This window comes from Phoca vitulina, unplaced genomic scaffold (genome assembly GCF_004348235.1).
Source record: "Phoca vitulina isolate PV1807 unplaced genomic scaffold, GSC_HSeal_1.0 scaffold13, whole genome shotgun sequence".
Classification (NCBI taxonomy): Eukaryota; Metazoa; Chordata; class Mammalia; order Carnivora; family Phocidae; genus Phoca; species Phoca vitulina.
The window spans coordinates 10005382-10128554 of NW_022589716.1; the positions used below are offsets into that span (position 1 = coordinate 10005382).

Genomic DNA, 123173 nt, shown 5'->3' on the forward strand with positions numbered 1-123173 from the left:
CCCACCAGAGATGGTGTAGAGAACCCCTCCCCCCCATGCACAAGCTCTTGAAGGAACCCAGTCTTCCCTATTTCAACAAGAGCAAGACTGGCTTCCCTTCCAGCCCATGCAGGGCAGAAGACTGCTCTCCCACAACAGGAGGGGCAGGGGCCCAGGCTGGGGTCATGTCTCAGCCCTTTGCTCCTCCCTCAGGGGACAGGTAGGTGTGGTGGCCTTCAGGGCAGGGCAGGAAGAGCAAAGCCTGAGCCCGTGTCAAACCACTGGGGAAGTTGGAGGCAGTAGAGGGTGGACATCTGAGACCCAAGAGAGCAGGACTGACCCCAGTGTCCTGCCAGGGAGGGAGGGAGGCAGTCATACCCACTGCCCACACTGTAGACGGGCAAAGTGGAGCTGGCAGGATTTCTGGGAGAAGAAGCAACCCCCGGCCCCCACGCCCCCAGGGACACAGCGGTGACCATCTCATGGTGGGGGGAGTGAGTGGATCTGTGGGCTCGGCCTTCTGAGAGCGGACCCTTCCTGCGGTGGCCTATCCATCTGTCTGGCAGTCGTGGCCCCTGTGATGTCATCAACCCACTGCGTTGCTTGGCAACTTTCCAGGATTAGCACTCTGCCCCTGTCATCCCTGACGTCCCACCATGGGCTGATGTTGCCCTGGCAACCCGGATGGGTACTGCAGCTTTTTGGACAGCTGTACCCAGTGTGGGGAGTGCCAGGAAAAGCCGAGAAGCAGGTGCCTCTCTATGGGCCGAATAGGGTACACAGCCTATCCCCAGACCCACAAAGGAGCCAGGCTGGCCCTAAACAGGGCTTTGAGGGTCCTTGTCTTCTCAAAGAGCTATGGCCACCTTTGCCTCCAGTCCCCCTCATACCCCTTCCTTCCTTCCGCAATGGTCACTGAGCACCTACTGTGTGAATGCCAACAAGAAAAGCAAATAACACCACAGTCTGGTCTTAGGAAAAGTTGCACCAGCATTGGGTCTTGAAGGATGAATAGGAGTTGGCCAGGAGTAGGAGTTGGTGGAGAGAAGTGTTCCGGACAGAGGAAGCGAAGCCTGTGCAAAGGCCAAATCACTGTCTCCAGCCACAGCTTACACTCTGCCTCTGGGGTCCTCATGGCCTGCCCTCTCTGGCTCTCCCATTCAACAAGAGACTTTAAGGTAGAATCCAGTTCAAATCTGAATGCTTAGTGCCCAGCTCCGACTTGGCACTAAGCCAGCATTGCTAAAAGGTCAAATAAAATTGGACATTTGTCTAATGAACCTCAAGTCCTACCACCTCCCCCAACACCAACCTGCCTTACCAAGCCTCAGTTTCCCCATCTGCAAAATGAGGCCAACTCTGAGAAAGCTCTCTGGGTAAGGGTTCTCAGGTGGAGGTGGGATGGTTTTTAAATTTTCTTTTGGGTTGTAACCCACCTCTTACCCTTACAGAAAAAAAATGTTAAGACTAGTACAGTGGACATCTGTAAACTTTCACATTGCTCAATTGTTAATATTGGACCACTTTTGTTTCATCTCCTCTCTATACTTCTCTATATATAAATTTAGCTGAACCATTTGAAAGGAAGTCACAGCAGCGGACATCCTGACATTTGTCCTGAAATTCTTCAGCCCACATCGGCTAAGACAAAGACAGTCTCCTGTATAACTACAATACCATTTTTCACATCTAAGAAAATTAACAGAAATTCAATAACCAGGACAGACAGGAGGATCAAAGCCTGAACCCATGCCAAGTCCTTGGAAGAGATGGGCACTTGAGGCCAGAGATGGGGGGCAGGAGCACCCACCGCCCACCCTGAGGAGGTTGAGGAGGGGTTGTAGCCCGGGGGTGGTGGTGATGGTGGTGGTGGTGGTGGTGGTGGTGGTGGTGGTGGTGTGTGTGTAAGCTGAGCCGCCAGAGAACAGAAGCGACCCTTTCCGTAGCGACCTGACCATCTGGCTCGCAGCTGTGGCTTAGATACGAACTTCCTCAATTATTACCCCCAAATTATTTACATAACTTTAATTTTTATTTTATTTATTTTTACAAGGATTCAATCAAAGTCCTCGCACTGCGTTTGGCTGTTTTGTCTCTTACTCTAGAAGAGTCCGGGAGGGGAGATGGGTAACGGAGCCTGGGTTGGACAGCCTGGAGGGCGGCCACTGTCCCCAAGCCGCCGTCCTGGGGAGGAAAGCCGCGAGCGCAGGGCGGGAGGAGTGTCGGAGACGCGGCGTGCAGACCCCGGGGGCTTCCGCGGACGGAAGTCCCGCCCGCCGCGCGGATGGTCCCGCCCCTTAGCAACAGGCCCAGCGTCCCTCCCTAGAGACGGGTCGCCTGACCCCACTCTCGCTCGTTGGAGCCGGTAAGTGGGTGGCGCCGAGGGTCGGCAGGGCGAGACGCGGCAGGGGCACCTCGACTAGGCGCAGAGGGCGAGTGGACGGGAAGGAGGACGCCCTCCCGGCGCAGGGTCCACGTTCCTGCCTACGAGTCTGCGCACCCGGTTTCCCCAACCTTGGCCCGTGGGAAAGGAGTGGGGCGCACTTACAAACAACCTGTCAGGTAAGTCCTGTACTTACTAGGCCGGTGTTTTGCCCCTCCCCCCACACGGCGAGGCTGGAGCCACACTCTCCCCCCGCTCCCCGCCCTGTGGAAGGCCCCTGCAGGGAAGGAGCCCACCTCCTCACCAGCCACTCCGTCCCTCTCCTGACGCCGCTGCGTCCGGTGCCCTTAGTGCTCCCTGTCTCCACATATAAATCCGCAGAGTACCGCTGCACCTGTCTCAGGGTGGTTACAGACATCAACTTCCTTTCTTGCTTGACTCACTCCACACTCGTTCATGAAATCATTTGGCAAGAACTTTTCTAGGCACCTATGGTGTGCCAGGCCCATGTCAGTCCCGTGCTAGGTGCTAAGGTTCCAGAGATCAATGTTACTCGAAAATTCCTCCATTTGCCGCTCTCATGATCACCTGGCAGGGCCGACAGATGTGCACATAGAATACAGGGAGATGTCCACTGGAGGGAGGAGCTTCAGACAGCTGGGGGAACACGGAGGGGCTCACCTTAGGAGAGTACTCCAAAAAGGTAGAAAGAACCCCAAGCCTGTGGGGGTTACTACTATCCACAGTATTGTTTGCCAGCTAACACCAACAAGGGAAGAGACGTCAAAAATCCTTTAAGCCACAGATCCCCTTATTAGATGACACCTAACCTAGAACCTGGTGTGTGGAACAGATGCAGGATCTTCATTGAATCAATAAACACTCGCTTTGCAGAACCTCAGGGCTCCTTGGTGCACAGTTTGAGAACCACGGTTGTGGTGCTTAGGGACATGGATCTTTGGGTCAGCCAGAAGCGAAGACCTCCGTTTCCATTTTGGTTCTCCCAGTTCTTGGCTGTGTGTCCTTTCCAAGTTTCTTGTCTTCTCTAGACCTTAGTTTCCTTGTTTGTGGATTAGTGATGAGAGTAGTATTTGTTGTGGGGATCCAAAGCCCTTGTTCATTTGTGTCCAGCCAGCCAGTGCCCGGTGGGTGGTTGGGTCACATGGGGTTGAATGACAGTGACTGCACCCTGAAGCTTCCTCTAGCCAAGCTATTAGGACTCCCAGGTGATCTGACTGGGGAGAAAGAATACCTTGGGTTTAAATTCCACCGGCGCCTCTTGCTGGCTGTCTGAACTTGCGCAGGTCTCTTAACCTCTCTGAGCCTCATTTTCCCCAGCTCTGAGAAAGGAGGATAGTCTCAGTTCTCACCTCAGAGGTTTGAATGAGATGTTGCACAAACTACATCTAAGCCTCTGATAGCACGCCCCATTGCAGACACTGTGCCTGCCGGGGCCTCCCCCGCCATCTTACTGGCCAGTTTCCTCATGCAAATAGGGGACAGTGCACAGAGTGACCTGCAGGGGCTTGCTGGCAATGGTGTCGTCACGCTCTTGCCAGCCCTGCTCGTTCCCACACAGACGCAGGCATCTTGGGGCTGACAGGAGATAGAGGTGTGTCTGTCTCTCTGTCACAGGTCCTGTGCACACCAGCAATGTACAGGTGCTCAGAGCTGGGGTGGGATGGGAAGGGAGCCTTGGATCTTTGTAAAGGGCTGAGGGATGGAGGGGAGACAGGATTCTGGGTTTGCAACTCACTCTCACGCCTTCCTTCCTGGGATGTGCCTGGATGGGTTTCCCACTGCCAATCTGCTCAGAGGGAGAGGGCTCATAGGAGCAAAAACTGCACCCCCCCCCCCAACCCCCCATCACAGGCTCCTTTTGCCTCCAGCAACATTGTGCTTTCCTGGACATTTCTGCCTCTGTTATCTTGGCCGAGCCTGACGACACACCAGCTCAGCAGCCAAAAATATTCAAGCACATTTGAGAGCTGGGCAAACCAGGGAGTAGGATGCCCTCCTGTGGAGTGGGGTCCCCGACCTCTCCAAGAGCTGCTCTGTTGGGTGATTTTGTTCAAAGATGAACAGACATCTGTGGGTTTGCAGCCGTGATGGGGCTGAGCCCCAGGGGGTCCCCTGTCCTTTAGGGTGCTCTGGGAAGGGCTGGTGACTGTCGGGAGGATAGGCCAGCCTCCACAATGTTTTTGGCAACTGCCCCGGGAGGTGGCTGGCCACCAGGGAGTGGATTCAGGGAGCTGAGTTCTGGTAGGCCACGCCTGACTGGCTAGAAGCTGGTCAGCCTTTGGGCTCAGAGTTTGGGGCTTCCTGCCAGAGCCCCATCTGCCTTTCATGGGCCCTAAAGTGGCCTTGCCAACTCCCCACCCCCTTTTTAGAAATGGACTCAGCAGCTGCTGGTGGCTTCAGCACTCTGGGGTAGCTTTGATCCAGACAGTCCTGGCTGCCCACCCTGGGGGCCTTTCAGATCAATCCAGGCAGGATTCCCCTGCAGTGATCCAACAGGAAGCCTACACCAGCCAGGCGCACCTGGTGGCTAAAATGGAGATGACAGAGCACGACACACCCAGCCAACAGAGCCCCCTGCACCACAAGCTCCTGGCTACAGGGGGTGGGGAATGGGATGGGGCCTGGGGAGAGGGCGTTGCTTGGGTCAGGGTATCCTTTTGTTAAGACATTTCTCATGTGCAACATCCAGGGAAGGCCCTGCTGTCTCCAAGTGGGACCTGCCTGCCATTGTGTGTCTGTCCAGATTAGGAGACCACTCTCTCCCTCCCCAACCCCTGCGTGGGGGGCTGTGGCTTGTTGCAGGATGCAGACAAGGTGTCCCTGTATCCTGGTGCCCCTGGGGGCTGAGCAGAAGCTGGCAAGATCCCAGTGATGCCAGTATCTTCTCCTAGGAGCGCCCCGAGAAGCAGCATGGAGCAGCCTAACAGAGAAGGCCAGAGCCCCGGAAGGACGCCTCAGAGCCCAGAGTGTGATGGTACTCCTGTGGGCCAAGAGTGTAGTCTGAAGAGGACCCATGCAGACCTAGAGCATAACCTGGGGAGGATTCTTCTGGGACCAGATTCTGGGTCGGAGAAGCCTCTTCCAAGAGCTGACCCCAATCCCCTGCCTTTGCCCCTATCCCCACCCACGCTCTCAGACTTGGGGCAGCCCCGGAAGTTGCCCCTGACAGGCACTGATAAGAAGTACCCCCTGATGAAGCAGCGTGGGTTCTACTCTGACATCCTCAGCCCTGGAAGCTTGGATCAAATTGGGGTGAGTGTGGCAGCTGTCCCCTCCAAGTCCAAGCCCTCCTGTGGGTTCCAGTCACCCCTCCTTCCTTTCTTCCTTCCTCCCTTCCTCCCTTCCTTCCTTCCTTCCTTCCTTCCTTCCTTCCTTCCTTCCTTCCTTCCTTCCTTCCTCCCTCCCTCCCTCCCTCCCTTCCTTCTTTCTCTCCATCTAGCCATCTGTCTGTCTAGTAATTTGTCCATCCATCCACCCCTCCATTCTTCTGACCGTCCATCCATCAGTCCCTCCATCTATTTGTCTTCTCATTCAACAGTTCATTACCGAGTATCTCCTGTGACAGGCCCTGGACTGAGCACTGGTGACAGTGAGGATGAGACATCCATGTCCCTACTGTCATGGGGCAGTAGCTTTGGTGGGGGAGTCCTCCCCCAGCTCTGGTTGGGGAGGGGTTCCTTAGACAAGGTGGCATACTATGTGTTTACTGGGTGGTTGGCAGGGGGCTTGAGGACCCTGACAGAGGCCATGGCCTGTGTAGAGGAGGAGGAAAGAAGGTGACGGGACAGATGAAGGCTTGGGGTAGGAGGACGCTGGAGAGGGGATAACTAGGGGAGGGTTTGATGAGCCCCAGAATCCTGGACAGCCTTAGGAAAGTTCTAGCCAGGATGGGTCAAGAGAGATAGGGCAAGGCCCCACCAATCCTCACTATGCTAGGGGTGCCAGAGTTGCCCTTGGTGGGGGAGACATGCACAGAGACACCTGCTGGCCTTGTGGTCCCTCCATCTTGTGGCTCAGCCCCCGGACACAGCAGGAGTGTCCTCAGAGGAAGGAGGGGAGCTGTGCAGGACCAGAAGGGGGTGGGGTTGGGGTGTCCCAGGTGGCTGCAGCTTGCTGTCCACTGTGGCCTCTGAATGAGGAATTGTGAAAACTCACTGGTTCTGCCCCATCCCCGTGCGCCCTGGGCTTGGGGGAGACACTTGGTCTTGTGGTCCCTCCCAGGTCCTGCCTGTCCTCAGGATGTTTACACCCCCTCAGAGCTCTGGGATTTGGTTTTAGGAAGTATGCCGTGGTCCCCGCATGAACCAAGACCTCCTGCGACAGGCCGACCTTGACCAGTTTACTCCAAACGGTCAGTGCCCAGAGGGGAGGGGTGGATGAGTGGGTGCATTTAGCTCTGGTCTTAGGGAGATTGTTTCTTCTTGGCTCGGGATCTCAGTTTCCTCAGCTGTAAAATGGGGGTAATAAGACATAAGGTGCTTTGTGAGGACCAAGCTAACGGTTAGTGCTCAGCGAAGCGTGGCTTTCTGTTCCTCTTAGAGCTGTCACGAGGGTGCCACAGTGGGCTGGGCTGCTCAGGGCCAGAGCATCCGTTCTCTGCCTGGCTGGAGACACTAGGGTGTTTACCTGTGTAAATTCGATTTTCTCCCTCCCCTGGACCATGAACTTGGAGGAGGCCAGGGCTGTGTCTGAGTGGTCCCTGCTGGGACCCCAGCACCTAGAGCAGGGCCTAGCACAGGAGATCTCTGCTGAAGGAGGGAAGGACGACTCTCCTTCCTCTCAGGCTCTGCGCTGAGTCTTGTAAGGTCTGGGACAGGACTGAGGGGTGTGGGGCCGTCTCCAGTGGCAGAGGGGAGAATAGGGTGGCTCTAGGAGAGGCAGCAAGCTCGCTGGGGCCCTGAGTGGCGGGGAGGAACTGGCTGGGGACCCTCCCACCTGGATGGCAGACAGGATCCCTCCTTCGATCAGGCCCAGAGGGCCCAGCTCCCAGGAGAGGCCTCTTTGCTGGCATCGCCCAGATTAGTCCTCTCAGTGCCCATGAGCTTCCTGGGATCTGGGAAGCCCCAGACGTAGCCCAGGAACTATCACGTGTATGCACATTCGTGCGGTGAGCTGAGGCCCCAGGCTATGGCGCTCTACAGTCTCACAGACGCCTGGGGCTCAGAAACGCTTCCAGAGCACGGATCTGTGGGCCCAGTGCTGCTCCCACCATCCACGGTAGGGCTGGGTGGGGATGCTCGGCAACGCTGCAGCCCCACCCGCCTGAGCAAAAGCAGTCCCCCAGAATGCCACAGGGTGGTGGAAGCCGGCCACAGTCCACTCTGCAACTGGAAGGCCAAGGGCAGGACTTGAGAAGCCTGCCTGGGACTCATGGGCATAGCAGGGCTGGAGGCCAGGCTTGGTTCTCCTCACTCTGGCTCCTTCTTGGCCCCTGGGTTGCAGGGCTGGGCCCAGAAGCCTGTGCTCCTGGGAGTGGAATGGTGTCATGGACCCACAGGCTCAAAAGCAGATGATTAGGGGGTTGAAACCTGCCTTCTCAGCCATGCCTTTTTGGTACTGTGGGGTTCCCTGAGCACCTGGCAGCTCTGGTAGGAGAGCAGACTTCAGCTGAGAACGGGTGGCCTCTGCTGAGCCTCTCTTCTGTGGAGCCCCAGGGGCTAATCCCAACGTGGGCTGTCTTGCAGTGTGACTACCTTTTGTCTCCGGAGAGGCAGTGAGGCCCAAGGAGCGGGTCACTAGGGCCTCCCAGGAGATTGGACGGGGCCATCACTGAGCTTTCCTGAGCGCACCCACCTCCTGGGAAAGGTGGCTCATCTCCCGTAGCATATTCCCACACCTCCTTTCCCCACCTCTCGGGACTTTCCTTTATACTTAACATCCCAAGTCCCGGGCATCCCTCAGTTCCAGGCAGACTGGAATGGTCTCTCCCCACCAGCTGTCCTGCCCCCAGACCTGGAATGGAAGCCTCTGTCTGCCCTGGGTGTCTAAGTAGGGATGGCCATTTTGTGCCTTGAATGTCCCACAGGGCCAGGGTGATGGCGCCACCCACTCATACCGTATCCAGGATGCCTTGAGTTTGGAAATGCTCCCAGGGGGTGAATAGCATTCACCATTGATATGCCTAGGAGGGCCTCTGGAGTAAGGGTGGCAAGGAGCTACCACTCCGCCTTCCTGACCAGTTATAATCCCCACTGGTCATTTGATTCAGCATCTGGCTTGAGCAAAGGCCACTGGTGCGGGGGTGGGTGGTGTGCAAGAGAACGGTTGAGCATGCTGGCTCTGAGCAGGGAGAGCAGGACCAAAACACACCTTCCAGAGGCCCTCATCCCTCCAGGCTTGAGCTCTCTTGGGCGCCTGGTGCCAAATCTGCCTTCTCCTCACCACTGCCAGCCATAGGCAAGCTCTGAGCGTGCATGCCTGGTACCTCGTACTTTGTCTTGGGGCGTACTGGGCCCTGGCCTGAGCCCCTGCCACCCCTGTCTGTGCGTCTGCCTGCAGTCAGAACCTTTGAGATTCCTGAGGACATCAAGGAATACCTGGAGCAGCAGTGTATTGGGTCCACCACCGAGAGGCTCACCCAGACTGACTTCCCGCTGCAGGCCTATGAGCCCAAGGTGCAGGTGCCTTTCCTGGTGCTGCCAGGCCAGTGCCCCCGCAAGATTGAGATTGAGAGGTACGGCTGAGTTGGCAGTGGGCGGGCCGGTCCTCTGGGAGGCAACTAGGTGACCATCCTCACGGCAGAGGTTACGAAAATGGGTCTCTGTGTAAATCTTCTAGCCCTTTGGTTTCTTAATAGGAACACATTGCTTTCCTTGCTGTGGAATTGGGGAGCGTGGCCTTTAAGTCACCGTAGTGGAACTGCCAGGCAGGACAGAGGGCAGCTGGGGCCCAGGACACCAGCCCCACTCACCACACCACTTCCTGATGAGTTCCAGAGGGGCGGGGGCGGGGGGCCTGGGGGCGTCCCTGGGCCACAGCCCTATCCCCCACCACCTTGTGGGCCCTTGCTGGCATCTATGAAGCCACCTCACTTGAGCTGAGCTGTCATGAGATCCCCTTGTCCCCCTCGGCCAGGAGGAAGCGGCTGTACCTGAGTCTGGACATTGAGCAGCTGCTGGCTCATGAGGGCATCGACTCCAACGCGCTCATGCCCAGGCACCCAGATCCCCACAACCCCCAGACCATTGAGCAGGGCCACGACCCGCTCTTCCCCGTCTATCTCCCGCTGAAGGTGAGCCTAGTTTCCATAGAGGGCTGACAGTCAGGGGTGGAGGACTACAGGAGCCCGGCTGAGGGGTCAGATCCCAATCCTAATCCCAACCCATGACAGTCCTAAGCACTCACTTATCAAGCATAATTGGAGCCCCCTGCCAGGGGTTTTGAGCATCCTCGGCTGGGGCAGGAGGGGCCCAGAACCCCTGAGATGCTGACTCTGCTTCTTCCTTGGGAGCTTGGGGAAGCTGTGCCCACGATCTCTGCCCACCCTGCTCCCCCACCACCTCCAGGCACCAGAGGCAGCCCAGCTGAACAGACCTCCCTGACCACTGCTTCTGGACTCACGGAGATGGGGGGAACGGAGGTGGAGGAGGGCATCATTGTAGCCCCTTTGAGATACCGATGGGGAAACCAAGTCCAGGGAGGAGAAAGAGGGAGCATAGTGAAAGTGAACTGCTGCTCTGGCTTTCACTTGCCTCCTCACCTTCTTCTCCATGACCCGGCGTGTCTTGCTTGGTGGTCTCTATGGGGAGGCAGAGCTGAATCCAGATCACCCTACTAAGGGTGGCTTCCTAACAACCCCGAATCTCCATGTCCGAGCGTATGTGGGGTGCTCAGGAAAGTCCAAGGGCCACCTCTTCCCTTGGGTCTGAACTGGATGATCCTTGGGCAGTGGGAGAGAGAGCCCACATCCTGCTTTGAGTCCCCAGATACCCCCTCTGCCTGCTTCAGGGTGGCCTGGTTGGACTGGGATCCAGGGTGTCATGGAGCCAGACCCTACAGGCCCCTGTGAACAGCAGAGGAGGCATTCATCCCCCTGGTCCCGTCTCTAGCTCCTGCATCTGCTCAGGCACCCTCATCCCCTGGTAGACCCTTCCCCTTCGGCCCCTCTAGGGGTGAGCTCTCTCCCCCTAGCCTCTGTCCGTTTCTTCCAGGTGTTTGACAATGAGGAGTTTGACTGCCGGACTCCCAGCGAGTGGATCAACATGGGCGTGGAGCCGGGGTCTCAGGACAGGAAACCTGTCCCTGGAAAAGCCCTCCTGCCCACTGATGACATCCTGGGGCACGGTGAGCAGGGCGGGTGGGGTGGGGGGCAGGGTCCCGGTCTGCATCATCCCTGTCTGGCAGCAGCCCAGCCACGGACTCCTGGGCTGCCCTGGGGGCTGGGGGCCATGGGAGGTGAGGCCCCACCTTTTGAGGCCTCCCAGCTGGGATACAGGCTAAGGGGAAGGCCATACAGAGGCAAAAAATACAAGGACCAAGAATGACATTGTGGGAGGGCTGGGGAAGGGACAGCTGGATGGTGTCTAGTATTTTTTTTTTTTAATCTTTGATTTATTGGTCATAAAAAACTATGTAAGCTTGTTGGAAATGTTCAAATGTGCATAAGGGGCACGATTCAAGCCCTTCCATCCTGCCACCCAGAAATCAGTGTAGCTCCAGCTGTCCCTGTGGCCTCTCTGATCTCACCAATGGGCGGACCGCACGCACCCTAATGCTTTGCCCCTCCTTTGGCCCCACATCTGCCCTGGGGCCTGTTTGCTGCTGGAGGGAACAGAGCCAGGGGGAGCTTCCTTGACTGCCACCCTGGCCTGCGTGGCTGGTCTCCGTGTGGGCATCCGAGGAAGATCCAGGTTAGGAGATTGGATGTTGGAGGTGGCTGTCCCCCTGTGCATGGCTGAGGGCCGCTCTGCTCCCTGCCCCCTGGGCGGACACACCGCTTTGGGATGGGGAGCGCGCCCTGGTGGGCTGCGTCCGGGACTGAGAACCATGCCGGTTGGTTTTAAGACTGCGCAGCCTCCAGGGGGCCCCTCAGCAAGTCCGTTGAGCAGGCTGTAAGTTTAGGTTTCGATTTAAAAATATGTTAATGCTGGAATCAATTTCTCTGAACTAGACAAGAAACCCAGAATGTTCCCTTTACTTTGCACTTAATTACAAAAATAATTTAACTCAATTGTTCCCAGATCTCCAATTCCTAGTGATAAAACCAGAAGGTGTGAGGCTGCATTAACCTTAAATGCACGGGGTACCAGCCTCCCCGAGGTGGTTCTGCCCGCGCCCTTTCACACAGGCCCCGCCCCGTCACTAGGCTCCGCCCCTTCACACAGGCCCTGGCCGTCGGGGGGAAGCGATTCTGCCCGAGACCTCTGGTGTTCTGTGGGGGGCTTCTTGTGACATCTTTTTCTCTGAGTTGAGCCAAGACAGGTCAGCCTTTTCAAAAAAGAAGCTTATAGGAAAGGAAGGGAAGGGAAAAGCAAACCAGAACCAAAGCCAGGGGGGTTTACCACAGCAAGCCCCTTTACTTGTCTTTCCAGCTTCAGCCAGAATTCCAGCCATTTTTCCTCAACCCAGTCTGTAGAACCCATCAGTTTAAGGCACTTGTGCTAGGCACTGTGCCACGTGCATCTTCCTTCTACAAAAGTATATGGAGCACTACTGTGTTCCAGTTTCCATTCTAGGTACTGGGAAACAGCTGTGACCAACACGGACAAGGTCGCGCCTGCCCCTGGGGAGCGGTCCCTAGTGTGAGGTGCCCAACGGAACCAAGATAGGATGCATAGATAGTGTGATTTTAGGCTCTGTGAGGGACACAAATAGGGTATCAAGTCAGAGAGTGCCTGGGGCAAAGGTGCTCTTTTAGGCAGCGATGCTTTCTCCAAGGAGAAGCCATTTGAGCAAGGAACAAACCACCTGAGCAAAGACTATTCCCGGCAGAGAGCATAGGCCTGAGGCAGGAATAAGCTCCAAAGTCACAGGAAGAGCCAGACGTGCAGTATGGCTGGAGAGAAATGTGTAGGGCGGGTAGTGGCTGGAGACGAGCTGGAGAATAGGGCAAAGCCTTTCAGCCCAGCAAGTGGGTGGGAGGCCCATCCTGACCAACAGGCCCTGAGGCCCACTTTGGGGCCACTGTAGGACGGTAATCTTCTACTTTGCCCTGACCTGTCCTGATATGAGGGGCCTGGGGGCTCAACTGCCACCTGCAGCCCACAGGAAGGGGTTCACTCTGGCCTTGGTCACCCTGAAGGGGTCCAGTTCAGACATGAGGAGCTTTACAACTACATCCTCAACAGGTCTCTGTGCCTGGGGCTCACCTGCCTCCTGTCCCAGCCCTGCTGGCCTGTGTGTCTGTCTGCCCCAAAGGGGTCAAACAGAGCACAAGGACAGAGAAGCCTGGTCCTTCTGGCTCTTCCTCACCAGGGGTCTCCCAGGCACCAGCTCAGCTGGGAGGAAGCAGGGTGCCTGCTTTGCTGGAGCTAGAGGGGGTCCATCCTGGAGGGAGGGAGGCCAGACTAGTGGCCGCTGAGACTCGTTCCCAGCACCTGCTGCCCACACTCAGAGGCCCCGCCCGACCCTACGGCAGAGAGCATCGGCGGGTTCCCCTCCTGTTTCAGAGGACCCCAAAAGTCCGAAGCTGAAGTATGAATGGTGCAGTGTTGGTGTACTGGACTATGACGAGGAGAAGAAGCTGTACCTGGTGCACAAGACAGACCAGAATGGCTTGGTGCGAGATGAGACGGGGAAGCGCATCCTGAACGGAGGGGTCACCGCTGAAGGTGGGAGCTCTCTGCCCCAGCCCACGCAGACCCCCATGCAGGCCCGTGACTGAGGCCAACCCCCACCCCCCAGCACAGCCCCATCAGGCCTGAATTCTGCCTTGCTCTGTGTGTCCTGCGGCTGTCTGTCCCCTGACCAGTGAAAACCAGAGGACTCATCACACAGAGAGAGACCCCAGGAAGGGCAAATGGCCATTATCTGATAGGCCCGCTCTGAGCCGCTGACAGTGCCACTTCCCACGTGCTGCAGAGAAGGCATCCGAGGTCCATCGATCAGTGATGTTTGCCACCGGGTGTGGCGGTGAGGGATGGGCACTTGGGCAGCCAGCCCCGGGGGACTCTTTGTCTGTGCCCAGCTCTTTACAGTTGACAAAGCACTTTCACATTCACCCATGGCAAACTGTGAGGCAGGCAGGCCCCAGGAGTGTGCCCATTCTACAGATGTGACAGTGTGTCAGAAAGGGGAGACCACTTGCTCAGGGCCACCACGCCTCAGCCACAGAGCCAGGCTGGAGCCCAGTGTTCCAGCCCAGAGAGTCAGACTGTGCTCTGTGTCCCCTTCTCCCTCCCACCCGGCCCCAGGAAGGCCCCCCCTCCTCACCTGCCAGTACTGGGTGCCCCGGATCCAGCTGCTCTTCTGTGCCGAAGACCCACGTGTGTTCACGCAGCGCGTGGTCCAGGCCAACGGCCTGCGCAAGAACACAGAGGCTCTGCTGCTATACCATCTCTACGTGGACTGCATGCCCTCCGAGGGCCGCCAGCTCATCAGTGAGCAGAGCCTGAGCAAGATCAGGCAGTGGGCCATGAGCACACCCCGGATGCGCAAAGGGCCCTCGTGAGTCCCCACCAGACCCTTCCCCATCCCCTCCCCGCCCCGGACATCACTTCCTCTGGGAGCTCATCTGTGGGCTATCTCGCCCGCTGCGCTGTGGACTTCTTGGGCTCTAGATGGTGTCTTGTTCACCTCCAGATCTCTCATTATCAATACAACTCACGGATTCTTATTTTATTTGAAGGGTTATAATCTGTTACTAATGTTTTCTGTTTTGATGCCCAAATTATCCAAGATTTGGCCAGAGGGAGCCTCTTCAAGCTGATTTCTGTGTCCTTCTGATATGTTCCTATTGTTCTTTGAGCACGTCTATACTTTTGGGCACAGCAAGAAGTTCTGGGCTCATCTTGTACATCCCCCGACCCAGCCTTGAAATCAGCTATTTCTCCAAGGAGCCCTGGTTCCTTTAAATGGGGAGTGGTGTTTAGAAGCCAAGATCTGGGCACTAGATATTCTCATTGCTACTGGAAAATCATTGCTTTGAGGTTTTTCGACCAGACAAATCGGGGAATACATATATTATGACATTATATTATATTGTTATTACATATAACCTCCATACACACCCATGTCTATTTCTATTTATTGATCCATCCACTAAAAACCATGGGTTCATAATGATACCTTAAAACTGACCCTAATACCACATGGCTCATTCTCACTTACACATATTTGTTACTTCTTTCTCCAGAAGAAAACCAGCTCCCATTCATTGTTCATAGTATATTTGCTCAGTCCTAGAATATACAGAAAGTAGTTTCAAACTGCTAATTCGTGCTCTTTAGAAGAAAAACCTTACTAAGTAGACCTTATACACATTTAGTATTCCTTTTCTCTTCACCCTGGGGGCATATAGTCCTAATACCATATTCAAAAGTTATTTGCTTTTCTTCCCACCCCTTCAGTGGGATATGTTCATTTGATGAAATACAGTGTGGTCCGTTTGTTTTATGCATGTAATGTATATTTTCTCTGTGTCTGTTTCTCTCACTGATATATAGTATTCATAAAGGTATCCTCGGATCTGTCCCTCCCCACCTCCATTCATTCTGTCCTCTCTGCATCTCCCCTTTTCCACCCTGTTCCCACCACACACGCATAGCTAGCCAGTGTCACTAGCTTCTGCTATGTCCTTTCTGTATTTCTTTTTGCACAAATGAGTGGACATACGTGTATTCTTAGACCACCTTCCTTCCTACTCGGAGAGCAGCACACCATGGATATCCTTTTGCATGTTACCTTTCTCACTTCCGGTACATCCTGGAAATCAATCCACATGAGTTCGTGAGATTTTCTTCCTTCTTTTTCATAGCCACAGAGCAGTCTAGTATGTGAATGTACCACACTTACCGTGGTTTATTCGACCATTCTCTATTATATAAGCATTTAGGTCATTTCCAGGATGTTGCAATCATAAACAGTGCTACAGTGAAAAACCTTGTGCATTCTATGTTCATAGTGATGGAGGGGTAGCTTTAAGGGTAGCTGAGAAGCGGGATTGCTAAGTCAAAAGGGAAGCCCATCAGTAGTTTGGTTAGGTGTCGCCAAATTTCCCTCCATGGGGGTTGTGCCCTTTTGCATACACCAGCAGCATGTGAATGCCTGTTTCCCCACAGCCTTGCGGAGAGTGTGTTGTCATGCTATGTGATTTTTTGCCAGTCTGGAAGATAAGTAAGCGAGCAAGGTAAGTAATAAGTAAGACTGAAGTGTTATAAGTGAGGCGGAACATTTTTTCCATCTTTTCTTATGATTAAGGGCAAATTTTATATTTTGGGGACTTGCCTATTCATATCTTTTGCCCATTTTCTTTTCCCCCTCAGGCTTTTGAGCTTTTTTTCTTCCTCTGATTTTAAGTGTTCTTTATATATTAGGGATATTGGTCCTTCATCTGTGATTTATGTTGTAAATATTTTCTCCTGGTTTGTCAGTTGTAGTTTGACTTTGCTTATGGTAATTTTTGCAATATGACTTTAAAAATATTTATCTAAACAATGTTATTAATCATTTCTTCCATTACATCTGGGTTTTGAGTCATAGTTCGAGGGCCCTTCCCCATACTGAAGGTTTCTTCCTGTACTTGTATGGTTTCATATCCTTGTTCCTACCTTATGTATGGTGTCTGGTATGGATCCAATTTTATCTTTTTCCAAATGACCAGCATTTATTAAATGGTTTATTAAATGCCTGTCAGCCTTTATTAAAACCTACATCTTTGGCCCAGTGGTTTAAGATGCCACCTTTATCGTAGACTAATTTTCATATGTACTCAGGTCTATTTTGGGACATTCTGTTCTCTTCCATTGTTCCATTTGTCTATTTATGCACTTGGACTACAGTTTAATTATAGACATTTTACAGTATGTTTCAATGTCTTGTAGGGCCAGCCCCCTTTGTAGCTCTTCCCTTTCAGTGTTTTCCTGACTATTCTTACATGTTTGTCTATTTTAGTTATTTTTTAAAACTGTGGAAAAATATACATAATGTAAAATTTACTATTTTAACTGTTTTTAAGTGTACAGCTCAGTAGAAGTAAGTGCATTCACACTGTTGTGCAACCATCCACAGAACTTTGTGAAACCCTGTATTCGTTAAACAATAACTCCCCGTCCCCATCCCCATCTCCCCCTGGCCCCTGGCAACCACCATTCTACTCTGTGTCTCTGTGAATTTGACTGCTCTCGGTACCTCATATGAGGAGACTCATACGGGCTTTGTCCTTTCGTGTCTGGCTTATTTCACTGAGCATAACGTCTTCCAGGTTCATGCACGTTGTAGTAGGTGTGGGAATTCCCTTCTTCTTTTTCCTTGTAATATTCCATTGTGTGCATATACCACATCTTGTTTATCCACTCATCTGGGGATAGACACTTGGGCTGCTGCCAGATTTTGGCTACTGTGAACGTGGGTGTACAAATCTCTCTTCGTGTCCCTGCTTTCTGTTCTTTTGGGTGTATACCCAGAAGTGGAGTTGCTAGGTCATATGGTAATTCTATTTGTTGTTGTCATTTAGTTTTTATTTCATAATCATAAACTTAACTCTGCAATCCATCTAGACTTGGAGAGGGGTATGGAAAACATGGAACCCAAAGAACTGCAGTAAAAGCACAGATAGTAGGCCATTATGAACAGACGGGAGAAGGAACCGTCTGGTAGTTAAGATAAAACACACATTAAATTTATTAGAGTTGTCCACAGTCGGCAACAGTGAGCTTCTTGCTGCTCTTGCCATTCCTGGACCCAAAGCACTCCATGGTTTCCATGGAACTCGTGCCCTCTTTCACCTTGCCAAAGACCACATGCTTGCCACCCAAACACTCAGTCTTAGTAGTGCGGATGGAAAACTGGGAACATTCGTGTTGGGTCCCACATTTGCCATGGACAAGATGCCAGGACCCGTTTGCTTCAGGCTGGAATACTCATCATCAGATTTCTCCCTCTGGCTGGACTTGCCGCCAGTGCCATTATGGCGTGTGAAGCCACCACCTTGGCACATGAGCCCCCTAATTCTGTGACAGCAGGAAACTTTATAACCAAATCCTTTCTTCTCCAGTCCTCAGAGCACAAAAGTTTTTGGCTCTCTTTAGAACTTTGCAAACGGCTCGAAAGATACATGGCCCAAGGGCAAATTTGATGGCAAATATCTTAGAACATCATGGGGTTGACCGTGGTAGGGTGGTACAGGGCAGCTACGGGGGGCGTCAGCGGCACGTGCGAAGCTGTTTGAAATCTCTGAGACGCCATCAGCCAGCTGCCTTAGCAGCTGCACCGGCGGGGCACCAGGGTTCTCATTTCTGCACATCCTCACCATCACTTCTTTTCCTCTAAATAGTCATCCTAATGGATGTGCTGTGGGATTTCATTGTTTTTATTTGCATTTCCCTAATGATTAGTGATGTTGACATCTTTTCATGTGCTTATTGGCCATTAGTAGGTCTTTCTTTGGAGAAATGTCTATTAAAATTCTTTGCCTGTATTTGAATCCAGCTGTTTGGTTTTTGTTGTTGAGTTTTATGAGTTGTCTATATATTCTGGATATTAATCCCTCATCAGATATATGGTACTTTCTCCCGTCTCATGGTTTGCCTTTTTTTTTTCTGTTGATAGCGTCCTTTATATTACTAGGACACAAGGTTTTTCGTGTTGATGGATTCTAATTTGTCTATTTTTTTTTTCTTTTGTTGCCCGTGCCTTTGGTGTCATAGCCAGATCATTTCCAAATCCACTGTCCTGAAGCTTTCCCCCATCTGTTCTAAGAGTTTTATAGTTTTAGCTCTTACATTAGATCTTTGATCCATTTTGAGTTAATTTTTATGTATGGGGCTAGGTAAGGGTCCAGTTTGATTCTTCTGCACGTGGAGATCCAGTTTTCCTAGCATAGTGTGTTGAAAAGACTGTTCTTTCCCCCACTGAACAGTTTTGGCACCCTTGTTGAAAATCATTTGACCCATATGTATTTGAGAGTTTATTTCTGGACTCTCTGTTCCCTTCCTTTGGTCTCTGTATCTTTATGCCAGTACCACACTGTTTTGATTACTGCAGCTTTGCATTAAGTTTTGAAATCAGGAAGTGTGAGTCCTCCCACTTTGTTCTTTTTCAAGATTGTTTTGGTTATTTGGGTCTCTTGAGATTCCATATGAATTTTAGGATAGATTTTTCTATTTTTGCAAAAATGTTGTTGGGATTTTGTGGTTGTTGCTGGGATTTTTTTTTTTTTTTAAAGATTTTATTTATTTATTTGAGAGAGAGAGAATGAGAGACAGAGAGCACGAGAGGGAAGAGGGTCAGAGGGAGAAGCAGACCTCCCGCTGAGCAGGGAGCCCGACGTGGGACTCGATCCCAGGACTCCAGGATCATGACCTGAGCCGAAGGCAGTCGCTTAACCAACTGAGCTACCCAGGCGCCCTGTTGCTGGGATTTTGATAAGAATTTGCATGCTTATTTTCCCATGAGCATTGTATGCTCTAGTTCTATCTTAAAAACACTTTATATTTTGGGGGTGCCTGGGTGGCTCAGTTGGTTAGGCATCTGACTCTTGATTCTGGCTCAGGTTACGATCTCGGGGTTGTGGGATCGAGCCCCTAGTCAAGCTCCGCACTAAGTGTGAGGCCTGCTTGGGATTCTTTCTCTCCCTCTCCATCTGCCCCTCCTGCAGCTCGTGCTATCTCTCTCTAAAAAACAAAAACAAAAACAAAAACCCTTTGTATTTTTAATGGGATTGCATTATATTTTTAAATTACCTTAGGTAGAGCTGACATCGTTAGGATCTTGAACTGTCCTATCCAAGAACAAAGAATGTTCATTCATTTGTTCAAGACTACTTTTGTGTCTTTAGGAATGCTTTATGTTTTTCTCATATAGGTTTTGCATATTAAGTATTTTATCTTTGTTACTATTATAAATGGGATTTTCTCTATTATCGTGTCTACTGATTTGTGTATGCTAATTTTATATCCCGTTACAAACAATCCTTACTGAATTGTTTAAATGTGTTTTATTATTGATTCTCCAAGCCTTTCTAAGTATACATTATCTGTAGATAGAGATAGTTTTACTTATTCTTCTCCAATTCTTATTCCTCTAATCACTTTCTCTTGCCTAATTGCATTTTCTAATACCTCCAGTACAGTACTGAATAGTAGTGGAGTTGGTAGGGATTCTTACCTTGTTCCTGATATTAGTGGAACTACCTCTAGTAAGTTTCCCCCTTAAGAAAATGCTAGCTTTAGGACTGTATTTAATAACATACCCATTGAAACTTCTGTTTTTTTAAGTGTTTATTTGTCAGAGGCTTTTTTTTTTCTTTTTTCTTTTTTTCTTTTTTTAAAGATTTTATTTATTTATTTGAGAGAGAGAGACACAGCGAGAGAGGGAACAGAAGCAGCGGGAGTGGGAGAGGGAGAAGCAGGCTTCCCGCTGAGCGGGGAGCCTGATGCGGGCCCAATCCCAGGACCCTGGGATCATGACCTGAGCCAGAAGGCAGACGCTTAACGACTGAGCCACCCAGGCGCCCAGGTTTTGTTTTGTTTTTTTAAAGATTTTATTTATTTATTTGACAGAGAGAGAGAGATAGTGAGAGCAGGAACACAAGCAAGGGGAGTGGGAGAGGGAGAAGCGGGCTCCCCGCTCATGCGGGGCTTGATCCCAGGACCTTGAGATCAGGACCTGAGCCGAAGGCAGACGCTTAACTACTGAGCCACCCAGGTGTCTCTGTCACAGGCTTTTAAAGTACTTCCAGAGATAATCATATGATTTGTCTTCTTAGATCTGTTAACATTGTGTATTATATTAATTGATTTTCTAATATTGAAACAACCTTGGACTCCTTTAATAAATCCCACCTGGCCATGGTGTATCATTTTTTAAAAATGTGATATTGGATTCTGTTGGTTAGTATGCTGTCTAGAACTTTTGCATCTATATAAGTATTGTTGGTCTGTAATTTTTTTTCTGTACTGTCATTATCAGGTTTGAAGCAAGTTATACTTGCTTTATAAGAATACTGATGTTTTCCTTCATCTTTAAGACTCTGGAACGGGGCGCCTGGGTGGCTCAGTCGTTAAGTGTCTGCCTTCGGCTCAGGTCATGATCCCGGGGTCCTGGGATCGAGCCCCGGGAAGCCTGCTTCTCCCTCTCCACTCCCCCTGCTTGTGTTCCCTCTTTCACTGTGTCTCTCTCTGTCAAATAAATAAATAAAATCTTAAAAAAAAAAAAAAAGACTCTGGAACAGTTTTTATGGTATTGAGACTATCTGGTTATTCTGTTCTGAAACCATTTGGACATGATGCTTTTTGGTGGGATAGTTCCTCTATAACTTCATTTTTCTACAGGAATTGGTCTAGTTAAGCTTTGTATTTCCAATTTGGGGGTCAATTTTTATATACTCTGTTTCTTTAAAAAATGATCCATGTTTTCTAGGTTTTAAAATATATTTGCCTAGACTTTTGATAAGTGATCTCATGATTTAAACAAAAAAAAATTTTTTTAAAGATTTTATTTATTTATTTGACAGAGAGAGAGGAAGAGCACAAGTTGGGGGAGTGGGGGGAGGGAGAAGCAGGCTTCCCGCTGAGCAGGGAGCCCGATGCGGGGCTCGATCCCAGGACCCTGGGATCATGACCTGAGCTGAAGGCAGGTGCTTAACAACTGAGCCACCCAGGCACCCCTAAAATTTTTTTTCTGTTTCAATGTTGACTTCCCCTGGTCTCTTCTTATTTTTTTTTTTTAAAGATTTTTTATTTATTTATTTGAGAGAGAGAGAATGAGAGAGAGCAAGCACATGAGAGGGGGGAGGGTCAGAGGGAGAAGCAGACTCCCCGCCGAGCAGGGAGCCCGATGCGGGACTCGATCCAGGGACTCCAGGATCATGACCCGAGCCGAAGGCAGTCGCTTAACCAACTGAGCCACCCAGGCGCCCGGTCTCTTCTTATTTTGTAGAGTTATGCTCTCTTCCTTTTTTTTGCTTAATTAAGTTACTTAGTGATTTGTTTGATGTGTTAATTTTTTAAAAATAGGACTTGGGTTTATTAATTTGACTGTTTGGTACATTTACCTCATTCATTTCTACTTTTTAAAAAGATTTTATTTATTTATTTGAGAGAGAGAGAGTAAGGGGGAGGAAGGCAGAGGGACAAGCAGACTCCCTGCTGAGTGTGGAGCGTGACACAGGGCTCCATCCCAGGACCCTGAAATCATGGCCTGAGCTGAAGTGACATGCTTAACTGACTGAACCACCCAGGCGCCTCCATTTCCACTTTTTATTATTTTCTTTCTTGTGCCTTCTTTTGGCTTATGTTTTGTTATGTTTATAGGAATTTATATTTTATTTATAGGAATTTATATTATAGGAATTTAATTCACTTATTTATGTTCTTATTGATAAATGTGTTTAAGGCTAATGAACTTTCTTCTGATAACTGCTTTAAAAAGAGTCCACAGAGGGGCGCCTGGGTGGCTCAGTCGGTTAAGCAGCTGCCTTCGGCTCAGGTCGTGGTCCCAGGGTACTGGGATTGAGCCCCGCATCGGGCTCCCTGCTCGGCGGAGAGCCTGCTTCTCCCTCTCCCTCTGTCTGCCGCTCTGCCTACTTGTACTCTCTCTCTCTCTTAAATAAATAAAAATCTAAAAAATAAAAAAATAAATAAATAAAAATAGTCCACAGATTCTGATATGCAGTATTTCGTTTTTTTCATTCCAAAAATCTGATTTGTATTTCCCATTTCTTTAGAGAATTGTTTAATATCAGGTTTTACAATTTTCCATATGAAAAGGACTTGTTAAAATTTGTTTTTAATAATTTCTACTTTTATTGCATTGAGATCAGAGAATGTTATTTATAATATTTCTACTCTATAGAACTTGCTGATGTTTTCTCTGTGACCTAATATATAATCAATTTTTTGCTGAATGTTCTATTTGCATGTGAGAAGAGGTATATCCCTATAGTTAGGGTATAAGAGTTTTATATATACATGTATTCCAGAAAAATCTATCTATTGATTATGTTATTTACTTCGTCGATATCTTTACTTATTTTTGTCCACGGAGAATAGTGTGTTATATTGTCATTATTAATTGTGGCTTTTAGCATTGAAAAGTGTCCTTGATCAGGTCAAATGCTTTCTTTTTTTTTTAAAGATTTTATTTATTTATTTGACAGAGAGAGACATAGCGAGAGAGAGAACACAAGCAGAGGGAGTGGGAGTGGGAGAAGCAGGCTTCCCGCTGAGCAGGGAGCCCGGATGTGGGGCTCGATCCCAGGACTCTGGGATCATGACCTGAGCCGAAGGCAGACGCTTAACGACAGCCACCCAGGCGCCCCGCTTTCTTTTTTTTTAGGTCAAATACTTTTTGACCAGAATTTTACTTTGTTTGCTATCAGAATTGTAACCTGACTTTTGTTGTTTCCATTTACCTGATATATTTTTGCCCATCCCTCCATTTTTAGCCTTTCTGAGTTAGTTTTATGTTATCAGCATATAGTCAGGTCTTACTTTGTGAGTCAAATTAAAAATCTTTTTCTTGTAATAAGTGAGTTAAACCCATTCATATTTATTGATAGAGCTGCTATGTTTGATCTCAATTCTGTTTCCTTCTTTATGTGATGTAGTTTCTTTGTTCTTTAACTTTTTAATTTCTTTTTTTTAAAGATTTTATTTTTAAATAATCTCTACACCCAACGTGGGGCTGGAACTCACAACCCCGAGATCAAGAGTCCCATGATCTTCCAACTGAGGCAGCCAGGCGCCCCTCACTTTTTAAATTTCTTTTGGTATTTGGGCAGATTTGTACCTTATTTTAGCGGTTTCTTTTGTAGTTAAGCCTTTTATAGTGCCCCTTGTCCCCTGCTTTCTTATTTAACCTGTTAATATCTGCTTTGTCCATTTTTAATGGTATTCTTCTACTCCCTTTGATTTCCTTTGTAACAATCTTGACTTTATTCTACTTTCCTCATCCCTTTCTCCTCCCATTTTTTTAAAAAGATTTATTTATTTATTTTAGAGAGCACGAGCAGGGGCAGGGGCAGAGGGACAGGAAGAGGGAGAGAAGCAGCCTCCCCACTGGGCACAGAGCCTTTTGCAGGGCTCAATCCCAGGACCTCCACCCCACCCCAGATGGTGACCTGGGTGGAAACCAAGAGTCAGAGGCTCAACCGACTGAGCCACCCAGGCGCCCCTCTCCTCCTATTTTTAGTTGCTTTTTTCTCCTTACCATTTTAATATAATATTCTTCTACTATCATCTCTATCTTTGTTTTATTTTTATTTTTTTAAATGTATTTTAGTGATTAATTGATTGTATGCTCTATGTCCAACGTGAGGCTCGAACTCACAATCCCGAGATCAAGAATCACGCACTCCACCGACTGAACCAGCCAGGTGCCCCATCTTTGTTTTAGTCTTAAATCTACAATTAAGTCGATTGAGTATATCAGACTTTTTTCCTGAAGTTTCTCCTATCATTTTGCAGGGGAGGAAAGAACAATCCTCTTTCTTTATACCCTTCCAGGTTTTGGCTGAGGCTCTGTAACAAAGACAGATTAGCAAGAGAAGAGCTTACCAATTTATATGTTTCCCTTGACATGAGAGCCTTCATAAGGAAATGAAGACCTGAACAGGTTAAACCTATGCTAGGTTTGATGAAGAGTGGAAGGCTGTGGGAATTGTGGCAAGACAAAAGGATATGAGCTAAGGGTAGTAAACTGAGGAAAACTTAGCAAGGCCTCTTCATTGGGATTCCTCTTGGTGTCATTCCGTCTTGGAGCTAAAGACACCCTTTCCTCTGGGTAAGGAGGGCACGTCTCACATGAGGATCTTATGACCTGCTTCAGGGGAAGCCCGTTTCTCAAATTCCTTCAGCTTAAAACATGCAATATGTCAAGATGCCATATTTGGGGAAGTGTGTCCTGAACCCCATCAATCTCTTGGTTGGATGAAGCTCCTCTTCTAGTATGTTTCTCATAAAGGGCTCAAGAGTATAGTGTTCCCAGAGTTCTTGCATGTTTAAAACTTGACAGACAACTTGATTTGATATAAAATTCTTGTTTCACACTGTCATTGCTTGAGGGTTTTTTTTTTTTTTTTTTTCTGTTCTTTTTTTTTGCTTTTTTTTTTTGTTTATTTTGAGAGACCCGATGCCAGTCTAACTTCCCTTCCCTTGTAAGTTGTTTCATTTTTTTGGCTTGGAAGCCTTGGGGGTTTTTTTGTTTGTTTTTAATTTTTAAAGTCTAATCATTTTACTAGGGTATGTCTCAGAGTTGATCATTCTGGGTCATTTTTCCTAAGTACAAAGTGGGCCTTTTAAATACATAGATTCAGATATTCTTTATTTCTGGAAATTTTTCTTGGATTATAGTTTTAAATATTAGTTCTGTTCCATCATCCTGTTTTTTCTTATCAGGTCCCCTTGTATTTCTCCATCTATCTACCTACCTATCTATCTATCTCATCTATCATCTTGCTTCTTCTTTACCTATTTCTAATTTAACCATTTCTGTCCCTTTTTAGTTCTTTTTTCCCCTCATTTTCATTTTCTTGGTTATATTGCGGTCTTTCTTCAATGTACTTTATTACATTTTTTTATTTGACTCTGTTCTTCCTTAGGCACCTCCTAATTTTGCCTTCCTTCCTGAGTTAATTTTGTTTCTTCCATTTTTTCCCTGAGTTCAATGAAATAGCTTTTCATCTCTTCCTATTATTTGCCCATTTCTCTGTCTTAGTTGTGAAATTCTGATTCAACGTGTTTTTCATATTCCCAAACACTTGTTTAAAGATATTTCGTTCGGTTTGAAGTGCTGTGCTAGTTTTCTTCTGCTTTTTCTTTGTTTTTTTCTTTGAGGGTTGGATGAGAATTTTTATCAGGTAAGGTGGGTGCTCTCTCTCTCTCAGTAGCTTTATGTGTCCTCTACTTTCACCCATTCCATCCTTGGATTTGGGATGATTTACAAGATTCCCAGTTCCAGGGCGCCCTCTTCTGTTAGGAGAGCAAACCAGTTTTTTTCTTTTTCTAAGTGGATGGCTCTGTGTGTGTGTGTGTGTGTGTGTGTGTGTGTGTGTGTGTTGGGGAAGGGGTTGTCCTCCCAAGTTGTTTTTTCTTACCTTGCAGGACTCTAATTTTTCACTTTGGCTTCCTTTCCCATCACCCTTCAATCTCTAAAGTCCTCCTTTTCTTTTACCTTCTCCCTCCTACGTCAAGATGCCTTTCAAAGAACATTACCTTGAATGGATGCACGGAAGTCCCTTCCTTGTCCTAAGTGCTCTGATTCTCCGGGACTCATGGTCAGTGTTTTTGCAGTTGGGGTGGACTTTCTCTTTCTGGCAGGACTTCAGACCAAGCTTGGGGCTACCCCTCTTCTGCACCGTTTTCCCCAGACTACCTCTGTCTTCCATGCAGGGTGGCAGCAGGAGGGTGAGCTGCATCTCCCTGGGAACTGACAATTATTTTTCTACTTAAAGATAATGTGAGATTTGGGCGTTTTCTTTATGCTGCGTATGCTAACAGTTTGGGTGTTGGTAGTGTTATTTGTCCCAGCTTTTCTTTTCTTTTCTTTTTTCTCTTTCCTTCTGTCTTTTGAGAGCATGTGGGGAGGTTGGCATTGATGTGGCCACCATTACCTTGGTTGTCCAGAATGCCATTTCTCGGGTTTTATATTCCTGAGAATGTTTTGGGCTGTTTATAACAAATACGCTGGGCTCAGATTGGCTTAGACAGCAGGAAAACGCCCTGCTTTACTGATAACTAGAAATCAGACGCAGGGCGCGCCAGGCTCAGTGCGTCAGGGCTCTGTCCCCAGCGGGTGCTAGCTTCATCCCCAGGCAAATGGCAGCAACAGTTTCAGAAGCACAAAGTCCAGAGTCCACTGGGTCCTGCCCTAGACTGGATTCCCTCGAAGCCGGGCCTGTTTGGGGGGATTCTTGTACAACTGATGTATTGATGGAGTCCTCCCAGGAGACATCTAAGGGAGTGAAGGCAGCAGGATATAATGGAAGAACAGCTGGGCAGAGATGCTGTTTTAGGAGAAGTAGGGCCTCGGATCTCACAGGGAGCTCTGGAGCATGAACAACACCCCAGAACTTGTCCTGAGGAAGATGGGACAAGGGGGCTTGATTTTATAGCTCTGCAGTTGTTGATTATAACTGGATCATGTTCCCACTCCTAAGCCAATTAACAGTCTGATCAGGCTCCACCACAACTGGCTTAGACAGGTGAGATGACCCCAGAGCTGGGACATGTCAACTTCCCCTAAGTCAAGTGAGAAAGGAGAGAGTCCTAGAACAACAGTGAGGTGCAATGAGGAGGAAGTGGATGTCAGGCAGGCAGGCAAGTCTCCCTCTTGTGCCAGGCACAGGGGCGGGGCAGCGAACATACCCCACGAAGGGCCTGCCCTCCTGGGCTTTCAGTCTGGCCAGGGAGAGACACCATGGGAAAACAAGGTGATTCAGGGTTTTGATAGGTACTGTGGAGACAAAGCAAGACAAGGGGATAGAGATGTCATGGAGGGGCTCTCCTGTCAAGAGAAGGCCTCACTGAGTGGTAACATTTGAGCTAAGTCCTGGAAAAAGTAAGGGGAGAAGAGGATTCCGGCTGGGGGAACAACAGTGCATGAATGAAAAATGTGCCCTCAGGGGGTCAGGATCATTGAGACAGGGGAAGAACTTTGGGGCACAAATGAGGCTGCCCTCATCTAGAGGGGGCAAAGCATGCCTGGGGTAGAAACCCCAAGGGAAGAGCCTGGGCTGGTCCAGCAGCAGTAGGGGCTGGATCAATCAGAGTGTGGCCACCAGAAGGAACAGTATATGCAAAGGCCCTGAGGTGAGAGCTCAGAGTGCCTCCAGGAACCCAGAGGGGCTGCCTGTGGCTGGAGCTGAGGTGGGGGTGGGGACAGGAAGGTGACCAGAGAGGAGAACAGGGAAGGGCCGGTCCCAGGAAGAGGTTTGGCTTTATCCTAGGATGCAGGGGCCCAGGGTGGATTTTTAGCAAGAGAAAGATGTGCTCAGACTTGAGTTTTGTGGGGAGTAGATTGGAATGGGCAGGGGTGGAAGTGAGGGGACCAGGTAGGGATGGTGCCCTGCTGGGATGACACTGAGAAATGAGAAGCAAAACAGGCAGACTTGGACTGGTGTGATGGGGGAGGGGGATGTGACACTTAAAAGGCAGGGGACAAGGGTGATGGAGGTTGGTGGCTGGGGGCCAGGTGGGAGGTGTGCCTGTGAATCTGGAGGGGAATCCCCAGACACAGGTCAATGCTAGAGCAGAGTGGGCCCCAGCCAGCCCACAGCATGGGGGTGACAGGGTGTGTGGAGCCCCCTGACTTCCCTGTCCCCCTTCCCTATTGGCAGGGTTCTGGAGCACCTCAGCAGTCTCTCCAGAGAGGTGAACCTAGACTATGAGCGCAGCATGAACAAAATCAACTTTGACCAGATTGTCTCATCCAAGCCTGACACGTTCTCCTACGTAACCCTGCCTGAGAAGGAAGAGGAGAAGGTGCCCAGGCAAGGTGAGGGCAGCTGGACAAAGGCGGTCCCCGTGGCCACCCCACTAGCCGGAGCCCTCCCACCCTCCCTGTAAGGTGGTCCATAAACCTAACACTCCCAGCACTCACCCTGCTGCTTCCCCAGCTGCCTAGGGAGCCAGGGCAGGGTGGGGGGGTGGTGGTCCATGAAGGCTCTTTTAAAAACCAGGAGTCTTGGGGCGTCTGGGTGGCTCAGTCGGTTAAGCGTCTGCCTTCAGCTCGGGTCTGGATCCTGGAGTCCTGGGATCGAGCCCCACATCGGGCTCCCTGCTCAGCGGAGAGCCTGCTTCTCCCTCTGCTCTTCATGTCGCTCGCTCCTTCGCTCACTCGCTCCCTTGCACTCTCTCAAATAAATAAATAAAATCTTAAAAAAAAACACACACACATAACAGGAGTCTTGGGGCACCTGGGTGGCACAGTCGGTTGAGTGTGTGATTCTTGATCTCAGCTCAAGTCATGATCTCAGAGTCGTGAATCCAGCCCCGCATCCAGCTCCACGGGCATGGAGTCTGCTTAAGATTCTCTCTCTCCCTCTCCCTCTGCCCCTCTTAAAATAAATAAATAAGAAAGTAAGTAAGTAAATAAAATCCAGTAGTCTGAGTAGCACAGAAGGAAGCAGGTAATGTGTTCGAGTACAGCAAGTGCTCAGAAGTGGATGGAAGGGCTCTGATGGTCTGAGGGACATAGGGCAGCAAGAGCAGGTGGCATTGCTGTGGCCCATTTGACCCGTGGCAGACTGTGTCTCCGAGTAGGACAGCAGTTCCCCCAAGCCCTCCTGTCTTTGACTTCCCCGATGCCTGGGAATTTCGTTTCCTGGACCGAGCTGCTACACGTGTGAAGGGTCCAGGGAGCTGGGGTAGGGCATGGACAGGGGGCACTGCGAAGGTCCTGGTGCCCACATCTCCCTTGCTTGGTGCTGGGTTCTGTGCAGAGTGGGCAGGAGTGAAGGGGGAGAGGGTCTGTGGTTCTCATCCACTTCAAAGGGGTCAGTGGCCCAGAGGGGCCTGGAGGGGATCCATTTACTCACCCCAGAGTGGGCAGCTCGCTGCGAAGCTGCGGGGCCATGCTCGCAAGCCGTGGAAAGAGAGGGGTCCTGGGGATGTGGCTGTCTCTTAGGGAGGAGACGCGAGTTGTATCTCTCCCTCACCACCCTGTAGATCCATCCTAACCCCTGGTGTGTCCCAGGCCAATCTGACACTGGCCCTCCACCCCCACCCCTGCAGGGCTGGTGAGTGTCCCTGAGTACCCTTTCCGGGAGCAGAAGGAAGACTTCACCTTTGTGTCCCTGCTTACACGGCCAGAGGTCATCACGGCCCTCAGCAAGGTGCGGGCTGAGTGCAACAAGGTGACCGCCATGTCCCTGTTCCACTCAAACCTCTCCAAGTACAGCCGCCTGGAAGAGTTCGAGCAGATTCAGTCCCAGACCTTCTCACAGGTACATGGGCATCCGGGGTTTGGAGGGCCACACGCAGGCCAGAGCCTTGGAACTGACTGGCCAGCAGTGAGGCCGTGAGCCCCCGTTCTCCTTAAAACCTAGACTTTGTGGGAGGCTGGGGGGGTACCCAGGGGGATGGCTCATCTCAGAGAGGAGAGGAAACCCAGGGTAGGCTCCCTTTCCAGTCACTTTCCATCCAACCCTGGAGAGCAGGAACTCCACATACCCGCTAAGGATGGGGGTATGTGGGAAGAAGGGTGCAGCCTTGTGGGAGACCATCACCAGATGGCCCAGGAGAAAAGCTCCCGGTCCTGCTTTGTTCTGTGTCTGTCTCTGCTCATGCCCTGTGTCTCAGTCTCTCTGTCTCTCCCTTAGCTGGAGGGAAAGTCCTGCTTCTGCTGCCCCTCCCCCCTCCTTCCCCCAGAGGAGCCCCAGTCCCCAGGGTCACAGGAGGGTGTTGGCTGGTAGGGCCTGGCAGTCAGTTGGGGTCGGGGGAGAACCTTCCCTGGTCATCTGGGTCCTGAGGCTGCCCCAGCACCCTGGTGCCTAGGGTCCCTGAGTGTGGTGACTGTGGGCAGCAGGTTCCTGGGGGGGAGGTGCTGCCTGATGCCACCCACCACCACTCCAGGTGCAGATGTTCCTAAAGGACAGCTGGATCAGCACGCTCAAGGTGGCCATGCGGAGCAGCCTGCGTGACATGAGCAAGGGCTGGTACAATCTCTACGAAACCAACTGGGAGGTATACCTCATGTCAAAGCTGCGCAAGCTGATGGAGCTGCTCAAGTACATGCTGCAGGACACGCTGCGCTTCCTGGTGCAGGACTCACTGGCCAGCTTCTCGCAGTTCATCAGCGATGCTTGCTGCGGCGTGCTGGACTGCCCTGATGACATGGTCTGGGGCGAGGACCTCATCAACAGCCCCTACAGGTGGGGCTGGCTGAGTGCAGGCGCTGGGGGACGCCACCACTCCTCCTCGCTAGGCCCCAGTGGCCAGGCTGGCAGGGGTGAGGGGAGCGGGGCAGCCGGGACCAGGGTGCCCAGCACTGCCAGGTCCTGGATGGCAGGGAGAGCCTGGCCCCAGTCCTGGTGGCCAGGGAATGTCCCACCAGCTCCGACTTGCACATCTCTGGGTGACCTTCATTTTCTCCATCAGTCCCTGAGTTATTCAGTCAAAAGAAATATTCTTTGAGCACTTGCCATGAACCTGGTGGGGTTCTAGGGGACACAGAGAGGCCTGAGTCCTGCTCTCATGGGGGACAGACAGCAAGGCAATGAATCAATAGACAGTCACTGCCAATCTTGGCAGGGGCTGTGACAGACCCTGGGTGGGGCAGGGGCCTCCGCCAGGGGGTCAGGGTCATCTGAGTCAAGACCTGAGAGGAAAGCGGCCAAGGAGATATAAAGGACAGGTACCAGGTGGAAGGCCCAGCACATGCAGAAGCTCAGGGGGGAGGAAGACCTTGGGGCAGTCAAGGAAGGAGGGGCTGGCTGCTATGGCTGGAGTGGGGAGGGCCGGTCAGGATGATGTGGGAGAGGTCACAGGGACAGGCCAGATCACAGAGCCTACTGGGGTCATGGTCAGAGGCTAGATTTATTCTAGGTGTGGTCAGAAGCCATCAGAGGGGAGTTATAATCCGATTAAACAATGCTCTGGGTTTGTGGGGACAAGTGAGGCAGAAGACAAGTCAGACCAGGTTTCCTGCCATTGTCTAGACAAGGGATGACGCGGCTGGGACTTGGGGGAGGTGCGGATTTGGGGCTGTGCCTAGGTGGCATGCTATGGGCCTGGCTGTAGGAGGATGTGCAGGGGGAGGAGGGGAGGGGAGGAGACAAGCTGACTCTTGGGGTCCACCGCTAGCACCGAGCCCTGAGGAGAGCTGGCGGGAGCCAGGGGACACAATGTTTGAGATGCCCATTAAAGGCCCAGGTGGGTGGTGGGTGGCAATCCAGAGTGCAGCAGGGAGGCCTGGCTGGTATGTAGGCTTGAGGGTTGTTGGCATGTAGTGGGCATCTCAAGTCAAGGATGGTGGCCTCTTGGGGAGAGCGTGGGTGCCGCAAGGACCCAGGGTCTGGCTGGCCTGCCCTGATGACCTCAGGACTGCCTGGTGGTCTTCCCTCTCCCCGGTACCTGTGGACCTCTGGGCAAGGGGCAGGGATGGAGTAATATTTGGCTGGTGCGTGTTTTTCTGTTAACTTAGAGGTTTCTAGAAGGAGGGAGGAGGCAATTCTTATGCATGGAGAAGCTCAAGAGCCATCGTGCTGGCAGGAAGGGCAGAGGGCTGGATCTGCTGCACACAGGCCTCCTCGGGCCCCTGCCCACAGTCAGCCCGACTATTGCCCCACAGGCCCCGGAAAAATCCCCTCTTCATTGTGGACCTGGTGCTGGATAGCTCGGGGGTGCACTACAGCACGCCGCTGGAGCATTTCGAGACATCTCTGCTCAACCTCTTCGACAAGGGCATCCTGGCCACGCACGCGGTGCCCCAACTGGAGAAGGTATGGCCGCAGTTCAAGGCCCAGGGCACCTGCCGGCCTGGCTGCTCGTGGCTGCCGAGGCACAGGCCGACTGTAGTGGAGCAGCTCAACTTTATTTCAGGCCTCCCACCTGGCCGGCAGTGTGCTCAGACCTTCACTTCTTGAACAGCTCACTTAATCCTCACCACGAGCTGTGCTGGGAACCGTTAGTGTCCCCATTTTGTTGTGCCCCATAAGGGCACACAGCGACTGTCAGACCTGCGATTCGAACTGGGCTCATTCACCCACCCCTGCCACAGCTGTTCTGGCCCAGATTCCACCCTCTTGATCCCACCCAGCTCCTGGCCTCTCTCTTCAGCTAAGATGTGGACGCAGACTGACCTCCACACTTGGGACCCCTTGTCAGAAGTCCCCACTCATCACACACCTGGTTACATCTCACTCCTCCCCGCCCAAGAGCTTCTGGAACTCCAGGCCCCTCTTGTCTTCCTTACCGGTTAGCCAGAGCTATCAGTGACCTGGTGGCCCTGTCTGCTCCTTTCCTGGGCACCGGACTGAGTCAGGCCCAGGCAGAGAAAGACGCTGCCCCTGGGTGGGGCTCCCGGGGCTTCCAGCCCTGTATTAGTCCACAGCCTGCTCTCAGAGACACCACAGCAAACCCGCTCCCCTACCCTTACCACGCTGTCTCTGATTGCCGCACTGGTGCCCCCACCCCACCGCGCTGTCTCTGATTGGCCACACTGGTGCCCCGACCCCCACCGCGCTGTCTGTGATTGGCCACACTGGTGCCCTCACCCCACCGCGCTGTCTGTGATTGGCCACACTGGTGCCCCCACCCCACCGCGCTGTCTGTGATTGGCCACACTGGTGCCCTCACCCCACCGCGCTGTCTCTGATTGGCCACACTGCTGCCCCGACCCCATCACGCTGTCTTTGATTGGCCACCCTGCTGCACCAACCCCACCACGCTGTCTGTGATTGGCCACACTGCTGCCGCGGCCCCACCACGCTGTCTGTGATTGGCCACACTGCTGCCCACTCAGGCTTCGGATCCCATCCCCAACCCCTCTGCCCGCCTGCCCCGAGGCTCATCCAGCTCTCCGCCCCTGCCTTTGGCTCCGCAGCTGGTGATGGAGGACATCTTTATCAGCGGCGACCCCCTGCTGGAGTCCGTGGGGCTCCACGAGCCATTGGTGGAGGAGCTGCGGACCGTCATTGCCAATGCTGTGCGCAAGGCCATGATCCCACTGCAGGCTTACGCCAGGGAATACCAAAAGTATTTGGAGCTGAATAACAATGACATTGCCACCTTCCTCAAGTGCGTGCATACATCTGAGGGCGTCTGGGTGTTGGTGTGACCCCCAGCCACCCACTTACCACCCTCTGCCCATCGTGTGTGCCCACTGTCCACAGAGCCTACCAGACGCACTGCCCGTCATCCTCAGAAGTACGGGAGGTGGTGCTCACCCACCTGCAGGAAAAAGAGATTCTGGACAGCTCGCTGCCCAGCAGTATCATTATTGGGCCCTTCTACATCAACGTCGACAATGTCAAGCAGAGCCTGTCCAAGAAGCGCAAGGCCCTGGCCACTTCCATGCTCGACATCCTGGCCAAACACCTGCACAAGGAGGTGGACAATGTAAGTGCCCAGCACCCGGCCCTGGTGACTGCAACAACACACGCACTCTCGCCTCCACAGTGAGCTCCCATGAATAAGGTGTCCCTAGGCAGGGTGAGGGCTGTCTGCAGATGCCCAGGCCAGTGGAAGGATCTGGAAGTCACCCTGCCTTGACCCCCCGCCTGTCTGCAGGGAGCCGTACCATATGGAAGGTCCCAGGAAATGGGGGCTGCTACCTCTTTTCCTAGACTTGGAAAGACCTGGGAATCTCTCCCGAAGATGGGCTATTTCATGGAGCCGAGGGTGTGCGGGTGGCCTCAGAAGTCCCATGCATGTGTTGGCTGGGCCCAGGAAGCTAGGGAGACCTCAGCTCCCCAGCAAGTCGGCTGCAGGATGTGGTGGGTTGGGGGCAGTTACCTGTTGGGAGACACTGAGATCCAAAGAGGAGGAGCAGGCCCCAGGAAGGGACAGGGACATGGCCTCCCTAGCGCCCTCCGCCCACCGCCAGATCTGTGAGGAGTTTCGCAGCATCAGCCGCAAGATCTATGAGAAGCCCAACAGCATCGAGGAGCTGGCTGAACTTCGCGAGTGGATGAAGGCCATCCCTGAGAAGCTGGTGGGGCTAGAGGTGAGGCGGGTGTAAGGGGGACTGGGGGCTGGGGTCAGGGACAGGCAGGGGCTGGGAGATTAGGAGCCAGGAGGCTAGAGGTGAGGTAGACACAGAGGATGGGGGGGTTGGGAGGTTATGAGGCTGGGTACATGGTAGAGGTTCAGAGCCATGCTATCTGGAAGGCCAGGAGGGTGGAAGGTATGGGACGAGGGCTGGGGGTTGAAGGTGTGGCGGCCATGGCCTTTGGAGCCCTGAGCCCAGTGCCCATACTGCGCCTCCTCCCCAACCCCAATTCTCCCCTCTCTGGAAGAGAGCCACCTTTCCTTAGCGCTCGACCACTTTGGGGTCCCACCCACACAGTTCTCATTACCTACCTGTCCGTGCAGGAGCGGATTGTGAAGGTCATGGATGACTACCAGGTCATGGATGAATTCCTTTACAACCTCAGCACAGAGGACTTCAACGACAAGTGAGTGGGAGCTTGGCTCTCAGACACATGGCTCTCAGCTATCCCCGCAGCCATGGGCTGTGTGGTTGCACTGGAAATGCCAGCCAAGATGTCCGAGACCGTGGCTCCACATGGGCCAGGGCCAAGTGGCCAGTGGCGCAGAAGGAAATCATTTGAGCCTCTTGGTCTAGGGACCCTGCTGCCCCCTCATCCTGTCTCCGTTCTCTATACCATTGTCAGCCTGACACACAAATGTTCACACGGGCCTGGAATCCCCTTGTTTGTGGTGGGGGCCCTTTGGAATCGTTGGGAGCACAGAGAGAAGGCAAAGCCCGCCTGGTCGGTCCCTGGGGAGCAGCACTTGTCCCCACCCAGCTCAAGAGCCTTGTGGGAAACAGCCTTAGATTCGGACTGCCTTACTGAGGCCCCCAGAAATCCCTTGCCCACACTGCCTCACAGGCCAGGGGTGCCTTGAGAATGTTGGGGCCTGGAAGAGGTTGGCCTTGTCCCCTGGGAGCCCTGCCAAGAGCCCCAAGGCACCAGCTTCCAAGGACATCCTGGTACTCAGGGTGCACCTCCCCGGGGTCAGCATTCCTAGGCCAGATGCAGGCAGAATCCCTGAATTTCACAGATCCCCCACATCAGCCAGCAAAGGGAGTCGGCTGGTATGAAGGAAGCTGGCCTGGTGGCCTGGCTGGTCACCAAGAAAATGCAGACTAGAGGCTGTTGCTTTGCCTCATGGGAGGTGAGGCCCCTCCAGACCCTGGAATGTGAGGGGGTACCCAGCATCACCTCTCTCATTTCCAACACCGTTCTCCCCCTTGCCCCATCACTGCACTGGGCACTGTGGACCCGCATCTCTCTGGATGCCCACCACAGCTCCCAGACCACAGCCGCAGGGTAGGGACGGCCACCATCACCCCGATGGTGGCAGTGGCTGTCTCCAGCTCACTTCCACTTCCTGGTTGCTCAGCCCTGGCCAGTTCCAGCTGCCGCCTGGATTCCCCCATTCTCCCCTTCACCCTGGGTGCCCCTGCCTGACCGAGCCACCCCACAATTTCCCCCGTAACCTTCCCCCGCAATGCCCACCCCTGCCGCCTCCAGGTGGGCTGCCAACAACTGGCCTTCTAAGATCCTTGGGCAGATAGAGATGGTACGACAGCAGCACATAGAAGATGAGGAGAAGTTCCACAAAATCCAGATCATGGATCAGAACAACTTCCAGGAGAAACTGGAGGGGCTGCAGGTGGGGCTGGTTCAGGGCTCTGTTACGCCTCACTCCCCACCATGTGCTCTGGGCCAGGCCTGGCTTCATGCACGCAGGAAGGGCTATGGGGATGTTTGGTGGGTGGACTGGTGGGTGGATGAACACATGGCTGGAGGGGTGCCTGGGCAGCAAGCTCCAGAAAATTCAGGATTACAAAGAATCCCAACTCTTCTATGGTATCCTCCAAGCTCCAGTGGGCAAAAAAAATGGGCACAGTGTTCAGGGCACTGGGTCTCCCTGTGACCTTGCTATGTCACCCTGGGACAGTCAGCCTGCTTGTGATGGGCCAGGGACCCGCTTACTCCAGGAGAAGAAAGTGCCCTGAGAACTGGGAGGACCTCGGGCATGTATGGGGTGTGTATGGGGATGCATGCACACGGTTGGGGTCCCAGAGGCCTCTGACCCCTTGCTCCTTGGCCAACAGCTGGTGGTAGCTGGCTTCTCCACCCATGTGGAGATTGTGCGAGCACACGAGATCGCCAATGAGGCGCGGCGGGTCAAGAAGCAGCTGAAGGACTGCCAGCAGCTGGCCATGCTGTATAATAACCGCGAGCGCATCTTCGGCTTGCCCATCACCAATGTAGGCCTCCTGAGGGCACACCGGCCCCAAAGCCCCGGGGCTTGAGGAAGAGCCTGTGGCCTTTGTGGTCATATCTGAACCCAGCTCCCAGGTGGCAGGGCCCCGGCATTTGGCGGGTAGGACTGAGCAGGCTGCAGAGAGGGACTCCCCAGTCCTGGCCCTCAGGGCAAGGAGACTGGCTGGGACCAGGCAGAAGGCCTCGCTGAGCCACTCAGAGCCCAGAGCCTCTGCACAGCAGGAGGAAGGGAGGCCAGGCCAGGGCTCGTGGGGACAGGAGCAGGGACGGCAGCCAGGAACGAGGGGGAGAGGACCTGGCCCAAGAAGGAGCAGTGTGCAGAGAGCCCGGGAAGCACCCCCAGACAGCCCTGGTTCGTCTGCCCCTACAGTACGACAAGCTCTCCAGGATGGTGAAGGAGTTTCAGCCCTACCTAGACCTCTGGACCACGGCCTCCGACTGGCTGCGTTGGTCTGAGAGTTGGATGAATGACCCCCTGTCGGCCATCGACGCCGAGCAGCTGGAGAAGAATGTCATTGAGTCCTTCAAGACCATGCACAAGTGTGTGAAGCAGTTCAAGGACATACCAGGTAGGCAGCCAAGCCAGCCTGTCCCCTCTTTTCCCTGCCCATGCTGGCTGCCTCTCACACCTGCCTGTCCTGCCCGGCAGCCTGCCAGGACGTGGCCTTAGACATCAGGGCCCGCATCGAGGAGTTCAAGCCCTACATCCCGCTGATCCAGGGGCTGCGCAACCCTGGCATGCGGAACCGGCACTGGGAGGTGCTGTCCAACGAGATCAACATTAATGTCAGGCCCAAGGCCAACCTGACCTTCGCTCGCTGCCTCGAGATGAACCTGCAGGACCACATTGAGAGCATCAGCAAGGTGGCCGAGGTGGCTGGAAAGGAGTATTCCATTGAGCAGGTGGGTGGCCACCAGGAGGCCCACCCAGCCCCAGGGCCTAGGAGGAGGACACTACTGGACCCCACCCCTGGGGTCGTTCCCCAGGCTCAGGGGTTGAGGTGGATTCTACTCAGTGGGTTAATTGTGGATGTGAAGTGCTTGGTGCAATGTTCACCATCCCTGTTATTACTCAGTTACTCTTCTCAAGTACTTCTTGGCCCAGGAAGGAGCTGATAGTATTACCCTCCTGTAACAGGTGAATACATTAAGGCTCAAAGAGGTTCAGCAACTGTCCGGGATGACATAGCCAGTAAGGGCTAGACCTGGGACCAGAGCTTCTAACCAGCACCTTAGTTGCCTCCCAACATAGGTGTGTATGCTGTACCTGGGCAGCACATGTAGGAGTACCAGCCGACCTTGAATTCAGACAAGGCCCCACGGGGGATTTGGTGACCAGACCAGCATTTGCCAGACGGCCACGGTCATGGCTGGGCAGAGCCCGCCCTTCGCTGTCCGGTGCTGGTCATACAGCAGTGTGCTGGCTCCCTCCCGGCACCCGGCCGTGACTTGCCCCCCCACACTAGGCACTGGACAAGATGGAGAAGGAGTGGTCAGCCATCCTGTTCAACGTGCTGCCGTACAAGGAGACAGACACCTATATCCTCAAGAGCCCGGACGAGGCCTCACAGCTGCTTGACGACCACATTGTCATGACCCAGAGCATGTCCTTCTCGCCCTACAAGAAGCCCTTCGAGCAGCGCATCAACTCCTGGGAGAACAAGTTGAAGCTGACCCAGGTGGGCCCTCACTCCTCCCCAGCCCTCACATAGGCAGCCCTTGATGGTGTCTGGGTGGGGCTCGAAGTGGGGAGGTGCCTTACCCGGGTCTGCCCTGCTCCTCGATCTCTGACAGGCCCCTCATTCAGGGCAGAGCATCTAGGATGAGGCTCTCCATCTCTGAGGTTTGGCTACCAGAGGAGGCAATTCAGGATGTGAGGGTGGGGCCATGTATGGTCTGATGCTGTGGCTGGGGAGGGGAATGAAATGCTTGGTCTTGGGACCACTAAGACCTCCAGTCTCAGAACTTTCTGGGCTGGACACCACAAGGCCCTGAGGCTCCTCAATGCCATCTGCTCTGCTCTGAGCCTCCCATTCCTCTCTCATTTGAAGCTGGCTCGGGGTGAGGGGGCCGGGCCGTTGGAGACTGCCCCTCTTTAAGGCTGTCTGCTGAGCCTTGGAGGACTGTCCTGGGGTTAGGCCTACTGGTGTGATTCTTACAGTCACTTCCCTGGGACCTTCCTGGGAGCTGCTCAGGAACCTCCAGTGAAGGTCAGGAGCCGAGTGAGGAGGGCTTATATGTACATTCCTTGGATCACCCAGAGACGTCTGAGTTGGTCAGCATTGTCCCTGGGTCTCCCTCCTTTGCTCACACTGCCCACCTGCAGTTCCATTCCTTCCTGCCATCTCCAAGGCTCAGCATCCAGCAGCCCTCACTGACTCCCCCACATCTACCAGCAAGGTGGCCCTTGGTGCCTCTTACAAAGCCCATCACACATGCTGGGCCCTTGGTGATTCAGAGGCGGAACTGGCAGCTTCGTGGGCTATGGGCATCTCAAGTGCAGGACCCCATCCTGTATCTCTGTTTCTCCTGATGCCCACACGGGCCTAGCACAGGCCTGGCATGGAACTGGCTGAAGCACACATCTCTCGAGGAAGGGAATGAATGAACGAATGAATGAATGAGTTTGCACTGATGGGAAAAGAGATAAATCCGTAGAGAGGAGTTTGAAGGTAGAAGGAGAAATCAGCTGGTTTTGGAGGTGTCTCGATCTTGGACTGAGGTTTCAGAGAGTATTTTAGGGATCTCAAGCTCAAATCCCAGTATACCTCAGAGACTCCTGGGGTCATAAACCCAAAAGTCCTTCCAGGAAAGGGGACTGGTTTGGGCCTCCATGCACTGGGCTCTTTCCTCTGTGACTGCAGGGCTCACTGGTGTGAGGGTGGATCTCTCGTAGGGAAGAGTGGCTCCCCTGGCTCTGCTGGAGGCTCTGGGGTCCTGTGGGGGACGCAAGGTTTCTCTGGAAGCCAGGGCCTCTGTGCAGCCTTGGCTCCCTGGAGCAGTGGCTGGCAGGGTCATCTGGAAATCCCCCCGTGGGTGCTGGCCCTGATGTCCCGTGCTCGGTCCCGCACTCTGGTCGGGTGAGAGCTCCAGGTCAGCAGGGACAGGACCTAACGTGGACCCCAGGCCCTGACGGTCCATGCCCTGCCCAGGAGGTGCTGGAGGAGTGGCTGAACTGTCAACGGGCCTGGCTCTACTTGGAGCCCATCTTCAGCTCTGAGGACATCAATCGGCAGTTGCCCGTGGAGAGCAAGCGCTACCAGACAATGGAGCGGATCTGGAGGAAGATCATGAAGAATGCCTATGAGAACCGTGAGGCGAGCTCACATGGGGAGAGGAGGGGGCAGCCGGGACCGCTGAGGAGCCTGGTCACGTTGTTGGGAGCCTCCTGGTCTCTTCCCTCTCTGAACAAGAAAGACTGAAGGACAAGTCCGAGACCTGTGTCCCTTTGAGTGGACTCCCCAGTCTTGAGAGATATTCCTCAGAAACACAATAGTTGGTTTTCCCCTTGAAGATTTACAGTCTACATTAGGATTTTTTTTTTTTTTTTTTTAGATTTTATGTATTTATTTGAGAGAGTGAGCATGAGCAAGGGGAGGAGCAGAGGGAAAGGGAGAGGGACAAGCAGACTCTGCGCTGAGCTTGGAGCCCGACATGGGACTCAGTCTCACAACCCTGAGATCATGACCTGAGCTGAAACTAAGAGTCCAACGCTTAACCGATTGAGCCAACTGAGCCACCCCTACATTATTAGGATTTTAGAGATTGTATTTATTCATTTTATTATATATATAGAGAGAGAGCGTGGGGGGGTCGACAGAGGGAAAAGGGAAAAGAGAAAAGAGAATCTGAAGCAGACTCCATGCTGGGCGCAGAGCCTGAAGGCAGGGCTTGATCCCAGGGCCCTGAAATCATGACCTAAGCCAAAACCAAGAGTTGGATGTTCAGTTGACTGAGCCACCCAGGCGCCCCTACATTAGGATTTTAAAGGCTCTGACAAAGCCCACAACAAATCAAATTCCTTGGCTTTGTTTAACCCTAATTTTTTAAAAAAGATTTTATTTTATTTATTAGAAAGAGAGAGCATGAGTGGGGGGAAGGGGCAGAGGGAGAGGGAGAAGCAGGCTCCCCACTGAGCAAGGGAGCCTGACACAGGGCTCCATCCCAGGACCCTGCGATCATGACCTGAGCCAAAGGCAGATGCTTAACGGACTGAGCCACCCAGGTGCCCATAACCCTAATATTTTTTACCATAGACTATTTTCTGTGGATTGATAGGGGTGATGGATGTGGGCCCTGGCTCAGGGCCATTTTTCTGCCCTCTCTCCTTCCCAGGTCCTACTGGGGTCTCTGGCCAGCATGGGTGCCCTCTGAGCCCACCTTGCTGCCTCCCAGTTTGACCATGCTCGCTTCCACTCTCTGGCCTGGGCCATGCAGGTAATCAATGTGTGCTCTGACCAGAGGCTGCTGGACAGCCTGCGGGACTGCAATAAGCTGCTGGACATGGTGCAGAAGGGCCTCAGCGAGTACTTGGAGACCAAGCGGGGTGCCTTCCCCAGGTGGGCACCACCTGGCCCATGCCCACTCTGTCAGTGTCTGCCCACGGGGCTGGGGTGTGAGGCTGCTTGACCCACTCCCTCACCCCCGTTCCCCTGGCAGATTCTACTTCCTGTCAGATGACGAACTACTCGAGATTCTGTCCCAGACAAAGGACCCCACAGCCGTGCAGCCCCACCTGCGCAAGTGCTTCGAGAACATCGCCCGGGTGGGTAACTGGGCCTGGGGTTCAGGCCCGGGAGCTCTGGGGCACCTTTCCAGGGAGGATAGCTCTTTTCTGGCCCCAAGTCCTTTTAGCAGGAGCTGAGGTGGCCTGTGAGATTCCTGGCCCTTGGCGACAGCTGGGGCCTGTGGGAGGAAGGGCAGCTGTAGAACCCCCAGCTCAGTGGAGTCCTGCCCCCCCAACCCCCGCCAGTGCACTGCGGTGCCAGCTGGGCCGAGACACGAGACACGAGAAACGAATCACCTCATCCTTCTCTTCGTCTACAAGGGAGGCCATACAGACCTGTGGGGGAGGGGGACAAGCAGGGCAGGCTTAGCTTCCTTCCCCAAGTGGGCTGGGCCGCAGCTGGGGACAAGGCAGACCCATGTGCAGTCGGGGCAAGCAGTCTCGGGGGCAGGGCCAGTCCTGGGGCTGGGGCGCACGGGGCCTCCGGGCACACATGGGGTAAGGCTGCTCTCACTCCTCCCCTGCCCACAGCTGCAATTCCAGGAGGACCTGGAGATCACACACATGTACTCGGCGGAGGGTGAAGAGGTGCAGCTGTCCTCCTCCATCTACCCGTCCAGCAACGTGGAGGACTGGCTGCGGGAGGTGGAGCGCAGCATGAAGGCCAGCGTGCGGGACATCATCGAGAGAGCCATCAAGGCCTACCCCACGGTGAGCCGTGCCTCCCATCCCAACACAGCCTCGGAGACCCCCTGCTCCTTCACACAGCCGCCTGCCTGCCTGCCTGCCTCGTCCTCGGGCTCTGCCTTGACCCTGCTGCTCTCAGTGAGCCAGCCACAGGATCTCTGGGGGCAGGTGGTCCTTGGGGCCACTGGAGGAGGAATCTGAAAACGTTCCAAAAAGTGAGACGTGCCCCTGATAATGACCAGCTATTGTGGTTGTGTTTTAAGCACTCACTGTGCACCTGGCCCGGTGCAGGGCCTCCCCCCACAGCACCTCTCTCAGTCCACGGTCAGCTCACCTGTGGGTTAGTTCAGAGACGCTTTCTGCCCAAAGGCATGTGATTTGAAAGTGGCAGTGAACCCAGGACTGTGTTCCCCGATCCTAGGCTCCCATCCCTCTGCTTCAAGGTCTCCTCCGCTGAGGAAGTGAGGACTTGGCCCAAACTCCAGAGGCCCAGAGCGTAATGGCTTCTCTCCTTCTGAGGCGGAATTAACTACTTGGGCCCAGAAACACAGAGGAAGTTTAAGCAAAAAAGAGGATGCATGGTCAGGGCTAGCCGCCGCCTGGGTCAGCCCTACCTGTGTTATCTTTCTAGATGCCCAGGACCCAGTGGGTTCTAAAGTGGCCTGGCCAGGTGACCATCGCCGGGTGCCAGACCTACTGGACCATGGAGGTGGCAGAGGCTCTGGGGGCCGGTAACCTCAGTAACCAGCTGTTCCCCCAGCTGGCCCGGCAGGTCTGCTCCCCCCATCCACCCCACACCCTGGGAGAAACTGCTCCCTCCGGGGGGCTTCCCTATATTGATCCTGGAAGGGGCTTGGAGTTAGATCCAAGAGCAATAGGTCAGACACTCCTGAAATGAGTGTCTCACAACCCGCCACCCGTGGGAGGGTCTGGTGGTCTGAGGAGAGCTCTGAGGCCAGGCAGGTGCCCCTCTCCCAGTGGTCAGTGAGGGAGCCACACGTCTGGGGCCCTCCTGCACTGTCTCATGGGCTCTCCTTGCTCTGTGCCCCGGCTCCTCACCACACGCCTTCCTCAAGCTCCTTGCCAGGCTCTACCACCTGGCCCCTGAAGGCTCACAAGTCTCCGCATGCTACAGGGAGGCAGACGCCATGCATGTGCCTCTGTTTTTATTTGCTTTCCTGCCAGACTTCTCATGTGACCCATGCCCCGCCCCCCCCCGCCTCATTCTGAGCCCCTTCCCATCCTAGACCACCAGGAGCCCCCAGGATAGAGAGGTTGTTCCTGGAAGCCCACCGTCTGTGCACGGGAGGGGAAGCCTACCTAGCTCGACCATGCCAATATGTGACAGTGTCCCCCCTGCTCCCACAGCTCAGTGACCTGGTGGCCCTGGTGCGGGGGAAGCTGTCCCGCATGCAACGGGCCGTGTTGTCAGCTCTAATTGTCATTGAGGTCCATGCCAAGGATGTGGTGAGCAAGCTGATCCAGGAGAACATAGTCAGCGTGAACGACTTTGAGTGGATCTCGCAGCTGAGGTGAGTATGCAGGGGCCCCTGGCCCGGTCACATCCATGGCCAGGGCAGGGTGGAGAGTCAGTCTCCAGTAGGCCCTGAGACAAGCTGGGCAGGGCACCTTGATGCCCTCCTTCCCCGCCTCTCCTCGGCCACATGCCCTACCCAGTGGCCCATGGTCCCCATGGTCCGGGAACCTATCTCCCTGCAATGCCAGGTACTATTGGACAAATAACAACCTGTACATCCGGGCTGTGAATGCCGAGTTCATCTATGGCTATGAGTACCTGGGCAACAGCGGGAGGCTTGTGATCACGCCCCTGACAGACAGGTGAGCATCTCCCTCCCCATGTACCGTTCTGCCCTGGCGCCCTCCCTCCAGCTCTGGCTGGCCCGAGAGTCTGGGGACCATGAGGCCCAGTGAGTCCATGCTGGGCCAGTCCATTAAAACAATGCAGGGTTAGGAGCACGGGCTTCCAGTTCAAGACCAATTCTGTCCCTCTGCTGGGCGACCTTGGACAGCTGACTCGACCCTCTGTGCCCCAGTTTCCTCTGCAGCCTCCTCAGGGTGGTTATGAGAATTTCATGAGCCGAGGTGTAAAGCTTTTAGCACACACATGGCACTCAGGAAGCATCTAAGCATCTAAGCATTTACTAGTTTCATCAGTGAAAGCTGCCTTTCAGGGTACCAGAGGAATTGACTTGGGAGAAAGAACAGGCAGCCCCTCTATAAAGTGAACCACTCCCTAAGTCTCCGGGAGTCCTGAGGAAGGAGTGTGGCCCATGCCTACCTCCTCTCACTCCTGCAGGTGCTACCTGACTCTGACCGGGGCCCTGCACCTCAAGTTTGGGGGCGCCCCAGCTGGCCCGGCTGGCACAGGGAAAACTGAGACCACCAAAGACCTGGGCAAGGCCTTGGCCATCCAGACGGTGGTGTTCAACTGCTCTGACCAGCTCGACTTCATGGCCATGGGCAAGTTCTTCAAGGGCCTGGCCAGGTGAGGAAGCGCATGAGGGTGGCACGGGGCAGGGCAGGAAGGCTGACCTCTCCCAGGGACGATGCCTGAGAGGAGCCTCACAGGATGGTGGGGGGGACAGGAGGGAATAATAGTCAAAGGCTCAGCCCCTGGTGGGCACTGGGGTGGGGTGGTGGGTGGTGGGAATATGGCTGAGCTGGCCAAGGTGACCGTTGGAGGCTTCCTCCCAGCAGAGTCACAGGGGGCCCTTGGAGGTGTCGGGTGGGCCCTGAACTCCCGTCCCCCGTTGTCCTTCCCTCACTTAGCGCTGGGGCCTGGGCCTGCTTCGATGAGTTCAACCGCATGGATGTTGAGGTGCTGTCGGTGGTAGCCCAGCAGATCGCCACCATCCAGAAGGCTCAGCAGCAGCGGGTGAGCGTCACGGTGCCCCTCCAGGTTACCAGCACGTCACGTCAGCTGGCCCCGGCACGCCCACGCTGCCGCGGGCTCCCCGTACTGGCGGGCGCCAAAAGCTGGGCACTTGGGCCTGCCCTGAGCCCACACTCTCTCGTCCTGCAGGGGACCAGGCAGTCCCACTCTCCCATGTGGAACTGTCCCGGAGGGGCTTTTGTAGCCAGTCAGGGAGCCCCACGTCCCTGCGCCACTCTGGGGGCAACTTCCGGGCCAAGCTGCTGTGGATGAAGGGATCCCTCCTACATCCTGACCCTTACGGGAAGCTCCAGCCATTTGTCCTTTCTGTAGCCTCATTCAGAGGGGCCAGAGGTCTCCTCCCAGCGACAAGAGCTGGGAGGCTGGCAGGAGCCCAACCCCACCCCAGTAGGGCTCTGGGTCCTAGTCAGAGCTGAGCTTGCCCACGTCCAGGAGAACCAGTGTCAGGACCTGGGGGGAGGGTGTCGGTAGCAGGAGATGCGTGAAGACCTCAGGGAGCCGGGACCTTGGAGGCCACCAGTGCCCACCAGGACCTGAGGTCTTAGGCCAGATCCTGAGAGAGGAGCCAACCCTCTCTCCTGGGCTGAGCAGCTCTAGCCAGGACAGGGCTTCCACAGGGACAAGGGGGCCCATCCAGAGAGGAGGCGGGTGAGCCAACCCCTTCCCCCTGTAGGTAGAACGCTTCATGTTTGAAGGCATCGAGATCCCACTTGTGCCATCCTGTGCGGTGTTTATCACCATGAACCCAGGATACGCTGGCCGGACCGAGCTGCCCGATAACCTGAAGGTGAGTTCAGGCACAGGGTGGCCCAAGGGGCTTCCCAGGGTACTGGAAAGCCCGGGGGCTGTGGCCTCAGAGGTGCTTAAGTGCTTATACAAGGATTCCCTGGGGCAACCCTCCTGCCTGGGGGTGCTGAGACCAACCCCCCAGCCATGGAGAGGAGGCCCCAGGCTTGTCCTCAGGCTTGGGAGAAGTCGGGCGGGGGGTTCAGGTCCACACGGCAGAGCCGTCCAGCCACAGGGGAGGATAAGCAGCCTCAGCCACGGCGGGTGAGGTGCAGAGGGGAATCCAAGCATCGGTGGGGCAGGAGGGCAGTGAGCCTGCCTTCCGAGGCCTGAGGACCACTGAGGACGGTGAGGTCCAGAGAGTCGGCAGGGCTCTGGGAGGGGAGGCCTGCCTTTCCATTCACACGGGTGCCCCATGCCCCAGGCGCTCTTCCGGCCTGTGGCCATGATGGTTCCGGATTACGCCATGATCGCAGAGATCTCCCTCTACTCCTTTGGCTTCAATGAGGCCAATGTGCTGGCCAAGAAGATCACAACCACCTTCAAGCTGTCTTCCGAGCAGCTCAGCTCGCAGGTGAGGCCCTGCCCCTACCAGGTTCCGGGTGTGAGAGCCACCGTCTGCCCTCCGTGAGCCCCGTGAGATAGGAATTACATCCCCACTCCTCAGCTGAGGGCTAGTTGGGTCAAGCATTAGGAGACCAAGAGCCACACAACCCAGGGCTGAAGAGCGAGCACACTGGGTCTTGTGGGACCAGAGCAGGACAGCAGCCCCCCGCCCCGTGGGCCTTCCACTCAGCGTGCTGAGCCCAGCTTCCGGGGGCAGCCGCCATTGGTACAGACCCCAGCACTGCTCGCTAAGCTTCCCTGTTTGGCTCCCTTCTCAGGCAGGCTTCCCCTCTGCAGGGGCAGAGATGAGCCTAGCTCTAGGCTTACATGCTAAGTTCTAGAAAAAGTCCCCGGTGTCATCCTAATGGGCCCTCTCTGCATGACCTGCTCCTGCATGAACACCAATCATTGTGGCCAGGGGGAAACCATGCTGCGTTTGGCCGTGTCCCCCACCCCCCCACCGCCAAGCCCATGGGCTGGAGGAGTTGTGGTCTGTTACTGGGAAAAACAGCAGCTGCCCACCACAGCGCAGCCTGGATGCCCGCACCTCCACACACCTTTCCTACCATCCACTTTCAAAAATGCTACCCTCCCATTAGACCGACTGTACCCACATGGTTCTGGAAATGCAGAACCTTAAGCGGCAAGTCTAGCCCAGTCACTTCATCCTGCTCCAAGTCCAAGACTTCTGGGAAGTGTGCTGGTTTGTGGGTCAGGTCCAGATGTAGCTCTCATGGTCTGGCCCCATGGGGGAAAATGATAAAAATTTAACCATTTCCAACACACCTACTATATAATGGAGAGAAACAGAACAAGCAGCAAAGAAGGGAAAAGCCACAGTGGTATGGCCGAAAGGGTGGGTCTGGAGAGACGTTGAGACAATGTTAGAAGGAAGCTCAAAGGCCCTCCGGGCCAACCCTGCCTTCGCTCAGATGGGAACCCCTTCTTTCATGTTTTGAACAAACCTGAGTATGTCCCTGCCCCTGGTACAGTGCTGAGACCGCAGGACTCTGCCAGGGTCGGACCCGCACAGAGTCCTCACCCTCAGGGCCCAAGAGTCAAGCAGGGGATGCAGACTAGGTAGGCCTGGGAAGGGAGAGGACCACTGGGATGGTAAGGAGAAGGTGCCGGAGGCATACAGTCGAGGGCACCTGGCTCAGGCTGGGGCCTGCAGGGGGTGTGACCTTGCAGCTTCCAGCTGGGTGAGGGCCAGGTACCAGGCGGGGAGGCAGAGCGTTCCAGGCAGCGGCCCCCTAAGGCACAGGGCCCACCCGCCCCTCCTGTGCTGTGGTGACAGGATCATTATGACTTCGGGATGAGAGCTGTGAAGACCGTGATCTCGGCTGCCGGGAACCTCAAGCGAGAAAACCCCAGTATGGATGAGGTGAGCTCCATCTAGAGGAGCCCGGGGAGCGGGACTACAGGAGGGCGCCAGAGGGGCCGAAGGCATGTCTGACCCGGGTCCCCTGAAGGCTCCACCGGCCTCTGCTGCAGGAACTGATATGCCTCCGGGCCATCCGAGATGTGAATGTGCCCAAGTTCCTGCAGGAGGACCTCAAGCTCTTCTCTGGAATCGTATCAGATCTGTTCCCCACCATCAAGGAGGAGGAGACTGACTATGGCATCCTGGACAAGGCCATTCGCAAGGCCTGTGAGAACAGCAACCTTAAGGCTGTGGACGGTGAGCCGCCGGCCCCTGCCCTCGCAGTCCTGGAATGGCCGCCCCGGGATCCAGCGCAGGGGCGCAGAGTCGGGGCAGTGCTGCCTCAGGGTCGCTCACACCTGGCCCAGCGTGTGGCAGGCTGGGGCTCTCGCCAGGCAGTCCCCAGGGTAGGGCAGGTGACAGATGTGTAGAAGAAAGCCCTCTCTCCCACTCATGCCCCTGTCCCCAGACGTGGGCGTTTTCCCACACCAACCGAGTCTCCGACACCAGTTTTCCACTGGCTGTCCCGCAATTCGGCTCAGTTCTGACACTAAGCAGAGTCACAAGTCACAAGTAGTCACAAGTAGTGGGTCCCCAGGTTACCCACAACTTTTCGGCAGCTTGGCTACAAACCAGAGGTTCCCACGACCCCCTTTTTAGGTTTGATCGTTGGCTACAACAGCTCGCAGAACTCAGGGAAACACGTTTACTACTTATTATATAATAAAGGGTATGAGAAAGGATACAGATGAACAGCCAGATGAAGAGATACATAGGCTGAGGTCTACCCCCTTGGAGTTTGGGGTGAACCACCCTCCCAGCACATGGATGTGTTCACCCACCAGGAAGCTCTCTAAACCCCATGCTCTGGGGCTTTTTATGGAGCCTTCATCATGCAGGCATGATAGATTATTATTATCAATTATTATCCACTTCCAGTCCCTCTCCCCTCTCTGGAGAATGGGGGAGTGAGCCCAAAAGTTCTAAGCGTCTAACCATGGTTTGGTCTTCCTGGTGACCAGCCTGCTCCCAGGAGCCCAAACCAAGAGGTGCCTCATTAGAACAAAAGACATTCCTAGCACTCAGGAAATAACAAAGGTCTTGGGAGCTCTGTGTCAGGAACCGGGGTCAAAGACTAAGTATCAGAAAAGAAGATTCTCCTAGCATCCTACTTACAATGGTTTGAGGAGCTCTGTATCAGGAACAGGGGGCAGAGATTAATGTATCTTTTGCTGAATATTTTACAGTAGGGAAGCAGATCCTGTCACCTCCCTGAGACCCCCTGCTTAGCCCCCTCCCCTTGTGGGCCCCTCTTGGGCCTTGCTCCTCCCCAGTAGAGGCCCTCCTCTACCCCATCCTTACCTGCCTGGGGCAGCAACGGGGTTTGATGCCATCACTGGGGGAAATGGTGAGCTATGGCCTGCCCACGCCTCCTGTCCCACCACACCCCAGCCCATACTGTCCTCTTTTGGAGCAAAGCATATTGCTCTCATCTAGGACTTATTCACAGTCCCCGTGGAACACAGCCCTGGTGTTGTTGGGCTAAGGAACGTTTGAGCCTTTCTTGAACCAGCTTGTTACAAAGGCCGCCGCACCGATGGAAGAACTCTGGGGGATGTTGCCCTCAGGCTCCCTCTGACCCCAACCCTCTTTCCTGATAGAAGGCGGGGGTCTCAATGCAGCCACTGCGCAGCCATGCAGCTCCGGATCTGGTCCCCCCATCCCTAGGCCGGGGGACCTTTCCTCTCCTCCTAGAGCCTCCCTGCCAATCCTTTGTGGAGTGGGGGGACGCTCCTCCCGGAAGTCACACCTGGCCACGAGGCCACCCTGGCTACACGGGGCCCTCCTCTGGGGCCTGGTGTGCTCCTCGATGCGAGGTCTGCCCCCCACGCCCTCCACTGTCCTTCATTCCACAGGGAACTCTGATGCCACTTCCTGCCCGCCAGGTCCCAGTGGGCTTGTCGGATGAAGCCTCAAAACCTCCCTCGTGGCCTTGGGTCAGCTTAGCTATCACTGAATAATTGGACCTTGTCCCATTAGCAGGGCCTCCCAGACATGCAGGGCCACAGCTCCCCCCGCCAGCTCCCTAAGCCGCTCTTGAGCCAAAGTGAGACGCTCATTCCCTACCTGCGTGGGTCTGGCCCTCTGCCTACAGCGGGCAGCTGTCCCTGGTCAGTCGCAGCTCTTGACTGACGCTCCGATTTTGTCCCTGGGATTTTGCCATGTATTGGCCACCATTTCCTCAGGGTAGTGCTTTCAGCAGGCCGGGGGGAGGCTTTGGGGCTGGAGTTGCTTCTGGGGCCTGTGACAGCTGACACTGAGCAGGTCCGTGCCAGTTGGACACCCGACCGACGCATGGTACGGCATAATAGTCACAGTGGCAATCATGGCTGCCATTCACGCAGTGTGCCTACTCTGTGCCCGTCCCTGCGCTGAGGGCTTCACCTGCCCCCACCTATGAGGTAGGTATATTGCCAGCTGCATTTCCTAGATGAGGAAACCGAGGCTCAGGGTGACCCACCTGAGGTGGCCCAGCAAGCTAGTGGCAGAGCAGGACCCAAGCCCATGCTCTGCCCCCGAGCTCCACTGCCATGTCCCTCCAGGCTTCCTGACCAAGTGCATCCAGCTCTACGAGACCACGGTGGTGCGGCACGGCCTCATGCTCGTCGGGCCCACCGGTTCTGGCAAGAGCAACGTAAGTGGACCCAAGCCAGGCAATTCACTACCCAGACAGGGGCCCGAGGGGTGGGTGGGGCCTCGGCAGGGGTCTTGGGCCCCATTTGTACCTCTGTAGCCTCTAGAGTACCCTGCCTGCCCCCTGTGGCCTGCAGCCCACTCCAGCCCTGTGCTCTGGAGAGCCAGGAGGCTCATTCTTGGGTGGCTGAACCCCCAGTGTTACAGAGTCCTGGCAGCCGCCATGACCTTGCTGAAAGGACAGCCGTCCATCAGTGGTGGCGTGTATGAGGCCGTCAACTACTATGTGCTGAACCCCAAGTCCATCACGATGGGCCAGCTGTACGGAGAATTTGACCTGCTCACCCATGAGTGGTGAGTGGTCCCGGCCCCTCTCCAGGGACCAGCTTGCGCCCAGACCTCTGGGGGCTGTGGGCCATGGGCCTCCCTCCCCTAGCCCAGTGGGAGGTCAGGAGCTCAGGCTCTGGAGCCCAAATGCCTGGGACTCTACTCACCACCGCACTTCCTTGCTGAGTGACCTTCCTCCCCGCCGGGCCTTGGTGCCGTCATCTGCAAAGTGGGAATAATAATGGCGCCATGATTATGGTAAGGAGAAAACGAGCTTGATATAAGGAAGATGTCTGGACAGCGTGGCACATACCAAGTCCTTAGTAAATGTTGCCTGCTGTCGTGACCACAGAGGGCTGGTGGTCCCTCTCAGGGCCTCCACCCCCAGGAGGACATGTGCGTATCAGGGAAAGTGCGCTCGCTGAGCTGGAGAAGGGCAACTAGGTGGAGACCCTCCAAACATCAGCATGTGGGAGGATTTTCTCTGGGGCCATTCTGTTTCTCTGGGGAAGTGTCCAGTTTCTGCGGGGGGTTTCTGCTTGGCTCCAGTGTTCTGGGGTGTGGACACTGGAGGGGGGCAGTCACCCATCTTTCCAAATGTGACTCTGGCCTGCTTCCCCATTTCTAGTGAAGGGTCTCATCCACGCCCACTCCAGGCTCTTGCGTGCGTGGGTGGGGGGCCTGGGGATCAGACCAGAAAAATGTCCCCCTACCCACCACTTTCCCAGGCACTTGGTGCCTCTGAAGCCTGAGCCTTCCTGGGTTCTGTGGCAGGACCTGGATGCATCTCATGACCGATCCCTTGCTTTCTCTGCTGGGTCATTTGCCCCTTCTCCTTCTCCTCCCGTCTCCCAGAACTGTGTGGACCCCCATTTCTGCTGTTGCCTCCTCCCCCATTTCCTTTCTTTTCCCCAGTATGTCACCTTTTATCTTCCTTTAATATAACTTTAGTGGAGATTCGGCAGAGAAGGAACAAACACACATTTTAATAACACCATGTTACACCAAAAAGTCCCATTTTCCCCATTATTGTTTTTAAATGAATGAAGATATTAAAGAGAAAAACCCCAGCAGAGCAGGGCCAGACCAGCAGCCGGGTTTCCCTGGGAGTCAGCTGTGTGCGGCCCTGTCTCCCCCTCCCCCTGATGGCTGCAGGACAGACGGGATTTTCCCCTCCCTCATCCGGGTGGGGGCCATCGCCTCCGACACCAACAAGAAGTGGTACATGTTCGACGGGCCGGTGGACGCTGTCTGGATAGAGAACATGAACACGGTGCTGGACGACAACAAGAAGCTGTGCCTCAGTTCTGGGGAGATCATCAAGCTCACAGAGGTCCGTCTACCTGTCTGCCTTCCCAGCTCTCCTCTGCAGCTGAGCGGCCCCGGGGACCACAGTATGCTGGCCAGCCTCATCCCTCTCCTTCTCGGGGCCACGGCTGCATCCCAGGCCATCCCCAAGCTCCCACACCTTGGCCATGTTGGGGGTAGCTGCCCAGGGCTGCCCTTCTGTAGACCACATTCTGGGATGCGCTGGGCCCAGGTCGGGGACGACCACCCACTGCTCTCCGGCTGACTCTGCCTCGTGCCTCCCAGGCCCACTTGCAGCCATGTGGGCCCAGTCTGGGCCAGACATCTTAGCAATGTGCCAGGAGTCTGGGAGACTGGCGGTACACGCCTGTCCCCAGGGCCACCTGCCTGGTGTGTGAGGTGCAGTTCTCAGACAAGGAGGGCTGTCACCTGGTATTAGGGCCGTTCGTGGTAGCTACACTGAGCTGATCTCGAGCCCTTCTGAGAACACCTGGAACTTCTGCAGCATAGCATACAGCTCTCATCAGATAGCTCCAGGGACCCCCAAGATGCCCTGGTCCTAGGCTGGCCAGAGAGCAGTCAGGAATCTCCTGACTTTTGTTCTCCTCATGGCCCCAAGGAGAGCTATGTTAGCTGAAGACCAAGGGGTTCCTGAGGCCCCTCCAGCCCACCACTGCTTCTGGTCCACAGCCTGTCCCACAGCCTGCCCACAGTTGCAGGATGGGCAACCCCTCCCTGTGGCTCTGCAGCCCTTTTCCCGGCCCTAGGAACTGGCGGCCAGCCCACTCACATGGCTCCTCTTGGTGCCAGGCGATGACCATGATGTTCGAGGTGCAGGACCTGGCAGTGGCCTCCCCAGCCACAGTGTCCCGCTGTGGCATGGTGTACCTGGAGCCTAGCATCCTAGGGCTCATGCCCTTTGTCGAGTGCTGGTTAAGGAGGCTCCCTGACTTATTCAAGCCCTATGAGGAGCAGTTCAAGGCCCTCTTTGTCTGCTTCCTGGAGGTAAGCGAGGCCACCGTGTGCCCGGCCCAGGTGGGGCAGCAGCACTCTATGGCCACCAGCCACAAGAGCCAGGTGCTCATCCCCTGTAGGGATCCATCACTTTCGTCCGGCACTCGGTAAGGGAGGTGATCAGCTCAACCAACAGCAACCTGACCCTGAGTCTCCTCAAGCTGCTAGACTGCTTCTTCAAGCCCTTTCTGCCGAAAGAGGTACAGCTCTGAGCAAGTGGGGCTGGGTGCCTGCTCCTTCCTGTCCCTGCTCTCTGTGCCTGGGCACCTGAGGGCCCTGAACCTCAAGCCCAGCTTCCTGGAAGAGAGATTCAGATCGGCTCACCTGGGTCATGGGGTCACCCCATCCTGTCTGCTGCAGAGCACCAGACCATGCAGCAGAACCCAAGGATGCCCCCTTCCCCCGCTTCCTCGGGCTACTCACCACTGGTCTTGCCTGGGCCTGATGTGGTCCCCACTGTCCCCAGGGCCTCAGGAAGATACCTGCCGAAAAGCTGAGTCGCATCCCGGAGTTGATTGAGCCCTGGTTCATCTTCTCCCTGATCTGGAGTGTGGGCGCCACAGGGGACAGTACCAGCCGCATCAGCTTCAGCCACTGGCTCAGGATCAAGATGAAGATAGAAAATGTGAGAGGTGGCAGCCCCCAGGCTGGGCTCCCAAGTCCCAGATGTGTGTGCTGAATGCTGGGTGCTCTGGGGCCGTGCACTCAGCCCAGGCCCCCAGGGATAAGCAGCCACGCAAAGTCCTGGGCCTCACAGCCTGGTTTTCCTCTGGTCCCTCGCAGCTGACCATGCACTTCCCGGAGGAGGGGCTGGTGTTCGATTACAGGCTGGAGGACGCAGGCATCAGCAGCACCAATGACGATGAGGACGAAGATGAAGAGGGCAAGCAGGTGAATGCAGGCCTGTGCTAAGGCGGCAGGACAGGAAGGGCCCACTGGGTGGTGGCTGTCCTCGATGAATAATGACTACTGAGAGGAGCCCATGCTGATGGCCACAGGTCTCAGGTGGGGGGTATTTGCATTACCTCATGGATCCTCACAGACCCACAGTGTGGTTATTATTGTGCCCAATTTCCAGACAAGGAAATTGAGGCTCAGAAGAGCCACACCCAGCTAGTGGGTGGCAGAGCCGGACTTGAACATGGGACTGGGAGATGTTGGCATTCCTCCCTTCCCAACCATATGCATTGCCTCCTCCATGTTGATGCTGGGCCCAGGGGTGGCTGCCTCAGTTCTACTTAAAAGTCCCATTTTCCTAGGGGCAGGGTGCCCTTAGGGTGGGGCAGCAAGCCCTCCTGGCCTGCCGTGGTGTCCCATCCCTCCTATCAGCCAGCGAGGGCTCCGGGAGCCTGCTGTGCTTCCAGGATCAGGACCCCAGCCCAGGACGAAGAGGAGGCAGAGAGGCATCTGCAGAGAGGGCCACTATGCATGGTCCTGCTGGGGTCTCAGAGGGCACCTTTGAGTCTAACGTCCCCAGTGTGACCTGTGGTTTGACCGTAGCGAGCCCCCTCATGAAAGGAGGTCTGCAAGCTGGGTCAAGGCTGTGGGTGAAAGAATTCATACAGGTAGGGATAGTTGGGGAAGACCAGGCTGGGGGATCTCTCCATATCCCAGTGATGCCAACACTTACGGTTCTGGCCCACACACCCTTGGATAGCCTGAAACCAAATAGCAAAGGCCTTTGACTTCTGGGCTGTCCAACTGCCAGAACACCTCCCTGATGCCGAGACCTAGCAGTCCCTAGGAAGCCCCCCACTCCCAGTGGTTGGTTCTGGGATTCCCCACCCTGAGCAGAGAGGAGGGCACAGGGCTTCCTGTTTCAGTCCCAAGCAGCCCCTCGCCTGGGCTCTCTTGCCATGGCCTAGCAGTGCATCTCCTTGTCCTCCTGGTGCACTTGGCCAGAGCGGGGTGTGGTGGGGTGGGGTTCTGGGCCCAGCCCAGAGCTGCCTGTGCTTCCAGGTGGCCTGGGTGAAGTGGATGGACTCCTCGACTCCATTCACCATGATGCCAGATACCAACTACTGTAACATCATCGTGCCTACTATGGACACAGTGCAGATGTCCTACCTGCTGGACATGCTACTCATCAACCACAAGCCCGTGAGTGCCCCTGCCGTGCCCTGCCTCACCCATACCAAGACCCAAGTCGGGGGGTGGCTGACCTCCCACACTGTTGGGGGGGAAGCCCCTGCTGTGTGCCAGACCTGGTGAGAATCTTGAACACGTGATCCCCGTTCTCCCAGGTGCTGTGCATCGGGCCGACAGGCACGGGGAAGACCCTCACCATCTCCGACAAGCTCCTCAAGAACCTGCCGCTAGAGTACATCAGCCACTTCCTCACCTTCTCAGCCCGAACGTCAGCCAACCAAACCCAGGACCTCATCGACAGCAAGCTGGACAAGAGGCAGGCACCTTCTTCCTTTCTGTACCCCAGTGTCCTCCCAGCTTGGCTCAACCAGCTGTTTACCCAGCTCCTCACCAAATTGTGCTCTTGGGTTTGCCAAAAACTTCCTAGAGGGCCCTGGGTGCTCTTGCAGACTGTTCTGGAGCCCTCATCCATCAGGAATTCCTAAGCCCCGCCATGGGTGCTTGCCCTGGGCTGGGTACTTGGGTGGGGCTTGATATACATCTGCCTGGGAGGCAGGACTCAACTTGAAGGGAGCCCAGACTCGGGGCAGCCAACGTGATGTCCCAGGATGTTCAGACTGGGATGAGGGGCTGCTCAAAAGGTTTCACAATTCAGAGGAAGCTGAAGGCAGTTGCCATCCTGCCACCCCTGGATTCCCAGAGGACCTGGTGGCAATGGGTGCTGGGCTCACGCAGCCCCTCCCCCACAGGCGAAAGGGTGTGTTTGGGCCGCCCCTGGGGCGCAACTTCATCTTCTTCATCGATGACCTGAATATGCCAGCCTTGGAGACATATGGCGCCCAGCCACCCATCGAGCTGTTGCGCCAGTGGATGGACCACGGTGGCTGGTATGACCGCAAGGTCATTGGTGCGTGCCGGCCGGCCTGGGCCAGCGGGGTGCGGGCTGGGTGTGCTGGGCAGGGCAGGTCGCCCCATCCATGAGGCAGGGTAGGCACAAGGCCTATTGCCCACAGTACTTTTAGAGGGTCCAAAGAAATGTTTTGATTTCTTTTAAAATCACCAGAAAAATGAACTTTTAAGGGTCAAAGAACATTTTTATTGTATAATATTAATATATTTGTCTTTATTCCAATACTGTTATAAGTTAGCATTTTTAATATTTTTTATAGAGGAGGAGGCCCTTGAAGGCCAAGTGCCTAGGGCCCACAAAAAGTCATAATTCAGCCCTGGGTAGGGCCCCCTCCTGACTTCCTGCCTCCACTCCAGGAGCCTTCAAGCACCTGGTGGACATCAACTTTGTCTGTGCCATGGGCCCCCCGGGTGGAGGCAGGAATGCCATCACCCCACGGCTGACACGCCACTTCAACTACCTGTGCTTTGCCGAGATGGACGAGGTCAGCAAGAAGCGCATCTTCTCCACCATCCTGGGCAGTTGGATGGGTAAGCACCAGGTGGAAGTCGGGAAGTCGGGGAGGCCCTGGGCAAAGGTAGAAGCCCAGGCCAGGTAAGCCACTCCTAGGACAGCTGGGCAGCTGCTGGAAAGGGTGGGGTGATGGAGGCACTGACCTCAGCCCTGGCTTCACCCTTTGGCAAATTCATGAACCTCCCTGAGCCTCAGTTTCTCCATCTGTATAATGGGCAATGACATTAGTGACCACCATCCCAAGTCATGGAGGTTAAATAAGACACTGCATGTAGCATCTAGCATGAAGCCTGGCACGTGGTGATTGCTGAATATATGATTTATACATACGTACAGTTAGGCATTCACCTGCATAAGTACACACGTGTATGTTAGTATTTGCCCAGAAAAGCTGGTGGAAGGATGTTACTTTTATAAATCAGGAAAAACCACCAAGATAGAATAGACAGAGTGGTCCTGATCTTCCACTGCATCAGGGTGCAGTTTTCCCCCACCAGCCCACCTCCTGTCTAACATACACTCTGACCTTTGAACTCCCCTTGGCACTGCACCAGGCGTGGGTGATGGGAGTCAGGCCTTCCCTCCTCTGGCCTGGCCTGCCCTGCTGCCAGTGGTGATAGGCCAGAACTTGCCTACAGGCCCAGCTAGGGGTGGGGGCCACATTGCTCTGAGAAGGGGGGTGGGTGCTAGGTGGCTGCTCTGGGAGCTGTCCAGCTTGGCCCAGCTGGCCAAGGTGGGCAGCAAGGGACCCGCCTAACTCTGAGCCCCATGTCTCTCCCTCAACCCACTAGATGGACTCCTCGGAGAGAGAAGTTACCGGGAGCCCGTGCGTAAGTGCTGGCCTGGACAGGGCCTGGATGGCGCGGGGCGCTGGTACCTGGGTGAGCCCCAGGCTCCAGTTGGGTGTGGCCGTGGCTGGGTCCCCGTGGCCACAGAGAACCATCCTTGGGCTCACGTGGGGACCTTGAGCTACTGCTAGAGCAAACGCCTTCATAGGTTCATTCAACCATTCACATAGCAGTCAGTCCTTCACTGCCTGGGCTAGGTCTGACCCACAGTAAAAGCGAGGTAAATGTGAGTTGAATGAATGAATAAAGGAATCCAACAAACTCCCACCCTGTGTAAAGAAGCAGAGGCTCCCAAGAGGCCGGCCCTATCCAAGGAGCAGGCATCTCTGGTGTGGCAGCCTCACGCAGGGCGGGTCTGGCGGTCATTGATTTCCCCCATCTTAACAACAAAACACAAAACAGCCGCTCTGGGCCCCTTCCCACCCACCCTGGCCGTCTCTCCATTCCTCTGCTCACACAGCACAGCTCAAGAGCATTTTCTCTTCAGGCTGGCATCACCCCCCTCCCCCTTTCCCTTGTGCCTCAATACTCCCCAGAGAGTGTCCTTGTCACCACTGGAGTCTTGTGGCCCGACCAACGGTCCGCTCTTACAGTCCTCACGTTCCCGGCTGTCACTGTCACTGGAGGGTGGCCCCTCCTTTCAGCTCAGGTCAACCTCCTATCCCCATTCCCTCACCCCACCCACCATCCCGTCCAGCCCTCTAGCCATGCCCGCCTGAGGGACCCATTCACACGTTCACTGGGATCACACTCCTCCTCGCTCAACTGCAGGCAAGAGCCCAAGTCCCAACACTGGGACCGCCTTGTCACCTCTCTGCTCTCACCCCCTCCTCACTGGTCCTTGGCACCCCAGGCCTCAATACACTGGCTCCGGTTCCAGGCCTGCTCACACCTCCCTTGTCCAGCTCTCTGCTCCAGCGTCCCTCCTCACCAGGCCTCGCCTAGCACTATGTCACATGTCCCCAACCCTGGCTCCCCGACCACTGCTGTCCCGCGGCAGGCCTCTGCATGGCACTCCACTGTCCACACTGCTGCAGATCCCTGCAGAATGGCGGCTGGTGGGTGAGGAGTGTGTCTGTTGGGACCACCCTCTGGACCCAGGACCCAGAACAGTGCCTGTGTTAATTAACTGATGAGCCCCCCTTTGGGGCTCATGAGCCCTCCTGCCCCTTCTGTACTTGTTTTCCACTCCCTCTGCCCCAAGTTCCCACAGCCCCACAGGGCAAGGCAGTAAGGGCCCCGCCCAGCACTGACCCCGTTACTATGCCTGGTTCCATGGATGTGCCCCAGTGCCCGACAGCCTCGGTAATGAGGTGGTAGAAGGGGGGAGCTCAGAGCAGGAGAGTTCTCACCCCAGGCTGGGGGGCATCAGGAGAGCTTGTGAAGGAGGTGGCATCCAAGAGGGGCTGAAGGCTGGGTGGAACCCAAGCCCGCAGGCTGGGGCGAGGGCACCTGGGGGAGAACCCAGCACTGGCAAAGCCAGGGAGGTAGCATCCACAGAGGCCATACAGGGAGCCCCCGCCAGTGTGACTCAGGCCCACCCTCCTGTTCCCACAGCTGGGGCCCCCACCATCGCCCACTTCACGGACCCCCTCGTGGAAGCCACCATCATGGTGTACTCCACCATCACCTCCCAGCTGCTGCCCACCCCGGCCAAGTCCCACTACACCTTCAACCTCAGGGACCTCTCCAAGGTCTTCCAGGGCATGCTCATGGCCGACCCGGCTAAGGTCGAGGTGAGGATCCAGCAGGCTCCCTTCCCCGTGTCCAGCAGAGGAGAGCCCACAGTGCCCTCACAGTCCTCCCCAGCCCCTCAATTTTAGGGCTTGCTACCACTCCAAAACTGCCCAGCCTTGATCTGGCCAGGCCCTGAGTGGGGCGGGGGGCAGGCTGTGCTCCAGCCCCCTGCTTTCCTACAGCTGAGCCCTGTCTTGCGGCTCAGATCCATGCCTACGATGGCAGCAGTGATGGGGATCACACAGAAGGATCCAGGGCAAGGCAAAGGAGAGAGAGAGAGGGTTCCAGGTGGAGGCCCTGTGTAGGAGAAGACTGGGGAGGAAGAGTGAGGGGGATGCACGCGAGGAACCAGAAGCCCAGGCGGACGGAGCAGGACTGTAGCAGGGAGTGGGCTGTCAGGGTGCTGATGGGGCTGGGCAGCTGTGGGAGCCATAGGGTCCTGAAGGTGGTGGGAGCCCTGGGGGCTGGGGGTGGGGGACTGATTTGCCCTTGGAATGGGGGCTGGATGGGTCGGTGTGTGCAGAGCCTGGGGCCGGGGAGACTTGGTGAACAGGACAGACGCCAGCCCCGGCCTTGCCAAGCTATAGCCAAAGAGGTAGAGAGAAGGGCCTGGGGGCTTCCTGAGGGCCATCCACTCACCCAGGGGGAGGCGGGAAAGCCGGGATAGAGGCGGCAGCAGACACAGAGATGGGAGCCGAGTCAGAGGGGCTTGCTGGGTGGCTAGCGGCGGGGCGTCGGGAAGGTGTAAGGAGAACCAGGCGTTCCTCCCAGGCTTAGGGTTTGAGCAGCTGTGGGGCCCTAAGGGGAGAAGCTGAGGCCCATAAAGCGGCCGGCTCCCAGCAGGCACCTGGGCAGCGTGGAGCCGGGGCAGAGGGGCGCGGGCAGGGCGGCGTGGAGCCGGGGCGGAGGGGCGCGGGCAGGGCGGCACGGGACGGGGTCTGGGGGCCAGGGGGCAGGCGCTGACGGGGCGGCTGCAGGACGGGGTGCAGCTGCTGCGGTTGTGGTACCATGAGAGCTGCCGCGTGTTCCGCGACCGCCTGGTGAGCGACGAGGACCGAGGCTGGTTCGACAGGCTCCTGGAGAGCTGCATGGAGCGGTGGGGGGTGACCTTCGTCGAGGTCTGTCCCTTCCAGCCCATTCTCTACGGGGACTTCATGTCGCCAGGCTCTGACGTCAAGTCCTATGAGCTCATCACCAACGAGAACAAGGTGAGGGGCCCCGTCGCTCTGCCCCCAGGCCCCGGGCCCCCTGCAGCCCTGCGAACAGACCAGCGCGCTATGACCGGAGGGTCAGGACTCTGACTCAGAAGGCCAGCCCTTGCCTCTGTAGGTCCCGTTTCCTCGCCTGTCTGAAGGGTGCGGCAGGCCCTGCTTGGCCCGCCTCTGGGGACAAGCCTGTGCTTCATCTGGGACAGGCTCTGTAAACATGGACGTGCTGGCCTGTTGGAAGGCTATCATCTCGCCCACAGAGGGGCGGCAGGGCCCCTGGGGGCACAGGTCTGAGTCAGGACCCCAGGGAGGCATGCAAGAGACCTCGTCAGAGGCCTCGGAGCTGCATGGCTGGAGTGGGCCTCCCGATGCTTTCCCAGTACATACATCCCATCCTCGGTCCCAGGAGCTCTCGCGAGGGCCCCGGCTCAGTGTACCTGGTGAGGCCCAGAGGAAACAGGCAGGGCTCTGACCCCGCCCCCCAGGCCTCTAGTATCCCACAGGTCTGGCCTCGTTTAGGTCTGGCTTCTGAACAGGTCTGGCTTCCCGTTCCCCAACACTCAGGTGCCACTGCCACAGGCAGGGGCAGGGTCCAGGGTGGGCTGGACTCAACCCCATCCCAGTGTAGCATCCTAGAAAGTGGTCAGTCCTTCATGCCCAGGTTACTGTCAGTTGGGGTGGATGTTTGGAGGGATGGCTGGGACCGCGGGTGGGGGGGCCGGCCGTTGGGTGGGTCAGGTGCATAGGGCCGTACCCTTCTGAAGCCAGGCCCAACACCCCTCCCTACAGAGGAGCAGGGCTGGCCGTGGGAGGGGGTGTGTTCTGTTGGGGGTCCTAGTGCACAGGGATAGAGGGAGGACCCAGATCTCCCCATCTCCCTGGCCCCAGATGATGCAGGTGATTGAGGAGTACATGGAGGACTACAACCAGATCAACACAGCCAAGCTGAAGCTGGTCCTCTTCATGGATGCCGTGAGCCACATCTGCCGGATCAGCCGCACCCTGCGCCAGGCACTGGGCAATGCGCTCCTGCTGGGCGTGGGGGGCAGCGGCCGCAGCTCCCTCACGCGGCTGGCCTCGCACATGTGAGGGCCCCGGGCGTGCACAGCTAGGGGAGCTGGGGCCACCCTGGGCCAGGTCCCCCAGCCATGGGCTTCTGAACGCACTGGGCAGGGGACCCAGGCTCCAAGGAGAAGCAGCAGCAGTGCCCTGTGGCACTGTGGGGAGGGAGGCGTGGCTGCAGACCAGGAGGAATTCCTAGACGAGGTGGCCACGGCCTCCTCTCAGGATCAGAGCTGGGAGGATGGAAGCAAAGGGCTTTCCCGGCCATGGGAACAGCTTAGGCAGAGGTCTGGCGGTAAGAGAGCAGGTTCAGGGCCTGGAGCATCTGCAGATCTGCCCAGGATGGGAGCCAGACTCCAGATGGCGGGGGTGGGGTGTGGGCACCCATCACTTGGCACTTGGCCTCAAGCTCTGGCACGCCTCCACCCAAACTCCTGTCTCCAGGGCCGAGTACGAGTGCTTCCAGATCGAGCTATCCAAGAACTATGGCATGACTGAGTGGCGTGAAGATGTCAAGAAGATCTTGCTCAAGGCGGGCCTGCATGGCCTGCCCATCACCTTCTTGTTCTCCGACACTCAGGTGCCACTATCACAGGCAGGGGGCAGGGTCCAGGGTGGGCTGGATACAATCCCACCCCAGTGTGGCATTCTAGAAAGTGGTCAGTCCTTCATGCCCAGGTTACTGTCAGTTGGGGTGGATGTTTGGAGGGATGGCTGGGACCCGGGGCGGGGGGCCCACAATTGGGTGGGTCAGGTGCCTGGGGCCAAACCCAGCCTGTCAGAGCTAGGGAGGCACAGGTCACTACTGTACCCCAAGGGTAAAGAAGGCCCCTGGCACCATGGCTGACCACGAGTGGTACCACACTCACTGGCCAAGGGCTCCCCACCTCAGGACTCGTGCCCGAAGCACTGTGCCCATGATGCCCCTTTTGGGGGCTGCTCCCTCTAGAGCTCCCTAAGGGGGAATCCTGTCCCTAGGTCTCTAAGGGGAAGGGAGGTGGTGGCTCTGGGGTCTCAAAACAAGTAGAGCAGCACTTAAACCTGGCTGGTGGTTGAAATTGGGCCAAGCCCTGAAATGTGTCCCACTCTGTGCAGGGTCCCATCTGTTCCCAGCCCTGCCTCTACCCCCAGGGTCCCCTCATGTAGTCTGGCAAGGACCTATTTCTGCCTGTGGCCTGGTTTCCTCCTGTGAGGAAACTGAGGCATGGGGAGGCCTGGAAAGTGAGAGTAAGGTGCCACATCTCCCACCCAGGACCCAGGGCCCTTCCACAGCCCAGTGGTGATGATCAGAGTCTCTGCTGTAGGGCAGGCCTGGCTATAAGCCCTAGACTGTGAGTTGCGAGGTCACCTATATGACCCTGAGCTTCTTGGAGCCTGGTATGATCTGTAAAATGGGGCTGCTATGAAGATCCAGGGAGACAACACCCAGGGGCCATCATTAAAGCTTAGCTGTTGTACTCTCATCTCTCCCCAGATCAAGAATGAGTCTTTCCTGGAGGACATCAACAATGTCCTGAACTCGGGCGACATTCCCAACCTCTATAGCTCAGATGAGCAGGACCAGATTGTCAACACCATGCGGCCCTACATCCAGGAGCAGGGCCTGCAGCCCACCAAGGCCAACCTCATGGCCGCCTACACTGGGCGTGTGCGCAGCAATATCCACGTGGTGCTGTGTATGAGGTATGGGCAGCCATTGTGGCCATGCAGGGACGGCCCCCGGGCCTGCCATGAGGAGGGTCCTGGGCTCCTGGGGGTGGAAGTCAGTGACTCATTTGGCCTCCTGGTCCCCCAGCCCCATCGGAGAGGTCTTCCGAGCCCGTTTGAGGCAGTTCCCCTCCCTTGTCAACTGCTGTACCATTGACTGGTTTAACGAATGGCCGGCAGAGGCCCTGGAGTCTGTGGCTACCATGTTCCTGAATGAGATCCCAGACCTGGAAGCCAACTCTGAAGTAATTCGAGGACTGGTAGGTGTCTTGGTGAGGAGGAAACTGTCAGGGGGAACTGTTCAGGTTTGGGCTTACAGTCACTGGGGCCTGGGTGAGAGTCCCAGGCCCAACACCGATGGGCATTGGGGCAGACAACTTGACCTGTTCTAAGCCTGTTTCCTCATCTGTATCATGGGAGTGCCACAAGGTTGTCATGGTGATATACGATTGAAGACCACAGATGCCCGGGGGGTGGGGGGTGGGGGCTAGATTTGCCTGGTACAACCTGAGAGAGTGATGGTCACCTGGGGGCCAAGAACTAGAGTGAGCCTGTTTCCCTCTCCAGCTATGCTGAGGCCTTGGGCCCTCTGTTCCCCCAGGTCCAGCCTCCAAGGGGAGAGGGGGTCCCCCCTTAGGACTCTCAGAGAGAGGCAGGTCTTGGGAGCTGTGATGGGAGCATAGGGCCAAGATCTGGGAGACACCCGGGTCCACGTTCAGAGGCAGCTCTGCCCTTAACAGATGTGTGAACTTAAACGAGCCCCTTGACTTCTCTGGGTTGTAAGTTTTTCTTCTGCAGAATAGGTGATCTTGACCTGGAGGTTATGAGGATCATGGGAGACAGTGAGTGTGAGAGGCATTGAGGTTCCTACATGTGGCCCCCTCCTTGGGACCAGGCTGCAATGGCTTCAAGGGCACCCTTGCGCCCTGTCTTTGCTGGGGGCTCTACAAGGCTGGCATCAGTGGTCTCCCACCCCGCAGATCCAGGTTTGCGTATATATCCACCAGTCGGTGGCCAAGAAGTGTGTCGAGTACCTAGCCGAGCTGGCCCGTCACAACTACGTGACCCCCAAGAGCTACCTAGAGCTGCTTAATATTTTCTCCATCCTAATTGGGCAGAAGAAACAGGAGCTGAAAACCGCCAAGAACCGCATGAAGAGTGGTCTTGACAAGGTGGGCCAGGGTGGGCCTTTGTGGACAATGGCTAGCAGCCCATGGTTCTGCGTACTCTGGCTTAGCTCTGACCTGGAGAGGCCCAGCCCACCCTCTCAGTCAGCAGCCTGCAGTGTTTAAATGGGTAGCTTCCTCCCTTACCAAATGAACAAGGGCAAGGCCAAAGCAGGTCACCCCACAGATTTTCAGGGGACTGCTCCCTTCCTCCAGGGCTCACTGGGCAACAGGCCACAGCCTCTCACTCATGAGTGAGGGCCAGGCAGCCCTGCAGGACCCTCTCCCCAGTCCCCTCCACACTCGGCTCTCTTTCTGGTACCCTGTCACACCTGATTTCCTCTCTGTGCCCCCCATCCACCAGCTGCTGCGTACTTCCGAGGACGTGGCCAAGATGCAGGAGGAGCTGGAGATGATGCGCCCCCTGCTGGAAGAGGCTGCCAAGGACACCGTGCTGACCATGGAGCAGATCAAGGTGGGGGGCACTCCCTGGCCCTCTTCCCTGATGTCTGACCATGTCTGAGGATGCTAGGGGTCCCCATGCAACCATGAGGTCGCTGGCTGCCTGACCTCTGCAGGTTGCTTAGCTTCTCGGTGCCTGTTTTCCTCAGTCAGTAGTCCTTTGTTTATTCAACAAGAGTTTGCTTGGAACCTCTTCTCTGCCAGGCCCTGCACCGGGGCAGGGGATATGGTGAAGAGCAAGACAGGCAACCCAAACCCTGATAATCACAGCAGGGACAGAGTGGCAGGCCGCTGTGCGCAGCGGCCACCCCCAGGCGTGAAGCTGATCATAGAGGCTATGTGCATCATGAAGGGCATTAAGCCCAAGTGTCCCTCTGAGTCTCCATGAGATCCCCGAGTTTGCGGGCCGGCTGCGCCAGCAGACATCTCAGATTCGCAAGTTCGTCAGGACAGCTTCCTGGTAGAAGTAGTCACCTCCCGCTCTGCAAAGTCACTGTATTGCAAATGTTTCCAGCAGATGGAAAGAACGTGATGTGGGGGAGCGCCTTTCTCTGTGTTGCCTGGAGATGTCCTGAGGGCTTAGGGGGTCCTTCCCTGGAGGGCAGTTGTGCTCAAGCATGTAAAGCCCTGAGCCCCACGCTGGGACCACCATGAGCACTTGGAATGGGCTTCTCACATTCCCAGAGCTCCGAGAGGGCCCTTGGAGAAGGGGGCATCCCTGCTCTCATTTCCCTTGACCCCGGGGAGACTGAGATGCAGGGAGGAGAAAGGGGGGGACACACCTGTCCCCGACATGCCAGCAGCTGGGCCCTCCCTTTCTTTGGCCCCCAGGTGGACACAACCATTGCTCAGGAGACCCGGAATTCGGTGCAAGCAGAGGAGGCCAAGGCCAATGAGAAGGCCAGGAAGGCACAAGCTATTGCTGACGATGCCCAGAAGGATCTGGATGAGGCGCTGCCTGCCTTGGACGCAGCCCTGGCCAGCCTGCGCAACCTCAACAAGAATGATGTGACTGAGGTGGGTGGCCAGGCGGCTCCCGAAGTTCCCCCTTGGCATCTGTCCTGGTGGCTCTGGACCCCAGGCCCTCTCTCTCCACATCGCTTGGGGGTCACATGCTGAGAGGTGTGGGTAGAACTAGGGCTCGAAGCCAGCTGTCTGCCCTTACCTCCTTGCACAAGCCCCCATGGCCCAGACGGGCACATGGAGGGCTTTGGGTCCTGAGAAATGAGCATCTAGGACCTCATGGTCAGGCCTGGGTGAGGGGGAACAGAAGGAACCACAGGCCGAGGCAGACCTCGAGGGACAGCCAGGCATGCCCTTTGTGGTGGTAGGAACTGCGTTGGTGGGGTCCACCCTGTCTGACAGCTGTCCCTGCCCAGGGGTATCCAGGCAGTGATGGGTCTCCCCTTCCGCACTCTTGGCCCGACCCGCAGGTCCGGGCCATGCAGCGGCCACCCCCAGGCGTGAAGCTGGTCATGGAGGCTATGTGCATCATGAAGGGCATCAAGCCCAAGAAGGTGCCTGGAGAGAGGCCTGGCTCCAAGGTGGATGACTACTGGGAGCCGGGCAAGGGGCTGCTGCAGGACCCTGGCCGCTTCCTCGACAGCCTCTTCAAGTTTGACAAGGTGAGTGTGCCGGGTACAAAGCGAGCAGGCCCGTGAGTGAGGCAGGGAAGCAGGCAGAGGAGCCTGTCCCCCACCCCCCCAGTGGAGGGCTCTCTGTCCCGTCTCCCTTCACCTGAACACATGCAGCCCTGTGGCCGCACACAGCTGACTGGGACCATATCCTGGCCCCAGAGGAGCTCTCTGGCTGGTCACCCCAAAGCTCTGCAGCCTGGAGATCCTTCCTAGGACCCCCATGGCCTTGGCCTAGACTTGCACTGTCTATGCAGCCTCAGCTGAGGTTCTGCTTCTTCTGTCTGTCCCTGGGTTTCTCCGTCTGCTGTCTATCTGGGGCTCTCAGTATCCATGGCCATTTTCTTTCTTGGGGGCTGCTTCATGGTTAGGTCGACCTGGAGCCCACCACCCTCTTAGGGGACCTTCTTCAGCCCAGAAATTGGGTAGAGGACAACTGCCTGTGCACCCGCTGCCCCCCCCCCCCCACGCCATGAGGCAGTGTGGGGCCTCAGACACCCCAGGCCACGCTGGGAGGGTGGAGATAATGACCCATAGGTAGCAGGACGCCCTACAGACTTCCCCATTCTTCCTCCTCCACTTCCATCAGTCTAGAAACCAGAGGCCCCACACACCTAATTCAGCCCAAATCAGGAGTGCTCTCAGCCAGTGCTCAGGCTCCCGGGTCCCAGGCTCTGAGCTCTGGGAGTTCATGAACAATGCAGATTCCTGGGCTCATCCTGAACTACACGGTTGGACTGTCACCGGGGGGACGGGAACTCTGGGTTGTGATGAGCTCTCGGGGTGAGGATTGAACTTGAGCCTGGTTGGGCATCAGAATCACTCGCTGGTCTCCACACCTGTCAGGAGCAGCCCTTGTCGCTAAGTGAGTTTTTAATGGGACCTGCACATTACCAGACCTTGAGACTGCACGGTTTCTTGTGGACGAAGTCTCTAATCGTATTATCTGAAATCCTGGATCCTTTCTGGACTGTGTTTATTCCCTGAGGAAGATACCTGTATTGAAGCCTACACAGGGCAGGGGGCTCAGAGCCCGAGCAGGGTGTTCCTGAGCAGGCCCCACCACCGCTTCCTTGCTGGAAACAGCCCCCTGATGCCCCTGGTTCCCCTCCCCAGGACAACATCGGGGAGGCGGTGATCAAAGCCGTCCAGCCGTACATTGACAACGAGGAGTTCCAGCCGGCTGCGATTGCCAAGGTATCCAAGGCCTGCACCTCCATCTGCCAGTGGGTGCGCGCCATGCACAAGTACCACTTCGTGGCCAAGGCCGTGGAGCCCAAGCGGGTGAGGCCTGGGTCCAGCTTGGGGGGGGGGGGCAGGGGGGGAAGGGGAGGGCTCTCCCGGGGCCGCTCCGCAAGCTGGCCCTGGGCCCTGTGCCTGCAGCAAGCCCTGCGGGAGGCCCAGGACGACCTGGAGGTGACACAGAGGATCCTGGAGGAGGCCAAGCAGCGCCTGCGCGAGGTGGAGGACGGCATCGCCACGATGCAGACCAAGTACCGGGAATGCATCGCCAAGAAGGAGGAGCTGGAGCTGAAGTGCGAGCAGTGCGAGCAGCGGCTGGGCCGGGCGGACAAGGTCAGCATATCCCGCGGGGAGGGCCTGTGGGCTGCGAGGGTCTGGCGGGGGGCGGGGGTGCAGGGCCTACACCCCTTCCCCAGCCCCTGGCCTGGCCAACCGCAGCCCACCCCCCGGGGCTGCCTCTGCAGCTCATCAACGGGCTGTCGGATGAGAAGGTGCGCTGGCAGGAGACCGTGGAGAACCTGGAGCATATGCTTGGCAACATCTCTGGTGACGTGCTGGTGGCCGCTGGCTTTGTGGCCTACCTGGGACCCTTCACGGTGAGGAGCCTTCCAGCCCTCCCTGCGACAGCCTCACCTCCACGAGGGGCAGCCTGCAGGGCGGCTCTTCCCCCACGCACTCACTCAGCTTCTCAGCCTCCCCATCCGAACCAGGTGCTGTTCTAGGCATGGAAACAGCCAGAAAACCCGCCCTGGCGGGGCTGGCCTTCTAGTGGGAAACCTGAGCTCGCACTTGCATGCTTGCTGGGTGCATCTCACTCGGTCCTCACAGCCTCCTTGACAGGTGGGCCTATTGTCATCACGCCTGTTTCACAGAGGAGGGGCTGAGGTTTATGGAGGCCAAGGAAGTCACCCAAAGTGGGACCTGAGTGCGAGTGTCTGACTCCACGTCTGAGCTCTACCTCTGTGTGCAACTACTGAGTGCTGGGGGACTGGGGCTGGGGGGTGGGAGGGCATCCCACGTGTCTTGGTGGGGTGGCCCTGAGTCTGGCGTCTCCCCAGGGCCAGTACCGCACAGTGCTCTATGACCACTGGGTCAAGCAGCTCACAAGACACAAGGTCCCGCACACTTGGGAGCCCACGCTCATCGGGACGCTGGGAAACCCTGTGAAGATCCGCTCGTGGCAGGTGCCTACCTGGGAAGGGGGAGGGCTGGAGTGACTGGGCTGAGCCAGGAGCCTCCTGCTCCCCCCCCCCACCCTCTTTCCGGGACCTGCCTAGAGATGACTCCCCTGACCTGCCTGGGCCCAGCAAGAGGCTGTGGGTAGGAGAGGAGTGAGCTGACACAGTGTGGCACAGATCTAGCTAACTGGGGCAGAGAATTCAAGGGGTGCTTGTCAGAGTGGGCTGGGGGAGGAGAGCAGCATCCAGGGTGAGGTTAAGAAAGTTTTCCCCAAAAAAGTCAGATTTGAGCTAGACCCTAAAGGACAGGTAAAGTTGGCTCGGGCAGAAAACCCAGAGGCTTTTGGCAGAGGCCAAGGGAGAGCATAGGCCAGGATACTGATGGCCTGTGGGCTCTGGGGAGATGGTCTGACTGAGGGGGGACTCCGTAGGCAAGAGGGCAGAGAGGCCAGAGAAGGAGGGTGTCGGGATCCAGCCGAGGAGCAGGAGAGAGTAGGGAGCCCTGTGGGCTCACACCTGTGCCCACTGTCACCTGCGCCTACCTCCACGGGGGAGCCATAAGGAGAGGGAAGAGATAGCCAAGCATGAAGCTGGGAGTAGCTAGCACCCCAGCTGACCCTGCTTGTGTGACAACCCTGACCCAGTCTGGCACCTGATGCCCCACAGATTGCTGGCCTCCCCAATGACACACTGTCAGTGGAGAACGGGGTCATCAACCAGTTCTCCCAGCGCTGGACCCACTTCATTGACCCTCAGGGCCAGGCCAACAAATGGATCAAGAACATGGTGAGCCCACCTGCCTGGTGCCACCACCCCTTGCAGCCGGGCTTAGCAGGTGCAGGGACAGGAGCTGAGCCTCGGGCGGGCTGGCAGCTCCCACAGCCCCCACTCGCCCCCTCTGCCCACAGGAGAAGGACAGTGGGCTGGATGTGTTCAAGCTGAGTGACCGAGACTTCCTGCGCAGCATGGAAAATGCCATCCGCTTTGGCAAGCCCTGCCTTCTGGAGAATGTGGGCGAGGAGCTGGACCCGGCCCTGGAGCCTGTGCTGCTCAAGCAGGTGGGCCTGCAGCGGCAGGGGAGTGGGGGCAGCCTGTCAGGCTGGACAGGGGACAGGGCAGCCCCATTCACTGCCTCCCCGGTGAAGCCCGGGCCACAGCGCTTGCCCATCCCACCCACCATAGACATACAAGCAGCAGGGGAACACAGTGCTGAAGCTGGGGGACACGGTGATCCCCTACCATGAGGACTTCAGGATGTATATCACCACCAAGCTGCCCAACCCACACTACACACCTGAGATCTCCACTAAACTCACCCTCATCAACTTCACCCTGTCGCCCAGGTAAGCCCCCAGGCCCCAGACCCAGAGCATCAGCTCTGCCTGGCTGCCTCTCGCCCACCCGCAGGCCAAGACACTGTGGGTCTTTCCCAGAGTCTCCAGCAGCTTCTTCTAAGGTGCTCTGGCGTCCCAGGTCTTTCTAGCACCTCCACCAGCTCCCCTTACCTGCCACCATTTCCAGCTAAGAACCCCCACCCCCAAGATCAAGAGCCCTTGATCATTGGTCAGGACCCCTCAGCCTCCCTGGTCAGCCCCATCGTGGCCGGGTACCCTTCCCGCACAGCTCAGCCCTTGCCAGCCCCTTGTGCACTCACCCCCAGAGCTGTCCCGGAGCCCTGAGTCAGGCACACCCTGACACCTCGCACCCAGGCCCTGTTTCCTGCCTTGCTGCCGTGCACAAGTGCCAGGCTCATGGGTACACTTTGCTGGCCACCCGCACAGAGCCCACAGGCCCACTCCACACTCAGGCCCTCATGGCAGTGGCCACCATGAACCTCTCCGCAGACGAGGTGGTGAAAGGCCTATCCCCTGCCCGTCACCCAGCCCCCTCCTGCCGAGAGGAAGTTTTTCAGCGACCCCAGCAACTCACATATTGAACCACCTGACCCCTTCTGGGATTCCAGGCTGCCACCTGGGGTCTCACTGAGAACTGGTCACTCTGCAGGCAGGCTCTGCATTAGCCCTGCAGCCCAAGACAGAGGCTAGGCCTCCCAGCTCTCGGAGCCCTGGGGGCACAGGTAGATAGGTGAGCAGGCTCAAGGCTGACCCTCTGGAGCCTACCAGGTGTTCCAGACATGCTGTCCCTTCCCCTGGCAGTGGCCTAGAGGACCAGCTGCTGGGCAAGGTAGTGGCCGAGGAGCGGCCAGACCTGGAGGAAGCTAAGAACCAGCTGATTGTCAGTAATGCCAAGATGCGCCAGGAGCTGAAGGACATCGAAGACCAGATCCTGTACAGGCTCAGTTCCTCCGAAGGCAACCCTGTGGATGACATGGAGCTCATCAAGGTGCTGGAGGCTTCCAAGATGAAGGCTGCTGAGATCCAGGTCAGCAATGGCCTGCCCTGCCTGCGACTCCTGCCTCTACCCAGCCCCCGACCAGCCCCAGGCCTGAGCCCTGTCCCCACCCACGTTGCCTGCCACCCTCCACCAGCCAGCCTGGGCCTGATCACCTCTCCCGTGCTGCACCTCCAGGCCAAAGTCAGGATCGCAGAGCAGACGGAGAAGGACATTGACCTCACGCGCATGGAGTACATTCCCGTGGCCGTCCGCACCCAGATCCTTTTCTTCTGTGTGTCTGACCTGGCCAACGTGGACCCCATGTACCAGTACTCCCTGGAGTGGTTTCTCAGCATCTTCCTCTCGGGCATCGCCAACTCGGAGAGGGCAGGTAGCCCGGGCATGCGTGCACACGGACACAGATGCTGGGCTTCCAGCCTGGCACAGATGTGACACGGGGACATGCATATGTAAACTTGCACATTCTCTCAGATCAGGTGTAACAACACACCCCCTCCCTACCCTCCTCAGAGCCCCTTTACTGGCAACTCCGTAGGCCCCAAAGGGAGGCCCAGATGGCCCCCGTGGCTGTGGGACAGACTGGCTGGCCTGGGCCGAGCCCCGGGGATCTCGCTCCCCTCACCCCTCCCCACGCACTGCCGTCCCCTCCCTGCCGTGCAGACAACCTGAAGAAGCGTATCGCCAACATCAACCGCCACCTGACCTACGACCTCTACAGCAATGTCTGCCGCAGCCTCTTTGAGAAGCACAAGCTGATGTTTGCCTTCCTGCTGTGTGTCCGCATCATGATGAATGAGGACAAGATCGACCAGGTACGCGAGCAGAGAGGCAACCAGCTGGCTGGGCCGGTGACCCAGGACAGATGGCCTGACGAGGTGCCCTGTGGCAGGGCCTGGGAGAACAGGGTAAAAGGAAAGAGAGGGCCGGGCATGAGGGCACAGCGAGAGCAAGGGGTAGAGGCCTCAGGAAACAGTTCCTTACTTAAAACAGCCGGGAGACCCTGGGTTCACTGTGGTCCCCGCTGTCCTGTGAGCACAGCCTTCTCGGAGCCAAGTGAGCAGAGACTGTCCTGAGCCTCCCAGCTCGTGCTCTCATGAGCCCCAGGTATCTGCCAAGTGTTGGAAATCACCGCGGAGGGAGCGAGCGTTACCGCATTACGGCTACTCCGGCTCGAGCCCTATCTGTGTGCAGGTGCCAGGCTAACGGGTACATTCTTACCTAACCCCCAAAACCCTTGGGAAGCAGCTGAGATTCTCATTCTTCCTACTTTCCAAAATGAGGAGACTGCGGCTCAGAGAGGTCACATCCTCTGCCTAAGGACACACAGCCAGGAAAATGTGGAACGGGGACACTGACCCAGACCGGTCTGACTGCCAGCCCCAGGGAGGACTCCGTTTCTCTGGCTGAGGGTGGTGGTGGGGGGGGCATTGCTGGCTGGGGTGCCAGAGGCAGGTCACGGGGCCTGGGCACTAGGCTCCCCCTGTCCCCTGCCAGGGCGAGTGGCGCTACCTCCTGTCCGGAGGCTCCATCCAGGTCATGACTGAGAACCCGGCGCCTGACTGGCTGTCCGACCGGGCCTGGCGAGATATCCTGGCTCTCTCAAACCTGCCAACCTTCTCCTCTTTTGCCGAAGACTTCCCAAAGCACCTCTCAGAATTCCAGTCCATCTTTGACAGCCTCGAGCCCCACCGGTGAGCTGTGCCCCAGGGGGTCGCAGGGTGGGCACACGGAGGGGTGAGACCCCAGGGACAGGCCCGCCCAGGAGGTTTCTCTGAGGAGCCACCCAGGGGTGCCCTGCAGCTGTGGCTCCATCCCTCTGTGCCCCGGGCCATGTACCCTGCAGGCCCTCCACTCTCCCCGGCCATCCAGCCAGCAGAGTCCCTGGGGCCAGTGCCCTCCCACAGGTCAGCTCTCAGGGGGACATGGGCACTGTCGCAGGGAGCCCTTGCCTGGCATCTGGGATAAGTACCTGGACCAGTTCCAGAAGCTGCTGGTTCTCCGTTGCCTGCGTGGGGACAAGGTTACCAATGCCATGCAGGATTTCGTGGCCACCAACCTGGAGCCACGCTTCATTGAGCCCCAGGCAAGTGCCATCAGCCGGTGTCCTGGAGTAATCCCCACCTCTGGGTCCTGGGGGCCTGGCTGCACCTGGACAGACCATGTTGCAGCCTTGGTCAGGCTGGGACTCCTAACCACACCCTCCAAAGGCTCTGGGAGGTTCCAGGCCCCACCGGGAAGCCTCCCTGGAAGCCCCAGGACCCCCTGCCTTGCCTTGGTCCCTGCCCTCCCTCAGCCCCAGGTGACCCAGCATCTCTCCCTGACCTGCAGGCAGCCGACCTGTCAGTGGTGTTCAAAGACTCCAGCTCCACCACGCCCCTCATCTTTGTGCTGTCGCCTGGCACCGACCCTGCTGCCGACCTCTACAAGTTTGCCGAAGAGATGAAGTTCTCCAAGAAGCTCTCTGCCATCTCCCTGGGCCAGGGCCAGGTAAGGACCGGGTGGGCAGGGGCGGAGGTCTGGAGGCTGGGCCGGTTGGCACCTCGCCGCTCAGCACTCCCGCCCCCACAGGGCCCTCGGGCAGAAGCCATGATGCGCAGCTCCATAGAGAGGGGCAAGTGGGTCTTCTTCCAGAATTGCCACCTGGCACCGAGCTGGATGCCGGCCCTGGAGCGCCTCATCGAGCACATCAACCCCGATAAGGTGTGCTGCCCCCACCTGCCACAGACCCAGTGGCCTCCTTCACTGAAGGGGCTACCGACACGTCCATCCAGGCCTGACGAGGCTGAATGAGATCGTCCCACAGAGCCCCCAGCCCAGCCTGGGCACACAGCACTCAGGAAGTGATATATGAAACAAGCCTCAGCTAGATTTATCTTCTCAGCAGCTCCTCGCGTTACTGCTACCAGTGGTGATGTGACTTGCCCACGTCCACCCAGCGTGGACTGGTGACGCTGAGACTTGCCAAAGCCCATATTCTTTTTTTTCCCCCTTGGGGTGGGGTTGGGGGGCAGAGGGAGAGAGAGACAGAATCCCATGCAGGCTCCAGGCCCAGCGCAGAGACGATGCGGGGCTTGATCTCACGACCCTGAGACCATGACCTGATAAAACCGATATTCTTTTTTTTTTTTTTTAATTTTATTTATTTATTTGTCAGAGAGAGAGCACAAGCAGGGGAAGCTGCAGGCAGAGGCAGAGGGAGAAGCAGCCTTCCTGCTGAGCAAGAAGCCCGATGCGGGACTTGATCCCAGGACCCTGGGATCATGACCTGAGCTGAAGGCAGCTGCTTAACCGAATGAGCCACCCAGGCGCCCCAAAACCGATATTCTTAATCAGTGGTCTGCGCAGCCTGGCCTGGCCCGGCCCACCCAGGGGGAGGGTCAAGCTGCCGGTGGCCCAGGGAACCTGGTGTGGGGCAGCCACCAGGCGTGGGTCCCCATGCTCACGTGGTACGTGGCCACCAGGTGCACCGGGACTTCCGCCTGTGGCTCACCAGCCTGCCCAGCAACAAGTTCCCAGTGTCCATCCTGCAGAATGGCTCCAAGATGACCATTGAGCCGCCACGTGGCGTCAAGGCCAACCTGCTCAAGTCTTACAGCAGCCTGAGCGACAACTTCCTCAACTCCTGCCACAAGGTGAAGCGCAGGGGTGCACGCTCCCTGCCCCCCACCACTGCCTCAGCCTGGGCCCGCCCCTCACTCCCTGCCCCCTGCCTCTTGCAGGTGTTGGAGTTCAAGTCCCTGCTGCTGTCTCTGTGCCTGTTCCACGGGAATGCGCTGGAGCGCCGCAAGTTTGGGCCCCTGGGCTTCAACATCCCCTACGAGTTCACAGACGGGGACCTGCGCATCTGTATCAGCCAGCTCAAGATGTTCCTGGACGAGTATGACGACATCCCCTACAAGGTGGGCCGGGGACAGGCTGAGGCGGGGCGCTGGGCGCTTGTGGGGGCCCTCACCCATCCGCCCCGTAGGTCCTCAAGTACACGGCCGGGGAGATCAACTACGGGGGCCGTGTCACGGATGACTGGGACCGTCGCTGCGTCATGAACATCCTGGAGGACTACTACAGCCCCTCCGTGCTCTTCCACGATCACAGCTACAGCGCCTCGGGCATCTACCACCAGATCCAGCCTACCTACGACCTCAACGTGAGCGCGCCCCCCCCCCCCACGGCCGCGGGCAGCCAGCCAGGCTGGGTTGCGGGGGTGCCATGAACACCTGGGAGCTGGGTGAGAGGAGGCGTGGCCCCGGCCCCCCAGCCGCTGCTGTTCACGGATTACTCCCTCCCACAAAGAGAGCCACAGGGAGGGAGGCGGACCCAGTCCCTGCCCCCTGGAGCTCGGGCTCTGTGGGGAGAGGCGACGTCTGGCTGCTCAGCCACTGCCTGAGTGTAATTACTCAGTCGAGGCAGGGCAGCCTCTCCAAGGGTCCCAGAGGAAATGGTGCTTCGGCTAAGACGTGTGCAGGGAGGCTGCAGGGCCGGGGTGTGTGTCGGAGTGTGGGTCACGATTGTAAGGAGGGGAGCGTCACTGATTGGAGCGGCTGAATGAAGGAGCGGGGGCGGGGGGGGGGGGAGGATGCCAGCAGGCAGAGGGCTGGGAGGGAAGCGAGGGCTCCCCACACAGCGCCTCAGAAGCCATGCAGCTCTAAGAAGAGGGAGATGCGTAAGGGTTCCAAGTCGGGGAGGCAAGTGGGAGTTGTGCCCAATTGGAGGACCCCCCACAGGCTGGGGGTAGAGTGAGGTTTCAGTTGTGGCCCTCCTACCCTCCAGGGCTACCTCTCCTACATCAAAGGCCTCCCTCTCAATGACATGCCTGAGATCTTTGGCCTGCACGACAATGCCAACATCACCTTCGCCCAGAATGAGACTTACGGCCTGCTCGGTGCCATCATCCAGCTGCAGCCCAAATCGTCCTCTGTGGGCGGCCAGGGCCGGGAGGAGGTAGGTGGCATCAGGGGAAAGGCGCGCACGCGTTGGGCAGGGCCAGTCTCCCACCCACTATCCCGCCTGCTCCCCCGTGGGAAGGAACTCTGTGCATGTGGAATCCTGCAGGAATTAAGGGGTGCTGGCCCTGACCCCCGCGTGTCCCTTTGCCCCCACAGATAGTGGAGGATGTGGCCCACAATATTCTGCTCCAGATTCCTGAGCCCATCAACTTGCAGCTGGTGATGGCCAAGTACCCCGTGCTGTATGAGGAGTCAATGAACACAGTGCTAGTACAGGAGGTCATCCGGTAATCCCCCTGCCACCCCCAGCCCTGACTTATTACGGAGAGTTATTATTATAGAGAAATGTCAGCAACGGCTACTCTGGGCCGGGTGCCGTGCCGCGTCTATGCTCTAACCCAGCTACGTTTTATTGTCCCCACTTCATAGATGAGTACACCAAGGCCCGAAACGGTGAAGTGGCCTAAGGTTACATGTTTGCTAAGGAGCAGAGCTGAGATCAGTACCTAGGCTGCCCGACTCAGCTCCGTGCTCTTAGCCCCCACGCTGGGCCACTGTTTTTCTGTCTGTGGCCTACAAGTGGGGTGTACAGATACTGCTGTAGAACCCCCAGCCTCTGCTTGCTTCCTTGCCGCTCGCCCCACAGGTACAACCGGCTGCTGCAGGTGATCACAGAGACGCTGCGAGACCTGCTCAAGGCACTCAAGGGGCTGGTGGTGATGTCCTCACAGCTGGAGCTGATGGCCACCAGCCTGTACAACAACATCGTGCCTGAGCTCTGGAACGCGAAGGCCTACCCATCGCTCAAGCCGCTGTCCTCATGGGTCATGGACCTGATGCAGCGCCTGGACTTCCTGCAGGCCTGGATCCAAGGGGGCATCCCAGCTGTCTTCTGGATCAGTGGCTTCTTCTTCCCCCAGGCCTTCCTGACAGGCACACTGCAGAACTTTGCCCGCAAGTCTGTCATCTCCATTGACACCATCTCGTTTGATTTCAAGGTTTGCACACAGCCAAAGTCAGGCCAGGGTCAGGCTGGAGTATGGCCTGGGTCAGGCCCCTAGTACTTACAGGGGCCAGGCAGGAGGGGCGCCGAGGCCACAGCTGGCTGCCAGTCGGGGGTCCTCAGTGGGTCTTGGGGGGCAGGGAGAGCCAAGCCAGAAGTGGCTATGAACCCCGAAGAAATCCCTAGGGGCTGGACACAGACTGCAGGCTGCCAACTAAAATGGTGGGTGAGTGGGTTGCCTGGGTGGCTCAGTCGGTTAAGCATCTGCCTTCGGCTCAGGTCATGATCCTGGGCTGCTGGGATCGAGCCCCGCATCGGGCTCCCTGCTCAGCGGGAAGTCTGCTTCTCCCTCTCCCTCTGCCCCTCACCCTGCTCGTGTTCTCTCTCTCGTTCTCAAATAAATAAATAAAAATCTTAGAAAAGCAGATAAATAAAACAAAACAAAATGGTGGGTGAGTAATGGGCGGGTGGGCAGGACTCTCAGGAGGGAGTTTGTGCCTCTTGAGCCCAGTCCACGTGCGGGGGCATGTCCGTGCGCCCACCACAGGTAATGCACCAGTCAGTGCCAGAGCTCAAGAAAAGGCCCAGTGAGGGGTGCTACATCCATGGACTGTTCCTGGAAGGTGCCCGCTGGGACCCTGCAGCCTTCCAGCTGGCTGAATCTCGGCCCAAGGAGCTATACACAGAGATGGCTGTCATCTGGCTTCTGCCGACGCAGAACCGCAAGATCCAGAACCAGGACTTCTACCTGTGCCCCATCTACAAGACGCTGACCCGAGCGGGTACGGGCCCAGGGTGGGGAACCTGCACCATGGGTGGGGGCCCAGGACTGGGCCAGCCTAACTGGTCAGGTTAGCTGAACAGAATGGCTGAGAGAGGCCGGTCAGCCCTCCTGAGAGTGAGCAGGCCAGGCCAGAGCTGGACCACCAGCAGGCAGGGAGGGTAATGCCCAGAGCTTGGGCTCAGTCTGTGGTAAGTGGCCCCTGAGCTCCCCATCCTCTTGCCTCCCTCAGCAGACCCACCTGGGTCTTGGGAGCCCCAGTATGCTAATGAAGGTTCAGAGTAGGTAAGGGAGACTTAGCGGGGAGGTGGGCCTGTGCTGGGTCCAACAGGGAATGAGCAGTGGCCCCAACTCTCCCATTCCTGTCCTCAACTGTCAGTGTAATAACCCTGGGCAGGCCTGAGCCTTGGCCGGACCCATTCACCAGGCAGGTTTCCTCTCGGGTCAGGGCCCCTGCTTGCCACCGTCTCAATCTGCTGAGTCCATTGCCTTTACCCTGTTCCTACTCTTGTGACAGACAACCCTCCCTTCTTGTCTGCTCCAGGAACACTATCGACCACAGGCCACTCCACCAACTACATCATTGCCGTGGAGCTCCCCTCCGATCAGCCCCAGCAACACTGGATAAAGCGCGGTGTGGCTCTCATCTGTGCCCTGGATTACTAGACTCAGGACAGAAGAGCTGGGGCCATTAAAGCCGTTTTCTAAGCAGTCCAGCTGGGCCCCCGCTGCTCATGTCTGTGCCCCTCCGCAGGATTCACTGCCGGGGCAGCGGTGGGGGTGAGGGGCTGCGGCGGCCTCGGGAGTGAGGGTGCTTAGCAGCTTTGGCCTGCTGGACCTGTCCAAATGCAACAAGGGTAGAGCTGCGCCCTCCAAGGGGACCCCTCCAGGGACAGTGCACCGGGCGAGACTAGAGGCTACCTCGCCTCCTCAGCCCAGAGCCCCGGCATCTGTTCAGGTAGCAAGGCCCTGAAAACCGGATGAAAGCCAGGTCTCTCTCCTCCCAAAGTGTCCTCTTCAGGTTCCACAGCCCACCCAAAGCCCCTCCTCAGCTCAGGTCCTAAATCCTGGGTCTAGGGTCCCAAGAATCTCTGCCCCAGAAGGATGGATGCCTGAGAATGCGTACTTTTTACCCCTCGGGTCACAGGCTCTTGGGCCCAGGTTTGGTTAGGTCTTCCCTCTCACTACAACCTAGCCTATAAATCTTAGGCCAGCAACCACAGGAGAGTTCATTTCTTAGGAGAGTTTTATTCACTGATCCAATATTTACAGGGGCCAGAGAAGTCAGGCTGTGCTCAGCACAGAGAGGTGGCTTCTACACTGGCCAGCCATCCCCTGCCCCAGTCACTATGTACAGATAAGGGGCCTGCTTAGATCACCTTCAAAGCCATCTGGCAGAGTCCATGGGGCTCTGTTTGGGGCCTGAGCTCCAGAGACAGTGCTGGGCCCATTGCCCCTTGGCATTAGGCCCTCTGGGAACACTGGGGCTCCAACTGGTTGTCTTAGTCCTGCTGTCCCCCACCCTGAGTGCCTTGCAGAGGCTGAAGAAGCTGGCGTGGCACGGAGAGCCAAGTGGTGTCAGCTTCCTGCAAGCAGCCCTGTCTCCGCTATCCCTAAGAGGAGGGAGACACGGTAATACTGAGGGGCTGGGCAGGGGCCCCTCTGAACCCCAGGCTCCAGGGTCAGAGCCCAGGAGCCCAAGGCAGGCCCATTGCCAGGGCTACAACACTGAAGGCAAAGAGCCCCAGAGCCCTGCTGCAGACAGCAGTCTTGACAAGCACGGCTAAAGCCAGGAAGGGAGTTTACAGGCCAATAAACAGCTTCAATACTTCTCTCTGCTCAGGCCGTGGGACCCCAGCGGGCTGCTCATTCCACCCTTACTAGGACACCCCACTCCCAATCCAGCCCAGCAGCCGGGTCCCTGAGTTTGGAGCTCTCCCGGGAGGAAGAACAGACCTGGCTTCCTCACAACAGGGACGACTGGTGGCTGGGGCTAGAGCGCAGGGCCCAAATGCCCACCCAGGCCCCCAGCTGGGACCCTGCAGTCATGACTCCAGCATGACGCAGGGACCTGGGCCCACCAGGATGACAAGTGTTGGAAAGAATGCAGTCAGGAAGCTGGCTATGTCAACACAGTGGTGGCAAGATGGGTTAGAGCCCAGAAAAATAGACGTCTCTGTAGGTAAAATATATACTCTGCTGAAGGCAGAAAGGCCAGGTCCTGCCACTCCACAGCCGGCTGTGGAGGAAGCCGCAGCACCTCACTGTGCCCCCGCTCCACCTGCTGCCCCCAGAGCACTATGGGGCTGCCCTGCCCTGCCCGGCCCTGGGCCACAGTGCACGGACTCCAGCCTGGCTCCCGCTGCCAGGGGCTGGGCTCTCTGGCTGCAACTTTTCAGTAATACTGGGAAGAGAGGGAGTGGGGTGGGGAAGGGGCCCCGGTGGGGGCCACGCGGCAAGAGCAGCTGCAGAGTACGGGCCAGCAGTCCTCACTGGCGCTTGGCCTTGTAAGGGCGCGAGCGTTTCCGCCGGTCAGGCTTCCGCTGCTTGTGGAGCCGGCCGATGCTGACCCCTTGGCGCCGCCGCACCGAGATGTTCTGCTCCACCAGGTTGGCCAGCATGCCTGCGAAGAGGCCGGGGCCCTTGAGCAGGCGGCTGGACGCGCAGCAGCCCCCCGCTCCGTGGGCCACAGCCTCAGGCCAGGAGCTGAGGCTCTCCCGGCCCTCCCTGGGCCCCCCAGTCTGCTCAAGCCCCAAGACAGGCCTGAGGGACATGGCCCCCGGCAGGGCATGCCAGGTCAGCTGCGGCGGTAAGTGCCCTCACCTTCCTGGGCCAGCATGGAGATAAAGGTGCAGATGAACTCATCGTAGTTGTGGGTCCTTCTCTGGTCGTCGATCTGCGGGAGAGAAGGATGAGAGCACCGCAGCCCAGCTCCCCGGAGCAGCCACCAGCTGGCCTCGGGAGGTCCCACGGCTGGGAAGACGGGCAGAGGACCAGCCGCTCGGGGGATGACCCACCTTGAACTTCTTCCTCTTCTCCACCTCTTCCTTGAGGCAGGCCTCATAGTTGGCAATCTCCGCCTCCACACACTTCAGCAGCGCCAGCAACTCCTGCCAAAACCCCGCAGTGCAGCCCTGAGGGGGGCTGGCCGGCACCCCAGTCCCCCCACCAGGAGGCAGCCGGAGGCCAGGACGAGCAGCCAGCGTCCACAGAGCCTACCAAGGCCCCGGCAGCGCCCCAACCCAGACGGGCTTCCTGGCGCCCGGCTTCCGCCCCCCACCTTTACGCCAGAAGCCGCAGGCCCCAGCCCCTGGGCAGCAGTGCCTCAGGCCCCCACCTCCGGCCAGACTGGAAGAGCAAGCTGCAAAGGGACTCACCTTGGGAGAGTACTTCTCTCCGCTCAAGGGCTCACCAGGCCTGGCCAAGCCAGGCTTCTCTCTGCTGTCCACAGCCTCCGCTACCTCCTTCTCTTCCGGGCTGCTGGACCCCTGGCTGCCTTGGCTCGGTCTGCTGCAGGGTGAGGAGCCCTTCCCACCCTCTGGGAAGAGAAGGCACGAGAAGACCCCTCAGAGCGCAGGCCAGGCAGTCACTTGGTCAGCCCCCTCTCCCCCAGTGCCCCAAGCGGCCAGTGAGCCAGGCCCGGGCGCACCTGTCAGTGCCAGGGGGCTCAGCACCCCGTCCTCAGCCAGGTGCAGCAGGCCCGTGCTGACAAGAGGACCCAGGTCGCGTACAGCGCGATTGTAGCGGAGGCAGTCAACACGCAGCAGGCTGTCATCCTCTCCAAAAAGCACCTTGGAGATGTGGGAGGTGACCGGGCTGGAGGGCCGCGTCGGGTTGGCTGAGCGAATGGGCGACCGCAGCGGCGAGTTGAAAGCACTGCCGATCTCGGAGGCCGTGTCCGTGCTCTCGTTGCTGGGGGTGGGCGAGGGCTGTGAGTGTGTGGGGACTGCCACGGCCGGGCTGGCCGCCCCGCTGCTCGTCTTGATGGACAGAGGAATCGAGAGGTCCTTCTGGGACTCTTTGAGCTTCTCGGCCAAGACGTTGATGGTGTTGGGCTGCAGCACTGACAGCTGCCCGTCCCCAGAGCCACTCAGGGGCCCCGGCTTCCCTGGCCCCTTTCGCTTGTACCTGGGGGTGGGGGGGGCCAAGGAGAGGTGAGCCGAGGGGAGGGCCGGGTGACGCCGCCCAGCAGTGCCCAGAACAGCCCCAGACACATCCTGGCCCCCAGGGACGGATGCCGCGGCTCCTCGCACTGGGCCCAGCAGCCTGACCTGGCCGTGCTGAGCCTGGCACCCTAAGCTCCAAAAGCCACAGCCACGTGCTCTCGAAGGCCACCTCTACTCCAGCCGCCTCACTCTGGCCTTCTGACAATGCCGTGCCCTCTGACAGGGCTGCACCCCGCCCCATCTCCTCCATCCCTGCTTCATCCAATCCTTTGAGGCCTAGCCGAAAGGCCACCTCCCAACAGGACAGGCCTTGTTATCTGGTTAAATGTCTTCAACACTCCCCCAAGGCCTCCTGGAGTCTTGGGGACCAGGGATCTGGAGTCAGCCCCAGCATGCCAGCCTCCCACAGGTGCTCAGTGTTATACGCTTCGGGCAACCTCAGACATGGGTTGGAACAGTCAAGATAGAATCTGCAGCACTCGAGCCTCTAGCATTCCAGAGCTGGGGCTGACCTGATGGCAGAGTTGGTGTTCTGCACGTCGTCGTCCTCATCATCCTCATAGTCGTCCTCGTCGTCGGAGTACTGCTGGGGGGGGCGGACTGGAACTCGGCTGCGGCCCACACCTGCTGCCAGGTCTTCCTCCTCCTGAGGCAGAGAGCAAGGGCAGCCATAAGCAGGGACCAGTCAGCCCCGGCTGGACACAGCACTCACAGCCAGAAAACCAACACGGCTCTCCAGGTCGAGTCCACTGAACCCCAGGTGTTCCGAGCCCACCCGTGACTCCTGGGGAGGCTGCTGCCCACCCAAAGACAAACTGAGCACCCTGAAACATGTGCCTTTATTTTGCCAGCAAAACCTAACTCATCGAGTGGTACCGGGAACATGCCCTAAACATCCTGCCCCACTGCTGTGTGAGTGGACTGAAAGTTGGGAGTTCTCTCTGCCTCTCTAAGCCCCTGTGGGGGCTTCTGGGTAGCAGAGAGACTTGGCCACCAGGTGGTATAGGATGAACACCAAGGAACCACCTAAGGAAACGGCTTGTTGCAGCCTCTCAAGAAAGTACTGGAGGGGCTTGGGCAAGGGTGCTCCCAGCTCACCTGCATGGGAGACTTGGCATAGTTGTGATTGTCCAGAAAGGCCGGCAGCCGCTGAACAATGGGAGTGGGGTTGGGAGGAACCCCGTTGAGGCTGCTCCCGGGAGGCTTCACCACCAGCTTGGGTTTGCTGGGAGGGCTGTGGGTTGGGGCTTGGGGGCATGAACCAGCCACCTCCTCCACACCATCTGAGAGGACAAGGAGCACAGGCAGGACCTTCAGCCAGATCCCCAAGAAAACCTGTCCCAGCCCACCATCTCCCCAGACAGAGCACTGCTCCCTCCTCCCTTGCCAGAGAAGAACAGATGCACTAGCTAACGGGATGAGAGCCCGCAAGCTCTAGGTCACGGGCCCAGAGCAAGACGAAGAATGAGATGGAAAAAGGGAGGGAGGGAGACAGAAGGAGAAAAAAAGAAAAGCCTCTTAAGAAAACTAAAAAGGGAATATCTATTATAGAGAAGGTTCAGGAACTGTGGTAATGTCAGCCCTTTACAGGTACCTTTCTTTAGGGGATGACTGCTCTCCCTCCATGTTCCGAGGGGAGAGGGCTGCAGGCACCAGGGCCTCAGGCCTCCCATAGGAGCCTCTGAACCTCTGCCCAAGCGCATCCATACAAAAAGACCTGCTCTGCTTGGGCCTCTCAGCTTAAGCTCTGAGGCCAAGGGGAGGCGCCAAGATCCCTGGTACCTGTGTGAGTGGCCTCGGAAGCAGCTGCGGCCCTGCTTGCCTCCAGCGCCAGGGGGGACTTGCTGCTGGCTGGTTTGCACTCCTCAGGCAGCTGTGGCTCTTGAGACTTGTGGGTCTGAATCAGCTCTGGCTGTGTTACCCTGATCAGCTAAAAACAGAATCCAAGGCTCAGAGTCGTGAAAGCAGACCCAGCCGCTCGCTTGGACAGCAGAGGGCCTTGGTTCTACCCACTTGCTCATAAGGAAATACAACAGCTGAACCCAAACCTCCTTTTAGAAGCTATTCCCCCTCTCCACCCCAAGTCCCAGCTTTCCCAAGAGGAAAGCAAAGGAAAGGAATGGTCAGGTGAAGCTCAATAGATCCATAATAAAGAGTGATCTGGGAACCAGAGACCACGCCCCAGTGGGGGGAAGAGGGATGGCGGGAGGGTCCCCACCTGCTGTAGGGCCTCCAGTACTGTCTGACGGTTCACCTTCAGCACATGCAGCCTGGCCTCGTACTTGATCCTGCGGTCGGGCACCACCGCCATCAGGTTGAAGCGGATGTCATGGTAGGGCTCCCTGCAGTCACAGCCGCCGCCGTGAGAGCAGCTCCCGCCCAGCACCGCCATCAGGTCGAGACAAACAAGCTGGCAGGGCCCCCTGAAGTCCCAACTACAGCCACAGGTACAGGCCCCACCCCGACAGGCGGGCGGCAGCTAGTAATGCCCGCCAGGCAGCTGAGCCGGCGCCTTCCAATGACCTGCCTGAGGGGCCTACCAGCAAGTGAGCCAGCACGCCTGGGCCACCTAGGGCTCCACAGGCCTGCCCCTCCCCAGCCTGTCCCGAAGCAGGCCCTAGGCAGCCTGGGTGGGAAATAGGGCAAGGAGTCGGAAGCCCAAGATCTAAGCTTGACCTGGCCAGATTCATCATGTGGCCTTGCACGAGTCATCTGACCTCTGCTTTCCCTTTTCTGTGTCCTTCCCAACGGGGGCACAGCTCCAGAGGGAAGGGCAAGCACAGAGCCCTTACCCTGCGGTGGCGAGGCCGATTCGCTCCATGATGACCCGCCGGGCCTTGTCTGTCCACTCCTCATCCTCCCCCCAGGGCCCTAGGGAAGACCAAGATGAGGAGTCAGCCGGTGGGAAGCCCTGAGTTTGGGCAGGCCAGGAGTGGGAAGGAAGATGGAGAGGTGTGGTCAGGTAGTACAGCGCAGGATGCCATCCAGCCAGAGGTGGATGCCCTCAACACCACCCCCCTGCCACTGGGTCCCCAAGCACCTGAGGACCCTGAGCCCCAGCTCCCTAGAACGTAAGCAGAAAAACCCAATGGGTCCCTACCATGGTCAATGGGGTAGACCTTCAGCCCATCCAGCTCGAAAAGCCGTCCCGTGATAGGCACATAACTGACAAAGTGGAACGCCTCCATCGTCCGCACGGCACTAAGGCCGTTCTGCTTCTCGGGGAGGTGGCGTGGCTCAGGCCTGGGGAAGGACATACTCAGGGCCTGGAATGGGACAACCCTTCCCCCGCCGTCCCCACTCCCATCAGCTCCCAGAGCGCCCACACACCTGGCATGGCTATTATGTGCCTTGGCCAACTCTGGGGCATTGCCAATCGCATATCCTTTGCTCTAGAGAAGGAAATAAGACATCAAAACAATTTCTCAGGTGGGCCTCTGGGTGGGAAGCAAAGCTCTGGAGAGAAGGCCTGGAGGCGTTCCAGGAACCTGAAGCAGCATAGATGGATTTTCCTGAAAGGTTAGTGAAGACAGAAAAGAACTCCAGAGCCCCAGAAGGATGGGGTTAGTCTTGCACGGTAATGAGTGGACACTGGAGAGCAACGCGGCCTGATACAGACCTGACAAAGAAATTCCTAACATAGTGTCACTTAAGGAATGTTCCTTTCCTCCTTAGGTCTTTCCTGACAATTGAGCCTAAAATTTAAGGGCCAAACATAAGGTAAATCATTTGAAAGAAAAGGACCTCATAGTGTCATATGCCATATGGTAGCATTACAAGTAGGCCTGGGAGTCAGATCTGCCCAGCAAGCTGTGAGCCAGGATTGAGGGACTGCGCACGGCCTACCTCAGGGCTGAAGCCTTTGGTGAAGTCCTTCATGCGACTTAGGGTAGGCCCCAGGTCCACATTGCTGCAGTTCAGGAGCACGCTCAGCAGGGCATGAGTGGCACAAGAGTTGGGGATCAGCTGTGAAACCCAAGAACAGTCACTCATACACAGCATACCTACCCCAAGCCATACTCACTGAGAATGGGGACCCAGAGAGGGACAGTCCTATCTGAACAACAAAACTCATCAGCTCTCCTCATCTCCACCCAACATTTGTTCATTCAACTAAATACCCACCAGATGTCTGGGGACATGCAGAGGGGACTCAACACCAGCCTGCTCTAAAGATATTCCCTTTTGTAATGAACTAAGAGCTCAGTTCCTTCTGCCAGGGGACTTCTCTAACCGCCACTCCTGGTATCTGCCTATCTCCTCCTCCTGCCTTCCCCCACTTCCACTTCCCAGCAAAGACAATGGCAGCATCCCACCCTCCAAACGGAACACAGAGCCCAGCAGACCTGATGGGCAAAGAACATGTTATTCACAATATCATCATCAATCACAGACGTATCATCCACCAAGGTAGACACCTTGCGACGGGATCGGCGTTCTTCGATCCATTTGAACAGGAAGATGAATCCATACACTGGGCTGGGGAAAGTAAGGGGCAAAGCTAAACCAGCCAAGTGGGGGAAGGCAATCAGCATCCCCTTTCTTTTCCTGCCTGTCCCCCCGCACTGTGTTACAACTCGGGTGCCCTTTCCGTGATCCCACCTCTACCCTCACTTCTTTCCAACAATGCCTAAATTGGCCCTGAGCCCTCACACCCAGAACCCAGAGTCAAGCATCTGGCTGTGATGTTCCGGAATACGCTGTGTCCTCATGAAGTCTAAGGTTTTTGGAGAAGAGATGAAAAGCTGGAACCCATGGCCCATGACAAGGTAGGAACAGAAGGTAAGGAAAGAAAAAAAACTCTGATCGAGGAATTTGAACACTAATTCTCACTGTGAACCCCAAGGCCTGGGCCCCAGTGCAGTGAAGAAAGCAAATGAACACCTAGATCAGTCCCTTCTTTCCTGGAAGATAAAAACAGACCTCTCAGTTCATGCACTGTAGTCGCTCCACACCTCTATTCTGCAGGACGACCAAGACCCTGAGGTTGGTCACCTTATAGGGGCCTTGTCAGATGCCACACACCAACCAATCAATGCAAGACCTTTGTGAAGGGATGAAAGCCACTGGCACACGAGTACATGAAAACTGTAATTAATAAATTACAGCAGGCACTGTGTGACCTGAGTCAAGAGAAGGGGCTGCCTTCCTGCTACAAGACCAGAAAAGGCAGCTGAACTGTACTCCAAAGGATGGTCAGATTTGTACAGCGGGAAAGGGACTACTACATAAAGGGAAGTGCTGAAGGAAGACTGGGAGAAAACAAAAATATCAGCTTGATGAGGAGGGCACCCAAAGATGAGGGATGCTTCCATGTATGAGATTTTATAACTTGGGATTCCTACACTACCTCCCTTGAGGGGCACTCCTCTCCTGGCCCTCCCCTTGCCCTCGGGGTGTAAGGGAAGGCCCTGGCACCAAGCAACTCACCCCTGACATTTGCTTTGAAGGTCATAGATCTCCTCCACCTGCACCCCTTTGACACCTGCGATCAGGGAAGGAAAGAAGTCGGGAAGGGCAGCCCCAGGCTGTAGAGCGAGGGCACAGGAATGGGCCCCCACAGCCCGGATCCGGCGAGTAGGAGAGGCTCTTACCGAAATCTTCCACCAGGAGGGTGAAGAGGCCTGGGTGGGGCGACAAGAGGAGCAAGTGGTGGTCAGGCGGGCGAGTTTTGGGCCCACCCGGCCTCCCCAGCCCCCGGCCCGCCCAGCACCCTCCTCACCAGGGTCGCTCTCCAGCTCCAGCCAGCCCTTATTCATCTTCCCGCGGGGCGGCCCCTCAGCGCCATGTCCAGGCCCTCCCGACCCACCGCCGCCCGCGCCGGGAGCCCCCGCCGCCCCGGGGCCCCTAGCCCCACACACAGACAACGGGCCCAGTTGGCGTCACCCGCCCGCGCCGGCGACACTACGTCACCACGGCGCGACGTTCTCCGCCCCGCCTCTGGGCTTGTCTTCCGCGGGATCGATTCTCGAGGTCCGGGCGCTCGCGCGAGAGGGCGGGGCGAGGGGAAGGGGCGGGGCGAGGGTGGTACTGGGCGCAGGCGGTGCAAGAGGAAAAGGCGGGGCGGGTGGGGGCGGGGCGAGACGAGGGGGCGGGGCGAGAGCAGGGCCGGGAGCAGGCGGTGCGAGAGGAAGGGGCGGGGCGAGCTGGGCGCGTGGCCGTTAGCGCGCGGCCGTTAGCGGTCCTCCTCTACTAACGGTCGGCGACGCGGTGGTCCCCGCGGCCGCAGTCTCCCTGGGTCGCAGTCCGCGTGACCCGGCTCCAGTTTGCGCGCTCGCCCCCTTTGCCGGCGCAGTCACCGCGCGGGGCGGCCGCCCGTGAGGTAGCTACCACGGCTTGTGACAACGAATAAAGCTCCGGACAGCGGCGCCCTCGGCGACAGCTGGGCGGGCGGCCCCGGCCGGGAGCGACGGCCAGTGCGCTACCGTGAGGAGCGAGCGGCGGAGGCGACCTCCGGCCCGGCCCCACACCAGCCGCCCGGCAGGCGCGACATGAGCCTGGTCTGGCATCCGCGGGATGCTCCTTGAGCCCCTTCTCCGGCTGTTACCTCCGGGGGGCGGTTGTGGCCACACCGACACGTATTTTCCAAATAAATCACTGTTTATTCTTGCGGCGGCGGGGCCGAACACGCTAATTTATTTTTAATTTTTTCAACAAGCCTTTACCCAGCACTCATCCAGTGAAAGAGCTTGGTAACCGTTCCAAGGGAGCATCCGCTCGGTTAGGAAATCTCGGACTGAGCTGCTCGTGGAAATCGACATTTGAAACGTCCCTCCTCAAATGCTCTGAAGATTGTTGCGTCTTCCCGTAATTACCAGTGTGCACAGAATCCCACTCAAGGAACGTCTTGGTCCAGCGATGCAAAGAACTGACGTTTCAAGGTTTTATTTCTATGGCTAGATGGCCGGTATTTCCCCCCAACGACCCAGAGCCGCTCAGCAGCCCCGAAAGCGGGTCCCCTAGCTGCGCGCCCTCCTCTCTCCTCTTCCAGCCCGGCCAAGTGCTTTTGTTGAAGAAGAAGCCATCAAGTGCCATGACTTCTGCAAGCGCAACTCATGGGTCGGAAGAGGAGATGGAGCAAACACAATGAGAGGAAGTGTAGTCTAGTCTTAGTTTTCTGAACAGCTAGTTAGTTGCCTTAGCAGTTGTATCCAAGGAGAACAGTGGACAGCCCCTGCAGATGTTTACGCTTCCCAGCTGTGCTCTGAGGACATGGGTGCTGGAGTGTCTGTCCCTGGAGTGACCTGATTCACGCAGCTCTCCTTCGAAGAAATGCTGTCCTTCCCCTCTCCCTTGACTAGACACGGTCCTCCCTTCATAGGAGTGGATTTTATGTCTTTTTCAATGGTCTCTTCCCTTTCAGGGATTTCCCCATTAACCAATGAAAACTAAATTTGCGGTCTGCTGACCTTGGTGGGGGAAGGGAGGCAGGGTGTCGTCTCCACTTTGGGACATTTTACTCTTGGCTCAGATCTAGAGAAAGGTTGGGAACAGACCAAACCTCAATGGCCAGCCGAGCCTGGCGACAAGTGAGAGGAGCTAAGGGGTGATTTGTCGGTGTTCTCTCTTGTCTCCCACTAGAGGGAGTTCCTGCTTCAGGCAGCCAAAATCCCAGGGGCTCCTTTTCCTAGGAAAGAGCTACCTTCTCTAAGCCTTTACTGGGTAGAATTAAGGCACCTATACTTGGAGGCCAAATGAGCCCCTTTATCCTGAGTGCTACCTCGTGCATTTAGTAGGCACCAAGAAAACGAAGACCCATTTAGTCAGCTCAGGTAGTGGTTCCCATTCTTACTCTCCGGAGTAATAGCGGTAACTCTGATCTTGGGCAAGTGCCTCTCTGTGACCTCTCTGTGCCTCAGTCTCCTTGTCTGGAAAATGGGGATAGTAGTGGTACTTCCTGCACAGAGTTTTTGTGCGTTAACACAGGTGAAATGCCTAGAACAGTTTTGATGCGATTTAATATTTATTGGCTACAACTAGCCTTGATAGTGGGTGGGTCCCTTTTATTTTGTCACGTGGGTTGGGAGGTGAGGTACACTGTTACTTTGACCCTGTGGAACCAAATGTAGAATTAAATTGCTGATCAACCCCTGTTTATATTTATAGCTGGAAGAGCCTATATTGTTCTCATAATAGCATAGAAGAATTCAAGTTAGGAGAGAGAGTCTGTCCCTGGAGTGTCTATGAAGACTATAAAAGAAAAGAAGAAGGAACGTCAAAGATTGAGGTAGACCAGGTGACATAAGGGAGTTCGGGAGAAATTGTCCAGAGACCCATGGTATATGCTGCACTTTTTGTCCCCTCTGTGTGGTCTTGAGGGCTGGGGTTGGGGAGTGTGGAAGCATACACCAGTGGTCCCCTGGAAGCTGCCCGGTCACCTGTGCCCCCAGGGCTGTCCCTAATAGCAAAGTGCTGGCTCTGGAGCCCTATGCCTAGATTCATATCTGGGCTCTAACAGTTGGTGTTAGACACTAGGTGACCTGGGACAGGTTACTTCATTTCTTTATGCCTCGGTTTCCTCACCTGGAAAATGTGCATCATAATAGCACCCACTTTTTCGAGCCTCAATGAATGTGGATTCATTGAGCTAATACATGGGCAGAGCCAGGAATAGTGCTTCGCAATAGGAAATTTACACTCAATTTTGTATTTCTTTTTCTTTTTTTTAAAGATTATTTATTTATTTGACAGAGAGAAAGTGAGAGAGCACACAAGCAGGCAGAGAGGCAGAGGGAGAGGGAGAAGCAGGCTTCCCGCCGAGCAGGGAGCCCGATGCGGGGCTTGATCCCAGGACTCTGGGATCATGACCTGAGCCGAAGGCTGACGCTTAACCGACTGAGCCACCCAGGCGTCCCTCAATTTTAGTATTTCATTCTGCTCTGTGAACATGGTGCCACCAGAGATTCAGAGTAGGTGGCAGAAGAAACAGTAAAAGAGCAAAAGGGGGTTTGCTCCTGCATTCATTCAGTCTACACAGGTAGCACAGCCAATGAGAACAGGAAGATAATTACAATCTCACATAATTCAAATGACTTAGTGGGTATGTTTTGTGCTCACAAAAAAAAAAAAAAAAAAAAAACAATGCAATAAAAAAAGAAACTGATGTCTTAGCCTTTTGATATTTTGGTCCTTCATCAGACCCAGGGAGGCATTTTGAGGGAAATATTGCAAGGGATGTTGACAGGATCCTCAAAGACCACCCTGTACTTCTTCCTTCTCTTGTATAGAAAATCTGCCAAGACAAGGAGGGTAACCCAAAGGAAGCCATCTTCGGGGCCTGGTAAGAAAGACTGGAGGTGTTCTGTTCAACTGCTGCCTTCCAACCTCAGCCAAGGTCACCTATGTAGGGCGGCAGACTTACTTCTCTAACTGTCCGTCCTACTCATTTCCCAGATTCTCTAAGATCCTGAAGAGCTCAGGGTCCTTGATTTTTAAATGGCTAATCCAAAGTTCAAGAAACAAGTTATTTAAAGCCACTTGAGAGAAAAGTGTATAAAGTGAGCAGCTGCAGCCAACTCAAATGTGGCCAAAATTATATAAAGGCCTAACTGATACCATGCAAAACCTCATCCCAACCTCCATCCTTGTCAAAATGTCCTCTTCCCAGTACATGACTCTTCCTTGTGCTCCCAAAATGAATTCTTAACATTCCTTCTTCCAGTTTGCCGGCTATGCCTTCGAGAGCCTGGGGATCCTGAAAAACTGGGGGAATTTCTTCAGAAAGACAATCTCAGCGTGCATTATTTTTGTCTTGTGAGTATAAGGTCCCCTTTGCTTTGAATGTTTCATGGCTTTTGCTGTATAGTCTGTTCTCTGTTTTTCATCCAGCCTCAAATATATAGCCTTGTTTTTCTTAATAGCTTTTTTCTTTTTAAAATCTAGTCTTTAAGAAGTAATGTACGTACCTGCTATAAAATCCTGACAGTATAATGTACAATAAAAAGTTGCTTCCCAAAACAGTGTTCCCAGTCTTTCTCCTTCTCCTCAGAAGCACATGCTGTCAACTGTCCTTTGAGCTGTTTTTTCCCACTATGCTTTTTTTTAATTAGCTATAATTTGCATACTATAGAATGCACCGATTTTAAGTGTACAGTTTGATGAGTTTTGATAAGCTCCTATATCATGGGGATATAATGTATATCCTCGTGTAAACACCACCCCAATCAAAGTATTTCCATCACCCCAGAAAGTTCCCTCCCGTACCCTTCCAGTCAGTCCCCTCAGAGATCATCACTGTTCTGATCTATAGATTACTTTTGTCTCCTCTTATATTTCATATACATGGAATCATACAGCAATTGTAGTCTTGCGTCTGGCTTCTTTTACTCAATGCAGTGTTTTGGAGATTCATCCATGTTGTTGCATGTATTGGTAGCTCGTACCTTTTTGTTGCCTAGTAGTATTCTGTTGTATGAATATTTTGTAATTGGCTTATTTTATCCATCTGTTGATGGACATTTGAATTGTTTCTATTTGGGGGCTATTATGAATAAAGTTGCTATGAATATTCATGTTCAAGTCTTTTTGTGAACACGTATTTTTACTTCCCTTGGGCAAATGCCTAGGAGTGGATTTATTGGTTGTGTGCTAACTGTATGTTTAACTTTTTGTGAAGTTGCCAAATCACTTTCCAAAGTGGTTGTACCAGTTTACACTCGCACTAGCAATTTATGAGAGTTCCAATTGCACAATATTCTTGCCAGAACTTGATATGGTCAATCTTTTTAATTTTAGCCATCCTATTAGGTGTGTACTGGTATCTCATTGTGGTTTTAATTTGCATTTCCCTGTTGACTTAAGGTGCTGAGCTTCTTTTTGTGTGCTTACTGGTCATTCACATATATTCTTTAGTGAAGTGTCTGTGCAAGTATTTTTCCTTTGTAAAAGTAGGTTATTTTGTCTTATCAATTTATGAGTTTTTTATATATTCTGGAGGCAAACCCTTTTTCAGATATGTGTATTGTCACTATTTTCTCCAAGTCCATGGCATGCCTCATTTTCTTAATGGTGTCTTTCAAAGAACAAATGTTTTTAGTTTTGATGAAGTTCAGTTTACCAATTGTTTTTCTTTTATCATTAGTGCTTTTTGTGTGTGTCCCAAGATATCTTTGCCTACCCGTTGAATTACCTTGATGCCTTTGTTGAAATCAATTGACCATATATCTGTGGATCTGGATGATTTATTTTATGTCATTGATCTGTGCATCATCCTTACAATAGTACTGCACTATCTTGATTATTGTGGCTTTATAGTATCTTGAAATTAAGTATTATACGTTCTTGAATCTTTTTTTTTTAAGATTTTATTTATTTATTTGACAGAGAGAGAGACACAGCGAGAGAGGGAACACAAGCAGGGGGAGTGGGAGAGGGAGAAGCAGGCCTCCCGCAGAGCGAGGAGCCCGATGCGGGGCTCGATCCCAGGACCCTGGGACCATGACCTGAGCTGAAGGCAGACGCTCAACGACTGAGCCACCCAGGCGCCCCTCTACAATCTTTTTTAAGATTGTTTTGGCTATCAGGTCCTTTTCCATATAAATCTTACATTTAGCTTGTCAGTTTTGCTTTTAAAAAAATGCCTGTTGGGATTGATATTGGGATTGCATTGAATTTATAGATCAATTTGGGAAGAATTGACATATTGAATCTTCAATCCATGGAAGTGATATATTTCCCCATTTATTTGGGTCTTTTTTTTTTTTAAACATTTTTATTTATTTATTGAGAGAGATAATGATAGAGAGCATGAGAAGGGGGAGAGTCAGAGGGAGAAGCAGACGCCCCGCTGAGCAGGGAGCCCGATGCGGGATTCGATTCCGGGACTCCAGGATCATGACCTGAGCTGAAGGCAGTTGCTTAAACAACTGAGCCACCCAGGCACCCTATTTGGGTCTTTTAAAATTTGTCTCAGCAATGTTTTATTTATTTATTTTTTCCTTATTTTTTATTCAGCAGTGTTTTTTTAGTGAAGAAGTCTTGCACATCTTTTATTAAATGCATGTGTAAATATTTGTGATTTTTATGCTATTATAAATGGTATTTTAAAATTTCAGTTTCAAGTTTGGATGTTGGTATATATAAGTGCAGTTTATTTTGTATGTTGATTTTATATCCTGCAATCTTGTTAAGTTCACTTATTAGTTCAGTAGTTGTTTTTATTTTTAAGTTTTTTTGGTAAATGCCTTAGGATTTCCTGTGTACACACTCATGTAGTGTGAATAAAGACAGTTCTATTTCTTCATTTCCAATCTTTCAATTCTTTTAATTCTTCTTCTTGCCTTATTATACTAGGTAGGACTTTCGATCAGGTGTTGAATAGGAGTTACAGGAGTAAATATCCTTGTGTTACTCCCAACATTGGAGGATAGCATCCAATTTTTCAACATTAAAATATGTTAGCTGTAGACTTTTCATCAGATTAAAGAAGGTTCCTTATATTTCTAGTTTGCTGAGGATATCATGAATGTGTATTGAATTTTGTCAAGATGCTTTTTCCTCATCTATTGAGATGATCATTTTTTCTCCTTTATTTTGTTTATGGGCTTGTTACGTCGATTTAATTTTTAATGTTAAACTAACCTTGCATTTCTGGTATAAACCCTGCTTGATCATGATGTATTATCCTTTCTATATGGTGCTGGATTCAATTTGCTAATATTTTGTTTCATTTTTACACCTCTACTGGTGAGAAAGACTAGTCTGTGATTTTCCTCTCTTGTAAATCCTGTCTGGTTAGGGTGTCAGGTCTTGGTTAATCTCAGTGCCTTTACAAGCATACACATTTTCAACATAAAAATAAACATACTATACACAGCATTTTGTATTTTGCTTGTTTTTTACCTCTTAATACTTATGAAGATCTTTCCACGTAGAACGTATTGATCTAGTTTTTTTCTTTTTAATAGCTAATTGGTATTCCATGGGATGGGGGTACCAAAAAGCATTAAAACAAACCGCTTTTAAAGGACATTTAGATTATTTCTAATTTGTCACTATTGATTTTTCTGTTTATAGAAATAATACATCCTCATTGTAGAAAACATTAGTAATACTTAGAAATATAAATAAAACAGAAATCACTCATATAGTCCTAAAGCCCTGAGATAATTAGTGTGGAATAGATACGTTTTAATCCTAATTGGGAACATATAGCTATAATCCAAGTGTCTTCAAGTCATCTAACCTTGTAGGGTCACCTTTTCTATAATGTCAAAATAAAATAACCTGGGTCCCCATTATACATTACATGTAATCACTGTAGGAAGTCCAGCACCCTCCCCATATTTTTGGAAGATTCTTGGGGTGGGGCTGGGGTGCTGACGTTCTTCCAATGTGCATACAACAGTTCATGGGTACATGAACAGTTTGTTGTCCTTTTCCTTGATTTCCCATTCTAGAATCTGCTTTGGGGGCTTTTCAGAAGCAAAGGCCCTTAAAATTGTGTTTTTAAAGAAGAGTTCAATTCCTCCCCTTCCCCAATAGGGCAGAATGACTGTAGTTGGGAGATTTTATTTTATTTGGAGGGAGGGAGAGAGAGAGAGCACAGGGGGGAGGGACAAAGGGAGGGAGAGAGAGTCATAAGTAGACTCTGTGCTGAGCGTGGGGCCCCATGTGGGTTGGACCCCATCTCATGACCCTGAGATCAAGGCCTGAGCTGAAACCAAGAGTTAGATACTTAACCAACTGTGCCACCCAGGCGCCCCTATGCCCAGTGGAGCAACCCTTGGGTCCAGTTCCTTTCCAAATCCACCTTTCGGGTATCTGTGCCTAAGTTCAGGATCCGGGGATTGGCACTCAGCCACAGTGGGTCCTGGGTAGATTTTAAAGCCCTGTTTGCCTTCCTGTAGAGAACACACTCTGAAAAGACTATTTATTTTGCACTAAGGAGCAGTACAGTGGGCAGGGTAAGAGTGTGGATTCTGTGGGCGTGGATGTGAAGGCCGGCTCTGTTGCCTCCTTGCTGTGTGACCCCAGCCGTGTCACTTACCATCCTACACCTCAGAGCTCCTCTGTAAGATGAGGATCACAATAGCATCTGTCCCAGGGTTGCAGTGAACATAAGATGAGTCAATATACAGGGAGTGTTTCCCCAAAGGGCTCAGCACAGAAAAGCAATCCTCGGTAAATGAGAGACAGTGTAACACAGAGGTATGTTAGAGCCCAGGTTCTGGAGTCCTGTGACCTTAAGCAGATCACATAATCTCTCCTATAAAACGGGGATGATGATAGTACCTACCTCCTGACGTTGTTATAAGGATTAAATGAGTTAATATTTGAAAAGCACTTAGAGCAATGCTATATAAGCCTTTGTTAAGTAAATTATCCTGTAAATGCATATATATCGCACCACGCTCTATATTCTAGCTCTCTTACCCTGTCATCCTCCTCACCCCACTGCACTGTTTCACCGATCATCAATGTTGACAGCCTGGTTCTACTGCTCCCCCAGATCCTATCTAGCAAGCTGCCTCAGAGGGGCCAGTCCAACAGAGGTTTCCATGGATTCCTGCCTGAAGACATCAAAAAGGAGGCAGCCCGGGCTTCTAGGAAGGTTAGAATCCCCCAATACGGGGGCCTTGGGATAGGCCTCTTCTCATACCTCTCTGATCGTCCCTGTTTCTGTTCTTTTCCCTAGCTGCTAGTTCAGAAGTCAAAGGACTCTTGGATTTCTCAACAGGTCCTTCTCTTAAGCTGCATGCTTCTCTGGGGTGTAGTATCCTAAGTGAGGAGAAGGAGCAACATCCTAGGGGAAAAAAATAATTTAGTGCTGCTTGAAGCTCAGCTTCAGGGTGACCCCAAGAGCTTTCAGGTCAACTGAGGAAAGGAAATGGCTGTTGCTTCCTAGAATTTCCATTCCATAGAATGATGTGCTGCAGAATGTCTGTTTGTCTTTCTTGGGGCCCTGAGCACTGCCTGGCATCTCATTTGCAGATATGCTTTGTGTGCAAGAAAAAGGGAGCTGCCATCAACTGCCAGAAGGATCAATGCGTCAGAAACTTCCATCTTCCTTGTGGCCAAGAAAGGGGTTGCCTTTCACAATTTTTTGGAGAGTACAAGTGAGTGATAAAGGGGAAAAGTTGGGCTGCCCTTTTGCAAGTTGCTCTTAATTAGCCACCAATGAAATCAAAGTCTGGTTCTCACAGGCCTGTTTTGATTCACTGGTGAATCTGTCCTACCATTCAATAATGAGAAACAGTGTCTTGACTTGGCGATTTCCCAGGGCTTCCTTCTTGCTTCCCAGCCCCTTCTTAAATTACAAGCAGCTGCTGTTCTTAGACAGCTGCTCAGAGCTCAGCGGGGCTTTCAGGAACAGGAGACTATGGGGATAGTCCCGGGAGTTTTGCTCAGTGGGGCAACAGCTGTGAGAAGGCATGTGGCTTTCCCCCTCCCTGCTCCTCCTCCTCCCCGTGAGCATGGAGGTTCACTGGGCATCGGCCTGGGTGGCTGCTCTTCCTAGGCTAGGCAGCCGGAAGACTGCATCAGTGACAAACCAGAAATCAAGTCTGTTTGTTCTGCCTCAGATCATTTTGTGGAAAACATCGCCCAACACAGGACATCCAACGGGGGAAGGCAGGGGAGGAAAGCTGTGTCTTGTGTTGTGAAGACTTATCCCAAGCAAGTGTCGAAAATATCCAGAGTCCATGTTGTAGTCAAACTATCTACCACCGCAAGTGCATACAGGTGGGGCTTTCTCCACCCTGGGGACCTTCCACATTTTCTCTAGTTCGGAGCACCCTAGGAATGCTCAGGCAGTCTTAGCTTCTCTGTTCCATCCTGGAGGCCTATATGCAGGGAGGGTTCCAGGCAGAGGAAAGTCAGCCCAATCTCTGGTCACCCCTGACCTGTAAGACCTCATCCGTGATAACATTTAGACTGAGCAAAATCCTCAGGAGGGCTAGAGCAAACGAGCTGGAATGAGTCAAGCAGCCTCAGAATCAGCCTTGCTTCCTGGGACGGAAGGAAAGGGACCCTTGAATGGGTCAGCACTGCAGGCCCCACAGCCAGAGGTGACAGCTGAGGCACTCCTGGGAGCTCTCTCGAATTGAGCGTGGTCTCTGGTCTGATGCCTGGATTTGCACCCCTCACACTAGCCCACCCGTAGCCCTTTTATGGAAATCTCCAATCAAGCTCTCTTGGCAACACCCTCTTTGTGAGATGAGGGTTGGGGTGGAGAGAAGGTGATCAAAGATGGTGTTTTTATAAACACAACGCTCTTCCATGTTTCTCTTACAGAAGTATGCCCACACATCGGCAAAACATTTCTTCAAATGTCCCCAGTGTAACAATCGAGAAGAGTTTCCTCAAGAAATGCTAAGAATGGGAATACATATTCCAGACAGGTAGTGGGAACTCTAAGGCAGGAACTGAGCCAGGGAGTGGGTTGCCTAGATTTCTAGAGAGGAGGTGAGTGTGAGGTTAGTTCAGAGGATGAAGCAGCAGCCCAGGCCCTGGCGTATGGTGAAGAGGGAGGGAGTGGAGGGAGGGCTTGTCAGTTATCAAAAGAAAAGGAGGTGGGGGTGCACTGTGGGAATGGGGGTAGACATGTTCCTGAAAAGGGTGCTTGGGGATCAGAACTCCCTGGGGGTTGGTTCTTGAATTCCAGTGTGGAACTAAGAAACCCCCATGTTCCACTCATCCTGCTTCCACCCTCTCCTACTGCCAGACCACTCAGCCCATCTTGTTTAAAGTATTCATGCAGCCTGTTGAGCTCTTTTGCAGTGCTAGCTTGAGTTCTTTCTAGTTCCTCCCAGGTAGACAAAGGTTTCACCACCAATTATGTGCCCCTTACTCATTGTTTCTTTTCCCACTGCAGAGATGCCGCCTGGGAGCTCGAGCCAGGGGCTTTCTCAGAGTTGTATGAGCGCTATCAACATTGTGATGCCCCCATCTGTCTGTATGAAAAAGGCAGAGACAGCTTTGAGGAAGAAGGGTAGGGAAAGGCTCCTTGCTAGAAAGATCTCTCATTGGTGCCATCCTGGAGTTAGACCTTGGCACGGTTATCAGGACCAAGAAACTTGCTCTTGTCTACAGACCTCAGGGTGAACCCAAGTTCCATACTTGACCAGCCCAGGACTCACTCATGCACAAGGGGACAGGTTCCTGCAGGGTCCTTGTGCCCAGTGGAGCAACCCTTGGGTCCAGTTCCTTTCCAAATCCACCTTCCGGGTATCTGTGCCTAAGTTCAGGGTCCGGGGATTGGCGCTCAGCCACAGTGGGTCCTGGGTAAAATGTACGGTGCAAATTGCCTGGGAAGCCCTCAGCGAAGGCCTGGCCTCTAGCGGACATTCGGAGAGTGGTAGTGAGTGTCCTATCTGTCCCCACAAGCCTTCCTTGGCTTCTCCTGCAGGAGGTGGCGTCTCATTCTGTGCGCTACCTGCGGATCCCACGGAACCCACAGGGACTGCTCCTCTCTTAGATCCAACAGTAAGAAGTGGGAGTGTGAGGAGTGTGCCCCTTCTGCTGGAGCCACAGGTGGGACTGGGGGGTGGTCTGGTCTACGAACTTGGGCGGGGGCTGGGGGGGGACTTGTGGTGCCTGGGAAAGGAGGAGGGTATGCCCCTGGATGGGGACTCGGAGTTGGCGCCTTTGGTGTGGGAAGGGAAGTAGCTAGGGAGGGGCTCAAGGACCTGAGCCCGGAGAGACGGAGGCCTGAGTCCTCCTCTCCACTTGCCTTCCACCGCAGCCTATACCCCAGAAAACTCAGGTGACACCCCTTGTTGCAGCAGCACCTTCCGCCCCGGGGGGCATTTCTGCAGCAACGCCAGCCTGGAAGAGAATCCAGGCCCTTCTTGGACTGATTGGCCGGGACCTTCCTTATTAGAAAAGCCAGAGTCCTCTGGTGGCAGGAGGGGCCACTCCTGTCGGTCCAAGCGTGTCACTAAGAGCTGCAAAAAATCCAAGTAACAGCTTCTGAGTAGTCGCTGCCAAGCACATTTGGATATAAAGCTGTGCTCCTTCACCGGGTTTGAGGGAGGGAGCCCTTTGGGACTGTGAGGCAAGGAAAGAGGGCCGGCAGTGAGAGTATGAACCAAGGAAAGAGAAGTCCCAGGGGAGCGTGAGGACAGAGCAGAGTCCAGATGCCAACCTCGGAATGTGTTAGCAGTTATGAGCGTGCCTCTGCTCTTTCTGCCTGATCCCCAGAGAGCCTTCTCCTCTTCTCCCACCCTAATCTGCTTCTCATATGCCTCTTCTTACTGCACCCACGTTTGTTATTATGCAAATAAAGGTTTTCTCTCCATTGGTGTCTCCTTACAAATTCACTCTGGAATTTATCTAGCATCCTGAGGAATCCGGAGGGTAGAGTGAGGAAATAGAAAATGTACCCTTCTAATCTATAAAATTCAGTGAATAAATGTAGAATTTTCAACTTCAAACATAGACATGTTGCTTTGGAGGGAAGCAGTTTGCAGGGAAATTAACTTTATGGGCGGGGACAGAGATTTCATCATTGCACAAATAAACACAGGCTCTCATCAGGGAAGTGAGCCAGCAAAGGGGGCCATACTGGACTGAGAATAGGCCACCATTGCAAGGCTTGGGGCCCTGGACTCCAACAGGGCAGGGACTGCCATGCTCACATTGGGTGGAAGGACTCCGTCCACTGCAGGCCGTGTGGTCTGCAGCATACCTCCACTCAAAACCTCGCTGCCTGGTGCCTCAGGCAATTCCGTCTCGGGTAAGGGAACCATGCCAGGACAGTTGCATTAGGCAAGGCAGCTGGGATGGGAATCTGGCAGAAGGTCTTGGGAGAAATTGAATGGAACCTATCTCACATATTTTTGTTTTTAATGATTCTGTGGGATTTAGATTAGCGGGGGAAATTCAGGACCATTGCCAGATACTCAGTGCTCAGGGTCTCACTGAGTCATTGTAACCAATGGTGGAGGACGGGGTTCTTGGTTCAAAAGTTGTTGAGCCCTGGAGACTTCCATCCTTGGTGTTTACAGCGATCACTTTCAGATTTGACCAGATCCACTTGGAATCACATGGGATGTGGGGTAGGGTATTTGTGTCTTTTTGTTATTATCAAAGTATGCAGGCAAAGTAATACAGAATTTTAAAAGTCAAGAAGTACTTAAAGGATTATAACGAAAAACAGTCTCTTGTCTTACCCTTCCCTACCCTCAATCCCGCTCCTTAAAGGCAACTACTGTCCATTATTTTAGCCATTTCTTGATTCATTAGTCTTAGATGTTACTGACTTCCTATTATGTCATGTAAGATCTTGCTCCTTTGAGACTTCCCCACTTTCATTCTCTCCATCTTTTATAATTGCATCACAGTTTTTATTGAATTAACCTTCAGTGATTACATTAGTAACCTTCAGTTTACTTGCTGTGACCATGTAAATGCTATATACCTCTGAGCCAAGCAGTACGCTAGGATTATTTTTCCTCTCCTGTAATTGGTTTTTTTCCTGAAATGAATACCTATCCCTTTTGTATTGCTCAATTTGTGAGGTACCTATGGCTAATTCTTCCCAAATGTTCCACGTGACAGTTGCCTCAAAATACAATCTTCCTCATAAGCCAAACATCAGATCACTATTAGCTGCACTTCTTTTCTGAAAGACGGGCCTCCGAGAGCCGACTCCTGAGCCGGCCTCTCACTGGGCCTATTGCACAGCTAACACCCTAGGGCGGCCCGCACCTCTGCCTTTTCTCTTCCTTTTCTCTCCCATGATTTTGATGACTCAGTGCTGTGCTTCCTAACCTGGGTTTCCAGGGACACCTTGTCAGAGCTCTGCAAGTGACTAAGTTTTTAAATTGTGGATTTTCATTTCAAAAACAAATGATATTTTACCTATCCTAAAGACTCAACTCTTGTAGTGATAATTCACAACTGCAAGACACTTCCAAGATTAACACTTCAGATTCTTAATCTAGAATTTCTATAACTTGGGTCACCAGGCATATTCTTAGACATCCGGGGTAGTATCTTTCCCTTTAAAAAGAATCCACTTGGAGGGGCGCCTGGGCGGCTCAGTCAGTTAAGCATCCGCCTTCGGCTCAGGTCATGATCTCAGGGTCCTGGGATCGAGCCCCACATCGGGCTCCCTGCTCAGTGGGGAGACTGCTTCTCTGGCCCCCTCGCCCTCGGCCCCTCCCCCCACCTCGTGTGCACACTCTCTCAAATGAATAAATAAAACTTAGAAAAAAAAGGATCCACTTGGATACTACTCAAGTGTGAGAGACACCATCTTAACTGAAAGTGGTGGTCCTCTGGCAGTACCTCTGGGACCCAGCTGCAGTGGGTGGGAGGTACAGCTTGGGGGGGGAGGATAAGGGGTGCTTTGGGCACTTATTCAGTTGCCTGATCTCTGGGTGCAGTTGACCTTAAGGATACCTAGAAAACAGTCACACTCCTCCCTATTAACTATTTCTTCATCTCTATACCTTTACTCTCCATTGATTTTAATAGCTGACTGGAGAGTCCCCAATTTTGAAATGTTCTATTCTTCACCTAATCAGTCATTCCCCACTAAATAACTGGGTTTTTTGTCTTAAATGAACTTTTAATTTAGGATAGTTTTAGATTTACAAAAATTGTGACGATAGTACAGGGATTCCCCAAATACCCCAAACCCTATTTCCCCCCTTAGTACCATCTTACATTAATGTAGTACATTTGTAACAATTAATGAACCAATACATTATTTTCAAACCCAGAGTTTATTTAGATTTCCTTAGTTTTTACCTAATGTCTCTTTTCTGTTCTAGGACCCTATCCAGGAGACCACATTGCATTGAATCGTCCTGTCTCCTTAGGTTCCTCTTGGCTGTAACAGTTTGTCAGATTTTCCTTGTTTTTGATGACCTTGACAGTTTTGAGGAGTACTGGTCAGGTATTTTGAGAACCCTCAGTTGGTATTGTCTGATGTTTTTCTCACGATTAGGCTAGGGTTATGGGCCTGGGGGAGGGAGACCACACAGGTAAAGTGCTGTTATCACATCATATCCAAGTTACAGACTATCAACATGTCTTCCACTGTTGATGGTGACCTTGATCATCTGGTGAGGTATGTTTGTCAGGTTTCTCCAGCGTAAAGTTACTTCTTTTCCCCACTTTCCAGACTGTGCCTTTTGGAAGGAAGTTGCTCTGTGTAGCCCACAATTAATGAGTGACGATTTATGTCCCCTCCCTCCTCGAGGACAGAATATCTACATTATTTGGAATTCTTCTGCATGGGAGATTTACCTATTCTCTTCCACTTATTTATTCGGTCATTCGTTTATGTCACTCTAGACTTAGGGATTTGCATAGTGTATTCTGGGTTATAATCCAATACTGCTTGATTTATTTGTTGCTCAAATTATTCCAGTTCTGGCCATTGGGAGCTCCTGGGTCCTTTTCACATACCCCCATTATTGTGTATTTTGTTCTGTTTTGTTATTTTGGTTTTGGGGATTTTTTTGAGCCCTTCTTTACTTTTTGGCACTACAAGATGCTCCAGGCTCCTCTTGTATGATTTAAATACATGTTTTCACAAGTGATCCGTCTGTTAGAATTAATTACTGTTTTATAACTTAGGACCTAGAACAAATAGTTCACTTGGAGAGGGTAGAAATAGATGTTAAATAAAAATTCCCCCCAAATTCACCTTCTCTACTTCCTCTAATTCTTACCTTTGTAGGAACCATAAACTAGGGCCAAAAATCTCAGTATCTGCTTCTACTTTCCTTTATCCTCAACCACCCTCTTTCTTGTCAATTTGGCTGTTACACAAATGTTCGCCTTCTTTGCTATCCCATCGCTAGTGCTCAGCTCAGACCCCCGTGCCTCAGAGGACTGCAGCAAAAGCCTTCTCCCTGCATGGTTTCCTATGTCCACTTGCTGTGCTGACAAATCCACCCTTTTCCCTTCTGCTAATTACCATAAACATCTGCTAGCTCTTTTCTTAGGATGGCTCTGCTGAGATTGGCATCCAAGACCTTCCACAAACATGGCCCTACTCAGCAGCATCTCTCTGGACACCCCACCCACGGGCACTCTGCCCTGGCTACCCTGGAACACTGGGCCCTGAGCATAAGGTTTGCAGTCTGGGGAGCCATAGCCTCTATCCTCGGCCTGTTGAACCCAGCAAAAGGGCCATTTTTCACTTGCACTGGTCTCTGCTTATACTCCTATTAGAGCAGGCATCGTTCTCCACCTGGCCCTACAGTTGTGTATCTATCTCTCCCACTAGATGGGAAGCCCCTTAAAGGCAGGGGCCTGTTTGTCTTATTAACCTTTCTCCCCCCCCCGGGGTGTGTGGCTCCAGACCCCACATTCAGAGGCAGTTTGATGTCTACTGAAGAGATGGAAGGGCTTGTAGCTTGTACTCATGAGCCTGTTGTTCTGCTGTCAAACACCAGAGGGCGCTGTCAGCAGAGTGAGGAAGAAGATGCTGCCCCCTTAAGAGTTGAGAACGGCTTATTTTTTAAAGCTTGCTGCTATTTTGGGATTGCATAGGACTTACTGCTCCTCACTTGTTCTAAACACATCCATTTGCGTTTATTCACGAGGTGGGCTCCTGTTGGGTTTAGAGATTAGGATAAAAGTTACTAATGACACTTCCATCACGGGTCATATCCTCAGACAGGTCTGCCTGTCCGTCCAGACCCAAAGTGATCCTCCTAATGCCAGCTGCCCTCCTCTTCCCCCCCAAAATGAGGACTGCCAGTCCCAAGGGAAATGGATGATACAGTTCTGTTCTTCTTCTGCCCCACTGTCCTTACACATACACGCACACATTGATATTAAGGCCTCTGGCTAGTGACATCAAAGACTCTAACGTGTGGACCAGACAGGAGGTTGCTATGAGAAATAGCATCTCCATTGGCCCGGCCCCCGGGGACACTGTGTTAGCTCCTATATACTCCCAGACTGGCTGGAGGTGAAGTGCAACATCATGGGGGGGGGTGGCGTCTGCTATTTGGAAGGGTCTCATGCCTTTTACATTTTTTTCCAAAAAGCAATCTGGCAATTGGAGGCCATAAACCAAAAAGTTGATATATTTCAGAAAACAAAAAACGAAAACCTTGTTCTAGCTTCTCTGTAGCAAACCACCTCTAGCATGTGCAACAGCTGAGTGGTGCAACAGCAGGAGGCCCGGATGGAAGGAGAGAGGCCCGGATGGAAGGAGAGGCCCAGGGCTTCTCCCCCTTGTCTTTGGTGTAACCTTGTTCCTTGACCCTGCCCTGCGAGCACCTCTGATAAACAGGAAGGCATCCACGCCATCAGTGTCCATCCCCCTCAGAGCATCTGAGACCTGTCTAGGCCATCAAAGCCATCCCCAGACCTCAGGAGCATTCTGGAGGGGACTCCAGACTCACCAAAAACAATTCCCCATTGTGTTCCCCCCTCTTGGAAATCAGGGATTTGTAAACAGACCCTTACATTTAGACAGGTCCTGCCCTGTCTTTGTGCTGGTGTGTTTTTTCTTCCCTAAACAATGTCCTTTCCAGCAGGGCCAGCCTGTTCACACCATTGTCTGAGACCCTTGGACTACAGGAAACAGCACCAGATTCTTATCAGCTGGGGGTGGGGGGGCAGCGTGAACAGATGAGGTCATGTCCATAAAGCAAGCTGCTGGTCTGCCACATCATTCTTCTGTACCTTTATCTGTGAGGGCAGAGCCCCCCTTGTCCTCCTAACTATCTGGGCTTCGTGTGTCCCTACTACTGTAGTCCTTTCCATTTGATGACAGACACCTGGACTCTGCTGCAGGCCTCTGTTGGTCCATTTTGAAATCCTTGCCAGCCCACAATGGTCCCCTTTTCCTGGTCTTCTCTCTCTGCCCAACAGGATGCTTATGGAAGTGAAACAGACCCCGTTGGGATGGATTAGGGTACACTCCAGTCATCTTCCTCCCTGGGGAAAAGGGGTCAAGACTGGTCACCTGAGTCCCCCTCAGCAGTGTCCCTGAGTGCAAGCTCCTAGCTGACTGCTAAAGTCTGGGTGAGGATAGGAGCAGGTGTCCCTTCTGAGGCCTCTCTATGAGTCTGGGCAACATTTCCCATCCTCGGTGGAGAATGATCTTTTAAAAGGCTCCATTGAGGAACCAGGAGTTTCCTTAGTGAAAATCCAGCGGGGAAAGTGAAAGGCTTCATTAGGACAAGGCCTCTAGGGAACAGGCCCAGGAGTGGTAGCCACGGCAAGGGTGGGCAGGGGCAGGGCAGTGGGAAGTGGGCACAGGGCCACAGCTGCTGTTGCCTCATCTCCTGTTCCCCAGGGGTGGGGGGTGAATCCGGGAGAGGAGCCAGGGCAGCGGCCCAACAATCCTTAAGCTCCTAGTCAGGTATTGTATGAAACCTAGCCCCACCCACTCACCCTCTCCCTACACCAGGGCCAAGTCTGTAGTCTCAGAAAACCTTGGGGATTTGATCTTGGTGTGGCCTGAAACTTCTCCTTTGGGAGACCCTGAGAGCCAGCACTTGGGGAAGGCTGGGGTGGATCCCTAACTAGGAATGGAAATCGGGCTGTTTCTGAGCAAGTGTCTCCTAGTTCTACGAAGGAGATGTGGCTGGCTGGGGAAGCCTCAGCGCCCTGGACTGGCAGAGGCATGTGAGTGGGTTCCCTGGTCAGCCCCCCACCCCCGCTGTACCTGCACCTGGGCCCATGGAGAGGACAGCCTGGCTCCTGATGGCTGCCACCTGCTCCCTCCTCCAATTGGGGGATTCTAGGGATGTCTAGAAACTGACCTGGGCTTAGCTGAGTGCAAGGAGGCCACTTGAGAAAGTGAAAAGAGCTGTTTTCCTCCTCTATTCTGCTCCCTCCCTCCCTCTCACACCCCCCCGCCCCCCCCTCCCGCCCGCCCGTTAGAAATGAGTCTGTTGGACTGCTGGACAGCCACAGTCTTGGGGTGAACCCTAGCCATCCGCAGAGGATCTTGCCAGGAAGTGGGCTGTGGAGGCAGACTGAGTGTGGGAGGATGGGCAGAGGCCAGGCCCGGGGGCCAGCAGACTGGTGGCTTGGCAGCCCTGGCCCTGGGATGGCGGGTCCCACTCTGGTGCCTGCCACGGGAAGCCAAGTTGTGGCTATTCGATCTGGGAGGCCAGGGCCTCCACAGTTTACAGGCTTAGAAAGCAGAGATGAATAAACTAAGCTCACATGGCAGGGGAAGGAATTAATCAAATCCGCGTTTTCCTAAAGTATGCTTCAAAACATTAGAAACATGAGGTGGTGATTACTTGACGGGGAAAAAAGGACCCCAGGTTTGGGAGAATCATGTAGCTTGCAGCAGACATGCAAGTTAATGAGACATTATTGTGGGCTTCTTAGGGATTCACAGGGCAAACAGCAGCTCCCAGGGGGGCTAAAGGGACAGAAATCCCCGTATTTATTTGACCCTTGTCACGCTAAACCCATTTGGGTAATGATGACACTGGCCCAAAGACTAGGGGAAGTATGAGACTTGGAGGAAAAAGTTGCCAGGGAGAGAGAGGGAGGCCCCTGAGGCAGGAAATAGGGCTCAAGGTGGGAGGCATGAGGGGGAGAAGTCCAGGCCCAAGGGGTGGGAAGGTGGGAACGGAGGTGCTGTGGCCTAGGGAGAGAAGTGGCTGTGGAGGTCAAGTCCCTCCCAGCCCCACACTCTGGGCTGAGGGACTGCTGCTGATGCTTCTCAGGCCGCTGTGGCCGTGGTGGTGGCAGCTTAGGGCAGGACACAGCGGCTCAGTTCTGTCAGGCCCAGGGGCAAAAGGAGGGGCCCTGCTCCTGGGCCACCAGATGGGGCAGATGACTGACTCGTGAAGCCCCCCTACTCTGTAGTATGGATTGAGGGGCTCATACTCAGCATACTAGCAAGAGGCTAGTCTCCCTGGCAAGATGTCCCTCCCACCTTCGAATGGCTCCTGCCCTTTCCCATCTCCCTCCGGCACACTGGGCTCTGTTATTTGGGCAGGGGCATGAGGTCAGAGGGCGGGGGGGGGGGGGGGGCACACTCAGCGGCGCCTTCAGCGGCATCCAGACATCCCCTCCTCCTCAGAAGCTTCAACCCCCACAGCACAGCCCAGCACCCCAGGCAAGAGCACTGGCGGCCTTAATATACGTTGGTATGTGGCTTGCGATGAACACAGGCACCAGGCCAAGTGTTGCTGTTACAAATATCAAGTGTTATTGTGGAGAAGGAACAGGGCTGCCTACGTGCCCAGCTGCCCTTTGCCAGCATTTCTTTTTTTTCTGACTCAAGATCTTCCTGAAGCCCAAGAAGGTCAGTCTCAGAAGCCTGAGGGGCAGGAGTTTCCTAACTTAATAAGCGAACTCAGTTTCCTAGACAAAGCCCTTTGACTCCTTCCTTCCTTCCCCTCCTGCCCATCTCCCTCCCTTCTAGAATATACCCCTTAGGGTGGCCGTCTCCTCCTGGAATGGATGGAAAGGCTCTTCCTTTCTAGCTCACACAGATGGCATCAGTCAATTTAGAACAGAAATACAGAGATACAATAATGATATAATTATGTGATATAAATATTCACTCCATCGCCTTCCTTGTAGGTCTGTGTGGTAGACCACCGTGTATCCTCATCAGAGCACAGAGGTGGTCATGACAATAAAAATAACAATAGTAATTATAAGAAGGGTGCTCTGAAGACAGAGAAACCACAAGGCCGATCTCAACATATGAATATAAAAATAGAATTCACACATAGAAGCATCTCCAGGTGTTAATCACACATAGTACCACCGGGGTGGGAGTTGTGGGGAGTTGGCAGAAGCTGTCCATAATTTTCTAAGTGCAGGTGTTCTTTGATCAGGATTTTGAGCTCCTCTCTTCCATTTTCCAGAGTAACTTCCCCAGAGAACCCTGCGTAGAGTGGCCCACGCCTGGAGCGGGCCATGCCTGGGTCCAGCCTAGAGGCCCCTGAGAGCCTCGGCATTTCTTCCTTGTTTCGCTGGGATAGAGGGGCTGCAGTTCTGCACACCCATTCCTGGGGCTCCAGGGATGGAGCTCTTTCTTGCCCCTCTTCCATGGCCTCTACCTCTCCCTCTGCTCCCTTCTCCAGCCCCACTCCCCACAGTCCTCCTCTCCTCTGCTTTTACCTGCGGACAACCCAGCCACAGCAACCCCAGGCCCGAGGCTTCCCAAAGGGTTGTCAGGTCGATCTCAGTGCCTCTGGTTCATTGCCTGTGAAGTCAAAGAGGAAGGGGGGGCCTATTTCGGATCCCAGTTCTCTGGGCATGACGGGGTGACTCAGATACTATCCAAGGCAGATGCACAGTCTGGGTTTGAGTTCAATGGAGCCGGAAGCCCTGTCCTGCTTTTTATCTGTTTTTTTTTTTTTTTTCCCCTCCTTTCTTCACCTTGGTTGTTTTCGTGGAGGGAATCTTGAACCTGATGCTCTTGTCCCCCTCCTGTTGGTTTTGTGCGTCACTAACCTGCTCGTATGCAGGCTGGGAATGACTTCATTCAGTCCTCTTCTCCTCCCCTCTGTGCTCCCCAGCCCAAGAAACACATCACTGCTAATGGCAAAAACACCTCCCTACACACCCAGACAAAATGCATCCTGGCCACCTGAGCCTCACCCCCAAGAACCAGCAGGACTGAACTGGTTTTTGCCCTCCATTTTTTTTTCCTTAAAAGAGAAAAGTCTTCATAAATGAAACCATTCACCACCAACCCTTACTTAGTAGAAACCAAAGATTCCAGGGTGGGAAACATCTGGTTTCCTGTGGCTCCTGAGCTAATTGATGCTATCTTGGGTTCTTGAGAATGCCTGCTCTGGGGTCCCATAGCCCATCCTAGTGTCTGTCACCCTTTCCCCATCCCAGAAGCCTCCCAGTCCTCTGTGGCCCCTGGCAAAGCCCTGCGCCTGGTCCTCCCACCAGCTGCAGCTTGCTCAGGGAGCTGCCACATTCCCGCCCTCCCCAGCTGTGGGCATGCTTGCATTGCCCTGTGAAAGACAGCCCCCTCCTCCTGCCCCACACTTCCCCAGCTCCCCTCTCCCCATGTCTAGTCCACAGAGAGGGGGATGACATTCTCCTAGAACCCACCCTCTCCCTGCTCATCAGCATGGAGACCCTGACGGTGGGAAGGGAGAATCCCATCAGGAGGTCTGGGCATCCCAGGGAACCTGGGCTGGCAGCTTGGGGTCTGGGGAGGCAAGTCAGGCTGTGGGACACAGCTTGGTTTATGAAGTAGGGCCTGGAGACCCAGACCATCCCCCGGGTGCCAGGAAGCTCTGACTGCCAATGCTTCCACGATTCTGTGATGGAGAAGAGGTGGTGGGCAGCAGAAGGGAGCACCAAGATACCAGGGCACAAAGTGGGGGGGGGAGGTCTTGCTGTTCCACCCTCCCAGGGCCTCCATTTCCCCACCCCAAGTCACACTAGGTCCTCTTAATGGGTGCTAGCCAAGAGGCAACCTCTATCTTCCTCTGGCTGCCTAAGGCCCCCTGCCCAGGCACCTCCTCGGACGCACCCACACACCCACTCCAAGGGTCACTCAGAATGGCCATTGTTCTGCTGGCTGGGAAAGAACCACCCAGCCCTCTCACCGCCGGGCACAACCGGAAATGTGCTCTGGGGGCCATATCTGAGAACAAACAGCAGGCCCGCAGGGTTGGCCGCAGCCAGAGGGTGCTGGCTCCAGCCTAGAACTGGGAGCACAGAGGGGCAGGGAACAGGCCTCGGACACGGGGCCCCTCCATCGGGCCCCAGCCTTTCCTGTGGGCAGCCTGGTAGAAGTATAAGGGGCAGGGACTCCCATCTCTAAGAGGCAATCGGGCATGTTGGGCCCCCTCTGCCCTAGCTGGGTGGGTGGGAGACTCTGGGGGCTGCTGGGCCACCTGGTGCATCCCGACCACCCTCTCCTCCACGCTCTTCTACGTTGCCTCCACCTCCCGGGGCGTCCGATTGCGCTCGGCCTGCACCCGGCTCTTCACCTTCTTGCCCAGCTCCAGCCCCGCCCAGCTCTTGCCCTTGGCCTGTTTGCCTCGGCTCCTGGAGGAGCACCACACGCGCTCACAGTACTCGTCCACCCGTGGCAGGTTGGCGAAGCCGATGAGCTGCAGGATGTCCTTATACCAGGCCTTGGAGGGGGTAGAGGCCAGGCCTCCCCGGGCTGGGGACTCCTCTGGCCTTGGCTCCCGAGGAAACAGACTGTCGAGCTGCGAGGCCACAATCACCTCCAGAGCCAGGCGGACCACGGTCTGGGAGAAGCCATGCTCCAGCGTCTTGCAGGTGTAGATGCCAGCGTCCAGGTGGCTGAGTCTGCGGAAGAGCAGCCCCTGCTCTGTCTGCAGGACCCGCTCATCTGTCTTTACCTGTTGGGGGCGTGGCAGGGTGTGAGGGGGGCATGGAGCGGCGAGCACACACCATCCGTTTCTCTCTGCTCCTCGTTTCCAGATTCACATCTCAGGGCCCGGCGCTGAAGCACTCCCCCCTCCCCGCTCTCTCCTGCCCAGGCTGGCCTCCTCCTCCAGACTGTGAGCCTGCAGGCAAGGTCTCACCTTCCCAGGACCCAGGACGGGGCTTGCAAAGAAGGCTTTTGGTTTCTCCCCTAGTCAGAGCTCTGGGGCACCTTCCTTGGCCTTAGGGGGCCCTGCCACATAGTCCCAGGGACCAGGGTGGGTAAAGGTATTTGTGGGCTTTTATTCAGGGAGGGCTATACCCAATAGCCCTGGGACCAGAAGTCCCCCCCACTCTGCCCACACACACACAGCCTCCCAGTCCCTGTCTGCACTGCTCACTCCCCCCAACCAGGGGCGGGCTGGGTACCCATCACAGTGCAGGAGGCCGCAGTGCTATTCTGACCCGGCCTGGGCCCTGTCTGCTCATCTGCACGTGGAGGCTGGACGGCCTGGGCGGTAAGTCCTGCGTGACCGTCTTGTCACTCGCTGCCTCTGGCCTCCTGGGGGTGTCTTCTTAGTGCCTAGCCCGACAGCTGGCCCAAAGCCAGCCTCCCCCAGTTCCCGAGCTGGAAGGAGAGCCCCTCCTATGATCAACCCACTCCCTCCCCTTCCCTGCCTGTGGGAGAGGCTGGAGAATGGTTCCTCACCCCGCCCCGCCCACACCCTCCGTAGGCCCCAGCCTGAAGCCATTTCTGGGGTTGACAGACCTTTCCGGATGGGGGAGGAGAGGGGCCTGGGCAGACAGCTGGACTCCATGGAGGAAGTGTTGAGCTAGGCAGTGGGTGTGGGTGTAGGGGGGTATGCGTGTGCAAGTTTTAGTGCAAGTTAGGCGCCACCCTGGGCGGAGGAGAACCAAGAACCCCTGGGAAAGAGATCCCTTCACAGATGAGCCATATGTGTAAGCATGGGGGACTTCTTGACCCGCCCAGCCCCCCTTCCTCTCTTCCATTTCTGCTACCCACCTCCCAGAGCTCAGCTCAGTGCCTGGGAGTTAGCGGGCTCCCTGTCACGGGACGCCTTGCAGCTGGATCTCGCCTGGGGGTTCCCAGAGGCAGGACGAAGGGCACCTTCTTCCAGTCACCCCAGTGACTTAATACGTACTTTTCTTCAGTTGCCCTGGCAGGTTCCCCCCAGAGCCCCTTCCTAGGGTTCAGGACTTGGGGTTCAGGGGGGGATGTGTCATCAGGACACATGCAGGCTCCTTGCACTGGGTCAAGGCTGGGTCCTTGCTTACCTGGTCAGGCCCCTGGCCTCCCGGCCTCTGCAAGAACCAGTGCACGGCAGCCTGGGGGGACTTGGGCAGGCACTCCAGGAAGGTGCTGTTGTGCTCCGTGCCGTAGACCGTGCTGGCCGCTGCGGGGCCTGCAGCCTCTTCTGGGGGGTGTTGGAGGGGGGCTCAGCTCAGGACTGTGGGACCCCGGGGGCCCCCACCAGTGTGACAGGGACCTAGGTGTCCATCACTCTGTCCAAAGACCCTCCACCCATACACTGATGGGAACTGCACACGTAGGAATACCGAGGGGGGACGGGTTGTTAACACGGGACCAGTCTGAGGCCACACTTCCCAGGGCTTGAGCCCAGGCCAGAGGGGCGAGGAGGGGCCTGTGGGAGCCCGGCTGGTGCCCCCGTGCCTGCCGCCACTCACCTTCCTGGCTCTCGCCCAGGCACTGCAGGGCAGGGTTGCCATGCCGGATGTCCTGCCTGCGGAACCGGCGCTTGCTGGTGCCGGGCCGGTAGCCGGTGCAGGAGGCCCCGTCCCAAGCACAGTATGGGTCTCGGGCCAGGCAGCACTCGGCACAGGCGCTGCCGTAAGTCTCGCACTGGTGCAGCTGCAGCCGGGCCACGCCTAGCCTCGAGCCCACGTACAGCATTTGCTGGGAGGGACACAAGCAGGGCCAACGTGAGCCTGGGCCCCATCTAGAAGCAGCTAGGCTCTGGGCCCCCTCGGGCTTCCTGAGACCGCCCCACCACTTGCAGGCAGTCTTCCAGAACCTCTTGGATGCGTCCCCAGATACCAAAAATGTTTCTCACGCACCTGACGCACACCAGCTCCTGTGCTAGCACACGGAGGGCTTGGGGCAGACCTTTTCTCTAAGGGGCTTCTCCAGGCCCTTCCTGCTGCTGACTTTTGCTCTCTACCTCGATGACCTTTATCCCGACTTGCCTCTGAGCTTAGTACACTCTGCTTTAAGCAACCCCAATACAAAAGTTGGGACTTACCCAAAGATAAACCATGGCAGATAGGCTTGAGATTTTGCCACTTGCGAAAGGACGCAGCAGGCCTCTAAAAAGTGGCTCTCCCCTATTGGATTTAAATTCTGGATTTTGTTTTCAAGCATGAAGCTGTCTACCTAGGGGGACTGGCCTTTGTGGATCTCCCCTTCTCTGAACACAGCCTCGCTGACTCAGGGCTCCCACTGCCCACTGGTTTCCTACATGGGCATCTCAGCTCCCCGCTGGACTCTCGAGCCTCATTACAAGGCCTCATTATCAGGCAGCCCGGGGCCTGCCGCAGCACCGCTTTCCAGCAGACAGCGGCCAGTCCATCGTGCTCAAAGAGCTTCAGCGGGGGGTTAGAGGAAGGAGGAAGGGCGGGGTAGCAGCTGCTCTTACCCTTTTGACAGAGATCTCCAGCTCAGTGATGGGTGCTGGCACCTGCAGAAGGAGGAGGGTCCCAGAGAGGGGTGGGCTGGGGCCAGACCTCCCCTGCGTCCCCGCTTCAGCCTCCTCCAGCCCCAGCGTGGGAGCCACCTACCTCCCAGCCTGGGTCAGTGCACTCCCTGGCAACCAAGGCCAGACCGTCTTTCCCAGACGCTGGGTTATTAGAAAGGTCCCCTCACGCTGGCTGGCCTCCAAGGAGGAGGCTTAGCAAAAAGCACAAAGCTCCAGCGTCCCCTCCCACAGCCCTGTTCTGAGCAATGAGGCAACCGTCCCACATCACCCATCCCTGTCAGGAGCACAGCAGTCCCCCAGATACAGATGACGCCCTGCCTGGCTCTATAGGGGGGCCCACAGAAGCCCTTAGGGACTTGGGGTCTCAGCCACCCCCTCACTGTGACTTGAGCCTGGCAGGGCTTTGTCAAGGGGTGACCACCTTGGACACCCTCCCTGGGTCCTCCAACTTTTCTCCGGGCCCCACGGCCAGACAGAGCACCATCAAGGCCCTGCAGCAGCGAGGGTCTCACTTTCTCCTCCCGCTGTCTGCGAGGTCAGTAAGAACAGGCCCACCCCCTCCTGCATTTTGCTCCTGTGTCCCCCGAGCCAGGCCTAGACGCAGCAGTGGGGCTGGAGGGGCCCCTTCCCATCAGTACCTCCTCCCCGCAGCCTGTCCTCACCTTAAACACCTGGAGCTCCTCCAAGACCACCTCCTCGGACTCAGTGGAGCCCCCACCCTGGAGGGCGATGACTTTGAGCACGGAGCCTGAGTCTGGGGCAGGGGAGGAGGGGTCAGTGGGAGAAGGAGAGCCCCGCCCCCCGACCGGCACACCTCCCCAGCCGGGCCACCCCACTCCCCACTCAGCCCACCCACCAGTCCCCAGGAAGATGACGTCGTAGGTCCCATCCTCTGCCTCCACGCGGTCCACCACGATCTGGCGCAACTGCTGGGCCAGGTGCGTTTTGACAAGCACAGGGCGGCCCAGCCGTGGCCGCACAGGCTGGAACATAAGTGGGTGCGCTCGGGCAAACTGCAGCACCTCGTCTGGGTAGTTCTTGGTGCTGCCAAAGGGTCGTCCCGGCTGTGCTGTTATCTTGCTAGGACACTGTGAGTGGCAGCAGAGGGAGGACCTGAAGCATCCTGGGACCACACGTTCCCCGCCCCAGCCTGTTTCCAGGCCTCCCTGCCCGGGCACGCCCACCTCGGAGGGGCCGCGCTGGCTGTAGCAGAGGCTCCTTAACGTGGTCAGGGCTCGGCTCCCCTCCTTACCCCACCTGGCCCCTCTGGAGCCCCAGCTCAGCCGCAAAGTTGTCCCAAGGTGGAGTCCCTTTAGTCACCGTTCAGCCCTCTCCCCTGGTCAGGCTCCAGGCAGACACTCACCACTCCAGGCCGAGGGAAGGGCACCTTGCCCCCATAGGGTCCCCACTGGTGTTGGGGACCATCTTGGTGTGCAAAGGGCCCCTTGAAAACCTCCCAGATATCCTCCATGTGGTACACGCAGACGGCGAATCCCTGGAACACGGCACTGTCAGGGCGGACAGGGACAGTCAGGCCAGGGTGGCTGTCACAGGTGGGAACGGGGCAGCCTGGCTCCATGGACAGTACAGAGGGGAGTGGTGCCTGCAGACAGCAGAGACCGGAAAACGAGGACACCCAGGCAAAGACAAGGAGAGGGAGAGAGAGAAGAGAGCCTTCGAGTCCTTGAGTCAGGGACAGAGACAGGGACCCCTGGTAAAGTCGGGACATAAAAGCAGAGGCTCAACAGAGGACGCTGGGGGTGCGGAGACTGGACCAGGGATGGGGATGTGAGGGGAAGCCCGTGTGCCCACCTGACTGTGCTAAACAGAGCATACACCTCGAGGGTCTTCCCTGAGCTGGGCCACAGCAGGAACACGTCCTCTGGGAGACAGAAGGCCACCGTCAATGCCCACCCCCTCCCTGGCTCTGAGCCCTCCACACCCACACCCAGGCCTGGCCCTGGCCGTGCCCTTACCCAGCTGGTCAAAGTGGGTCTCGGCACCACCAGGGCCAGGCACTGAGCACACCAGCCTGGCCTTGAGGAAAGTGCTCCATTTGTTCACCAGCACTCGCTGGCCACCGGCGTCATTCTGGGGGGTGAGGGTCAGAGTCAGCCTCGAGCTCCCCGGGGATGGGCCCCCCTCCTGCTCCTCCGCCCTCACCCTTGGGGGGAGAGGCATGGATGCTGGCTTCGCCCGCTCGCCTCAGTTTCCCTCCTGCTGCTGGTGGGGACGGGTGCAGGAAGGGGGTGTGGTGAGGATCTGAACCCCACCGCCTCCTCACAGCTCTCACCACACAGACACGGCCCACGCGGCTCACAGTGACACGGCCTGGGCCACCATCGGGCGAGGGCACAGTTTCCGAGAAGAAGAAGTACACCTTGTCATCATTCTGGTCGGAGTTGTCAGCAATCCGGGCGGCCATCACAAACCGCGGGTCTGGGAGGTAACAGGGTGCAGCTGGTTGGGGGGGCCTCACAGGGGAGGATGGGGGTGGGGGAGAGGTGCTGGACGCAGCGGGGAGGGGAAGAGGCACAGGGACCCCACTGGAGGCTGGAATCCCAGGGAGTAGAGTGGGGCTGGGCCATCCCTCCCATCCCCACTCCAGTGCCAGGCTCTCCTGCCTCTCTGTCGGTGCCGGGGGCAGACTCCAGCCAGCCTTGCCCCGGGCAGACTCTGGGCTCACCATGTAGGAGGTTCTGGTCAGAGTCAGAACGCAAAGCTGGCCGGGAACCCCCACTCCGGAAGATCATGGCCTCGCGCCCCAGGAAGTCAGCCGTGAGGCCCGTGTACAGCTCCCCACCTGGGCGAGAAAGGGGCAGAATCAGCGCAGGAGGGCCAGGCCCCATAGCTGGCCCCAACCCTTCCCAATGACATCGGCCAGCACCCACCCTCCTCATGCCCGTCCTGGCCTGGACATCACCCACCTACAAAGGTGCTGGCGAAGGGACTGCTGGGCTCATGTGGGCACCGCCCCCGCCCACTTTCCACACTGCTGGGCTCAAGGTGGAGCACATGCTGGGGGAGAGGGAGGAAGGGAGGGAAGGGTGTCACCTGGGAAAGCAGCCCCAGCCCCCCCCCCCCGCCCCAGGCAGCGGCCATCGCGTGCAGCTGGAGATTGGGCGGAAGGCGCCCTCATTCAGGGCCTTGCCAACAGGGTCAGCCTGGCACAAAGATGCCTTTCAGGCCCCTGACCTCTCTGCCCCGAGCCAGGCTCAATGGGGAGTGTTCAGACAGCAGGGTGGAAATGTCACTGCCTTCCAGTCCCTCGTGGGGCCTGCCCCAGGCTCACCTCCCCACGGTGCCCGACCGTGATGAGGGCACAGGTGGGCTGAAAGGCCCCAGTGCCACACGCCAGCAGGTGGGTCCGGTTGTGGGGCCGCAGCACCCGTATGAAGTTAGCACACTCCACCTAGCAGGGAGAAGGGGTGTGGTGGAGGGGGTGAGGAGGTGTTTACCGTCTCCTTGGGCCCCAGGACTCAGCCCTGCTTGGCTGATCGGCTCTGGGGATCTAGGGCGAGGGTGACATTCTTCACAGACCTTCCAGAGCCCTCAGGATCTGCTCCAAATGCCCCCAACACAAGTACCTGGGGAGGGTGGCCACAGGCTGTCCTGGGGGTCAAGCCCAGGGTGTTGGCCAGGGGTGGGGGGCAGTCACTCCTGACAGCACTCACCAAAGGGTCTCTTCCCTTGCGAACACACTCCTCCTTCTGTCCTGGCTGCGGTGGCCACAGGACCTGAAACAGAGCCTGGCTGACTCCTGACCTCACAGCCGGTTTCCCCGTCTGGCCTCCCAGCTCTCCGACAGACCCTCCCCTCCGTCAGTCCCGCTCACCTCCCGGGGATCCAGCCACGACTGGTCTAGCCTCAGAGAGTAGATGGCATCACGGCCCCCCAGAAAAAGGCGGTCCCGGTACTCATCCAGGTACATGGCCCGAAGGTCCAGGGAGCCCCGGGGACCCAGAAAGACAGCAGAACGGTTGGTAGACAGGAGATCTAGGAGGGAGCAGGTTGGGGGTCAGGGCCTACTGCTCAGCCCACATCCCCCTGCTAAGGTCCGGTTAGCAGGAGGTGGAGGGCCCCAGCTGTGCATTCACTACCACCCCCCCCCACACACTCACATCTGGAAAATGTTTCCATCCATTTGGCCTGTTGGAGGGCTTCTGGGAAATGGCTCCTGGGGGTGGGTGGGACACAGAGCTCTGAGCCCTGCTTCCTACCCCTCCATCCCTTAGTCCCTTGATCTTTCTGTTAACATCTCCTTCTCATCTGGGCCCATCTGGGCCCTCCCCAGTCCCCAGGGAAGATGGTACCACAGCAGAACTTATGGTAGCAAGCTGGGCAAAGTGCTGGGAAGAGCCTGGAGGAAGCCTGGGTGAGTGTGAGCAGTGGGCAAGGCTGACTCCGTGGGACAGATGGACAGACATTCCCAGCAGAGGGAACACCTGGCAAAGGCCCTGGGTATGGGGAAGGCCAGGTGTGGCCAGGTGGAGCCCAAGGCTCTAGTCCAGGGATGTGACTAAGGAAGACTTTCTCCTCCGTGGGTACTGTCCTCCCAGGCCCCAGAGGTGGGGGTGGAGGGTGGCTGGCTGGGGATGCTGGTCCCAGGAGCTGAGGATCCCGAAATGGGTTCCTGGGGTTTGGCTAGGGGGGTGGAGGTAACAGGTGGCCAAAGGGGCAGACAGTAGGATATGGTGGGAAGGGGCGTTGGCCACCGTTGGGAAAGCCAGATATCCTACACCTGCCCAAAGGATGACCCATTCAAATTGGCCAGCCCAGTACCCACTCAATCCCAAAACTCATCAACAGCCTCTTCCAGGAAGCCCTCCATGGCTGACAGTACTTGCCAGGGGATTTACCCTATTTAGGCTTTTTCTTATAGCCTGACTTTTGCCCCAAACCATAGCTCCCAGGACAGGACCACATCCCCCCCCACACACCCAGACCCAACTACGGACTCTCCAGAGTGGAGCCATGTCTCCCCTCTCAGACTTCCCAGAGCAGGCTGGGTCTCCCCACTTGGATTGGGGTTCCAGGGAAGGTGATCACCCCTCTGGTTTCCCCAAGAAGTGTCATGGAGTGCCCGTGTCTCAGGGACCTTCCCTGTGGACCATCCCCACGAATTCAGAGGGGTCTGTGCCAGCACACCAGGTTAGAGCTGCAGAGGAAACTCCTGGGCCAGGATGGGCAAAGAGGGGAAGCTGGGATCGCCCCTGGGCTGTGAAGAGCCTCTGGGACAGAGAGGGAAGGACTAAGGCCAGCACTGTGAAATGGGATACAAGAGGCAGACAGGGAGGGGGGCGCTTGGCTGTGGGGATAGGGGAGAGGGACTCCACTGCAGGCTGCTGCCCCAAGCTCGTGAAGGCACCCAGGCTGAGTGCACACCTCTTGCAGACCTGTCCTCTCCGTCCCTCCCCATCTCTCTCTGCCCATCCCTCCTGAGGCCTCTTACGGCCTCCACGCCTCTCTCCTTTTTTCAGGTTGCCCGCCTGTGTCTCTGTCTCTCCCACCTCCACCCTTCTGGGACCTGCCCCTGCCTCCTCCCAGTTCCCGCCTCTGGCGGCAACTGGAGCACCATCTCGGGGAATGACCGTGAAGTCCTTCCCACGGGCTGTGCGGGAGTGACTGCATCCCTCCAGCTGGCAGAAGAGACTGCCCGGGGCTGGCTGGGCCCCCCAGCTGGGGATGTCACAGGGTCCCGGGCTCCCACAGACGCGCACTTGAACAGGGCGCGCACCGCCCATACCTCGGTAGGAGAGCCGTAGGCGGGGCACGCTGGGGCCAGGGCTGGGGCTGCCCCCGCGGAGCAGGAGGCCCCCCAGGAGGCAGCAGATGGCCCAGGCCGAGGGGGCCATGCTGGGGAACCAAGGGCACCACGCTGCCGGCCGAGCCGCTCTCGGTCCGCTGCTGGCCGCTGGGTGCAGTTTGGTCCGCGGCCGCCAGGCCTGACACTTATAAGGCAGGGCTCCACCCCCGTAGGGCCAGGAAGGCGGGGAGGAGGAGGAGGGAGGGAGGGAGCAGCGGGAGGCCCCCTCCCCTCCGTCATCCACCTGTGGCCTCTCTCCACCCTCACGGGCGTGGTTAATGCCTCTGTGTCACATTGGCTGGTTTCCCATTGGGGAGACTCTTTCCCGGCTGGGGTGTGGGTGGTTTACACAAAATGTCCACAGACCCAAGTCCCCAGGCTCCAACAAAATGTCACGGGGGGTCGGGGGTGGGGGGAGGACATAGCCCGGAAGGGAAGTCAGGGGTCAGAGATCAGAGGTTGGTGGGCTGGCTAGAGGTCTAGCTGAGCTCTCCTTTGCTCCCTGCCCTTCCATTGCCCGTGACAGAGGCCCCACGACTGAGACAAACTGACTCTGGGCCCAGATCCCTGATACCAGGAGGGTCCAGTTCCCTGAAGCACTGGCCTAGCTTCCCAGCTCCTCTGGCAGGGCCCAAGTTGCCTGGGAGGGTCATTCCAGTCCAAGGGACTCCCTGTTTTGGGTGGGGGCTTGAAGTCTGGCCACACTTCATAGATCTGGGATTGGCAAGAGATGAGCCCAGCCTCCTCCACCCAAGCCTGTCCCTGTCTGGCCTCCAGGCCCCTTCCCAGCTCACTGGGGCAGAGGACAGTATGCACTCCATGCTAAGGAACTCCCCCATTGCGCTTCGTCCCTCAGCCATGCAGATCCACCAGAGCCCCAGGGCCCAGAGTGTCACCAGGTGAGTGGATTCTTCCCAGAGTTCCCCTTTGCACACAGACCCTGTACCTACGATCCCTCCAGAGTGAGGGTGGAGAGAGCGCACTCACCCCCTCCTCCTTCCCTCCAGCCTGAGCACTCATTCAGGGGCAGGAGAGCCACGAAAGAGGGACAAGGAAGAGACGAACCTGAAGGTTGAATAGGGGCAAGTGAGGGGACCTCCCTATGTCCCCCATTCCACAGCAGCCCCTGTTTCTGCCCCCCGCCCCCCAGCTGCCACTCCACTCCACTCCACCCCTTACTCAGAATCTGAGGCTCTAGGCACTAAGATCTCAAACTTTGGCCAGAGTAGGAGCTCCAAGGAGTCTAGAAACTCCTGCAAGTTAGGGCTCCCTGATGGACCAGCCTGAACCCTTAGATGGTGGTCAAGAAACTTGGGGGCAGGGACGCCTGGGTGGCTCAGTCGTTAAGCGTCTGCCTTCGGCTCGGGTCATGATCCCAGGGTCCTGGGATCGAGCCCCACATCGGGCTCCCTGCTCTGTGGGGAGTCTGCTTCTCCCTCTCCCACTCCCCCTGCTTGTGTTCCCTCTCTCGCTGTGTCTCTCTCTGTCAAATAAGTAAATAAAATCTTTAAAAAAAAAAAGAAAAGAAACTTGGGGGCATCAGAGATGGAAGGACCTGGCCCCGGCCACACAGCAGGGTGACAACAGGCCCTGCTTAGCCCTGCCCTTTCTTAGGACTCTCTTTCACTTCTGGGACTCCCGGGGTACTGGGATCCTGCCACCGCCACCCCCATCTCATCCCTGGAAGGGAAACAGGTCGGCTCCTTGAGTCAGCATGAGAAGGACCCAGGGACCTGGAACCCTGTCTCCCTTTCTCCATCTCCCCCATCACATACATGCCTCCTCCCAGGGAGTCCTGACCTGGCATTGGGCGAGGGGCTACTCAGGGAGGCCAGGGACTAGCGTCAGTCCACCCAGCCTCTGGCTCCTTCGAAAAACTTGGCCAAAGCCCTCCCCTCTTTGGGCCTCAGTCTCCTCCTTCCATGGCCAGTGTAGCAGGCTCTACACTGGAGAGGTGTGCCTGTGCAGGGGCTGTCATGGGCCCTCAGAAGGGCGGAGCCCCTCTGCCTCCTTCTCCCTGGGGAGACGTTTCAGCCTGCAGACTGGGCCGAGGGCCGGTGTCTGGCTGAAGATTGAGCCGGACAGCCCCTCAACTAGCATGTGGCCACCAGCTGTGAGCAGGAGGCCCAACAACTCCTCAGCCTGCCAGCTCGCCCTGGGGGTCTCAGCTCAGCCAGTCCCCCAGCTGGGGCTGCAGGGAGGCCTGGGTCTACTGGAGCAGGATGTGGAGGGCAGCCCACTTCACACTGCAGAAAAACAGCCGGTGGCAGGGGCTGGGAGCCCCAACTCCACTGTTAACTTGTTGTGTGGCCTTAAGCAGGTCTTCTCCCTCTTTGGGTCTCATTTTCCCAGCCAGGGAAGGGGGTTAGGATCTTCTGTGAAGGCCCCTGCTTGCTGGCCACAAGTTGGAAACAGACCCCAAGCATCCCCTTGATAGCGCAGATCAATGGGTCCGGCCACAGGCATCTTGTGCCATCTAATGGGCGAAGAGGGAACTGCAGGAGGTCCCACCCTGTCAGGCCCTGTGCGGGGCAGTGGGGCCACCCAGCAGAAACCAAAGCCTTTTGGGGCAGCAGGCAGTACCCAGACAACCGAACTACGAAAAGGCAGGAGCAGTAGGAGACTCCAGCGATTGCTTCTGATCAAGAAATCAAGGGAGCCTTCATGGAGGAAGCATTATCTAGGCGAAGGATGACATAGCCCAGAAAAAATGGAGAGGACCGAACACAGCAAAACAGTCTAAATAGGTGATGCACATGGGGGAGCTTAATGCCTTGTGCTGGTGGGAGCTTGTGAGCCCTTGGCTGTGCACACATGTGATGTGCGTGCTCGTGCATCGGGAGCCACCAGGTGTCTATGTGGAGGGTCACAGCTCAGCCTCTCCCAGCTAGAATTCTGGGGTGGGCATGCCTGGACGGAATGGATGCTCTAGTTCTTCCCCAACCAAACTCATTCTGGAAAAGAGACCCTGGGACCATCGCACAGACCCCCTTCCCTGTGGACCCTTCTTTAAGGCACACACCCCCCACACCTCCCCATGTACCCTCTTGACAGCTGGCCCAGCCATCCTCCTGTTTTGTTCACAGAAAGCCTAACTCTTGGAGTTTCTCTCTTTTTTTCTGATCCCAACAGCAGCCCACGTCCCCCGGGTGCCCCTCCAGTCCTCCTCACCAACAACCACCTTCTCCTGCCCCTACCTCAGCCACCTGACCTCATCCTCCCACTGACTACAGATGAGGATGTGACCTTTGGCGTCTCCATTCAAAACATCCCTTCCCGTGGACACCCCGTCCTGCGCTCAGTATCCCCACTGCCATTCAGCCCCATTCTCCTTGCCCAGTTTGGATCCAGGCCCTTAAAACGTTACCCAGAGACCCATAGCCACTCACCTTCTGCAGCCTCGCCCCTGCATCTCCCATCACCCTTTGCCGGCCCCACTGGG

General features: G+C 55.5%; 4 protein-coding genes across 7 annotated transcripts; 2 read left to right on the plus strand and 2 right to left on the minus strand.

The window, feature by feature from the left end:
- The first annotated feature begins 5195 nt into the window (after positions 1–5195).
- On the plus strand, positions 5196–78446 carry DNAH1 (dynein axonemal heavy chain 1). Its single transcript, XM_032411416.1, has 77 exons — positions 5196–5635; positions 6662–6734; positions 8882–9056; positions 9458–9614; positions 10534–10666; positions 12991–13152; positions 13735–13987; positions 27816–27973; positions 29212–29423; positions 30052–30350; positions 31769–31919; positions 33023–33216; positions 33312–33537; positions 34025–34144; positions 34513–34595; positions 35679–35820; positions 36266–36421; positions 36808–37006; positions 37087–37340; positions 37904–38116; positions 39590–39754; positions 40875–40996; positions 41097–41202; positions 41695–41874; positions 42482–42622; positions 43219–43382; positions 43576–43689; positions 44168–44356; positions 44641–44746; positions 45438–45551; positions 45975–46124; positions 47454–47540; positions 47651–47837; positions 50183–50274; positions 50473–50627; positions 51756–51933; positions 52719–52913; positions 53003–53122; positions 53389–53547; positions 53706–53813; positions 54882–55022; positions 55166–55326; positions 55760–55917; positions 56277–56450; positions 57225–57263; positions 58839–59017; positions 59996–60226; positions 61115–61311; positions 61733–61868; positions 62763–62971; positions 63084–63255; positions 63976–64167; positions 64526–64636; positions 65455–65640; positions 66057–66248; positions 67374–67541; positions 67641–67832; positions 67964–68095; positions 68558–68683; positions 69344–69463; positions 69586–69735; positions 69860–70020; positions 70834–71059; positions 71207–71402; positions 71693–71844; positions 72527–72723; positions 72971–73119; positions 73365–73519; positions 73601–73732; positions 74494–74664; positions 74752–74931; positions 75000–75176; positions 75800–75970; positions 76132–76262; positions 76622–76973; positions 77526–77760; positions 78304–78446. The coding sequence occupies exons 1-77, from the start codon at positions 5255–5257 to the stop codon at positions 78423–78425; spliced, it is 12846 nt and encodes a 4281-aa protein (XP_032267307.1). The 5' UTR covers positions 5196–5254; the 3' UTR covers positions 78426–78446.
- Positions 78447–78988: 542 nt separating this feature from the next.
- BAP1 (BRCA1 associated protein 1) lies at positions 78989–87837 on the minus strand. Of its 2 annotated transcripts, XM_032411417.1 has the most exons (17): positions 87648–87837; positions 87520–87549; positions 87356–87410; positions 86272–86404; positions 85772–85891; positions 85256–85317; positions 85026–85168; positions 84718–84796; positions 84144–84267; positions 83708–83855; positions 83024–83208; positions 82438–82571; positions 81409–81887; positions 81137–81297; positions 80777–80869; positions 80583–80655; positions 78989–80382 (listed from the first exon to the last, which is right to left on the minus strand). In XM_032411417.1, the coding sequence occupies exons 1-17, from the start codon at positions 87682–87684 to the stop codon at positions 80249–80251; spliced, it is 2190 nt and encodes a 729-aa protein (XP_032267308.1). In that variant the 5' UTR covers positions 87685–87837; the 3' UTR covers positions 78989–80248. The 2 variants fall into 2 exon arrangements, with proteins under 2 accessions (XP_032267308.1, XP_032267309.1); XM_032411418.1 differs by lacking the exons at positions 86272–86404; positions 87520–87549; positions 87648–87837.
- Positions 87838–90090: 2253 nt separating this feature from the next.
- Positions 90091–99829, plus strand: PHF7 (PHD finger protein 7). 2 transcript variants are annotated; one of them, XM_032412195.1, is made up of 10 exons: positions 90091–90152; positions 91153–91205; positions 91587–91678; positions 96375–96476; positions 96857–96981; positions 97447–97606; positions 98159–98265; positions 98739–98855; positions 99273–99397; positions 99609–99829. In XM_032412195.1, the coding sequence occupies exons 1-10, from the start codon at positions 90109–90111 to the stop codon at positions 99827–99829; spliced, it is 1146 nt and encodes a 381-aa protein (XP_032268086.1). In that variant the 5' UTR covers positions 90091–90108. The 2 variants fall into 2 exon arrangements, with proteins under 2 accessions (XP_032268086.1, XP_032268087.1); XM_032412196.1 differs by lacking the exon at positions 98739–98855.
- Positions 99830–108012: 8183 nt separating this feature from the next.
- SEMA3G (semaphorin 3G) lies at positions 108013–119833 on the minus strand. 2 transcript variants are annotated; one of them, XM_032411420.1, is made up of 17 exons: positions 119672–119833; positions 117761–117921; positions 117600–117662; positions 117218–117337; positions 116853–116943; positions 116612–116728; positions 116219–116364; positions 115902–116016; positions 115738–115807; positions 115289–115433; positions 114782–115013; positions 114588–114679; positions 113866–113907; positions 112898–113126; positions 112487–112626; positions 111028–111165; positions 108013–109028 (listed from the first exon to the last, which is right to left on the minus strand). In XM_032411420.1, the coding sequence occupies exons 1-17, from the start codon at positions 119778–119780 to the stop codon at positions 109008–109010; spliced, it is 2031 nt and encodes a 676-aa protein (XP_032267311.1). In that variant the 5' UTR covers positions 119781–119833; the 3' UTR covers positions 108013–109007. The 2 variants fall into 2 exon arrangements, with proteins under 2 accessions (XP_032267311.1, XP_032267310.1); XM_032411419.1 differs by lacking the exon at positions 108013–109028 and having other exon boundaries at positions 110632–111165.
- Between the last annotated feature and the right edge of the window lie 3340 nt (positions 119834–123173).

What these genes read in the sequence shown, in the direction of transcription:
- DNAH1 (XM_032411416.1), top strand. Translation starts at nt 5,255, where the DNA reads ATGCCAGTATCTTCTCCTAGGAGCGCCCCGAGAAGCAGCATGGAGCAG. An exon ending in CCGTCTATCTCCCGCTGAAG is followed by an intron (nt 9,615 to 10,533) that starts GTGAGCCTAGTT and finishes CGTTTCTTCCAG; the next exon opens with GTGTTTGACAATGAGGAGTT. An exon ending in CTCATCAACAGCCCCTACAG is followed by an intron (nt 30,351 to 31,768) that starts GTGGGGCTGGCT and finishes ATTGCCCCACAG; the next exon opens with GCCCCGGAAAAATCCCCTCT.
- BAP1 (XM_032411417.1), bottom strand. Translation starts at nt 87,684, where the DNA reads ATGAATAAGGGCTGGCTGGAGCTGGAGAGCGACCCTG. An exon ending in ACATGTTCTTTGCCCATCAG is followed by an intron (nt 85,892 to 86,271) that starts GTCTGCTGGGCT and finishes TGGGTTTCACAG; the next exon opens with CTGATCCCCAACTCTTGTGC. An exon ending in CTCCATGCTGGCCCAGGAAG is followed by an intron (nt 80,383 to 80,582) that starts GTGAGGGCACTT and finishes GCCTCTTCGCAG; the next exon opens with GCATGCTGGCCAACCTGGTG.
- PHF7 (XM_032412195.1), top strand. Translation starts at nt 90,109, where the DNA reads ATGAAGACTATAAAAGAAAAGAAGAAGGAACGTCAAAGATTGAG. An exon ending in CAGCCCGGGCTTCTAGGAAG is followed by an intron (nt 96,477 to 96,856) that starts GTTAGAATCCCC and finishes TCTCATTTGCAG; the next exon opens with ATATGCTTTGTGTGCAAGAA. An exon ending in CAATTTTTTGGAGAGTACAA is followed by an intron (nt 96,982 to 97,446) that starts GTGAGTGATAAA and finishes GTTCTGCCTCAG; the next exon opens with ATCATTTTGTGGAAAACATC.
- SEMA3G (XM_032411419.1), bottom strand. Translation starts at nt 119,780, where the DNA reads ATGGCCCCCTCGGCCTGGGCCATCTGCTGCCTCCTGGGGGGCCTCCTG. An exon ending in TGACCAGAACCTCCTACATG is followed by an intron (nt 116,365 to 116,611) that starts GTGAGCCCAGAG and finishes GTTACCTCCCAG; the next exon opens with ACCCGCGGTTTGTGATGGCC. An exon ending in GCTCTGTTTAGCACAGTCAG is followed by an intron (nt 115,434 to 115,737) that starts GTGGGCACACGG and finishes CCGCCCTGACAG; the next exon opens with TGCCGTGTTCCAGGGATTCG.